The following is a 125,157-nucleotide window of genomic DNA, read 5'->3' as shown; positions in this document are numbered from 1 at the left end:
ATTACCCATCTAAATATGCCCTATTAATTATTTTACCGTATTTTACATTTAAATTTCATGGTTAAACAGTACATGCTACATGTTAAACTGATAGTTAGCTAGCTACTTCGGTAAACTCAGCTAGTTTAAAGGTGGCAGTGACATAAAATACGAATATAGATTTTAACTTACCGAAAAAAATGAAGTGGAGACTCCTTGGACGCTCTATTAGTGCAATTAATACCACAGCAAGTCATTTTGTCCAACAATTGCACCAATAATATCCAAAACAGAATTCACAAGCACAGAGACTCAAAATCCCGAAACAGCTTCCAGGAGGGGCCGAGGCTGTACTGAGGCCTTTCCACGGAGCTAGCTCTGTGGTCACGTGGGTCTGAGGCGGCGGTCACGTGTGTCGGATGCTCATTAATTATACAGAATTTTAGGCTTTCAATACACTTAAACAGAAGAGTGAGAAAAAAATTCACCCCCCTCAGAGTTGTCATGAGTATAAACTAGCTAATTTAGACAAAAAACATGTTTTGGCACCAGGCTGTAAACATGTTTATTTCTGCTGTGAAATCGGCATTTTTAACATGGGAGTCAAAGAGGATTTGCTCGCTTCTAGCACCAGCCCCCAGCGGATGAGGGTGGAACTGCAATTTTTCTTACTTCCGGGATGGGACCATTTTTAGAGCGGCATTGTGGGGGCTCTCAATTCAGGGTCTGCATCCTTCGAAGGACGCAGCCCACTCGGCCGACGTGGGCTGCGTCCTCCGTCGGCCGGGTAGACCGGATGTTAACGGCTGTGAATTTGGACAGGCCTAGCCTTCATGAACTCCCTCCGCGAACGTTCCGTCGCCTAGCAACCGTGGAACCGCTGGGCAGAAGGGAGAAGGAACTTTAAACGATGGAGCTTGACGTTTTATTTAGCTTTTTAACCCCCAGAGACCCAAATTTAGAAAACAACTGCAAAATCTTTATTTAACCTTTCACATGTTGTTCTAGGCCAGATAAACGGGCCTATTTACACATTTTAACAGTCAATAGTGTTGCAGAACTGAACAATAGGACCTATTAGCAATGTAAATGTAGTTTTAAAAAGAAAAAATGGGGAAGGTTTATTCTTGTAGACTTAAATCTGATGTTGTAATGTTACAACCGTGGGTCTCTGGGGGTTAATCATTTCCTTGACTGTTGGAGAACTAATTCAGAGAAAATACTTTAGACAAGCTGAGCCTGAGCAAAGATGTGATAATAGTTTTTAATACTTTCTAAGGGTCTTAATTTGACCAAAACCCATTTATCAACTTTTAAGACTTTAAGACCCAGCGGATACCCTGTAATATTGAACAATTCTCATTTGTAAACAAAAATAAAATTCAAGAGTTTAATGCAGAACTGATTTTATTTAGATATTTCTTTTATATGTACATGTTTAATCTTTATTAACCATTTTTTTCTAGCAAAGTAAAAAGCTGTCAAAGTTATTCCTTCTCTCCTGGGCCCTCTGCCTCCCTCTGCAGCCTCATGTTCTCCCTGATCAGATCCAGAAGCTGGTCATCGCTGGCACCTTCCCCTGGATGCCCATTTTCTCCAGAATAGTCTTAACAAACATGTAAGAAAAGAAACAGGAAGAGAAAAGAGGACAACGGGTTATTCCTTTCATGTTTTTGCAGAAAAAATAAACTCAAACGAGTTTTTAAAATATGAGATGTTATTGTACCTCCATGCCACAGCCGCCGAATACTTTGCTCCGGTGATCATGTGGTCCATCTCCGCCCTAAGCTTAATAAATTCCCTGGTTTTCTCTTTTGTTCCTAAAATACAAACTTCTATTAAAATCAGGGGGAAAACGTAGCGGGAGAAGTACGACACCGAGCGCGGCCGAACATACGAGCCGAGACCGCAATACAAGCACTTTTACTGTAACATTTCTAACTAAAATAACGTTCATGTATCACAAAAAGTCATTAACCTAACAGTTTTCAAGTTTATACTGACATTTATATGCGCAATCCTCTCCGACAGCTCCCGCTTCACTGTCCGCCATTGTTTTTAAGTTTTTCTGCTGGCCGGCCTGCAAGGCATCTTGGGAAATGCTACCTGTTGAAGGATACACCGGACCCATCCTTCATTCAGGCGAAAAGAAGGCCGCATTCGTCGACCGCATTTGAAGGAGTCTTCGAATTGGGACAGGCCTAGTCGCGGCGCTGTGACGTAACCGGCCGACGAATCCGGCCGACGTAGGATGCAGACCCTGAATTGAGACACAGCCACTAAGCTAATCAGGCAGCATCACGTGGGTCTTCAGCGTTTGTGAGATCATACAGGTGACTCCAATTCCTTAACAAACCTTAAGGAATCACGTGGTAATCTCAGATTGTTTCATGGATTTTTTTACCTTAAACAACGGAATGACTGCTGGTTCCATGTACATGTTACTATAGAGCATTATTACCTTGTAGATTATTAGAATAAACAAAATTAATTTTGCTTTTTTAATTAGATCTTATAACTTCCTCGTGAGCATAAAGTGGGTGTAAAAATTAAAGTGGGTTGTTTAGGCTAATAAAATGTGCATTTGTTTATTCAACATAAGCCTGACAAAGCAGGTATGAAAATGTCAGTTATTGTTATTTTAATTATTCTGATTTTGTTAACAAGTCCCTTGGTCAGACATTTATTTACTGTAGAGTTTACTACTGATAACCTCAAATAGGCCCGGAGTGGCTAATCGGGGTCTGGACCGCAAGGCGCGGTGTTGTTTTTGTTTGTTTGTGTGTTTGTTTGTTTGTTTGTTTTGGACCGGTGCTCAGTCGTCATGCCACTGGGCTGATCCCTAAGACTGCCTACCTGCTGAAAGGGCCTCTCATGTCAGGTACAAAAACAAAAACATATTTTTTATAACTCGTCAGTTCTTGTCTTCTTCTCTTTTTCTGTTGGGGTTAGGGTTCAGTCATGGCTTTGATCAGACCGCGCTGTCCCCGGGCCGCCTCTGCCTTTTTTCTGCAGGCGCTTCCAGACGGAACACTTCAGGTGACTCTGGGTGGGAGAAGCAGGACTCAGGAGGAAAACTCTAGAAACAGACGCCACTAAATGTGCAAAATGGGCATTTTTCACTAAAACGTGCTATTTCCGGAGTCAGCAGCAAGACCCAGCACCATCAGCAGGTAGGATCACTCACTCAGTGAGGGAATATTATGAGAATGAATAATGGAAAGGATTACAAAGACCTGCTCTATTAAAGAGGTCCAGATGTTGGCTCTGTCCGGTTCGGTCCGGACCTCACGGTAAAGCCAGGGGGGCAGACTCTCCCACCAGATCCACGGTGCAATTCAACCTGACAACAGTTATCTTTATTTTCATTTACATGAATGATCATGAGGAATCATCTGGACAAATGTGAAAGAAAAAAATCTGTAGAGAAGGAAAATGGAAAGTGTAGGAGAAAACGAGGATGTACTTCTTTAGTAAATGTTCACTGATGAGTTTTCGTGTTTGGGAAATTACAAGTGAGGTCAATCACAAGTTGTGTTTTCATAAAATAGTGTTTCCATCTGAAAATAAGTCAGGGTTTTATTTTAACTTTATTTCTCAGTGTTGCAGCTGGATGCTCTTCTGCGCACCTCTAACAGGTTACCAGACATTTGAGATTATTTTCTAGTTATTCAATTAAATTATAATTGTATAATGAATATTTTTCTAAAGCAAAGTTTTAATAAGTTATTAAATCAGACACATCAATGCCATAGACACAATCTCTGTCACACCGCTGCATCTTTCGGATCATTACTTCATCCATTTCAGCACGACTCTACAAGGGAGGTCCACTGCTTCCTCCCCAATGGTCTCATTCCGCCGCAACCTCCGCAATCTGGCACCCAACTACTTCTCCTCTCTTGTTGCCTCCACTCTTCCATCTCCCAGCACATTCTCTGCTTATGAAGTGAATGAAGCCACCTAGTCACTCTGCTCCACACTCTGCTCTTGTCTTAACAACTTGTGCCCTTTAGCCACTAGACCTGCTAGATCCTCTCAGTCGCACTCTTGGCTAAATGATACCCTCCGGTCTCTACGCACCAATCTTAGAGCTGCGGAACGGAAATGGCGCAAAACAAAAGATCCTGGTCATCAATTGAAATTTCAGGAATTACTGTCCTCATTCTCTGCCAGCATCACTGATGCAAAGAAAGCTTTCTACACTGACAAAATTCTCAGCTCTACTGACTCTCAGAAACTATTTTCAACATTCAAAACTCTGCTCAACCCTCCATCTCCACCTCCTACCAACATTCTATCAGCTGATACCTTTGCCTCATTTTTCACTGACAAAGTGGCAGCTATAAGCAAACAGTTTACTCAACTGGACACTCCTGAACATTCGCAACCACAAACTCCTTCTAGCCCAACCATCTCAGGCCCTACTGCTTCATTTTCCTCTTTTTCCCCTCTCACTGAGAATTGTGTGTCCAAGCTTCTCACGTGCAGCCGCCCTACTACATGCCCACTTGACCCCATTCCAACTAAGCTGCTCCAAGCTATTGCTCCTACAGTAGCCGCAGCAGTCAAACGTGATCAACACTTCACTGACATCCGGTACATTTCCCACCTCTCTCAAGCATGCTCAGGTTAAACCGCTGCCAAAAAAAACATCTCTTCCTCCAAATCACGTGGAGAACTACCGAGCTATCTCTCTCCTCCCTTTTCTGTCCAAAATCATTGAAAGGGTGGCTTTCAAGCAGATCACAGAATACCTCTCACAAAACTGTCTGCTTGACCCTTACCAGTCTGGGTTCAAACAGGGCCACTCCACTGAAACCGCTCTGTTAGCAGTGACTGGATCCTTAAAAGAAGCTAGAGGGACAGGCAAATCCTCAGTGTTTATCCTGCTCGACTTATCGGCTGCATTTGACACTGTCAACCATGGCTTCCTTTTGTTCACACTCTCTAGCATGGGCATCACAGAGTAAGCACATGCCTGGTTTGAATCGTACCTCACAGGACGATCATTCAGTGTATCTTGGCTTGGACAATCCTCTACCATGCACCATCTTGCCAAAGGGGCCCCCCAGGGCTCTGTACTAGGACCTCTTCTCTTTGCCACATACACCACCTCACTGGGTGAGATCATTCGATCACATGGCTTCTCCTACCACTGCTATGCAGACGACACCCTGGTCTATCTGTCATTTCCACCGGACGACCACACTGTCTCTGCATGAGTATCAAACTGTCTCTCTGACATAACAAAATGGATGAAATCCCACCATCTCCAGCTCAACCTCTCTAAAACTGAACTACTTGTCATCCCAACAAAACCATCCATACAGCATAATATCGCATCCAAAATGACTTCCTATTAGAGCCCTGCACGGGCCTAAAATCTGAGCCCGTGTCCGGCCCGGCCCGAGGGGGTGGAGCCCCAGCCCGACCTGGCCCAAAAAGGTTTTCAGGATTCTCTAGCCCGACCCGAGCCCGAGCCCGACTTTTTTTTAACCAACTAAATGAAAACAAAGTGTGTCAATCCTGACCAATGTGTTAAAAGACGTGCAGGATCCGATCAATTTGTTTTTCCCTCATTTACCGTCACGGAGATGATGGCGCACTGGCTCTGGTGGTAATCAAGTTAAATTTTATCTCTTTCCAACAATTTTCACAAGAAAACAAAACAGTTAAAAGCAGGGCTTGTGTTGACCAGATAGTTCCCGTATTTGATGGTTTATTTTGACGGAGAAAGAATAGGAAAAATTACCCCGACGCATGCAGACGAACTGACATTTCATTCTATGCACATCGCAGATGTAGCTAAATCACCCAAGAAAAGATTCCCTGTGAGTCCTTGATTTAAGCCAGGGGTCGGCAACCCGTGGCTCTGGAGCCGCATGCGGCTCTTCCATCCATCTGATGCGGCTCTCTGTGCTTGTAAAATAATGAATGGATATTTAAATAAAATGCTTTATATTTTACTGCATTAATTTTACATCTGTATGCTAGGCCTGTAGCGACGCTTCGATGACGTCGAGGATTCGATTCTAAAAAAAACGTCGACGTCAAATCCGGAAGTCGACGCACCACGTGACCAAAACAGAGAGAACAAAAACTCCGTTCATCTGATGGACTCAGACTCAGCAGCAATGTCTCAGGTACCCCGGCGCCCTACCTCAAAGGTGTGGGAATATTTTAAACGGAGCACAAAACGTAAAAGTGCCGTTATTTGCTGTCTTTGCACCACGGAATTGGCTTATCACACCAGCACAACGTCCATGTGGGAGCATCTGAAGCGGAGGCATCCCATTGTTACCCGTGACTCCCGCGAACAGAAGTAAGTAACATTATATCATATGTTTGCTAACTTGATTGCATGTTTGTGTAACATGTGCGTGAGCTCTGCGCACTTCGGTAGGGCGTGTTTGGTTTGGCTAAACAATAAACATGGCTGTATTTAGCTAACGTTAATTAGCGATAGCATATAATGCTGTGTTCAATGACAAAATGTATTGTTGTACAAAACATGACTTAACATTACAAAATTAGCCACACCAGCATTCTCAAATGACTTAATCGTGGCATAGCACTGCAATAAGGCTAAGAGCAGATTTAAGATGCCATACTTTCATAGCTGTTGTTCTGATATGCTCCAAATGTGTTCTAATTTGCATTCTGCAAAGCCTACACTGTAAAATAAAAGATATTGTTTCAACTTAAAAATACGAGTGAAAGGGCTGCATTAAAATTTTGAGTTAAATGAAAAAACAAAATTTGTTGTCTTAACATTACCATATTTTATCCCAAATTAAACTCTCTTGTTATACCAACATGTTTTTAAGTTAGTTTAATTTATAATCAAGAGTTGATTCAACTTCTTTTAGTTTTTTTAACTTTAACCACAATTAATAATTTTACGTTGTCAAAACTAGTTTGGGGTTGTTTTTTTAATTGAGAGAACTGACTGGTACAGTCCGTGTAATCCATAAATGTATGTTGACTCAATTTAAAAGTATCAATTCATTTGGAAAAAATGTTTAAGTCAACTTAACTAAATCATTTAAAACATTTGGCATATCGAAAAAAGATGGGGGCACTGTATATTGGAAATTTAAAACATTCATATGATTAATTTATGTACATTTCACACAAAATGATCCATTTAGTGATAAATTTCACCTCCAAAAACAGAAACAATACAAACATGTTCATCAACTCAGCTAGTTTTTTTATTTAGCAGTAATGAAGTTACAGCTCTGCAACATTTACTGAAGCTGTTTTGTTTTGTAATGAATAGTGAAAACGTTTTAGAACAGTCTGCACTCAAAAAAAACATTAACACAGCAGCTTATCAAGGTCTTATAGTTAGAACATATTTAGTGTCTTAAATGAGACAAGTAATTGCACATTAATTCAAGTGCATAAACTTTTAAAGCATCTGACAAAACCTTGCACAAATAAAAACAATAAAATAAAATTCAAAATGATACTATTCAAAATAGTAGTTCTAAACAAATAGTGCACATTTTAATCTTGTCATCTATCGTTTGGTCTTATGTTGACCTCTTTATTGCAATACTTTTTATCAACCTATGCATTTGATTGGCTTTGAACTGATATGACTATATTTTCTGATGGAATAAACCTAAACAGATGAAATAACAAAACAAGAATTCCAAACCATGTGCCAAACTTCTACATGACCTTTGGAACAATGTTTAACAGGAAACGTTGAGTGCTTTCAAAAAGCTCAGACACCCATGAGTCATGAGATGAGACATTTCAGGAGAATCTACATGGTTTTTTGTAACAGTCTGTTTCTCAAACCATGCACAAGGAACACTGACCTCTGCCGATGTTCATCAGGACCTTTTGAAAAACTTCAAATGTGTACCTGAGTTCCTTTGGATAGTCTATATTAAAGGCAAAAAGCAGACCCAACAGTAGAGCAATGGCATGAGGAATGTCCTCCACATCAGGCAGGACCACTTGTTCCTCAAGAATGACTGATGTGGCAATGATGTCCTCTCCATCTTTCACCAGCAGAACTCCAACTTGCATTCCCCGAGTGAATGTGGCTTCCTCGTCAATGGCCTACACAAGTTATAAAGCAAATTACTCACTATGACCCCTTGCAATATTTGGATAATTCTACAGACAACCTTGTTAAAAGGAGACTAGGCAGTTTTGCTTGTTTTTAGTGCCCCCTGGTGTCTGTCTGTGGTCAAAGCAGAATTGAAACGTATCTCCTCGCTGTGCGTTTGCCCTTTTAAAGGCATACTTTGCAACTTTTTCATATTTCAGGGTTTCCCCCAGCGCTTAGCAGGCTTTGTTTGCCCACTTGCCAGGCTAAGCGTCATGCCCCGCCCCCTTCCCCGACCGTGTCCGCTGACACGAACGGCACAACGGAGCTAGAGTCCTCCATCAGCTGATACTGGTGAGAAACAGCAGCGGAACGTGTGCAACGCCCCCATCCCCCCTCTCATTGAGGAGAGCTGCAGAACAGCGGGCGGTAAAGGTTGGTTTATGCTTGACGTGTCCGCACGGCTCCGCGCGGAAAAGTTGCGCCATTTTAACAACCACACCCCTCCACCACATCTCCACACGGCCCAAAATTTCCGCAACGCGCACCTAGGAAAATTTCTAACCACGCGGACGGTCGGACGCATAAAAACATGGCGGACCGGCAAGAACTAGTATGGCAGAGGTTGGTAAATACAGACATTTATATGATTCAGCTCTCAGAGATCACCGTGATCAACTTGTTAATAATTCTTGGAGAGAAATAGCTCGCACTGTCAGAAAAGACGAGGACGCTGTTAAAAAATGCTGAAATGCCATGTTGTAAACAGTAATTTCTACTTCTACTATGGTGTAGTGTTGGATGCATGCCGTAGAGCTCCATGCTGCCCCGTTCAGTTTGGGAGAATATTGGCTCACCGCAGAGACAAGCCGCACGAACCATAAACGCTGCGAGTCGTGAAGCGTGTTCCATCCGCGAGCCGCATCACCGCGCGGAAAGTGAATGCGTCAAGCATAAACCAAGCTTTAGGGTCTGTGTGACATTTCATCACCCCAGCAAAGGTTCATTTTAGCACATACTGGCTCCAGAAAGTGATTTAATAATGTGAAAAAGTTGCATAGTATGGCTTTAAAACCCTTCTTTATATAACTACATCTAATATCACATCACTACTTTCACTTATAAAGAAATTGTTCACAGATCATTTTTGATACAAATGCTCACCTGAACAGTCTTGAATGCATTTGAAGGATCATCCTTGAGAAAATACGGAAGGCACCGGAAGAACAACTGACCTCTTCCTCAGTATAGAGGACTGAGAAAAAACAAAGACAAAACAACTAATTATAAAGAGAATAACAAATTATTGATATCCTGATTCTTTTATTCTGTTTTCTATATTCAATTGATTAGTTGGACATTTTCACTTCAAATTCTTCTTACAAACCTGTACTGCAATAGAAGTCTGCTACAGAATTTGTGTTGACTGACAGTTTTTCTGTTTTTGTTTTATTGGGAGGGGGGATTTGGCAGCCTTTAGCCATTTTTTTTTTATTCTAAATACTATAGCTTTTGGAATAGAATTTTTCTGATAAGTTTTTCGAACTCTGACCTATCACTATAGGAAAGCTACTGGGGTTGTGGTAATTTTGTGTAGAAACATGCTTTTTTTTTGTGCTAAATTTACACAGGCAGATTGTTTCAAAGATAATTTAAATTTGATGGATTTCCTAAAAGGCATGACTGAATTCTATTCACCCAAAGACAATAACCCAACAAAATGTTAACATAATTTTCTTCTTCTCTGTATTAGAAAATACTGTTAAATACTGAAAACTGGTAAAACTGTAAATAATCTCCAAAGGAAATGTTACTAATACTAACAAAAAATATGTGAACATTTATTTGCTTACGTCATCAAGACATTTAAGCTGCTTGCTTTGTCCAGCTGATTTCCCACTCTTGGCCTTGAACAGCTCCAGGAACCTTGGCAAATGCTAATCCAGTCCACTGAAGAAAGACTTCTTCAGGTCAACAGATGTCAGCCGAGCAAACTCTGCTTCAATCTGTAATTGAAGGTGACAACAACAAAATTTGCAACTTTACACAACTTTTTAAAAAAGACAAAAAGTTGACAAATGTGTGAAAGAGAAAAATCTAAATGTACCTGCTGTTCTTTGAACAGGGCTGGCCACCCTTCTTTAACTTCAGCCGCAAGAGGTTGATTTTCAACTATTTATTTTCTTCGTAGGGGGAATGTGATGTTCATCATTTCACCAACTTGCTACATTACAAGGTTGTCTGTGGACAATATTGCTAAAATTTTACAAGGTTCAGCTTACAAAAACATGTTTTTGTGATGAGCTCTTAGTACTGTCTTGTATCATTAAGTACCATCCAATGGCTCAGAGATGAATAAATGTTGACACCATTCATGGAAGTAGTTGAGCTCCATTTACTACTTTTAGGGTGACAAACATTTGGAGAAAGAACAAAAATAGCCAAAATACAATAACTCACCTCAATGTACAAGAAACACCTTTGGAGAAATCACCAGTCGGCCTTGGACAGCGTAGGATGACAGTGGAAGGTAGTGGTTCAGTTCACTGGGTTCAGTGGCCATCAGTTGATCTGGATCTTTCTTGCAGAATTCGTAACAATGAAGGTGCTCCAAATACCAGGCTGAGAAACATTCAAGAACAAAAATAAAATCTAGTTGCAAACTTGCAACACATGTACAATTTTAATTTTACAACAACAAACATTTTACCTTAAAGCTTATTAGTCCATTAGTGTTTTCATTGAGTCCATGATCTCTCAGATGGACATGCAAGGATTGTTTGGATCTGAAATACTGTGAGCAGTAATTGTAAATGAAGGGCAAATGGCAAGTTCTGCCTTAATGTCTGTGATTGCTTTGATAATGTTCAATGATGCACTTACGATTTCCACAGAAAAAAGTACCAAGTTTACAGGTCCACTTCATACGGTGTAAAAGGCCTTTTCATCATGGGCACCTTTAAAATAGAATCTGAAATAGGTAAAACTTAGGTAAATAATTCATGATTAATGAGGTCAACATTTCACAGAACTAACTTGCAAGTATCACCTAATATTTTGATTAATTATTTCTGTTTCATTATTTAAATGAATACTGACTATATAAAACAATTTATTCGGTTTTAAAGTGTGAAGTAAATGCATGGCGTCTACTCTCTGAGGGTCACGTGACATACGGAGTTTAGCAAGAGCATCTGGCTGCAGACATCAGCTGGCGACTTTGCCGTGACAGGAAATGACGTATCTGGAAAAAATTGTCATTACCTTCGCCGGAAGTCATTACCTTTGCCGGAAGTAGTTTTTTTCGGAAGTCATTACCTTTGCCGAAGTAGTTTTTTTTTTCTTGAATACGCTTTATTGACAAAGCACAAAAGTAGTTTGAATTTGTCAAAACCATACCGTGTCGTTTTTCTCTTCGATTTGTACATATTTAAGAGAAAAATTACACGGTGGGTCATTACCTTAACCAGAAGTCATTACTTTCACTGGAAGTAGTTTTTTAAAAAACAAAACTTACCGGAAAAAGCTTTTTATTTCAGATTTTTTTTTCTCTTCAGATCTGGACTGGCAAACTTAAGTAACGTTGTTACCTGCGTTGCATGAAAATTGAATATTAAATCCCTTTGTTCTTCAGACAGGGAATTTTTATGACAGTAGCACATACATACATACATAATACATACATACATATATATATATATATATATATATATATATATATATATACACACACACACACACACATATATATATGTATATATACACACACACAATAAAAGGCTGTAAAGTGAATTAAAAAAACATATGGAAAAAATGAGAACACATTAAACTAAGACTTTTCAAAATGTGCAAACAAAATAGTACTGGCTAAATATTCTGTTTTATTGTTAAGCCCAAGATGAACTTTTGACCTACACCAATTGCTAAAGTACAGGACTCCCAGAAGCAGTGAAAAACATTTCAGCAACACTCCTCTCTCACCAGCAACAAAAATTAGTTATTAAATATCCATAACACTGTCCTATTGTGTATCACAGCAGCTCATTGCAACAGAATTTAACTACTACAGTTGATAACTATTTAGCTAGTTGGTATTTATTTTGAGTGAAAGACAATAAAACCAAAGAAACACTTAATTTCACAACCATTTTATTTTGGGTACAAATGAATTTGCTGAAGCATGGCTTTCTCAGCTGCATATCGATTCATCCCCTCCCATTTTTCCAACACTTTTATTGTTACCTGAAAAACATGCAGGATTACTTCATCGTCGTCGTTGTCGTCTTCCTCTGCTTATCCGGGTCCGGGTCGCGGGGGCAGCATCCCAACTAGGGAGCTCCAGACCGTCCTCTCCCCGGCCTTGTCCACCAGCTCCTCCGGCAGGACCCCAAGGCGTTCCCGGACCAGATTGGAGATGTAACCTCTCCAACGTGTCCTGGGTCGACCCGGGGGCCTCCTGCTGGCAGAACCTGCCCGAAACACCTCCCCGGGGAGGCGTCCAGGAGGCATCCTGACCAGATGCCCAAACCACCTCAACTAGCTCCTTTCGATCCAGAGAAGCAGCGGTTCTACTCCGAGTCCCTCCCGGATGTCCGAGCTCCTCACCCTATCTCTAAGGCTGAGCCCGGCCACCCTACGGAGGAAACTCATTTTGGCCGCTTGTATCCGCGATCTCGTTCTTTCGGTCATTACCCAAAGCTCATGACCATAGATGAGGATTGGGACGTAGATCGACCGGTAAATCAAGAGCCTGGCTTTCTGGCTCAGCTCCCTCTTCCCCACGACAGATCGGTTCAGCGTCCGCATCACTGCAGACGCCGAACCAATCCGCCCGTCGATCTCCCGATCCCTCCTACCCTCACTCGTGAACAAGACCCCGAGATACTTAAACTTCTCCACTTGAGGTAGGACCTCTCCCCCGACCCGGAGTTGGCAAGCCACCCTTTTCCGGTCGAGAACCATGGATTTGGAGGTGCTGATCCTCATCCCAGCCGCTTCACACTCGGCCGCGAACCTATCCAGCAAGAGCTGAAGGTCAGAGCAGGGTGAAGCTAGGAGGACCACATCATCCGCAAAAAGCAGAGACGAGATTCTCCTGCCACCAAACTCTGTTAAGGATTACTTCATACACTGTCAAATGTTTTCAAAAAGTAACTTTTATACCAATCACTGCTGAAGACTGCGTTGTACCTCTGGAACAAGGATATCAAACACCAAGTCCAGAAACTGGAACTCTCTCTTCTTTATTAGTTTATCTATTCCTGAGCATGAACCAATCCGCTCTGTCAGCTCGTCAACCTATAAAACACGTTAACATAAAAATGAACAAAACGTTCCTCTCAGCATTAGACAACAGACCCAGGTGGCCCACTGACCATGCATCCACATAAATAAATGTGATGCAGCTTATTGTAAGTCAGTATACATTTACCTGTGCATCAGCAAAGTGGAACATCAGTGGCTTTAGTCTTTGCTTTAATTTAAGCGAGACACCTGGATTGTGCCACAGATACATGAGGCCAGACTTCACTCTACCACTGCAGAGATCCTTATACAGAGTCTGAGTAGAGACAAGAGTTAAAAATAAGCAACATTACCACAGAAAACAAGGGATTGCATTATCCTATGTCCAATTTTAGAGTCTTAATTTATTATAATTAAACATTACCTTGATTTCACCATCTGAAATCACTGCCTGGGTTCCATTTTTCAAAGCCTCGATTGTCCTGGAATTTAGATAAAATACATCTTATTAGCAAATGAAGAATACAAGCACATGTAAGGAGTTTTGTCAGTGTCACTTGAAGAAGTCCGATATTCATTTTAGATCTATATTTAAGGCCTGTAACTCCTGAATGATTTGCAGCTACATGTGCTTAAATCCGATAATATTAATATAAACCAAACCCGATCAAAGCAGTCAGTCGACAAAAATATCTATTTTTTATAAGGTTAGGATTATTCTGAAACAGAATCAGAAGGAGGGCGGCATTAATTAGAGAAGCGGCTACTATTTCAAAGTTATTGTACCTGTTGCAGGACACCTGATTTGTGCAACCACAGTAGAATGACCCAGCACACCACACACAATAACTGAAAAATATTTAGAGATATTGAAAGCTAAGCTTGTCCAGAAAATACATTTTATTTCTGGGTGCACAGGACCAGTTCCAGTGTGGGCCAGATGCTGAAAAATAAATTCATAAATCTGTCTTTTTTGAAGTTTCACAAATCAGAGGAAGGTTTCACAAATCACAAACTATGTTTTATGCATTCCTACGAGCCCAGAATAATCTAAAACAGGTTTGAAGAGTGTATGTATTGTAGGTTTTGAGCTAGAGCAGAATAAAAATGGTCAGAGTAGAGAAAAATTGGGTGTATTAGCCCTTTAGCCATTTCCCGAATCGGAAGCTAACTTTAGCCTCGTATGAAAACTATAGTGATTGAAACCACTTACAAATCTCTGAAAATCTACGCTTTTTAATTAAAAAAGGGTATTAATAATGTTTCAGTTAAGTCAGTATTAGAAATCGTGGTCTTTATATCATGTCTAAATTATATATAAAGTTAATATTATTACTTTAACTGTTTTAACAAACAGGGAGACCAGAAAAATCAAATAGCTAAGTTAAAGCTAAGCTACAATTGCTGATAGCTTTATTTATGTAGCTTTTGTGTTAGCTTGTGAACTCCCTGCATTCATTTAAAGACTGCGTGTTAATATTGATACAATTAGCTATGAAACACGGTGCCTTTGCAATAATTCTCTGGTAAAGCTTTAAACGCTACAGTGCCTACATTTAAGAACTAAGAACGGTTGCAACAATTAGTTAATTTCATCCTTATCTTTCTTTATCTATCATCCTTATCCTTACCTTTCCTCAACTGAAACCCGCCGAGTATGGTTGAAACAAAAACAACGTAGCGGCCGCCAAAAAAAGACCAACTTCCTGCCGAGGTCTTTCGCTCGTCGATTTTCCGGTAAAAGTAATGACACGCCATCTTGCTCTCGACACACCAGCTGATGTCTGCAGCCAGGTCCTACTCGAGTTTAGCGAGGAGAACGGCTGAGATGCTGCGAGATTCCGCTGCTGTTTCGCGCCACAGATGCGCCCATGTGGACCCGGCTTTGAGCATTTAGCTTAATTTTATGAGTATACATTTTCGGAAAAAAGGTTAATTAACGTGTTACCGAGTAAACATTTCCCAAAACAATTTCCCCGCCAACCCTGCTATGCTAACCAACAAACAGCGAGTTACCTACTTCTAACATTCAAATATAAGATATACTAAGTTACATTCAACATTAAACTTAGAATTACATGATTTACTTTCAGGTTCAGACCTTTTATTTATTCATTTCACTATGACTAATCAAGCTAATGCTATTTAACAACTAACAAATTCAAATTCAACATAAACCCAAAGAAAACTTACCAAAGTGGTGGGCCTCTGTTGAACTGGTTCAGTGTCACCTTTAGATGGACAAAGTAGTTGGTTTTAACCCTAAATGGAGTCGTTAGTCCTTCTGGACAGAACATTGCACGCATGAAAGACTGCTTGACTGAGCTGAGAGCTCCGTTGACTTCTTCTTCCGTTATCATAGGCACATGCGAAACAAACTTTGCGCCACTTACCGCCACCCAGTGGACATATATTTTAATGCTCAAAAGTCAAGTAGACTTGGATAATTTATTTGACTGGACATAAAATTATTGTTTAACATTTTTAGTGTTGTTGAGATGTGTTTAACTAATTATTCTAATTTATAACAACAACAATACAAAAGCCTTGTTATATTAACATGAAATCAAACGTTGGGACAACAAAAAGGCGTAAATGCAATTTACAGTGTATACTTGTGTGTAGCTTATGTTGTGGTTTTTATTTATTTTTTATTTGGCAACAAGGGCGGGCGGCAAAGTAATGACTTTATTGCAACAGGGAAACATGTTTCTAACTGTGCATTTGACTATAAACGTTTTTAATCTTTGAATTGATTTTGTGTTTTCCAGAGCAAAGCAAAGAACCTTGTCGTCTTATCTTGGGCAAGAGATGCAATGCACACCTCAGAGGGCAGCTGAGCTGAATAAAAGGATCTTGAAAGTAAGTAATAAATATTAGCTAACTGTTGCTTGCTTTCAGCATCTTTTAGGAGGAAACTGCTAACTATGTAAAAAAAAATTCACCCTCATTTAGATAAAAACAGATGACAAATAGGACAAAATAGGGTCCAGTGTCTATAATCTCCAGCGTTTGCTTTTGTTGGCTTCTTTTTTCTTCATGTCCTTGTGAGATTTGTCTAGTAATTAACTGTTAAATGCTATGTTGTTTCTATATTTATATTTTCCTTATCTTACAGTTGATTGTTAAAGACATGAGGCCTTTGTCTCTTGTTGAGGGTGACGCCTTCATCGATATGGTCGAATACGCCTGTCCCGGCTTCAAATGTCCATCCAGGTGGTGGTTCACAAACCAGTTGGAAAAGACATATGAAGATACTCTGGAGAATTTAAAGAAGAACATAAAGAAGAGGTCCTCAAAAGTCACACTCACCACTGATGCCTGGACAAGCATTGCCACTGAGGCCTACCTTGGCGTGACCTGCCATTACATCGACGACAACTGGGAGATGGTCTCATTTGTCCTGTGTACAAAGCCCCTCGAAGAGCGACACACAGCAGACAACATCGCTCTCTGGATCGAAGAGGTTGCTGAGAAGTTTGATTTCTCTCTTCGCAATGATGTCCAGGCAATAGTCCACGACAATGCAGCTAATGTTGTGAAAGCCCTACGGATCCTTGAGGAGAGGCATGGTGTATCTTCCCTTCGGTGTGCTGGCCATACAACACAGCTGATAGTCAACCAGGCTCTGAAACACCCCCAGATCAGCAGGGCGCTTGGGGCAGCAAGGGAGCTTGTCAGCTACTTTCACAATAGCAATTTTGCCCTCCTTAAACTAAAGGCCAAACAAGAGCAGATGGGCACTCCTCAACACAAATTAATCCAGGATGTAGCTGTGCGATGGAATAGTTCCTTTTATATGATTACACGCCTCCTTGAGCAGCGCTGGCCTGTAACTGCAACCCTTTCAGACCCAGAGGTCACTAAGGCATCAAAACGTTACCTTGATATGAAAGCTGAACAGTGGAGCCTCTTGGAGGAATTACAGCAAGCACTTGAGCCATTTGAGCAAGCCACTGTCTTCCTTAGTGGAGAGGCATACGTCACAGGATCTGTCCTGCCGCCTCTGGTGAAAGGTCTACAGAAGTCCACAGAGAAAACATTTGATTCTGCTCCCATTGCCACCTTCCAAACAACAGTCGCTGCAGAGATTGCTTCAAGGTCAGTGTAATTATTCTGGTCTTGAAATCTAGTTTTAAACTAACTAAATGTATTTTAAATTAAGCTTTCCCAGTTTGCGTCTTAATGTTTTCCTCATAGGTATATATCATAGAGCTGTTGCTTCTACTAGTCTTTCCCTCCAAGCACTTTGAATTTATGTAAGTGTAAAAATCATATCAATTATGTTTCAGATGGAAGAATCAGACTTCATATGATGAAAATGAGAATGTGAGCATCTTCGCGGCAGCCCTTGATCCACGATTCCGAAAGCTGAAATTTCTTTCCACTGATGATGTCCTGAAGGTAAAAATCAAACTTCAGAGCCTTGCACTTGAAGCCAGACCAGTTCTAGTGAAGGAAGAACCTGAAGCTGATGTCTCCCACCAGCATGATGCCATGCTGAAGCCAAAGTCCGTCCTACACTCACTGCTTGGCTCAGATGAGGAGGAGCTGGAAGATGACGAATCAGGCCGGGAACAGAGAGAAGACGCTGTCAGGAATGAGTTGCTTGTGTACTTTGGGGAGAAACCCATTCCAAAGGACCGAAACCCACTCCAGTGGTGGAAGGAAAATGAAGTGAGATTCCCCACCCTGGCTGTTGTGGCAAAGTCTTATCTGGGCGCCCCTGCAACATCCACAGCGTCTGAACGTTTGTTTTCAGCAGCAGGGACAGTTGTCAACAAAAAAAGAGCTAGTCTCACCAAAGAGCATGTGGACATGCTCACATTCCTCCACAGCAATTCAGAGTAGGCAGTGCAGAGGAGTAGTACAGTGTGGAGATGTGGGAGGGGAAAAAAATAAAAATATAGACAGTTTTAAACTGCATACACTAACAGAATAACGGTTCAGTTTCATTTTGCAATAACTGGGACACACTGAGGAATGTGTGCTGTGCACTGCACAGTCTTTTGTTTTGCACTGCATTTTTAAAACTATACAACAATTTTTTCTGTTCAGGCTGTAAAACTGGGTGCTCTTCCTTTAGAGACTGTTAAACAGTTTTTTTGTGTTAAACACTCAGGGATGTTCATGCTGTGACCTGCACAGTGTTCTGTTTTGCACTAAAACTACTGCTTTTATTTTGTTTTAAGCAAAAGATGTTTGACTTTGGAAAATTGTTGTGTAATAAAGCCATTTATACAATTTTGGGGGTATTTATTTAAAATATTTTGGTTTTAATCAATTGTACAGCAAAAAAAAAACAATCATAAGATTAATCATTTAATTAGTCATTAGAATAGTCGACTATTCGATAAAATAATCGCCAGAATAATCGTTTTGAAAATAATCGTTTACCTACAGCCCTACTGTATGCCAATTCTAAATGTAAAGATTGTCTGCGTAAACCTGAACAGGTCCAACCCGGTCTTACTGTGAGACCGGGTTGACGGTCACGCTTGTGCGTAATCATATTGGCGCATTCTGGATGCGACTCCACATTGGAGACAGGAACAAGCGCTATTCAGCCAAAGTTTCATAATCAGGGAACATTTTCTAAGTGACAAGTTTCGCTTCAGTCGGAGGAATCTTCCCGCATGCGCTCTGGTTCTGCGATGCGTTCCAAGCCCCTCTCCACATCTTCAGCTTGCTGTGCACCGTACGTACGCGCTGACAGCGAGCTGCGCTGAGCAGTGTCCAGCTCAGGTGTTCAGATCGGAATCTTTTCTTGAGTGATTTAGCTGCATCTGCGATGTACGTAACGAATAAAATGTCAGTTCGTCTGCATGCGTCTGGGTAATTCTTTCTATTCTTTCTCCGTCAAAATAAACGGTCAAATACAGGGAGAGGGTGCTCGCTGCAGAACCACAAAGGCGGAGCTGCACCATAAGGTGGAGCAGCACCAGAGTCAGCCCCGCCCACTCACGCAAACAGCCTAGCCCACTGACTTTTTCAGTTTTGCTTTTTTTAATCGCAAACTAACCTGACCCACATGAATTACGGCTGTTACTAGTTTACAAATGTTAATGCTATGTTCTATGCTCCAATTAAGCAAGATACATATAACTTGCTACATGACAAAGCCTGAATATATCCCGAAATGAAAAGGTTTCATTTAGCAAATATCCGCCCATAGCCGCTCCAACAGAACCAAGGTACAAAAGCATTTAAGGACAAAGGCTTAGTGGGCTCTAGTAGTCTAATGGCAAGATCATCGAATTTAAGTTTTGCTTTCCCCTCAGCTGATGTTGGTTCAACTCTCGGTGGGGTCGACAACAATCTATTTAGCCAGCTGAAACATTTAATTTGTTTATATTTTAGTTGTAATGTTTATTTTCTGCAAAATATTTATGTCTCTAAAAGTTCTTGGAATTTGGTCGTTCCTAAACAGCATTTTAGTTGAAACTCTGCTCACAAATGGACTCACACTGGCTAAATAAACGAATAAAAAAAAACACATTAGTCATTGTATTTTAAACATGTACCAATAAATGGTTAAAAACGTAGTACTGGCAAGTGTAGCTAGAAAAGAAGTAAAAAGTTTGCACCGCTACCTGGAGGCGAACCTGCGCAAAACTACATGCCAAGCTGACTCCATAACCACTTGACCACTAAATCTGATAACAAGCTAGTGGCGTCGCATGTAATTGTTCCATCATAATTGTCCCATCCAGTGTGTTTTTGTAGATGGGATGTATGGTTTATTGGCGGTGTCTCAGTAAGTCATTTCAGAAATAATTTGTCACGAAAATTCACGGAATATCCAGATTTGAGAACCAAGACCAGACCCGCTTCGGGGGAGGAGACCAAATTGAAGCTGAGATGGGAGGAAAATGTGTGAATGAGGCCAAAAATGGCTTTGGCGTGTTTCTTATGAGGAAATGACAATATAACTTGGTAAAAAGTTCCAAAAGTTAGATTTTTAATTATATGGAAACTTTACAAAACTGTTCAATTAACTTCTCAACTCCGTCCTCAATCTTGCATTTTAGATGATATTAGCTATAACACCCTCTTTGGTTCCAGAATGCTATTAAGTCTGACAACTGGAAGGAATTGGACTGACTCTGATGGAATGGGTGGGGCTGACTCTGGTGCAGCTCCACCTTCTGGTGCAGCTCCACCTTTGTGGTTCTGCAGCAAGCACCACTTGAATACGGGAACTATCTGGTCAACACAAGCCCTGCTTTTAACTGTTCTGTTTTCTTGTGAAAATTGTTGCAAAGAGATATAATTTAACTTGATTAACACCAGAGCCAGGCGCACTGCACCGTTATCTCCGTCACTGTAAATGAGGGAAAAACAAAATGATCGGATCCTTTTCTGACCTTCCCCACCTACAAAGTTTAATTACAACAATCAAACGTGACAGAGCCTGGATTTGTATTCTGAACAGTCTAAACATGTTTTAAAAAGAAACGTATGACAAAAGTGACACCTGCTCAGTAAAACCACCAACAGGGTGAAAAATATCTAAATATTGTAGCAGAGACGGGCTACAACTTCTGGATCCACTTTATATAAATCGTTTTATTGATTATCTTCTTATGAAAGATAACTCTGACGTACACGAGCGACCGGTATTGATTGCTGTCACCTGTTGTGATTGGTTAAAGCAGCTCTCTGCTGTCTGAGGGTAGGCCCCGCCCACAACGCCGCGGCTGCTGTGGCTCCCAGTGCTTCCTTTAATGTGGGAAACGGGTAATAATGGCTCTTTGATGGGAACAGGTTGCCGACCCCTGATTTAAGCTAACAAAATAAAACCCAGAGATTTAAATATTACTACAATTGATAAGGATGCTCTGATCTGATTCAGTGATTTTAAAAGGAACAGAATCAGACGGATAAAGATCTAATTTAGCCTTATAAAACAACATATATGTTTAAAATTCATTGTGTGATAGACATTATCAAGTGAAAAAAATGGCTTAGTTTTAATTTTAACAAGTTCCTTTGCATCAAATTCAAGTTTATTATATATTACTATAAATTATTATATTTTATATAGAGCCAAATCACTACAACAGTTGTCTCAAAGCACTTCCCAAAGAAAAACAGTCCAACTATGTAGATCAGTTGATCCAATGATTGAGTTATGCTGCAGATGGACTTTAACAGTTGTGACGTGGGAGGTGTTCGTATGTACCACGCGTTCGAGCTACCCGGTTAACATGGCTGTGTAAGTTGCTGAGAGTAACCAGTAAAAGCTCTTATAATCAAATCCTGGTCTCATAGCTCATTTCCACATTTTTGTCAGAAGACGTCACGGATCTATCGCCAGTAAGCGTCATTTTTTTCAACGTTTGAACAGAAGAGGCATACCTTACAAGTGGCTAACGGACTAGCAAGAAAAAAATGGCGGAGGGTTTTCGCAGACCAGACCCGCTTGTCTTTGACGGGGACATTGCCGAGAATTGGCGTGTTTTTGAAAGGGAATACGACATCTTTATTGAGGCAGCCCACTCTGACAAATCTGACAAAACGAAAGCTTATATCATCCTCAATCTAGCAGGAACAGAAGCTATTGAAAGAGAATGCTCCTTCATCTACGCCGCAGAAATTAGGGCGCCACCCACAGGAGACGGAGCAGTCATTCATCCAGCAGAATCCAAAGAGGACCCAGACTGTCTAAAAAAGAAATTTCGGGAAATGTGTCACCCACAATACAACAAAATAATGGAGAGACACAAGTTTCATTCCCGAAATCAGAAACAAGGTGAGACTGTTGAGTCCTTCATCAGTGATTTGAAAATTAAAGCTAAAAGTTGTCACTTTGGAGATTTAACAGATGAGTTAATCTGCGACAGGATTGTTTGTGGCATAACTAATGACGGCATAAGGAAGGCTCTTTTACGTGACTGTGACTTAACCCTTTCCAAAGCCATTTCTATCTGCCGCGTTTATGAAATGACCGAGGAGAACACGAGAGCTCTGTCAAAACAGCCAGCCACGGCGGTGGATGCACTGCAGCCAAGCTCCTCCAGAGGGAGTCCCAGGACAAATTATAAACCTGCGAGCAGGCACGAGATGAAACTCATCACAAACTGCAACAATTGTGGAGGAAATCACGCTGCACAGAGAGACAAATGTCCTGCATTTGGCCAGCAGTGCCACAAATGTCAAAAATGGAACCATTACAAGAAATGCTGCAAATCAAAGCCTCCAAATGAAAATCCCAAAAAGCAATGCTTTGTGGGTAAATACCACATCAAACAACCTGTACATCAGCTAGAGTTACAACAGCCTGACAGCAACAGTGATGACACATTCTATGTGGATGGTGTCGAGCCCGTTGTGGTTGTGGACGATATAAACACCCATAGAGGCAACTGGGATGAAGGATTTGTCACTGAGTCTACACATAAGAGACAAGCCTATTGAAATGAAAATCGACACTGGAGCTAAATGTAATGTAATGGCAAAAAGCACATTTCTCCAGCTGTCTGAGGGACAAATTTTGGGATGCAATAAAACTGCAAACAGGGTCCGAAATTAACACTCGCCACTCGCCAAATGCGAGTAAATTGCTCCATTTGGCGAGTAAATTTTTGAGCTCTACCTGCCACCTGGCGAGTAAATATTTGCACCAAATTAGTTATGTTTATCAGTCATCTTCCACGGATTTCTGATACTCCTCCCGCCTGCATGCAACGTACACAAACGTACGCGAAACGTGAACGCCGCATCAAACATCATTTCCACCTATCCCATTCAATCAGTTTATCAAGTTAGCAGTTAGCTTCGCGTTAAAACTAGCGGTGAAATGTGGCGGTTTTTAACTGGAGTCAGCCAGCCTTCCAAAAGAAAACTCGTCGAACTGGAAGAAAAACCACCAGGACCAGTGGCAACCAGAAGATTTTGTGAAAAGTGGCGAACTGGAGACGGCGGAGTCGTGAGACAATGGCTGCATTATGATGGCCATGTAGCGTTGCTGCCTTTCACAGACAGCTGGCCCTCGGCATTCTTCAAATATCCAAAAAATGCCCATACTTCCGACTTTGTCTTCTTTGAGGGATAATAAATGTCCCGAGTGCTGCCGTCTCCTCCTGCCATTATTTCAGCTTTAGCTTAAAGAAAGTTTTGGTCGTAAACAACAAAGTGCGCGTGTGCCGCCGGCAACTTCTAGCAGATGATACGGTGGCTGGTAAGGGTCACCGCGCCTACACAGCAGCCACGGTAATCCACCGAGATAATATATATGTGTATATATATATATATATATATATATATATATATATATATATATATATATATATATATTTTTTTTTTTTTTTTTAAACAAGACTGTTATTATTGTCAACTTTTTTACCGGGGGTTACTGCTACACCGGTTACCGTGACAACCCTAGCCCTGACACACTTTCAGATATTCTCATGGTGCAGCTGTGTTCTCCAGAGATCAAGGACTAGGACCCAAATGAGGCTGTAATGCTTTGGCACAAAGACGGTGTCAGAAGCAGGAGGCCAGACTTCATGGACAGAGAAAACAAGGAGTCTGACTAGATTTCAATGAAAGAGTTCATAAAAACATCTCTAAAAATAAATAAATAAATAGTAAAAATGACAAAAGAGTTGTTTTTCTTATTAATTGATGTTTTAATTATTTTGTCACTCTGTTTGGAATCAACATAATATAGAATTACATGCTTTAGGTAGATCTAAATCATTTAGAATTTTGGCCGGTAAAAAATATGCTTGGCCGGTAGATTTTCATCATCTACCAGCCAACTTGGCCGGTGAGTAAAAAATTTAATTTCGGACCCTGACTGCAAACCTAGTGGCCTTCGGGGGCAGCAAGATCGAAACAGCTGGTTTTGCCACACTTCCCCTATCACTAGATGGACAGCTACACACACTACCATTCTTCCTTGTGGATCATGATGTTGTGCCACTACTGGGATTTTGAGCAAGTGTACGCCTAAGACTTGTCACACTGAGCCATCATGTCCACCAAGGCGGTACAGAGACTAACAGTGATTTTATCGACACTGTCCGTGACCAGTACAGTGATGTGTTCGGTGAAGAGCTTGGAAAACTTCCAATAACATACTCCATGACCCTGGACCCTGAAGTGCAGCCCGTCGTCCGGCCAGCACACCGCATTCCTATAGCAATGCAGGCCCGAGTCAAAATGGAGCTCGATAACATGACCAGTAAAGGCGTAATTTCAGCAGTCTCCGAGCCCACAGACTGGGTTTCATCATTGGTGGTAGCGCACAAAAAAGACAAAGAAGAGATAAGGCTGTGCATTAATCCCAAAAACCTAAACGCTGCTTTAAAGAGACCACACTACCCAATGCGCAGCGTTGAGGAAGTTGCCACCCAAATGGCAGGTGCAACGCTGTTCTCAGTACTTGATGCAAAGAGTTCATTTTGGCAGATAAAGCTCGACCATAAGTCATCACTGCTAACCACATTCCGTACACCCTTTGGGCGCTATAGGTTTCTACGCATGCCATTCGGCATAAATTCAGCGAGTGAATTTTTCCAGCTCTCAATGGAGCAATTATTCGCCGGCTACCCTTGTGCAATCATAGTCGACGACATCATCGTGGGAGGTCGCGATGCAGCAGAGCACGATGCAAATCTAAAGAAGGTGCTCGATCGTGCACGAGAGATTAAACTCAGGCTAAACCCCCACAAATGTAAGTTTCGCCTTGACCAAATTTGTTACGTGTGACATCTGTTCACAAAAGACGGTCTCAGGGCTGATCCCACAAAGACTGAAGCTATCACGAACATGCCAGTTCCCCAGGACTCCCTGGCCGTACAGCGTTTCCTCGGTATGGTTAACTACCTGGGAAAGTTCATCCCAAATCTCAGCAGCATTGCAGCACCGCTTAGACACTTAACACACAAGGACACCGTCTGGTGTTGGCTCCCACAGCATCAACAGGCATTTGAAAACCTCAAGTCCTGTTTAGCTAGCGCACCAGTCCTGTCATATTTTGATGTAAAACAGCCGGTGATTTTAACCTGTGATGCTCCACGGTATGGACTGGGTGCTGCATGTCTGCAGGGTGCAAAGCCAGTAGCGCACGCGTCCCGCACGCTCACAGACACCGAAACACGCTACGCACAAATCGAAAAACAACTGTTGGCAGTTGTGTTTGCGTGCACCAAGTTCAGAGATTACATATATGGGAAACCCATAACGGTTGAAACAGACCATCAGCCCCTTGTTACAATTCTAAAAAAGCCAATCCACACTGCCCCAGCTCGCCTACAGAGGATGTTACTGCAGTTACAAGCTTATGACATAAAGCTAGTCTACAAGAAGGGTAAGCACATGTACCTTGCAGACACTCTGTCGCGAGCCCCAAGCAGCAGTGTTTCCCGAACACAAGGTGAAAACAACGACTTCGAAGTGATGTCTCTCAGCTACATCTCTACAGCCAGGTTGGAGGAGCTACGAGCTCACACAGCAAGGGACCAAGTCCTGCAAACTCTAACCACAGTGATTCAGAACGGCTGGCCCAACAAAGACCGTCAGGTTCTGCTTTCCGTGCGTCCATTCTTTCCATACAGAGAAGAGTTGATTGTGGAGAACGGTGTTGTTGTTAAAGGTCAAAGAACTGTCATCCCCGACTCCCTGCAACAGGAATACATAAGCATCATGCACAGAGGTCACCCAGGCTTAGAAGCCACAAAGCGCAGAGCAAGAGGCACTGTATTTTGGCTGGCAAAGAACAAAGACATAACAACAAAACTGCTCTCCTGCTCAGCATGCAACAGCACCCGACCGCACCAACAGAAGGAACCTTTAAAACTACATCCGGTTCCTACCCTGCCTTGGTCTACAGTCGCCACAGACATGTTCGAGTGGCATGGACAAGAGTACATGGTGCTAGTCGACTCCTACTCAGGCTGGTTCTAAATCGACTGTCTCCAGGACACATCTTCGGCAGCTGTGATCACCAAACTGAAAAGACATTTTTCAGTCCACGGGGCACCTCACACCCTGATTTCTGACAATGCAAGACAACACACCAGTCAGCGTTTTAGAGAATTCACTCAGCAATGGGACTTTGTCCATGTAACCAGCAGTCAAGAATACCCACAGTCTAATGGACTAGCTGAAAGAGCCGTTCGCAGCCCCAAGCTGTTGATGGAAAGATCTCATAGAGATGGGACAGACGTTTTCCTCAATCTTCGAAACATCAGAAATGTTCCACGTGATAAAACGCTGGGATCACCTGCAGAACGTCTAATGTCCAGGCAAACCCGTTCGACTTTTCCTGTCAACACCACACTGCTGGAACCGGCCCCAAAGGACGCTGAGCTGATCAGTGTGCAACTCAAAAAGAAAAGGCTCATCCAGAAGCAGTACTACGACTCAACAAGCCGCCCATTGCCACCACTCACGGAAGGTCAAGTCGTCAGGTTGCAGGCTACTAAGGGACACTATCGCCTTGGCACGGTGAAGGAGGTGTGCAGCGAACCACGCTCCTACATCATCGAATCTAATAGAGCAGGGGTGTCAAACTCAAACTCACAAGGGGCCGAAATGAAACTCTGGGACGGAGTCGAGGGCCAAACTTAATATTTTTTGAAAAAGTGACGGCAAATTTGCACATTTTCTTTATCAACATGTATGCAATTTTGAACCTTTAAATTTGGAAACAAACTTATTTCTGCATTAACACTGAATGTGGAATAAACAAATTACACACGAGCAAGTCAGTTTTAAATAAAATGCATCAGTGGTATTCATTACTTGTGGTATAATCAGCATTTTTAAAATCTATTCAGGATTTATGTTTTCTTGTTTATTCATTTTTCTTATTTTTTATTCTCCTTTTAATCTCCTGTAATGCATGTCATCACTGCTGTGACGTCTAGCTTTCCCCACTGAGGAACAATAAAGGGATTTTCTATTCTATTCATCTATCTGCAGCCTTTCCACTTCCTGTTTACTGTAGGTTAAATCTTTTCTCACGTGCCAACAACAAAATAAAATATCATTTTATCTTAAATGAAAATGCAACATCTCACCTGTTAACTTTCATGTTTTGGAGCAGAAAAAGAGCATAAAACCAACATATTTAAAGCTCAGTTTGTTCCACTGGTTTACTGTGATGCTCACCTGTTCCAGCCAGATACCTGCATCATGGGGTTGATCTGAGCTGAGGAGGAGACTCCTGTTGTTTTGTTCATCTTCATCATAATAATGACAACATTAGATGACAACAGGTGCTCACATAGGTTTGTGCTGATGAACATGTCTGAGCAGCTTGACCACGTTGTTGTGTGTCGGGGAGGAAACACAACCACAGAGTCGTGCTGGTTTGAGCGTGTCGCTGCTCGCTGGAGTTATATCAGCTCTGTCTGGACGTTAGTTGGAACACTTTTTCTTTCAGTCGTGAACACATTACTGAGCGGCTAGAATCTCCGTTTCTGGGCTTCAACGTCAGAAAATAGCTGAGTAAACTCGGCGCTGAGTGAGAGGAGTGTAGTTTGTCCGAGACAGCGGAGCTGCAGAGACCGGCAGCAGGCGCTGGAAAAAACACAAAGGAGGGGGCTTCGTCGGCTCCGCGCTGACGCCGCAAAGCATCATGGGAGTTGAAGTCTTTGCGGTAAAAACGGCCAGCGGGCCAGTTTTAATATATTTTTGATATTTATCTCGCGGGCCACATAAAAATGCTCCGCGGGCCGCATCTGGCCCGCAGGCCTTGACTCTGACATCTGTGTAATAGAGGAACCTATAGGAGAAATCGTCGCCACGTCCTACCCGTTGCAGAGCCACCACCACCCCGACAGGTCAGCCCTGCACGTCTCTGCCCCCATCCTGCTGATCCTGCCACACTGAACACTCCTTCCCCTGCTCTAGGACCCCAGCAGACACCTCCACCAGCTGGAACGCCCACTTCACATTCCAGCGTGCTACAAGTTCCTGCAGTTTGCTCTTCCGCCGAGATATCACACAGTAATGCTCCCTATGTGACACGCTCAGGCCGCATTTGTAAGCCTAACCCCAAGTACAATGTTTAAAAAAAATAATAAAAAAAGGGAAGGTGATGTATTAATGCTACTTTGATGGTTCTTATCTATCCAGTATTCAGTTGTGATGTCAGACAACCAGATTCATGTTTATGTTCCTGGACATTTGGGTTTGGAAAAAAAATAATAAATAAATGTTATAAGAATGTTATAAGGGTTTGAAAAAAAATGTTACAAGACTTTATTAGTTAATCGCCAATTAATGTTCAACACCATTTCACATCTCCTACTTTGTAAAGTGATTTGGATAGTGGGTCATTAGTATTTAACTTTGTTATGCATAGCATATGTTGATTTTCATTGATTGCAATAACTAAAAGGAGAGGATGTAGATCAGTTGATCCAATGATTGAGTTATGTTGCAGATGGACTTTAACAGACACCGTAGTTGTGACGTGGGAGGTGTTCGTATGTACCACGCGTTCGAGCTACCCGGTTAACATGGCTGTGTAAGTTGCTGAGAGTAACCAGTAAAAGCTCTTATAATCAAATCCTGGTCTCATAGCTCATTTCCACAAACTAAGTTCATGTAATTATGCCAAATACTTAAAAATTTCCTATTTAAGGAACCTAGCAGATTGCATGGAGACACTGACTAGTGTCAGCGTCTTTACAGCAATCCCCATACTAAACAAGCATTTTGCAATGTGGAGAGGAAAACTCCTTTTTAACAGGAAGAAACCTCCAACAGAACCAAACTCCGTATGAGCAGCCATCAGGACCTCAGAGACTTCTGCACTGAGCGGGTGATTTTTTGAAGGAGGACATCTTTGGAATTGAACTAACTCTCTGTCAACAGAAACACAAATCAAACACCATTAGAGACTCCCCAGTCCTCTCACTCATGAACAAATGAGGAGATTTTTGTAGGGACAGTTAATGATTAAATAAATAAGCATATATTAGACAAATGAAAAAGGATCAGGCCTCTGCTTTTCGCAGATGATGTGGTCCTGTTGGCTTCTTCAGAACCTGATCCCCACCCATCACTGGAGCGGTTCGCGGCCGAGTGTGAAGCAGCTGGGATGAGAATCAGTTCCTCTGAATCCGAGAAGTGGGAAAAGGGTAGAATGCCTACTCCAGGACAGAAATGAAGTCCTGCCCCAAGTGGAGGAGTTTTAAGTATCTCAGGCTGTTGTTCACGAGTGAGGGAAAACTGGAGCGTGAGATCGATAGGCGGATTGGTGTTGCGTTTGCAGTGATGCAGGCGTTGTACCGGACCGGTCTGTCGTGGTGAAGAGAGAGCTGAGTCAGAAGGAGAAGCTCTCGATTTACCGGTTGATCTATGTTCCTACCCTCACCTATGGTCATGAGCTTTGGGTAATGACCGAAAGAACGAGATCGCAGATACAAGCGGCCAAAATGAGTTTTCTCCGTAGGGTGTCTGGGCTCTTCCTTAGTAATAGGGTGAGAAGCTCGGTCATCCGGGAGGGGCTCGGAGTAGACCTGCTGCTCCTCCACATGGAGAGGAACTGGTTGAGTTGGCTCGGACATCTGGTCAGGATGCCTCCTGGACGCCTCCCTGGTGAGGTTTTTCAGGCACGTCCAACCGGGAGGAGACCTAAAGGTAGACCCAGGACACGCTGGAGGAACTAGGTTTCTCATCTGGCCAGGGAATGCCTTGGGATTCCCCCATAGAAGCTGGCCCAAGTAGCTGGGGAGAGAAAAGTCTGGGCTTCACTTCTTTGGCTGCTGCCCCCGCGACCCGACCTTGGATAAGTAAGCCATAACAGATGGATATTTAACATACCTGATGAGCTCAACAAACAAAACAAATGACATTAAAGGCTGCCCGTTTCAGTTGCAGTTTCTTACACTTTATGTTTAATTGTGTAAAAAAACTGTCGATTGCTTTTTGGAATATTGCATTAACTGGAAACGTACAGTAAACTATCTGATGGCATCTTCATCTGCGTGAGTTCAGATAAATGCAACGCTATCTCAGTGGCCTAGTGGTAGGGTGTCCACCCTGAGACTGGGAGATCAGGGTTCAATTCCTGGTCGGGTCATACCAAAGACTTAGGAAAATGGGACCCAATGCCTCCCTGCTTGACACTCAGCATTAAGGGGTTGGATTGGGGGGTTAAACCACCAAATGGTTACCGTTGCGCGGCTGTGTCTGCAGCTCACCGCTTCTCCAGGGGATGGGTCAAATGCGGAGAACAAATTTCGCACACACATCAGTGTGTGTGACAACTAATGGGACTTTAACTTTAATTTTAAGTTGCTGCGAGGGTTTCCCGATGGCTATGCAAGGATGGACAGGGTTGAGCAAACTTTTCTAAACATCCATCAAGACAGAGCACGAGCTTGTGATTGGTCAGGACGCCGCAATCTTTAAATTCATCAAGAGCACCGCCATTGCTCTCTCAAAAATAAAGAGAGCCAAAGTTATTTAACAGCAGAAGTCCAAATATACGAACACCCTGGAGTCTGAAACAATATGTAGAATACAGTGCTTATCTGTCACTAAACTAACTTGAAAATTTCTACTAATTATGTATAAATGTAATTCTAATAATGTCCAATTCTTGAAGTTTTGTATAAAATCAAAAAAGGTGTCATTGTAAAACTCTGTCCTTCATTAATTCTGCTGTTCTTTTCTGCTTCAGCTTTTTGCCTCATCAGACCTTCAGTCTGATGTTCCTGAACCTGTCTCTACTGCTGAGGTCAGCACATAATTCATGTTTTTTTTTACAATTTTCTCATTATTATGAGTCAGGTTTTTGGTAGTTTTTACAGTCACTAATAATTGCGAATCTGTTTTATATACACAGAGAATTCCAGTTTCATCCCTGGGAAATCTGGGAAATCCCTCAACCTTTGACGCTAACAATAATGGTAAACAAAATGATGTAAAATGCTGCAGTAAAAGTATATATTAATGCTCAGACATTTTGTGCACAGTAGGTAAAATTTATTTGTTACTCAGATGAAACCTCGGGCAGAACAAACCTACGTTTTTGGACCAAAATTACAATTTCTAACAACATGATCATGGAATTGTCAAAGTTGCAATTGTTTTGCAGTACTCCTGAAAATCCCAGGATCTGTTGTGTCAAGTATTTTAGACATCTGGTATTTTCCTCTGTGTTTCATTATAGCTGCAAATGCAGGCTGTCTGTGGTTGTATTTTAGATATCCAAACATACATTTGTAAGAATTGTATTGAGGATATTCTTAATTTATATTTTAAATTGTAAAAACACTTTGAGATATCAGTAATTACATTTATGACTAGCAACAATGTATTTTAACATATCCAAAAAGATTTTCATGATATCTGGTTACAGACAGCAGGAATATATTTCTAAAATAAACAACTGAATTATAGCTATCTCACATGATAGTTTCTCCTATTGACAATGTTCATTCTAGACAGGAAGAATGTCATTAGGAAGCACTAAATACCCATACACATGAATGGGAAATGTGACGTGATTTGTCCTAGGAAGAATTATATTTCAGACAGGGTTTGACGTTAACACTCGCCAAATGGGAGTAAATTCTCCATTTGGCGAGGAAAGTTGGGAGTGCCATCTGCATCTAAGGTGACTAAATGTTTGCACCAAATTAGTTCTGTTTATCTTATGTCTTTTTGACAGACTTCTGACGCTCCTCTCCCGTCTGCATGTTACGTACACAAGCATATGTGAAATGTTACCACTGCACCCTACATAATTTCCACCTGCCCCATACACATCATACATATCGATGTAGCGGTTAGCTAGCATCATTCCATTATTGGTTCTTTTTAAAACACAGGAAAGGTTTTTCTTTACCTTGCTGACGTACGTTTCGTTTGCTGACTGCCTGTGGATGTTTTGCAGTCGGCAAACGAAACGTACGTCAGCAAGGTAAAGAAAATCCTTTCCTGTGTTTTAAAAAGAACCAATAATGGAATTAGAAACTAAATACAGTAAGAACACACCAAAGATATCTAGCATCATGTTAAAACTAGGGAGGAAATGTGGCAATTTTAAACTGGATCCAGCCAGCCTTCAAAAAGAAAACAGTTTGAAATGGCCAGTATGCTAGAAAGAAGAATCGTAGCAACTCACTTGTCATGGAAAAAGACAAGAAGCTCAAGAATGTTCGAGAACATGAAAACCAACCAGGTTCAAACTGAGTCTCCACTCGTCACACCCACAGTGTTGGCACTAATGACCATGTCAGAGCAAACAATTAAAACGATATTTCGTACCATACATGCTAATGGAAAGAAGGCAGGGCAATTTTCTGACTCGAGTTGAGGTTCCTGTAAATCTTTGCTTCTTTGAAATGTCCCTGTTCTTAAAAGGAACCCAGGTTACAAAAACTTGTGGTTCTTTAAAGACAAATGTTAGTATTAGCTATATTAAAATGGTGTAAAAAACCTTCTTGATCTCTTAGTTTTTATAAAAATTGTAAAAATAGTTTAACTTGTAGGTCACCATCATTTGTGTCGCAATGCACTCTGGGTAGTGACGTCATTTAGTTGTACTTTGGTTGCAGCTTTGGGATCCTGTAGGGACTGTTCAGCGCCATCAACATGTCATCTGTTCAGCCTTTTCAATTTGAACCAGAGTGAAACATTAATGAGGACATCACTGACCATGTTTCACAAAATGAGCTGCAAAATGAAGAGCAAGAAGGGCAGGATGAAGTGAGTGCAGGACTAGGGATGGGTACCTTTGGCATTTGAATCGATCCGGTACTAATTACCGGTACCTACGAATCGATACCGGTACTTAACGGTACCAATTTTCGATACTTTTGAGTGTTTATTATTTTAATTCTCTTTTATAATTAAATACATATTTTTCTCAATATATAACAATATTTGATAAATATCACGATAAATAACATATAACTGTTTGTATTTTAACATTGTCCTTGTAGTTTTATAAGCTGATAATTAAACTGAAGCAAACATCTTTACTGTGAACTAAATTTACCGTGTATCTTCATTCCTTTTGCCGTCCTTTTTCATTTGATTTTTCCTACTGGGAAGTTAGAATTTCCAAGGAGAAAGCGAACGCACCATTAGCTGACAACAATGGTGGCAATGGAAGCTAACATATCAAGCTAACAATATCTTAAACAGTTTATTTAGCTGCTGGAGCAGATTAAAACGATGCCTCACAATTAGATCGTCACTGGTTTCGTCTTCACCCGTCACATTTAGTAAAGTGAAGCCCAACTTTAGAGCGCGTTCATGTTGTTCTAGTCGGAAATTCGGAGTTCCGAGGAGAAAGCGAACGCACCATTAGCGAAACGGAAGCTAATATATCAAGCTAATTATATTTACCTACTGGAGCAGATTAAGATGAGGATGTCTCACTTAGATAGTTGTCGCTGGTTTCATCATCCAGTTACCCATCACATTTAGTGAACTGGACCCAAGCTTTAGTCTGCGTTCTCTCTACCATGCTGCTCTGTTTACAACTGGTTCACAGCAAGCGACGACAAAACGCTACTGCGCATGCGCAGCTGTCTTGGCAAGTTCTCGTTAGGATGGACGGGTACCGAAACGAGGCACCGTTTGAAATGACGTGAATCGGTGCTCGGTCGGTACTATGGAATTCGGTCGGTACCTTAAAGAGTACCGAATTCGGTACCCATCCCTATGCAGGACAAAACCGGTGGTGCGTGTGCAGCAAATGCATCTCCATGGTAACCGAGAGGGAGAGTGTTTGTTGTCAAGAGCTCACATTTTTGTCAGCAGAAGTTAAAGGTAAGCTATCTTGTGGCCAAACTGATCCAACTCACTTTTCTCTGTGTGTGTTCCACGGTAACAACTTGCCGCACATCAGCTGGCCACTGTGCCTGCATCTTGACATGTCTGAATCTGTCTTACTGGCAGCATCGTAAAATTTTTGAGAGCACTGTATTGATACACTTACTGCTTGTTTTACTGACGGTATAGGTGAATTATCAGCTTCATCTGTGGCAAGTGGTGTGTCCAATGGTTCGCTCAAAGTGACAGTAGCGGTGCTACATCGATATGTGTTCCCCCCTCAAGATCAATTTCTTTTCCACCTGGCTGCGAGTGGTAATGATCCACTTACAAAAAATAACCCTCACCCGTACCCTAACCATAACCATCCTGTCACCAAAAATTTATGTTTTGCATAATTATAATTTATGACGGTACTCTGTGTAGCTTGTTTTAGTTTGTTTTAGGGTTATGGTTAGGGTACGGGTTGGGGTAAGGGTTAGGACACGTATTTGTTGTGAGTGGATGGTTCGAACTTGCAGCTGAGTGGAAAAGAAACAGATCTCAAGGAGGGAACACATATCGACATAACACCTGCAGCTGCAGGACTGGGTTGTCTGCTCAGGAGAGCTTCCAGCGTCTCTTGTCTATGGCGCTTTTTACTGCATGTTTCACTTTCTCTCCGAGGGCATTTAGGCTCCTTGTGTGGAAAAATGGTCAGTACAACATTTAGTTTCAGCCTTCGCTTATACCCAGCCACTCCGGTGAAATATTTAAGTAGTTGTGGCTAAGTATAAGCCTCATAAGCATCAGGAGAAAAATGTTGGATCTTTCCTCTTCTTGTCAGTAGGAAAGCTGTGTCAACTCACATCACTCCCCATGCTGCCTTTTGACTGGAAATTGCGTCCAAAAGCAGCGGCATTTTTACCAACTAATTATTACGGTAAGCGCGTAAACAAACACTAGCATCAATAGCTAATCTTCCGAGTTTAACCAATATACATCATCGCCCCAGAGTGCATTGTGTGCGGAAAAAAAATCACATCCTAGGTATGTTAAAATATGTACTAAATATTGTAGATTTCTAAATAAATGGCAATATTTTTTGTGTTTCTTACAACATATTATGGTGCAACAAGAAATTGTGGCTGATTAGGACATACATGTCCTTTTAAAATCATTGGTGAAATATTGCTAATTAATCATAATAATACCAAATGTTAACAAAAAAGGCAAGTTATATAGATTAACATTGATACTTATTTATGATACGAAAATCTACAAATATAATTGTATTTTGAATTTATTCAAATTTCTTTTTTATTCTCTGACCCAAATGTGATGCTGTGGCACAAAGACGGTGTTAGAAGTAGATTTTATGGACAAAAAGTCTGACTTGATTTCAGAAAAAGCTAATTTTAAAATATTTCTAAAAAAAAATAATCAGAAAAGATAAAAAATGTGTGCTTTTTATATTTATGTTTTAATTATGTTGTCACTGCTCTGTTTGGATTCAACACAATTTACACTCACCTTAAGGATTTTTAGGAATACCTGTTCAACTTCTCCTTAATGCAATTATCTAATCAACCAATCACATGACAGTTGCTTCAATGCATTTAGGGGTGTGGTCCTGGTGAAGACAATCTCCTGAACTCCAAACCGAATGTCAGAATGTGAAAGAGAGGTGATTTAAGCCATTGTGAGCGTGGCATGGTTGTTGGTGCCAAACGGGCCGGTCTGAGTATTTCACATTATACTCAGTTACTGGGATTTTCACCCACAACCATTTCTAGGGTTTACAAAGAATGGTGTGAACAGTCTTAGGTTTATTTGCTTAAACAAAATTATAACTTGTGTTTTAAGAGCGTAACATGTTTTAAATTAAATTATTTATCATCAGTTTCATTCATTTTAATAATGTACTAAGCAGGAAACAGAACAACCGGTGTACAGTTTTTGATAAAGTTACATTTGTAATTAACATACTGACATATTTTTCCTGTAGTTTTCATTACACAACTTTGTGGAGAAAGCAGAGGAAGGAAGAGAAACAGAGATGCAGTGACCAGAGGAGTTAGACAGAGAGAAAGACGAAGAGGTAAGAATCTTGAATCTTCAAAGACAGTTCAGCCAGTTTTTCTTGCATATGGACTTCAAATGTACAAACACTGAAATTAATATCCTCGAAAAGTCTTTTTTTGTCTGGGTTTGATCATTTCTGATTAATTTCTTTAGTTTATCTGACTTAAAATACTAACTATGATGTTTCATAATCTTTAGCAGAACTTAAGGACATGTAATTATGATTATAATTCCATCACCAAAGAGGATATATTATGATTCATTTTTGTTTTAATAGTTCTATTGTCTATACAAAGCATGTTGATTTAGGACTTTGCATAAAGTTCCTTAAATCTCACATAAAGTGGGGTTATTGTATTATTTGTAGCTACAACTTTTTTTCAGTGGGAAAACAAGCCTTTGCTGGCCATATCCAACCAACCCCCAGGAGATGGGGTGTTTGCCAAAGGAACAATGGCAGAATATCTTTAAATCAGTCCTCAAATATTGGCTGGTCCATTCCAGTCGGCCCACCTTGCATGGCCAAGTTTTCTTCTCGGCAATGTGGCTGAATCTGGGCATGTTCAAAACGATGCGCAAAGGTGTCTGTGAGCAGTGTTGCTTTTGGTAACTGATTCGAAGCACACTGCTTCCTACTAGTGCTGCTACGATTTGTCGATTTATGTTAATGTAGTTAGCAGATGCTTTTGTCCAACAACTTGACATCACTCACGAAGAGGAGGGAACAAGAAGTGGACAGTAGAGAGGGGGGACGGGTGCAGGGAGGGTGCTAGTTTAGAAGATGCTCTCTGAAGAGCAGGGTCTTCAGGAGTTCCTTGAAAATTGAAAAGGAAGCCTCTGTTCTTGTAGTGCTTGGAAGGTCATTCCACATTTGTGGAACGATGCATGAGAAGAGTCTGGATTGTCCTGAGCGTGGTGTAGGCACTGCTAGCCGACGATCCTGTGATGACCGGAGCGGCCGGGCCGAGACGTAAGTCTTTGCAAGAGGATTCAGGTAGATGGGAGCCGTACCATCTCGGACTTTGTATGCTAGTGTTAGCAATTTGAATTTGATGCATGCTGCTAGCGTTAGCCAGTGGAGCTCATTGAACAGAGAGGTGACGTGTGCTCTTTTTGGCTGATTGAAGACCAGACGCGCCGCTGCGTTCTGGACCATTTGAAGAGGTCTCAAAGTACAGCCTGGAAGACCAGTTAGAAGGGCATTGCAGTAATCGAGGTGGGAGATGACAGTAGATTGCACCAGGAGCTGGGTGGCATGTTGTGTTAGGTATGGTCTGATCTTTCATATGTTATACAGCGCAAAGCGGCATGAACGAGCAACAGAGGCAACATGATCTTTAAAGCTCAGGTGTTCATCAAACACAACACCCAGATTTGGAACTGCCTTTGAAGGAGCCAGAGATAGGAAGTCATTTTGGATTGAGATATTGTGCTGTATGGATGGTTTTGCTGGGATGACAAGTAGTTCAGTTTTAGAGAGGTTGAGTTGGAGATGGTGGGATTTCATCCATTTTGATATGTCAGAGAGACAGTTTGATATTCGTGTAGAGACAGTGTGGTCGTCTGGTGGAAATGACAGATAGAGCTGGGTGTCGTCTGCATAGCAGTGGTAGGAGAAGCCATGTGATCGAATGATCTCACCCAGACTGGAGTAGAGACTTGAGGGTATCATTTAGCCAAGGGTGCGACTGACGACATGACGATTTGTCATGATGACGTCGACAAACGAAATTGTCGACAATAAATGTAATAGTCAATGTCATCATTTATTCTACGAAGCACTATTTTTTTTATTAATCTTGTTAATTAAACAGAGGTGCACTGTTCTCGGGTATGATGCCCATGCTTCACACCTGTGTGTGTGGGTCTTACGACACCCACACATTTTCTAATGAATAGGTTAAACACTCACGTTTCACAGTTTCAAACAGCAACAACAGTTTGGTCCCCCAGCGATGCGCTTGCTGTTTTGCCCTCTCTCTTTGGTCACTAAAACCCATACCTTGACACACCTTTATGTCAGAACTCCATTTGATTTAGCCATTGGTTTCATTATTGACTTGAATTTTTACAACTGCTTTGCATTGTTCAAGTGGTAAAAAACATGCTTTCTTATCACAAACTCTCACAGCAAGCTCATCCTCATACTGCAGCTTTTTTTTTTTTTAGCTCAAACGCATTCTGGCACTCAAGTAGCTAAATCAAGTATAAATGTGCACCACACCTGCATATACATAAACTCAGAGGTTTTATATTGATATCAAAGACATGTGCAGACTTAGCCTTGTTCTCTGTTTATATTTTAAAAAAAGATATATTGGAAAAAGTTAACAAAACATGGAGCTTAAGTTTTTATTTTCAAAGTTAGATAAGGCAAAACTGATTTAATTGATTTTGGATCGATTTCATATAAATTTTGCAATCAAACCAGGTCTGCAGACACTTCCGGGTACAAAGTCGTTGTAAAATATATTACAGTTTAAATAATTTACAAAGCAAAAAATCTACTTCTTCTACCAAACGCACAAAAACCTTATAACCCTCCCACTGTCCTAATGGGTGTGACCCCGCGAGGACCACCTCACCCCTGCCACGTGGACCTCAAGGGATAAACCATCAACCCTGCTCAATGGTCAACTGTCCTCGTGGGGTCACACCCATTAAGGTTGGTCTATGCTTGACGCGTCCGCGCGGTCCGCGCGGCGAAATTGCGTCATTTTAACAACCACGCCCCTCCACCGCGTCTCCGCATGGCCCAAATTTTCCGCAGGAAGATTTCTAACCACACGGACGGTCGGACGCGGAAAAACATGGCGGACCGGCAAGAACTAGTATGGCAGAGGTTCGTAAATACAGACATTTGTATGATTCAGCTCTCAAAGATCACCGGGATCAACATGTTATTCTTGGAGAGAAATAGCTCGCACTGTCGGAAAAGACAAGGACGCTGTTAAAAAATGCTGGAATGCCATGTTGTAAACAACAGTAATTTTTACTTCTACTATGGTGTAGTGTTGGATGCATGCCGTAGAGCTCCATGCTGCCCCCTACAGTTTGGGAGAATATTGGCTCACCGCAGAGACAAGCCGCACAAACCATAAACGCTGCAAGTTGTGAAGCGCGTTCCATCCGCGAGCCGCGTCACCAAGCGGAAAGTGAATGCGTCAAGCATAAACCAAGCTTTAGGACAGTGGGAGGGTTAAAGAGAGCGATTGTATGTTTAGAAGTAGGCCTGGGACAAATTTTGCTGGACGATATATTGTCCAACAAATTATTGACGATAAACTATATTTTTGTCAACATTATCGTGACCAATATAACCTCTTATGTAATGTTAAAAGCCGTAGCATTTGGCTTTGCAATAAGGCTTCCTCTCAGAGACACAAAGATTGTCAATAACTGACAGGATGCTTCACTGCATTCATTTCATCCTGCCTAGTCACTAAGGCATCCAAATGTAGAGACTGATGCACAGAGTGAACCCTCTTGTCATCCAGCATCTTTGGAGGTAAGAAGGAAAACACATAAATGCAGGCAAAAGGCAATATATTGAGGCTGGAAAAATTATTGAGTTCATTTTCATCCATCATACGATTAATTGATTTATTGATCATCATCCCAGCCCTATTTAGAAAGCAAAATAACATGAGACAACCATGTGTATGTACCACACAAAAAGTATGAGCATTTTGATCCATGGAATGGTATGGTAGAACAGCATAGAGAAAAACTATTGTACATTTAAAAAAACTATAAAAATGACATTATTGGGAAATTTACTAATTAGAAGAAGAAAAATGATATGGTATTAAGTGTTTGACAGAAATAGTAATCACAAACATTGAGCTTGTTTATGATGCAAGTGTGAATGTGTATTTGAGTTTTTGCAAAAGGAGTGATAAAATTTTGATGTAAAAGGCAAGGAAAAGCTATCTAAATTCTGTATTTTCCTTTTGTTTATGACTTTAGAATGTTTCAATGTTCTGATTTGAATAAGAAAACAGCGGTATCTAGTCTTATCACCTCTGACTAGCTAACAGTAGCACGACTCTTATCATTGAATGTGTTTGCTCTGCAGTATTGATTTATTGTTGTTTATTTCTACAAATAACACAAGCCAGAAGCAATTCTGCCATTGTATGGCATTGCTAATGCTAACGCGTAGATTCAAGTAGCTGACACATTCTCTACTCTCTCCTGGACACTAAAGCTTCTCTCGTTATGAGCCAAGATGGGTGAGACCATGAATGTATTTAGTTTGTCCTATCAAGACCTATCAATCTTTTCGACTCCTGTTGGCAGCTATTGCGAAAAATACATGTCAAAAGACATATTTCATGTAAAGCCTGCATGTTATACTCAAAGTGATCATCTTTTTATCCTTTTAGAGTGCAAGAACCACAACACTGAGAACGTCCAGATATCCTCATTAAACAAATGTTCATTGTGCCATGGACCATATTCACCACTGAAGTGGTGGGGACTTCAATGTAAAGGTTAGTTAAAACTGATTTTTGTTTATCTGACACTGCGTATCAAAATACTTTAATTGTTGATGTAATTTGTTTAAATTTTAAGCAATCTTAACCAAAGGTAATGCCATCTTACCTCTTTTTGAGGAAACTAGTTACAGGTGCGTTTGACTATATCTAGCTGCAATGCTTCAACTTTGCACACCCACTCAGGCTCTTTCCTCACCAGATAGGTCTGGTCATTGTTGACGAATATCTTTGTCTGGTATTGGCTTATTCAGATTGAGAAGAAGAATATTGATTCTTTGATGAAGATCCAGTGAAAGAAAGTAACGCTACATTTTTGCTGCACCCAACAACAGAGTCTGTGCCAGATTTGAAGCTTATTTAGGTTTTTTTCACTGTGTTTGGGACATAGTGGATGTAGAAAGGATGGTAAAAACATTACCAATGGTATAAGACAGAGCAGGAATTTAAAAAAATGTTGTGGCGACAGATACATTATTCATTTCATTTCATTTATTTATAAAGCCCCTTCTGCGACCAATGCAGATGCCCAAGGTGCTGAACAAAACACAATAAAAACATTAAAGCTGCAAGCAGCGTCGTTCGGCCCTCGCAGCTCCGCGCCGCTCCGGCCTGGCCGGCAGCCCGGGGCACCAGGGCACGTCCGCAGAACACAAACGTCGACCACCCCAACACCAGAAACTGCTAACGGCCACCTTGTCCGCAACTCACCCTGACTCAGCATCCCCTTTGAGCCCACCATTATATTTTATGTCTCACCACTAGGGAATCCTCTATCTTTACCACACTGGTGGTGTGATGACAGTGACCAACTTTAATGCTATTCTGACCATGTTTTTTAAAGTTATCGAAGGATAACGTTATCTAGGTGGCGCTGTGACCAACTACAGAAAAGTCCCATTGAGGTCAGCTTTGGTGACATTATATAACATTCACCAACCGTTTGTGCCTCATTGGCTAAAGGGCATGATTGTTCATTGCCATATTCAGTTTCGGGCAAATCGGAGGCCGTTTGTGGAAGTTACAGTCAAATGTAAGGTCATGGCGTCACGCCAGCATTCACCATGACATCAAAGCCCCTCCCTTTCTGGAAAGCTATCAGATCTGAATGGTCTTTAAAACATCATGAAGACACTGTATGACCTGAGTGTCATTTTCATTAAATTAGAGGGGACAAATATGGGCATTTCACCATAAAACAATAGACTTCCTGTTGTCAGGGGGCGGGGCTTAGGTGATGTCAGCTGTCCACATTGTCTTTGTCTTGAGATGTGGTCAGTGATCACACAGACAAAGTTTGAATTAGATCTGATCATGCACATGGGAGTTATTAAGTCAAGTAATGTCATGGCGAAAGGTCAAAGTTTGAGGCTTAGCCACGCCCACACCTTTATACTTATTTAAAATCCGACAGTTGAATTTTTTCCCCTTTGACTTAAAAGTACATAGCATAAGTTTGAAGGTGATCGGTGTAAAGGGCAACGGGCCATCAATGTCCAAACAACGTGTGCGAAAACCACTAAATCGAGTACTTGGACCAAAATGGCCGACCTCCTGTGCGAAATTGCGCTTGGCTCCAAGAGACTTTTTTGTAGGGCCAGAGACCCTACATGAGTGTACCAATTTTCGTAATCCTCAGTCAAACCTTGTCTTGGGGCTGACAGTTTTAATGGTCCTAGGGGGCGCTATTTCAGAATATAGGCCACGCCCACAAATCTCAGATGCCCATTTCTATTGGGGGTCAGACTAGGATAACTCACCAGACATTTTGTGGCGATGTCACGATAATTGAAGAAATGAGAGGCAAACGTATTGCCATGGCGTGATGGCGAATTTCGCCATGCTCCCAAAGCCCCGCCTTTTTTCAAAACCTGCCAGTACTGTAGACCAAGTGACCTCAACTTGTCAGCTGCTATTTACCAGAGATTCCAGGTGATTGGGTAAAAGGAGTCCAATAGGGAGCTGTGAAAAATAGAGTGGCGTGGCGAAAGGTCAAAGTTTGAGGCTTAGCCACGCCCACACCTTTATACTTATTTAAAATCCGACGGTTGAATTTTTTCCTCTATGTCTTAAGAGTATATAGCAGAAGCTCGAAGGCGATTGGTGAAAAGGGCGACGGAGCATCACTCTCCAAACAACGTGTGCGAAAACCACTAAATCGAGTACTTGGACCAAAATGGCCGACTTCCTGTGCGACTTTGCACTTGGCTCCAAGAGACTTTTTTGTAGGTCCTGAGACACCACATTAGTGTACCAAATTTCGTAATCCTCAGTCAAAGCATGGCTTGGGGCTGACAGTTTTAATGGTCCTAGGGGGCGCTAATACAGAAAATAGGCCACGCCCACAAACTTAAGCTGACCTTTTCTATTGGGGGTCAGACTAGGATCACTCACAACAATGGTCGAGGTGATATCACGATAAATGAAGAAATGAGAGGCAAACGTATTTCCATGGCGTGATGGCAAATTTCGCCATGCTCCCAAAGCCCCGCCTTTTTTCAAAACCTTCCAGTACTGGAGACCAAGTGACCTCAACTTGCCTGCTGCTATTTACCAGAGATTCCTGGTGATTGGGTAAAAGGAGTCCAATAAGGAGCTGTGAAAAAAAGAGTGGCGTGGCGAAAGGTCAAAGTTTGAGGCTTAGCCACGCCCACACCTTTATACTTATTTAAAATCCGACGGTTGAATTTTTTCCTCTATGTCTTAAGACTATATAGCAGAAGTTTGAAAGTGATTGGTGAAAAGGGCGACGGAGTATCACTCTCCAAACAACGTGTGTGAAAACCACTAAATCGCGCACTTGGACCAAAATGGCCGACTTCCTGTGCGACTTTGCACTTGGCTCCAAGAGACTTTTTTGTAGGTCCTGAGACACCACATTAGTGTACCAAATTTCGTAATCCTCAGTCAAAGCATGGCTTGGGGCTGACAGTTTTAATGGACCTAGGGGGCGCTATTTCAGAAAATAGGCCACGCCCACCAGATGTTCACATCAGATCTTTTGGGGGGCCGGACTAGGATCACTCACAAGAAGTTTCGTGACGATATCTTTGGAAATGACGAAATGGGAGGCAAACGTAAGGCCACGGCGGTACGCCTGAATTCGCCGCGCCGCCACAGCCCCGCCCTCTGCCGAAAACTCCCATAAAGTGACGCCAAGCAACCCCCACTTGTCTTGAGTTACCAGCTACAAATTTGTGGTGATTAAGTGAAATGGGGCAATTTGGGACCTTTCACAGTAAAACTTGATCTTTTTGGTCCTGAGGGGGCGGGGCTTGTGTGATGTCATCATCCGACCATTCAATTTACTTTGTGGGTGGATGACGAATGACCACAGAAAGTTTGGTAACTCTATTCCATTCAGTTATGAAGTTATAGCAATTTAAATATTTTTGGCGAGTAGTCAAACTTCGAGGCCTGGCCCCGCCCCTTCAACATATACGAAAACTCAGAATTCTCATCTCATTTTGTTCGCCCATCCCTTCTTAGCAATTTTACACAATTTTTGAGACGATCGTGCGAAAAATGATCGAGCAATCCAATCAGGAACGGACCCTAAAAACGGCAAAAACTGCAAAAAATCGCCATTTCAACCCAAAATGGCCGACTTCCTGTTTGATATTGACCATGGTTGCAAGAGACTTTTCTGTGCGGACTGTTGAGTACTACAAGTGTACCAAATTTCATAACTGTACGATAAACTAAGCTTTATGGAGAGGGTTTTTTTTCACTTTCTAGGGGGCGCTGTTCAGCCATTTTCTTTGTGATTTTTTTGGGACCTTTAAAATATCAAATTTTTCACCAGGCCTGACAAGTTTGCAAAATATTGTGAGTTTTGGGGTATGTTAAGGTCCCCAAAAAGCCGTTCAAAGGGGCACGAGAATAATAAAAAAAAAGAAAGAATAATTAAAGCTGCAAGCAGCGTCGTTCGGCCCTCGCAGCGAAGCTGCTCGCCCTCCTTCCGCACCCCCTCCGCTCCATCCCCGACGCTCTCCAAACCCAGCTCCGCGCTTCTCCGTCCTGGCCGGCAGCCGGGGGCACCAGGGAACGTCTGGCGGAACAGAAAGTCAACCACCCCGACACCAGAAACCGTGAACGGCCTCCTCGTCCACACCTTACCCTGACTCAGCATCCCCTCTGAGCCCACCATTACACGTCTCACCACTAGGAGATACTCTATCTTTACCACACTGGTGATGCGATGTTCAGTCTCGGGCAAGTCGGAGGCTGTTTGTGGAAGTTACAGTCAAACGTAAGGTCACAGTGTCACGTCAGAAATCGCCATGGCATCAAAGCCCCTGCCTTTCTGAAAAGCTATCAGATCTGAATGGTCATTACAACATCATGAAGACAGTGCATGACCTTAGTGTCATCTTGACTAAATTAGAGGGAACAAATATGGGCATTTCACCATAAAACAGTTGACTTCCTGTAGTCAGGGGGCGGGGCTTAGGTGATGTCAGCTGTCCACATTGTCACTGTCTTCAGATGTGGTCAGTGATCACACAGACAAAGTATGAAATTGATCTGATCATGCACATGGGAGTTGTTAAGTCAAATAAGGTAATGGCGACTGGTCAAAGTTTGAGGCTTAGCCACGCCCACACCTTTATACTTATTTAAAATCCGACGGTTGAATTTTTTCCTCTATGTCTTAAGAGTATATAGCAGAGGTTTGAAGGTGATCGGTGGAAAGGGCGAGGAGATATCATTCTCCTAATAACGTGTGCGAAAACCACTAAATTGAGTACTTGGACCAAAATGGCCGACCTCCTGTGCGACATTGTGCTTGGCTCCAAGAGACTTTTTTGTAGGTCCTGGTACACTACATTAGTGTGCCAAATTTTGTGATCCTCAGTCAAAGCATGGCTTGGGGCTGACTGTTTTAATGGTCCTAGGGGGCGCTGTTTCAGAAAATAGGCCACGCCCACAAACTTCAGCTGTCCAATTCTATTAGGGGTCAGAGTAGGATCACTCATCAGAACTTGTATGGCGATGTCACAATGACTGAAGAAATGAGAGACAAACGTATTTCCATGTCGTGATGGCGAATTTCGCCATTCTTCCAAAGCCCCGCCTTTATTCGAAACCTGCCAGTACTATAGACCAAGTGACCTCAACTTGTCTGCTGCTATTCGCCACTGTTTGGTGGTGATTGGTTAAAAGGAGTCCAATAGGGAGCTGTGAAAAAAAAGAGTGGCGTGGCGACAGGTCAAAGTTTGAGGCTTAGCCACGCCCACACCTTTATACTTATTTAAAATCCGACGGTTGAATTTTTTCATCTATGTGTTAAGAGTATGTAGCCGAAGTGTGAAGGCAATTGGTGAAAAGGGCGACGGAGCATCACTCTCCAAACAACGTGTGCGAAAACCACTAAATTGCGCACTTGGACCAAAATGGCCGACTTCCTGTGCGACAATGCACTTGGCTCCAAGAGACTTTTTTGTAGGTCCTGAGACACCACATTAGTGTACCAAATTTCGTAATCCTCAGTCAAAGCATGGCTTGGGGCTGTCAGTTTTAATGGTCCTAGGGGGCGCTATTTCAGAAAATAGACCACGCCCACCGGAATTTCACATCAGATCTTTTGGGGGGCCAGACTAGGATCACTCACAAGAAGCTTCGTGGCGATATCTCTAGAAATGACGAAATGGGAGGCAAACGTAAGGCCTAAGTGGTACGCCTGAATTCGCCGCGCCGCCACAGCCCCGCCTTCTGCAGAAAACTCCCATAAAGTGAAGCCAAGCAACCCCAACTTGTCTTCAGTTACCCGCTACAAATTTGGGGTGATTATTGGAAAGGGCGAATTTTGGAAAATTTCCCAGTAAAACTTGACCTTTTAAGTCCTGAGGGGGCGGGGCTTATGTGACATCATCAATCGACCATTCATTTGTCTTCGGAGGGCGATGACAATTGTCCACAGAACATTTCTTTAACCGTAATTCTTTCATTTATGAAATTATAGCAATTTGAATTTTTTTGGCGAGTGTTCGAACTTTGAGGCCTGGCCCCGCCCCTTCAGTATTTACGAAAAGTCAATTTTATTGTCTCATTTGAATCGTCCATCGATTCTGTTCGATCTCGCACAATTTTTGAGACGATGGTGCGAAAAATGACCAAACTGTTCAACCAAATATAGACCCTAGAAATGGCCAAAACGGGGTCAAAATGGCCACTTTACTCCAAAATGGCCGACTTCCTGTTTGATATTGACCATGGTTGCAAGAGACTTTTCTGTGCGGACTGTTGAGTACTACAAGTATACCAAATTTCATAACTGTACGATAAACTAAGCTTTATGGAGAGGGGTATTTTTCACTTTCTAGGGGGCGCTGTTCAGTCACTTTTTGACGAACTTTCACATCGCCAGTGAAATACGTAAATTTCACGCACTTTCTATATTGGGCCAGAATTTGGTGACTTTTTGGATATGCTAAGACCCCCTAAAGGCCATTCAAAGACGCGGAAGAAAAAAGAATAATAATAAGAAGAAACGGAGCAGATACAATAGGCCTTCGCAGCTTCACTGCTCGGGCCTAATTAAAGCTGCAAGCAGCGTCGTTCGGCCCTCGCAGCGAAGCTGCTCGCCCTCCTTCCGCACCCCCTCCGCTCCATCCCCGACCCTCTCCAAACCCAGCTCCGCGCTTCTCCATCCTGTCCGGCAGCCGGGGGCACCAGGGCACGTCTGGCAGAACAGAAAGTCAACCACCCCGACACCAGAAACCGTGAACGGCCTCCTCGTCCACACCTCACCCTGACTCAGCATCCCCTCTGAGCCCACCATTACACGTCTCACCACTAGGAGATACTCTATCTTTACCACACTGGTGATGTGATGTTCAGTCTCGGGCAAATCGGAGGCTGTTTGTGGAAGTTACAGTCAAACGTAAGGTCACAGCGTCACGCCAGAATTCGCCATTGTATCAAATCCCCTCCCTTCCTGAAAAGCTAGCAGATCTGAATTGTCATTACAACATCATGAAGACAGTGCATGACCTTAGTGTCATGTTCACTAAATTAGAGGGGACAAATATGGGCATTTCACCATGAAAAAATCGACTTCCTGTAGTCAGGGGGCGGGGCTTAGGTGATGTCAGCTGTCCACATTGTCATTGTCTTGAGATGTGGTCAATGATCACACAGACACAGTTTGATATAGATCTGATCATGCACATGGGAGTTGTTAAGTCAAGGAATGTAATGGCGAAAGGTCAAAGTTTGAGGCTTAGCCACGCCCACACCTTTATACTTATTTGAAATCCGATGGTTGAATTTTTTCCCCTTTGTCTTAAGAGTATGTAGCAGAAGTTTGAAGGCGATTGGTGAAAAGGGCGATGGTGCAACACTCTCCAAACAACGAGTGCGAAAACCACTAAATCGAGTACTTGGACCAAAATGGCCGACTTCCTGTGCGACTTTGCACTTTGCTCCAAGAGACTTTTTTGTAGGTCCTGAGACACCACATTAGTGTGCCAAATTTCGTGTTCCTCAGTGAAAGCATGGCTTGGGGCTGACAGTTTTAATGGTCCTAGGGGGCGTTATTTCAGAAAATAGGCCACACCCACAAACTTCAGCTGTCCATTTCTATTAGGGGTCAGAGTAGGATCACTCATCAGAAATTGTGTGGCGATGTCACAATGATTGAAGAAATGAGAGACAAACGTATTTCCATGGCATGATGGCAAACTTCGCCATACTCCCAAAGCCCCGCCTTTATTCGAAACCTGCCAGTACTATAGACCAAGTGACCTCAACTTGTCTGCTGCTATTTGCCAGTGATTGCTGGTGATTGAGTAAAAGGAGTCCAATAGGGAGCTGTGAAAAAAAGAGTGGCGTGGCGACAAGTCAAAGTTTGAGGCTTAGCCACGCCCACACCTTTATACTTATTTAAAATCCGATGGTTGAATTTTTTCTTCTATGTCTTAAGAGTGTATAGCAGATGTTTGAAGGTGATTGGTGAAAAGGGTGATGGAGCATCACTCTCCAAACTACGTGTGCGAAAACCACTAAATCGAGTACTTGGACCAAAATGGCCGACTTCCTGTGCGACTTTGCACTTGGCTCCAAGAGACTTTTTTGTAGGTCCTGAGACACCACATTAGTGTACCAAATCTCGTACTCCTCAGTCAAAGCATGGCTTGGGGCTGACAGTTTTAATGGTCCTAGGGGGCGCTATTTCAGAAAATAGGCCACGCCCACCAGATGTTCACATCAGATTCTTTTGGGGGCCGGACTAGGATCACTCCCAAGAAGTGTCGTGGCGATATCTCTAGAAATGACGAAATGGGAGGCAAACGTAAGGCCACGTCGGTACGCCTGACTTCGCCGCGCCGCCACAGCCCCGCCTTCTGCAGAAAACTCCCATAAAGTGACGCCAAGAAACCCCAACTTGTCTTCAGTTACCTGCTACAAATTTGGGATGATTATTTGAAAGGGCGATTTTTTGAAAATTTCCCAGTAAAACTTGACCTTTTAAGTCCTGAGGGGGCGGGGCTTATGTGACATCATCAATCGAACATTCATTTGTCTTCGGGGGGCAATGCCGATTGTCTATAGAAAGTTACTTTAACTGTAATTCTTTCATTTATGAAATTGTAGCAATTTGAATTTTTTTGGCGAGTGCTCGAACTTTGAGGCCTGGCCCCGCCCCTTCAGTATTTACGAAAAGTCAATTTTATTGTCTCATTTTAATCGTCCATCGCTTCTGTTCGATAGCACACTATTTTTGAGACGATCGTGCGAAAAATGACCAAACTGTTCAACCAAATATAGACCCTAGAAATGGCCAAAACGTCTAAAAATCGCCATTTCAACCCAAAATGGCTGACTTCCTGTTTGATATTGACCATGGTTGCAAGAGACTTTTCTGTGCGGACTGTTGAGTACTACAAGTAAACCAAATTTCATAACTGTACGATAAATTAAGCTTAATGGAGAGGGGTATTTTTCACTTTCTAGAGGGCGCTGTTCAGCCACTTTTTTATGAACTTTCACATTGCCACTGAAATACGTAAATTTCACGCACTTTCTATATTGGGCCAGAATTTGGTGAGTTTTTGGATATGCTAAGACCCCCTAAAGGCCACCCAAAGACGCGGAAGAAAAAAAATAATAATAATAATAATAAATAATAATAATAAACGGAGCAGATACAATAGGCCTTCGCAGCTTCACTGCTCGGGCCTAATTAAAGCTGCAAGCAGCGTCGTTCGGCCCTCGCAGCGAAGCTGCTCGCCCTCCTTCAGCACCCCCTCCGCTCCATCCCCGACGCTCTCCAAACCCGGCTCCGCGCTTCTCCATCCTGGCCGGCAGCCGAGGGCATCAGGGCATGCCTGTCGAAACAGAAAGTCAGCCACCCCAACACCGGAAACCGTGAAAGGCCTCCTCGTCCACACCTCACCCTGACTCAGCATCCCTTCTGAGCCCACCATTACATGTCTCACCCCTAGGAGATACTCTATCTTTACCACACTGGTGATGTGATGTTCAGTCTCGGGCAAATCGGAGGCTGTTTGTGGAAGTTACAGTCAAACGTAAGGTCACAGCGTCACGCCAGAAATCGCCATGGCATCAAAGCCCCTCACTTTCTGAAAAGCTATCAGATCTGAATGGTCATTACAACATCATGAAGACAGTGCATGACGTTAGTGTCATCTTGACTAAATTAGAGGGGACAAATATGGGCAGTTCACCATAAAACAATAGACTTCCTGTAGTCAGGGGGAGGGGCTTAGGTGATGTCAGCTGTCCACATTGTCACTGTCTTCAGATGTGGTCAGTGATCACACAGACAAAGTATGAAATTGATCTGATCATGCACATGGGAGTTATTAAGTCAAATAAAGTAATGGCGACTGGTCAAAGTTTGAGGCTTAGCCACGCCCATACCTTTATACCTATTTAAAATCCGACGGTTGAATTTTTTCATCTATGTCTTAAGAGTATATAGCAGAAGTTTGAAGGTGATTGGTGGAAAGGGCGAGGAGATATCATTCTCCTAATAACGTGTGCGAAAACCACTAAATTGAGTAATTGCACAAAAATGGCCGACCTCCTGTGTGATATTGCGCTTGGCTCCAAGAGACTTTTTTGTAGGTCCTGAGACACTACATTAGTGTGCCAAATTTTGTGATCCTCAGTCAAAGCATGGCTTGGGGCTGACTGTTTTAATGGTCCTAGGGGGCACTGTTTCGGAAAATAGGCCACGCCCACAAACTTCAGCTGTCCAATTATATTAGGTGTCAGAGTAGGATCACTCATCAGAAATTGTGTGGCAATGTCACAATGATTGAAGAAATGAGAGACAAACGTATTTCCATGGCGTGATGGCAAATTTCGCCATGCTCCCAAAGCCCCGCCTTTATTCGAAACCTGCCAGTACTATAGACCTAGTGACCTCAACTTGTCTGCTGCTACTTGCCACTGTTTGGTGGTGATTGGATAAAAGGAGTCCAATAGGGAGCTGTGAAAAAAAGAGTGGCGTGGCGACAGGTCAGAGTTTGAGGCTTAGCCACGCCCACACATTTATACTTATTTAAAATCCGACGGTTGAATTTTTTCATCTATGTCTTAAGAGTATATAGCAGAAGTGTGAAGGCGATTGGTGAAAAGGGCGACGGAGCATCACTCTCCAAACAACGTGTGCAAAAACCACTAAATCGCGCACTTGGACCAAAATGGCCGACTTCCTGTGCGACTTTGCACTTGGCTCCAAGAGACTTTTTTGTAGGTCCTGAGACACCACATTAGTGTACCACATTTCGTAATCCTCAGTCAAAGCATGGCTTGGGGCTGTCAGTTTTAATGGTCCTAGGGGGCGCTATTTCAGAAAATAGACCACGCCCACCGGAATGTCACATCAGATTTTTTGGGGGGCCGGACTAGGATCACTCACAAGAAGTTTCGTGGCGATATCTCTAGAAATGACGAAATGGGAGGCAAACGTAAGGCCTAAGTGGTACGCCTGAGTTCGCCGCGCCGCCACAGCCCCGCCTTCTGCAGAAAACTCCCATAAAGTGACGCCAAGCAACCCCAACTTGTCTTCAGTTACCTGATACAAATTTGGGATGATTATTTGAAAGGGCAAATTTTGGAAAATTTCCCAGTAAAACTTGACCTTTTAAGTCCTGAAGGGGCGGGGCTTATGTGACATCATCAATTGACCATTCATTTGTCTTTGGGGGGCGATGATGATTGTCCATAGAAAGTTCCTTTAACTGTATTTCTTTCATTTATGAAATTATAGCAATTTGAATTTTTTTGGCGAGTGCTCGAACTTTGAGGCCTGGTCCCGCCCCTTCAGTATTTACGAAAAGTCAATTTTATTGTCTCATTTTAATCGTCCGTCGCTTCTGTTCGATCGCACACTATTTTTGAGACGATCGTGCGAAAAATGACCAAACTGTTCAACCAAATATAGACCCAAGAAATGGCCGAAACAGGGTCAAAATGGCCACTTTAGTCCAAAATGGCCGACTTCCTGATTGATATTGACCATGGATGCAAGAGGCTTTTCTGTGCGTATTGTTGAGTTCTACAAGTGTACCAAATTTCATAACTGTACGATAAACTAAGCTTTATGGAGAGGGGTATTTTTCACTTTCTAGGGGGCGCTGTTTAGCCATTTTTTTATGAACTTTCACATCGCCAGTGAAATACGTAAATTTCACGCACTTTCTATATTGGGCCAGAATTTGGTGACTTTTTGGATATGCTAAGACCCCCTAAAGGCCAGTCAAAGACGCGGAAGAAAAAAGAAAGAAAGAAAGCGTAATAATAAACGGAGCAGATACAATAGGCCTTCGCAGCTTCACTGCTCGGGCCTAATTAAAGCTGCAAGCAGCGTCGTTCGGCCCTCGCAGCTCTGCGCCGCTCCGGCCTGGCCAGCAGCCCGGGGCACCAGGGCACGTCTGGCAGAACAGAATCGTCAACCACCCCGACGCCAGAATCCGCAAATGGCCTCCTAGTCCGCACCTCACCCTGACTCAGCATCCCCTCTGAGCTCACCATTAAATTGAATTGTAAGGTTACGGCGTTACGCCAGAATTCGCCATGGCATTAAAGCCCCTCCCTTTCTGGAAAGCTATCAGATCTGAATGGTCATTACAACATCATGAAGACAGTGTATGACCTTAGTGTCATGTTCACTAAATTAGAGGGGACAAATATGGGTATTTCAGCATAAAAAATAGACTTCCTGTAGTCAGGGGGCGGGGCTTAGGTGATGTCAGCTGTCCACATTGTCATTTTTTACAGATATGGTCAATGATCACACAGACAAAGTTTGAAAAAGATCTGATCATGCACATGGGAGTTATTAAGTCAAGTAAAGTAATGGCGAAAGGTCAAAGTTTGAGGCTTAGCCACGCCCACACCTTTCAACTTTTGAAAAATCCGACGGTTGAATTTTTTCCCCTACGTCGTAAGAGTATACAGCAGAAGTTTGAAAGTGATTGGTGAAAAGGGCGACGGAGCATCACTCTCCAAACAACGTGTGCGAAAACCACTAAATCGCGTACTTGGACCAAAATGGCCGACTTCCTGTGCGACTTTGTCCTTGGCTCCAAGAGACTTTTTTGTAGGTCCTGAGACACCACATTAGTGTACCAAATTTCGTAATCCTCAGTCAAAGCATGGCTTGGGGCTATTAGTTTAAATGGTCCTAGGGGGCGCTATTTAAGAGAATAGGCCACGCCCACAAACTTCAGCTGTCTATTTCTCTTGGGGGTCAGACTAGGATCACTCACCAGAAGTTTCGTAGCGATATCACGATAACTGAAGAAATGAGAGGCAAACGTATTTCCATGGCGTGATGGCGATTTTCGCCATGCTCCCAAAGCCCCGCCTTTTTTCAAAACCTGCCAGTACTGGAGACTAAGTAACCTCAAGTTGTCTACTGCTGTTTCCCACAGAATCCTGGTGATTGGGTAAAAGGAGTCCAGTAGGGAGCTGTGAAAAAAAGAGTGGCGTGGCGACAGGTCAAAGTTTGAGGCTTAGCCACGCCCACACCTTTCAACTTTTGAAAAATCCGACGGTTGAATTTTTTCCCCTATGTCTTAAGAGTATATAGCAGAAGTTTGAAGGAGATTGGTGAAAAGGGCGACGGAGCATCACTCTCCAAACAACGTGTGCGAAAACCACTAAATCGCGTACTTGGACCAAAATGGCCGACTTCCTGTGCGACTTTGCACTTGGCTCCAAGAGACTTTTTTGTAGGTCCTGAGACACCACATTAGTGTACCAAATTTCGCAATCCTCAGTCAAAGCTTGGCTTGGGGCTATTAGTTTAAATGGTCCTAGGGGGCGCTATTTAAGAGAATAGGCCACGCCCACAAACTTCAGCTGTCTATTTCTCTTGGGGGTCAGACTAGGATCACTCACCAGAAGTGTCGGAGCGATATCACGATAACTGAAGAAATGAGAGGCAAACGTATTTCCATGGCGTGATGGCGATTTTCGCCATGCTCCCAAAGCCCCGCCTTTTTTCAAAACCTGCCAGTACTGGAGACCAAGTAACCTCAAGTTGTCTACTGCTGTTTCCCACAGAATCCTGGTGATTGGGTAAAAGGAGTCCAGTAGGGAGCTGTGAAAAAAAGAGTGGCGTGGCGGCAGGTCAAAGTTTGAGGCTTAGCCACGCCCACACCTTTCAACTTTTGAAAAATCCGACGGTTGAATTTTTTTCCCTATGTCTTACGAGTACATAGCAGAAGTTTGAAGGAGAATGGTGAAAAGGGCGACGGAGCATCACTCTCCAAACAACGTGTGCGAAAACCACTAAATCGCGTACTTGGACCAAAATGGCCGACTTCCTGTGCGACTTTGCACTAGGCTCCAAGAGACTTTTTTGTAGGTCCTGAGACACCACATTAGTGTACCAAATTTCGTAATCCTCAGTCAAAGCATGGCTTGGGGCTGACAGTTTTAATGGTCCTAGGGGGCGCTATTTCAGAAAATAGGCCACGCCCACCGGATGTTGACATCAGATTGTTTGAGGGGCCAGACTAGGATTACTCACAAAAAGTTTCGTGATGATATCTTTAGAAATGACGAAATGGGAGGCAAACGTAAGGCCACGGCGGTACGTCTGACTTCGCCGCGCCGCCACAGCCCCGCCCTCTGCCGAAAACTCCCATAAAGTGACGCCAAGCAACCCCCACTTGTCTTGAGTTACCAGCTACAAATTTGTGGTGATTAAGTGAAATGGGGCAATTTGGGACCTTTCACAGTAAAACTTGACCTTTTTGGTCCTGAGCGGGCGGGGCTTGTGTGATGTCATCATCCAACCATTCATATTACTTTGTGGGTGGATGATGAATGACCACAGAAAGTTTGGTAACTTTATTCTATTCAGTTATGAAGTTATAGCAATTAAAAAAAAATTGGCGAGTAGTCAAACTTCAAGGCCTGGCCCCGCCCCTTCAACATATACGAAAACTCAGAATCCTCATCTCATTTTGTTTGCCCATCCCTTCTGAGCATTTTTACACAATTTTTGAGACGATCGTGCGAAAAATGATCGAGCAATCCAATCAGAAACGGACCCTAAAAACTGCAAAAACGGCTAAAAATCGCCATTTCAACCCAAAATGGCCGACTTCCTGTTTGATATTGACCATGCTTGCAAGAGACTTTTCTGTGCGGACTGTTGAGTACTACAAGTGTACCAAATTTCATAACTGTACGATAAACTAAGCTTTATGGAGAGGTTTTTTTTTCACATTGTAGGGGGCGCTGTTCAGCCATTTTCTTTGCGATTTTTTTGGGACCTTTAAAATATCAAATTTTTCACCAGGCCTGACAAGTTTGCAAAATATTGTGAGTTTTGGGGTATGTTAAGGTCCCCAAAAAGCCATTCAAAGGGGGCACGGAATAACAAAAAAAGAAAGAATAATTAAAGCTGCAAGCAGCGTCGTTCGGCCCTCGCAGCTCCGCGCCGCTCCGGTCTGCCGTCGCACCAGTGCACGTCTGACAGAACAGAAACGTCAACCACCCCGACACCAGAAACCGCGAATGGCCTCCTAGTCTGCACCTCACCCTGACTCAGCATCCCCTCTGAGCTCACCATTAAATTGAATATTAAGATTACGGCGTTACGCCAGAATTCGCCATGGCATCAAAGCCCCTCCCTTTCTGGAAAGCTATCAGATCTGAATGGTCATTACAGCATCATGAAGACAGTGCATGACCTTAGGGTCATGTTGACTAAATTAGAGGGGACAAATATGGGCATTTCAGCATAAAAAATAAATTCCTGTAGTCAGGGGGCGGGGCTTAGGTGATGTCAGCTGTCCACATTGTCATTGTTTACAGATATGGTCAATGATCACACAGACAAAGTTCGAAAAAGATCTGATCATGCACATGGGAGTTATTAAGTCAAGTAAAGTAATGGCGAAAGGTCAACGTTTGAGGCTTAGCCACGCCCACACCTTTCAACTTTTGAAAAATCCGACGGTTGAATTTTTTCCCCTATGTCTTAAGAGTGTATTGCAGAAGTTTGAAGGTGATTGGTGAAAAGGGCGACGGAGCATCACTCTCCAAACAATGTGTGCGAAAACCACTAAATCACGTACTTGCACCAAAATGGCCGACTTCCTGTGCGACTTTACGCTTGGCTCCAAGAGACTTTTTTGTAGGTCCTGAGACCCCACATTAGTGTACCAAATTTCGTAATCCTCAGTCAAAGCATGGCTTGGGGCTGAAAGTTTTAATGGCTCTAGGGGGCGCTATTTAAGAATATAGGCCACGCCCACAAACTTCAGCTGTCTATTTCTCTTGGAGCTCAGACTAGGATCACTCACCAGAAGTTTCGTAGCAATATCACGATAACTGAAGAAATGAGACAAACGTATTTCCATGGCGTGATGGCGATTTTCGCCATGGTCCCAAAGCCCCGCCTTTTTTCAAAACCTGCCAGTACTGGAGACCAAGTAACCTCAACTTGTCTACTGCTGTTTGCCACAGAATCCTGGTGATTGGGTAAAAGGAGTCCAGTAGGGAGCTGTGAAAAAAAGAGTAGCGTGGCGACAGGTCAAAGTTTGAGGCTTAGCCACGCCCACACCTTTCAACTTTTGAAAAATCCGACGGTTAAATTTTTTCCCCTATGTCTTAAGGGTATATAGCAGAAGTTTGAAGGAGATTGGTGAAAAGGGCGACGGAGCATCACTCTCCAAACAACGTGTGCGAAAACCACTAAATCGCGTACTTGATCCAAAATGGCCGACTTCCTGTGCGACTTTGAACTTGACTCCAAGAGACTTTTTTGTAGGTCCTGAGACACCACATTAGTGTACCAAATTTCGTAATCCTCAGTCAAAGCATGGCTTGGGGCTAATAGTTTAAATGGTCCTAGGGGGCGCTATTTCAAAACATAGGCCACGCCCACAAAATTCAGCTGTCTATTTCTCTTGGAGCTCAGACTAGGATCACTCACCAGAAGTTTCGTAGCAATATCACGATAACTGAAGAAATGAGAGACAAACGTACTTCCATGGCGTGATGGCGATTTTCGCCATGGTCCCAAAGCCCCGCCTTTTTTCAAAACCTGCCAGTACTGGAGACCAAGTAACCTCAACTTGTCTACTGCTGTTTGCCACAGAATCCTGGTGATTGGGTAAAAGGAGTCCAGTAGGGAGCTGTGAAAAAAAGAGTAGCGTGGCGACAGGTCAAAGTTTGAGGCTTAGCCACGCCCACACCTTTCAACTTTTGAAAAATCCGACGGTTGAATTTTTTCCCCTATGTCTTAAGGGTATATAGCAGAAGTTTGAAGGAGATTGGTGAAAAGGGCGACGGAGCATCACTCTCCAAACAACGTGTGCGAAAACCACTAAATCGCGTACTTGATCCAAAATGGCCGACTTCCTGTGCGACTTTGAACTTGACTCCAAGAGACTTTTTTGTAGGTCCTGAGACACCACATTAGTGTACCAAATTTCGTAATCCTCAGTCAAAGCATGGCTTGGGGCTAATAGTTTTAATGGTCCTAGGGGGCGCTATTTCAGAAAATAGGCCACGCCCACCAGATGTTCACATCAGATCTTTTGGGGGGCCGGACTAGGATCACTCACAAGAAGTTTCGTGACGATATCTTTGGAAATGACGAAATGGGAGGCAAACGTAAGGCCAAGGCGGTACGCCTGAATTCGCCGCGCCACCACAGCCCCGCCCTCTGCCGAAAACTCCCATAAAGTGACGCCAAGCAACCCCCACTTGTCTTGAGTTACCAGCTACAAATTTGTGGTGATTAAGTGAAATGGGGCAATTTGGGACCTTTCACAGTAAAACTTGATCTTTTTGGTCCTGAGGGGGCGGGGCTTGTGTGATGTCATCATCCGACCTTTCAATTTACTTTGTGGGTGGATGACGAATGACCACAGAAAGTTTGGTAACTCTATTCCATTCAGTTATGAAGTTATAGCAATTTAAATATTTTTGGCGAGTAGTCAAACTTCGAGGCCTGGCTCCGCCCCTTCAACATATACGAAAACTCAGAATCCTTATCTCATTTTGTTCGCCCATCCCTTCTGAGCAATTTTACACAATTTTTGAGACGATCGTGCGAAAAATGATCGAGCAATCCAATCAGAAACGGACCCTAAAAACGGCAAAAACGGCAAAAAATCGCCATTTCAACCCAAAATGGCCGACTTCCTGTTTGATATTGACCATGGTTGCAAGAGACTTTTCTGTGCGGACTGTTGAGTACTACAAGTGTACCAAATTTCATAACTGTACGATAAACTAAGCTTTATGGAGAGGGGTTTTTTTCACTTTGTAGGGGGCGCTGTTCAGCCATTTTCTTTGCGATTTTTTTGGGACCTTTAAAATATCAAATTTTTCACCAGGCCTGACAAGTGTGCAAAATATTGTGAGTTTTGGGGTATGTTAAGGTCCCCAAAAAGCTGTTCAAAGGGGGCACGGAATAACAAAAAATAATTAAAGCTGCAAGCAGCGTCGTTCGGCCCTCGCAGCTCCGCGCCGCTCCGGTCTGCCGTCGCACCAGTGCACGTCTGACAGAACAGAAACGTCAACCACCCCGACACCAGAAACCGCGAATGGCCTCCTAGTCTGCACCTCACCCTGACTCAGCATCCCCTCTGAGCTCACCATTAAATTGAATATTAAGATTACGGCGTTACGCCAGAATTCGCCATGGCATCAAAGCCCCTCCCTTTCTGGAAAGCTATCAGATCTGAATGGTCATTACAGCATCATGAAGACAGTGCATGACCTTAGGGTCATGTTGACTAAATTAGAGGGGACAAATATGGGCATTTCAGCATAAAAAATAAATTCCTGTAGTCAGGGGGCGGGGCTTAGGTGATGTCAGCTGTCCACATTGTCATTGTTTACAGATATGGTCAATGATCACACAGACAAAGTTCGAAAAAGATCTGATCATGCACATGGGAGTTATTAAGTCAAGTAAAGTAATGGCGAAAGGTCAACGTTTGAGGCTTAGCCACGCCCACACCTTTCAACTTTTGAAAAATCCGACGGTTGAATTTTTTCCCCTATGTCTTAAGAGTGTATTGCAGAAGTTTGAAGGTGATTGGTGAAAAGGGCGACGGAGCATCACTCTCCAAACAATGTGTGCGAAAACCACTAAATCACGTACTTGCACCAAAATGGCCGACTTCCTGTGCGACTTTACGCTTGGCTCCAAGAGACTTTTTTGTAGGTCCTGAGACCCCACATTAGTGTACCAAATTTCGTAATCCTCAGTCAAAGCATGGCTTGGGGCTGAAAGTTTTAATGGCTCTAGGGGGCGCTATTTAAGAATATAGGCCACGCCCACAAACTTCAGCTGTCTATTTCTCTTGGAGCTCAGACTAGGATCACTCACCAGAAGTTTCGTAGCAATATCACGATAACTGAAGAAATGAGACAAACGTATTTCCATGGCGTGATGGCGATTTTCGCCATGGTCCCAAAGCCCCGCCTTTTTTCAAAACCTGCCAGTACTGGAGACCAAGTAACCTCAACTTGTCTACTGCTGTTTGCCACAGAATCCTGGTGATTGGGTAAAAGGAGTCCAGTAGGGAGCTGTGAAAAAAAGAGTAGCGTGGCGACAGGTCAAAGTTTGAGGCTTAGCCACGCCCACACCTTTCAACTTTTGAAAAATCCGACGGTTAAATTTTTTCCCCTATGTCTTAAGGGTATATAGCAGAAGTTTGAAGGAGATTGGTGAAAAGGGCGACGGAGCATCACTCTCCAAACAACGTGTGCGAAAACCACTAAATCGCGTACTTGATCCAAAATGGCCGACTTCCTGTGCGACTTTGAACTTGACTCCAAGAGACTTTTTTGTAGGTCCTGAGACACCACATTAGTGTACCAAATTTCGTAATCCTCAGTCAAAGCATGGCTTGGGGCTAATAGTTTAAATGGTCCTAGGGGGCGCTATTTCAAAACATAGGCCACGCCCACAAAATTCAGCTGTCTATTTCTCTTGGAGCTCAGACTAGGATCACTCACCAGAAGTTTCGTAGCAATATCACGATAACTGAAGAAATGAGAGACAAACGTATTTCCATGGCGTGATGGCGATTTTCGCCATGGTCCCAAAGCCCCGCCTTTTTTCAAAACCTGCCAGTACTGGAGACCAAGTAACCTCAACTTGTCTACTGCTGTTTGCCACAGAATCCTGGTGATTGGGTAAAAGGAGTCCAGTAGGGAGCTGTGAAAAAAAGAGTAGCGTGGCGACAGGTCAAAGTTTGAGGCTTAGCCACGCCCACACCTTTCAACTTTTGAAAAATCCGACGGTTGAATTTTTTCCCCTATGTCTTAAGGGTATATAGCAGAAGTTTGAAGGAGATTGGTGAAAAGGGCGACGGAGCATCACTCTCCAAACAACGTGTGCGAAAACCACTAAATCGCGTACTTGATCCAAAATGGCCGACTTCCTGTGCGACTTTGAACTTGACTCCAAGAGACTTTTTTGTAGGTCCTGAGACACCACATTAGTGTACCAAATTTCGTAATCCTCAGTCAAAGCATGGCTTGGGGCTAATAGTTTTAATGGTCCTAGGGGGCGCTATTTCAGAAAATAGGCCACGCCCACCAGATGTTCACATCAGATCTTTTGGGGGGCCGGACTAGGATCACTCACAAGAAGTTTCGTGACGATATCTTTGGAAATGACGAAATGGGAGGCAAACGTAAGGCCAAGGCGGTACGCCTGAATTCGCCGCGCCACCACAGCCCCGCCCTCTGCCGAAAACTCCCATAAAGTGACGCCAAGCAACCCCCACTTGTCTTGAGTTACCAGCTACAAATTTGTGGTGATTAAGTGAAATGGGGCAATTTGGGACCTTTCACAGTAAAACTTGATCTTTTTGGTCCTGAGGGGGCGGGGCTTGTGTGATGTCATCATCCGACCTTTCAATTTACTTTGTGGGTGGATGACGAATGACCACAGAAAGTTTGGTAACTCTATTCCATTCAGTTATGAAGTTATAGCAATTTAAATATTTTTGGCGAGTAGTCAAACTTCGAGGCCTGGCTCCGCCCCTTCAACATATACGAAAACTCAGAATCCTTATCTCATTTTGTTCGCCCATCCCTTCTGAGCAATTTTACACAATTTTTGAGACGATCGTGCGAAAAATGATCGAGCAATCCAATCAGAAACGGACCCTAAAAACGGCAAAAACGGCAAAAAATCGCCATTTCAACCCAAAATGGCCGACTTCCTGTTTGATATTGACCATGGTTGCAAGAGACTTTTCTGTGCGGACTGTTGAGTACTACAAGTGTACCAAATTTCATAACTGTACGATAAACTAAGCTTTATGGAGAGGGTTTTTTTTCACTTTGTAGGGGGCGCTGTTCAGCCATTTTCTTTGCGATTTTTTTGGGACCTTTAAAATATCAAATTTTTCACCAGGCCTGACAAGTGTGCAAAATATTGTGAGTTTTGGGGTATGTTAAGGTCCCCAAAAAGCTGTTCAAAGGGGGCACGGAATAACAAAAAATAATAATAATCAGAGCAAAAACAAGAGGCCTTCGCAGCGCTTTCGCTGCTCGGGCCTAATAATAATCAGAGCAAAAACAAGAGGCCTTCGCAGCGCTTTCGCTGCTCGGGCCTAATTAAAGCTGCAAGCAGCGTCGTTCGGCCCTCGCAGCTCCGCGCCGCTCCGGCCTGGCCGGCAGCCCGGGGCACCAGGGCATGTCTGGCAGAACAGAAACGTCAATCATCCCGTCACCGGAAACAGCAAATGGCCTCGTAGTCCGCACCTCACCCTGACTAAGCATCCCCTCTGAGCTCACCATTAAATTGAATTGTAAGGTTACGGCGTTACGCCAGAATTCGCCATGGCATTAAAGCCCCTCCCTTTCTGGAAAGCTATCAGATTTGAATGGCCATTACAGCATCATGAAGACAGTGCATGACCTAGGTGTCATGTTGACTAAATTAGAGGGGACAAATATGGGCATTTCAGCATAAAATAATAACTTCCTTTAGTCAGGGGGCGGGGCTTAGATGATGTCAGCTGTCCACATTGTCATTGTTTACAGATATGGTCAATGATCACACAGACAAAGTTCGAAAAAGATCTGATCATGCACATGGGAGTTATTAAGTCAAGTAATGGCGAAAGGTCAAAGTTTGAGGCTTAGCCACGCCTACACCTTTCAACTTTTGAAAAATCCGACGGTTGACTTTTTTCCCCTATGCCTTAAGAGTATATAGCAGAAGTTTGAAGGCGATTGGTAAAAAGGGCGAAGGAGCATCACTCTCCAAACAACGTGTGCGAAAACCACTAAATCGCGTACTTGGACCAAAATGGCCGACTTCCTGTGCAATTTTGTGCTTGGCTCCAAGAGACTTTTTTGTAGGTCCTGGGACACCACATTAGTGTACCAAATTTCGTAATCCTCAGTGAAAGCATGGCTTGGGGCTAATAAATTAAATGGTCCTAGGGGGCGCTATTTCAGAAATTAGGCCACGCCCACATATTTCAGGTGTCTATGTCTCTTTGGGGTCAGACTAGGATCACTCACCAGAAGTTTCGTAACAATATCACGATAAATGAAGAAATGAGAGGCAAACGTATTTCCATGGCGTGATGGCGATTTTCGACATGCTCCCAAAGCCCCGCCTTTTTTTGAAACCTTCCAGTACTGGATACCAAGTGACCTCAAGTTGTCTACTGCTATTTGCCAGAGACTCCTGCCGATTGGGTAAAAGGAGTCCAGTAGGGAGCTGTGAAAAAAAGAGTGGCGCGGCGACAGGTCAAAGTTTGAGGCTTAGCCACGCCCACACCTTTCAACTTTTGAAAAATCCGACGGTTGAATTTTTTCCCCTATGCCTTAAGAGTATACAGCAGAAGTTTGAAGGCGATTGGTGAAAAGGGCGACGGAGCATCACTCTCCAAACAACGTGTGCGAAAACCACTAAATCGCGTACTTGGACCAAAATGGCCGACTTCCTGTGCAATTTTGTGATTGGCTCCAAGAGACTTTTTTGTAGGTCCTGGGACACCACATTAGTGTACCAAATTTCGTAATCCTCAGTCAAAGCATGGCTTGGGGCTATTAGTTTAAATGGTCCTAGGGGGCGCTATTTCAGAAATTAGGCCACGCCCACATATTTCAGCTGTCTATGTCTCTTTGTGGTCAGACTAGGATCACTCACCAGAAGTTTCGTAACGATATCACGATAAATGAAGAAATGAGAGGCAAACGTATTTCCATGGCGTGATGGCGATTTTCGCCATGCTCCCAAAGCCCTGCCTTTTTTTGAAACCTTCCAGTACTGGATACCAAGTGACCTCAAGTTGTCTACTGCTATTTGCCAGAGACTCCTGCTGATTGGGTAAAAGGAGTCCAGTAGGGAGCTGTGAAAAAAAGAGTGGTGCGGCGACAGGTCAAAGTTTGAGGCTTAGCCACGCCCACACCTTTCAACTTTTGAAAAATCCGACGGTTGAATTTTTTCCTCTATGTCTTAAGAGCAGATGGCAGAAGTTTGAAGCAGATTGGTGAAAATGGCGACGGAGCATCACTCTCCAAACAACGTGTGCGAAAACCACTAAATTGCGTACTTGGACCAAAATGGCCGACTTCCTGTGCAACTTTGCACTTGGCTCCAAGAGACTTTTTTGTAGGTCCTGAGACACCACATTAGTGTACCAAATTTCGTACTCCTCAGTCAAAGCATGGCTTGGGGCTGACAGTTTTAATGGTCCTAGGGGGCCCTATTTCAGAAAATAGGCCACGCCCACCGGATGTTCACATCAGATCTTTTGAGGGGCCGGACTAGGATCACTCACAACAAGTTTCGTGACGATATCTTTAGAAATGACGAAATGGAAGGCAAACGTAAGGCCATGGCGGTACGCCTGACTTCGCCGCGCCGCCACAGCCCCGCCTTCTGCCGAAAACTCCCATAAAGTGACGCCAAGCAACCTCCACTTGTCTTGAGTTACCAGCTACAAGTTTGTGGTGATTAAGTGAAATGGGGCAATTTGGGACCTTTCACAGTAAAACTTGACCTTTTTGGTCCTGAGGGGGCGGGGCTTGTGTGATGTCATCATCCGACCATTCAATTTACTTTGTGGCTGGATGACGAATGACCACAGAAAGTTTGGTAATTCTATTCCTTTCAGTTATTAAGTTATAGCAATTTTAAATTTTTTGGCGAGTAGTCAAACTTCGAGGCCTGGCCCCGCCCCTTCAACATATACGAAAACTCAGAATCCTTGTCTCATTTTGTTCGCCCATTCCTTCTGAGCAATTTTACACAAGTTTTGAGACGATCGTGCGAAAAATGATCGAGCAATCCAATCAGAAACGGACCCTAAAAACGGCAAAAACGGCTAAAAATCGCCATTTCAACCCAAAATGGCCGACTTCCTGTTTGATATTGACCATGCTTGCAAGAGACTTTTCTGTGCGGACTGTTGAGTTCTACAAGTGTACCAAATTTCATAACTGTACGATAAACTAAGCTTTATGGAGAGGGTTTTTTTTCACTTTGTAGGGGGCGCTGTTCAGCCATTTTCTTTGCGATTTTTTTGGGACCTTTAAAATATCAAATTTTTCACCAGGCCTGAGAAGTTTGCAAAATATTGTGAGTTTTGGGGTATGTTAAGGTCCCCAAAAAGCCGTTCAAAGGGGGCACGGAATAACAAAAAATAATAATAATCAGAGCAAAAACAAGAGGCCTTCGCAGCGCTTTCGCTGCTCGGGCCTAATAATCGGAGCAAAAACAAGAGGCCTTCGCAGCGCTTTCGCTGCTCGGGCCTAATTAAAGCTGCAAGCAGCGTCGTTCGGCCCTCGCAGCTCCGCGCCGCTCCGGCCTGGCCGGCAGCCCGGGGCACCAGGGCACGTCTGGCAGAACAGAAACGTCACCCACCCCGACACCAGAAACCGCAAATGGCCTCCTAGTCCGCACCTCACCCTGACTCAGCATCCCCTCTGAGCTCACCATTAAATTGAATTGTAAGGTCACGACGTCATGCCAGAATTCACCATGGCATCAAAGCCCCTCCCTATCTGGAAAGCTATCAGATCTGAATGGTCATTACAACATCATGAAGACAGTGCATGTCCTCAGTGTCATGTTGACTAAATTAGAGGGGACAAATATGGGCATTTCACCATAAAACAATAGACTTCCTGTTGTCAGGGGGCGGGGCTTAGGTGATGTCAGCTGTCCATAATGACGTTGCCTTAAGATGTGGTCAGTGATCACACAGACAAAGTTTGATATAGATCTGATCGTGCACATGGGAGTTATTAAGTCAAGTAATGTAATGGCGAAAGGTCAAAGTTTGAGGCTTAGCCACGCCCACACCTTTATACTTATTTAAAATCCGACGGTTGAATTTTTTCCACTATATCTTAAGAGTATCTAGCAGAAGTTACAAGGCGATTGGTGAAAAGGTCGACGGAGCATCACTCTCCAAACAACGTGTGCGAAAACCACTAAATCGAGTACTTGGACCAAAATGGCCGACTTCCTGTGCGACTTTGCACTTGGCTCCAAGAGACTTTTTTGTAGGTCCTGAGACACCACATTGGTGTACCAAATTTCGTAATCCTCAGTCAAAGCATGGCTTGGGGCTGACAGTTTTAATGGTCCTAGGGGGCGCTAATTCAGAAAATAGGCCACGCCCACAAACTTAAGCTGACCATGTCTATTGGGGGTCAGACTAGGATCACTCGCAACAAATTTCGAGGTGATATCACGATAAATGAAGAAATGAGAGGCAAACGTATTTCCATGGCGTGATGGCGAATTTCGCCATGCTCCCAAAGCCCCGCATTTTTTCAAAACCTTCCAGTACTGGAGACCAAGTGACCTCAACGTGTCTGCTGCTATTTACCAGAGATTCCTGGTGATTGGGTAAAAGGAGTCCAATAGGGAGCTGTGAAAAAAAGAGTGGCCTGGAGAAAGGTCAAAGTTTGAGGCTTAGCCACGCCCACACCTTTATACTTATTTAAAATCCGACGGTTGAATTTTTTCCTCTATGTCTTAAGAGTATATAGCAGAAGTTTGAAGGCGATTGGTGAAAAGGGCGACGGAGCATCACTCTCCTAACAACGTGTGCGAAAACCACTAAATTGCGCACTTGGACCAAAATGGCCGACTTCCTGTGCGACTTTGCACTTGGCTCCAAGAGACTTTTTTGTAGGTCCTGAGACACCACATTAGGGTACCAAATTTCGTAATCCTCAGTCAAAGCATGGCTTGGGGCTGACAGTTTTAATGGTCCTAGGGGGCGCTATTTCAGAAAATAGGCCACGCCCACCGGATATTGACATCAGATCTTTTGGGGGGCCGGACTAGGATCACTCACAAGAAGTTTCGTGACGATATCTCTAGAAATGACGAAATGGGAGGCAAACGTAAGGCCACGGCGGTACGCCTGAATTCGCTGCACCGCCAAAGCCCCGCCCTCTGCCGAAAACTCCCATAAAGTGACGCCAAGCAACTCCCACTTGTCTTGAGTTACCAGCTACAAATTCGTGATGATTAAGTGAAATGGGGCAATTTGGGACCTTTCACAGTAAAACTTGATCTTTTTGGTCCTGAGGGGGCGGGGCTTGTGTGATGTCATAATCCGACCATTCAATTTACTTTGTGGGTGGATGACGAATGACCACAGAAAGTTTGGTAACTCTATTCCTTTCAGTTTTGAAGTTATAGCAATTTAAATATTTTTGGCGAGTAGTCAAACTTTGAGGCCTGGCCCCGCCCCTTCAACATATACGAAAACTCAGAATCCTCATCTCATTTTGTTCCCCCATCCCTTCTGAGCAATTTTACACAATTTTTGAGACGATTGTCCGAAAAATGATCGAGCAATCCAATCAGAAACGGACCCTAAAAACGGCAAAAACGGCTAAAAATCGCCATTTCAACCCAAAATGGCCGACTTCCTGTTTGATATTGACCATGCTTGCAAGAGACTTTTCTGTGCGGACTGTTGAGTACTACAAGTGTACCAAATTTCATAACTGTACGATAAACTAAGCTTTATGGAGAGGGGTTTTTTTTTTTCACTTTCTAGGGGGCGCTGTTCAGCCATTTTCTTTGCGATTTTTTTTTTTGGGACCTTTAAAATATCAAATTTTTCACCAGGCCTGACAAGTTTGCAAAATATTGTGAGTTTTGGGGTATGTTAAGGTCCCCAAAAAGCCGTTCAAAGGGGCACCGGAATAATAAATAATAATAAACAGAGCAAAAACAAGAGGCCTCCTCCTTGAACCGTCACCTTATCGTGGTGGAGGAGTTTGAGTGCCCTAATGATCCTAGGAGCTATGTTGCCTGGGGCACTTAGTGCCCCTGGTAGGGTCTCCCATGACAAATTGGTCTTAGGTGAAGGGTGAGACAAAGAACGGTTCGAAGGATCTTTCATGGCGGTGAAAACGAAGAGTCGGAGTACCCGGCCCGGAGGGTTACCGGGGTCCCACCCTGGAGCCAGGCCTGGGGTTGGGGCCCGTGAGCGAGCGCCTGGTGGCCGGGCTTTCGCCCATGGGGCCCGGCCGGGCCCAGCCCGAACCGGATACATGGGCTCGTCCAACTGTGGGCCCACCACCCGCAGGAGGAACATGAAGGGTCCGGTGCAATGTGAATCGGGTGGCAGACCAAGGCGGGAGCCTTGGCGGTCCAATCCCCGGACAAGGAAACTAGTTTTTGGGACATGGAACGTCACCTCGCTGGCGGGGAAGGAGCCGGAGCTTGTGGCAGAGGTTGAGCGGTACCGGCTAGATATAGTCGGACTCACCTCGACACATTGCATTGGCTCTGGAACCCGAGACCTGGAGAGGGGTTGGACACTCTACTTTGCTGGAGTTGCTCCGGGTGAGAGGCGGAGGGCTGGGGTTGGCTTTTTGTTAGCCCCGAGACTCTCTGCCTGTGTGTTGGGGTTTACCCCGGGGGACAAGAGGGTAGCTTCCTTGCGCCTTCGGGTCGGGGAACGGGTCCTGACTGTTGTTTGTGCGTATGGGCCAAATATCAGTTCAGAGTACCCACCCTTTTTGGAGTCCCTGGGACGAGTGCTAGATAGTGCTCCATCAGGGGACTCCATTGTCCTGCTGGGGGACTTCAATGCTCACGTGGGCAATGACAGCTTGACCTGGAGGGGTGTGATTGGGAGGAACGGCCCACCTGATCAGAACTCGAGCGGTGTTTTGTTATTGGACTTCTGTGCAAGCCGCAGTTTGGCCATAACGAACACCATGTTCGAACATAAGGATGCCCACCGGTACACTTGGTACCAGGGCAGCCTAGGTCACAGGTCGATGATAGATTTTGTAGTCGTATCATCTGACCTGCGACCGTATGTTTTGGACACCCGAGTGAAGAGAGGGGCGGAGCTGTCAACTGATCACCACCTGGTGGTGAGTTGGATCAGATGGCAAGGGAACATGCCGCGTAGACCTGGCAGACCCAAACGCATAGTGAGGGTCTGCTGGGAACGCCTGGCAGAAGAACCTGTCAAGACGGTCTTCAACTCCCACCTCCGGCAGAGCTTTGACCACGTCCCGAGAGCAGTGGGGGACATTGAGTCCGAGTGGGCCTTGTTCCACTCTGCGATTGTCGAGGCGGCTGTTGCTAGCTGTGGTCGTAAGGTGGCCAGTGCCAGTCGTGGTGGCAACCCCCGTACCCGCTGGTGGACACCAGAGGTTCGGGGAGCCGTCAGGCTGAAGAAGGAGGCCTACAGGGCGTGGCTGGTCTGTGGGTCTCCGGAGGCAGCAGACAGGTACCGGATAGCCAAGCGGGGTGCAGCAGTGGCAGTTGCCGAGGCAAAATCTCGGGCGTGGGAGGAGTTTGGTGAGGCCATGGAGAAAGACTATCGATCGGCTCCAAAGAGGTTCTGGCAAACTGTCCGGCGCCTCAGGAGAGGAAGGCAGCAACTCGCTCACACTGTTTACAGTGGGAATGGGGAGCTGCTGACGTCAACTGAGGCTATAGTCGGACGGTGGAAGGAATACTTTGAGGAGCTCCTCAATCCCACCAATGCGCATTCCGAGGAGGAACCAGAGCTGGGAGGCCTGGGGATGGACTGTCCGATCTCGGGGGCAGAAGTTGCTGAGGTAGTCAAACAACTACACAGCGGCGGAGCCCCGGGGGCGGATGAGGTTCGTCCTGGGTATCTCAAGGCTATGGATGTTGTAGGGCTGTCATGGTTGACACGTCTCTACAACATTGCGTGGTCATCGGGGGCAGTTCCTAGGGAGTGGCAGACCGGGGTGGTGGTCCCCATCTTTAAGAAGGGTGACCTGAGGGTGTGTTCCAACTATAGGGGGATCACACTCCTCAGCCTCCCTGGAAAGGTCTACTCCAAGGTACTGGAGAGGAGGGTCCGATCGATAGTTGAATCTCAGATAGAGGAGGAGCAATGTGGTTTTCGTCCTGGCCGTGGAACTGTGGACCAGCTCTATACCCTTGCAAGGGTGATGGAGGGGGCATGGGAGTTTGCCCAACCAATCCACATGTGCTTTGTGGATTTGGAGAAGGCTTATGACCGTGTCCCCAGGGGCACCCTGTGGGGGACGCTCCAGGAGTATGGGGTGGGTGGCTTTCTGTTAAGGGCCATTCAGTCCCTTTACCAGAGGAGCGTGAGTTTGGTCCGCATAGCCGGTAGTAAGTCGGACCTGTTCCCAGTGAGGGTTGGACTCCGCCAGGGCTGCCCTTTGTCACCGGTTCTGTTCATCACATTTATGGACAGAATTTCTAGACGCAGCCGTGGTGTGGAGTGTGTCGAGTTTGGTGGCAGGAGAATCTCGTCTCTGCTTTTTGCGGATGATGTGGTCCTCCTAGCTTCATCCAGCTCTGACCTTCAGCTCTTGCTGGGTAGGTTCGCGGCTGAATGTGAAGCGGCTGGGATGAGGATCAGCACCTCCAAATCTGAGACCATGGTTCTCGACCGGAAAAGGGTGGCTTGCCACCTCCGGGTCGGGGGAGAGGTCCTACCTCAAGTGGAGGAGTTTAAGTATCTCGGGGTCTTGTTCACGAGTGAGGGTAGGAGGGATCGGGAGATCGACAGGCGGATTGGTTCGGCGTCTGCAGTGATGCGGACGCTGAGCCGATCTGTCGTGGGGAAGAGGGAGCTGAGCCAGAAAGCCAGGCTCTCGATTTACCGGTCGATCTACGTCCCAATCCTCACCTATGGTCATGAGCTTTGGGTAATGACCGAAAGAACGAGATCGCGGATACAAGCGGCCGAAATGAGTTTCCTCCGTAGGGTGGCCGGGCTCAGCCTTAGAGATAGGGTGAGGAGCTCGGACATTCGGGAGGGACTCGGAGTAGAACCGCTGCTCCTCCGGATCGAAAGGAGCCAGTTGAGGTGGTTTGGGCATCTGGTCAGGATGCCTCCTGGACGCCTCCCTGGGGAGGTGTTTCGGGCATGTCCTGCCGGCAGAAGGCCCCCGGGTCGACCCAGGACACGTTGGAGAAGTTACATCTCCAATCTGGTCCGGGAACGCCTTGGGGTCCTGCCGGAGGAGCTGGTGGACAAGGCCGGGGAGAGGACGGCCTGGAGCTCCCTAGTTGGGATGCTGCCCCCGCGACCCGGACCCGGATAAGCGGAGGAAGACGAGACGAGAAAAACAAGAGGCCTTCGCAGCGCTTTCGCTGCTCGGGCCTAATTAAAGCTGCAAGCAGCGTCGTTCGGCCCTCGCAGCTCCGCGCCGCTCCGGCCTGGCCGGCAGCCCGGGGCACCAGGGCACCTCTGCAGAACACAAACGTCGACCACCCCAACACCAGAAACTGCTAACGGCCACCTTTTCCGCACCTCACCCTGACTCAGCATCCCCTTTGAGCCCACCATTATATTTTATGTCTCACCACTAGGGAATCCTCTATCTTTACCACACTGGTTGTGTGATGACAGTGACCAACTTTAATGCTATTCTGACCATGTTTTTTAAAGTTATCGAAGGATAACGTTATCTAGGTGGCTCTGTGACCAACTACAGAAAAGTCCCATTGAGGTCAGCTTTGGTGACATTATATAACATTCACCAACCGTTTGTGCCTCATTGGCTAAAGGGCATGATTGTTCATTGCCATATTCAGTTTCGGGCAAATCGGAGGCCGTTTGTGGAAGTTACAGTCAAATGTAAGGTCATGGCGTCACGTCAGCATTCACCATGGCATCAAAGCCCCTCCCTTTCTGGAAAGCTATCAGATCTGAATGGTCATTAAAACATCATGAAGACACTGTATGACCTGAGTGTCATTTTCACTAAATTAGAGGGGACAAATATGGGCATTTCACCATAAAACAATAGACTTCCTGTTGTCAGGGGGCGGGGCTTAGGTGATGTAAGCTGTCCACATTGTCGTTGTCTTGAGATGTGGTCAGTGATCACACAGACAAAGTTTGAATTAGATCTGATCATGCACATGGGAGTTATTAAGTCAAGTAATGTCATGGCGAAAGGTCAAAGTTTGAGGCTTAGCCACGCCCACACCTTTATACTTATTTAAAATCCGACGGTTGAATTTTTTCCCCTTTGACTTAAAAGTACATAGCATAAGTTTTAAGTTGATCGGTGTAAAGGGCGACGGGCCATCAATGTCCAAACAACGTGTGCGAAAACCACTAAATCGAGTACTTGGACCAAAATGGCCGACCTCCTGTGCGAAATTGCGCTTGGCTCCAAGAGACTTTTTTGTAGGTCCACAGACCCTACATGAGTGTACCAATTTTCGTAATCCTCAGTAAAACCTTGTCTTGGGGCTGACAGTTTTAATGGTCCTAGGGGGCGCTATTTCAGAATATAGGCCACGCCCACAAATCTCAGCTGCCCAATTCTATTGGGGGTCAGACTAGGATCACTCACCAGACATTTTGTGGCGATGTCACGATAATTGAAGAAATGAGAGGCAAACGTATTGCCATGGCGTGATGGCGAATTTCGCCATGCTCCCAAAGCCCCGCCTTTTTTCAAAACCTGCCAGTACTGTAGACCAAGTGACCTCAACTTGTCAGCTGCTATTTGCCAGAGATTGCTGGTGATTGGGTAAAAGGAGTCCAATAGGGAGCTGTGAAAAAAAGAGTGGCGTGGCGACAGGTCAAAGTTTGAGGCTTAGCCACGCCCACACCTTTATACTTATTTAAAATCCGACGGTTGAATTTTTTACTTTATGTCTTAAGAGTATATAGCAGAAGTTTGAAGGCGATTGGTGAAAAGGGCGATGGAGCATCACTGTCCAAACAACGTGTGCGAAAACCAGTAAATCGCGTACTTGGACCAAAATGGCCGACTTCCTGTGCAACTTTGCACTAGGCTCCAAGAGACTTTTTTGTAGGTCCTGAGACACCACATTAGTGTACCAAATTTCGTAAACCTCAGTCAAAGCATGGCTTGGGGCTGACAGTTTTAATGATCCTAGGTGGCGCTATTTCATAAAATAGGCCACGCCCACCGGATGTTCACATCACATTTTTTGGGGGGCCGGACTAGGATCACTCCCAAGAGGTTTTGTGGCGATATCTCAAGAAATGATGAAATGGGAGGCAAACGTAAGGCCACATCGGTACGCCTGACTTCGCCGCGCCGCCACAGCCCCGCCTTCTGGAGAAAACTCCCATAAAGTGACGCCAAGCAATCCCAACTTGTCTTCAGTTACCTGCTACAAATATGGGGTGATTAGTTGAAAGGGCGAATTTCGGACAATTTCCCAGTAAAACTTGACCTTTTAAGGCCTGAGGGGGCGGGGCTTATGTGACATTATCAATCAACCATTCATTTGTCTTCGGGGGCGGATGACGATTGTCCATAGAAAATTACTTTAACTGTAATTCTTTCATTTATGAAATTATAGCAATTTGAATTTTTTTGGCGAGTGCTCGAACTTTGAGGCCTGGCCCCGCCCCTTCAGTATTTACGAAAAGTCAATTTTATTTGCTCATTTGATTCGTCCATCGCTTCTGTTCGATCGCCCACTATTTTTGAGACGATCGTGCGAAAAATGGTCAAATTGTTCAACCAAATGTAGACCCTAGAAATGGCCAAAACGGGGTCAAAATGGCCACTTTAGTCCAAAATGGCCGACTTCCTGTTTGATATTGACCATGGCTGCAAGAGGCTTTTCTGTGCGTATTGTTGAGTTCTACAGGTGCACCAAATTTCATCACTCTACTATGAAAAAAGGTCAATGCGGAGGGGTATTTTTAATTTTCCAGGGGGCGCTGTTGAAACATTTTTATACCAACTTTCACGTTGCCAGTGAAATACGTAAATTTCACGCACTTTCTATATTGGGCCAGAATTTGGTGACTTTTTGGATATGCTAAGACCCCCTAAAGGCCGTCCAAAGACGCGGAAGAAAAAAAAAGAAAAAAAAAAAAAAGAAAAATAAACGGAGCAGATACAATAGGCCTTCGCAGCGCTTCGCTGCTCGGGCCTAATTAAAGCTGCAAGCAGCGTCGTTCGGCCCTCGCAGCTCCGCGCCGCTCCGGCCTGGCCGGCAGCCCGGGGCACCAGGCTACGTCTGCGAAACAGAAACATCGACCACCCCGACACCCGAAACTGCTAACGGCCACCTCGTCCGCACCTCACCCTGACTCAGCATCCCCTTTGAGCCCACCATTATATTTTATGTCTCACCACTAGGGAATCCTCTATCTTAACCACACTGGTGATTTGATGACAGTGACCAACTTTAATGCTATTCTGACCATGTTTTTTAAAGTTATTGAAGGATAACGTTATCTAGGGGGCGCTGTGACCAACTACAGAAAAGTCCCATTGAGGTCAGCTTTGGTGACATTATATAACATTCACCAACTGTTTGTGCCTCATTGGCTAAAGGGCATGATTGTTCATTGCCATGTTCAGTCTCGGGCAAATCGGAGGCCGTTTGTGGAAGTTACAGTCAAATATACGGTCATGGCGTCATGCCAGCATTCACCATGGCATCAAATCCCCTCCCTTTCTGGAAAGCTATCAGATCTGAATGGTCATTACAACATCATGAAGACAGTGTATGACCTTAGTGTCATGTTCACTAAATTAGATGGGACAAATATGGGTATTTCACCATAAAACAATATACTTCCTGTTGTCAGGGGGCGTGGCTTAGGTGATGTCAGCTGTCCACATTGTCGTTGTCTTGAGATGTGGTCAGTGATCACACAGACAAAGTTTGAAATAGATCTGATCATGCACTTGGGAGTTATTAAGTCATGTAATGTAATGGCGAAAGGTGAGGCTTAGCCACGCCCACACCTTTCAACTTTTGAAAAATCCGACGGTTGAATTTTTTCCTCTATGTCTTAAGAGTATATAGCAGAAATTTGAAGGAGATTGGTGAAAAGGACGATGGAGCATCACTGTCCATACAATGTGTGAGAAAACCACTAAATCGAGTATTTGGACCAAAATGGCCGACTTCCTGTGCGACTTTGCGCTTGGCTCCAAGAGACTTTTTTGTAGGTCCTGAGACACCACATTAGTGTACCAAATTTCGTAATCCTCAGTCAAAGCTTGGCTTGGGGCTGACAGTTTTAATGGCTCTAGTGGGCGCTATTTGAGAAAATAGGCCACGCCCACAAATTTCAGCTGTGAATTTCTCTTGGGGGTCAGAATAGGATCACTGACCAGAAGTTTAGTAGCAATATCACGATAACTGAAGAAATGAGAGGCAAACGTATTGCCATGGCGTGATGGCGATTTTCGCCATGCTCCCAAAGCCCCGCCTTTTTTCGAAACCTGCCAGTACTGCATACCAAGTGATCTCAAGTGGTCTACTGCTATTTGCCTGAGATTCCTGGTGATTGGGTAAAAGGAGTCCAATAGGGAGCTGTGAAAATAAGAGTGGCATGGCGAAAGGTCAAAGTTTGAGGCTGAGCCACGCCCACACCTTTCAACTTTTGAAAAATCAGACGGTTGAATTTTTTCCCCTACGTCTTAAGAGTATATAGCAGAAGTTTGAAGGCGATTGGTGAAAAGGGCGACGGAGCATCACTCTCCAAACAACATGTGCAAAAACCACTAAATCACGTACTTGAACCAAAATGGCCGACTTCCTGTGCGACTTTGCACTTGGCTCCAGGAGACTTTTTTGTAGGTCCTGAGACACCACATTAGTGTACCAAATTTCGTAATCCTCAGTCAAAGCATGGCTTGGAGCTATTGGTTTAAATGGTCCTAGGGGGCGCTATTTAAGAGAATAGGCCACGCCCACAAATTTCAGCTGTCTATTTCTCTTGGGGGTCAGACTAGGATCACTCACCAGAAGTTTCGGAGCAATATCACGATAACTGAAGAAATGAGAGGCAAACGTATTTCCATGGCGTGATGGCTATTTTCGCCATGCTCCCAAAGCCCCGCCTTTTTTCAAAACCTGCCAGTACTGGAGACCAAGTAACCTCAAGTTGTCTACTGCTGTTTCCCACAGAATCCTGGTGATTGGTTAAAAGGAGTCCCGTAGGGAGCTGTGAAAAAAAGAGTGGTGTGGCGACAGTTCAAAGTTTGAGGCTTAGCCACGCCCACACCTTTCAACTTTTGAAAAATCCGACGGTTGAATTTTTCCCCCTATGACTTAAGAGTATATAGCAGAAGTTTGAAGGAGATTGGTGAAAAGGGCGACGGAGCATCACTCTCCAAACAACGTGTGCGAAAACCACTAAATCGCGCACTTGGACCAAAATGGCCGACTTCCTGTGCGTTTTTGCCCTTGGCTCCAAGAGACTTTTTTGTAGGTCCTGAGACACCACATTAGTGTACCAAATTTCGTAATCCTCAGTCAAAGCATGGCTTGGGGCTGACAGTTTTAATGGTCCTGGGGGCGCTATTTCAGAAAATTGGCCACGCCCACAAATTTTTGCTGTCCAGTTCTATTGGGGGTCAGACTAGGATCACTCACAACAAATTTCGAGGTGATATCTCGATAACTTAAGAAATGAGAGGCAAACGTATTTCCATGGCGTGATGGCGATTTTCGCCATGCTCCCAAAGCCCCGCCTTTTTTCGAAACCTGCCAGTACTGGAGACCAAGACACCTCAAGTTGTCTACTGCTATTTGCCAGAGATTCCTGCTGATTGGGTAAAATGAGTCTAGTAGGGAGCTGTGAAAAAAAGAGTGGCGTGGCGACAGGTCAAAATTTGAGGCTTAGCCACGCCCACACCTTTCAACTTTTGAAAAATCCGACGGTTGAATTTTTTCCCCTATGTCTTAAGAGTATATAGCAGAAGTTTGAAGGCGATTGGTGAAAAGGGCGACGGAGCATCACTCTCCAAACTACGTGTGCGAAAACCACTAAATCGCTTACTTGGACCAAAATGGCCGACTTCCTGTGCGACTTCGGACTTGGCTCCAAGAGGCTTTTTTGTAGGTCCTGAGACACCACATTAGTTTACCAAGTTTCGTAATCCTCAATCAAAGCGTGGCTTGGGGCTGACAGTTTTAATGGTCCTAGGGGGCGCTATTTCAGAAAATAGGCCACGCCCACCGGATGTTCGCATCAGATATTTTGGGGGGCCGGACTAGGATCACTCACAAGAAGTTTCGTGACGATATCTTTAGAAATGACGAAATGGGAGGCAAACGTAAGGCCATGGCGGTACGCCTGACTTCGCCGCGCCGCCACAGCCCCGCCCTCTGCCGAAAACTCCCATAAAGTGACAACAAGCAACCCCCACTTGTCTTGAGTTACCAGCTACAAATTTGTGGTGATTAAGTGAAATGGGGCAATTTGGGACCTTTCACAGTAAAACTTGACCTTTTTGCTCCTGAGGGGGCGGGGCTTGTGTGATGTCATCATCCGACCACTCAATTTCCTTTGTCGGCCAATGACGAATGACCACAGCACTTTTTGTAACTCTGTTACATTCAGTTATGAAGTTATAACAATTTATATTTTTTTGGCGAGTAGTCAAACTTTGAGGCCTGGCCCCGCCCCTTCAACATATATGAAAAGTCAGAATCCTTGTCTCATTTTGTTTGCCCATCCCTTCTGAGCAATTTTACACAAGTTTTGAGTCGATCGTGCGAAAAATGATCGAGCAATCCAATCAGAAACGGACCCTAAAAACGGCAAAAACGGCTAAAAATCGCCATTTCAACCCAAAATGGCCGACTTCCTGTTTGATATTGACCATGCTTGCAAGAGACTTTTCTGTGCGGACTGTTGAGTACTACAAGTGTACCAAATTTCATAACTGTACGATAAACTAAGCTTTATGGAGAGGGGTTTTTTTTCACTTTCTAGGGGGCGCTGTTCAGCCATTTTCTTTGCGATTTTTTTGGAACCTTTAAAATATCAAATTTTTCACCAGGCCTGACAAGTTTGCAAAATATTGTGAGTTTTGGGGTATGATAAGGTCCCCAAAAAGCCGTTCAAAGGGGGCACGGAATAACAAAAAAAGAATAATCAGAGCAAAAACAAGAGGCCTTCGCAGCGCTTTCGCTGCTCGGGCCTAATTAAAGCTGCAAGCAGCGTCGTTCGGCCCTCGCAGCTCCGCGCCGCTCCGGCCTGGCTGGCAGCCCGGGGCACGAGGCTACGTCTGCGAAACAGAAATGTCGACCACCCCGACACCAGAAACTGCTAACGGTCACCTCGTCCGCACCTCACCCTGACTCAGCATCCCCTTTGAGCCCACCATTATATTTTATGTCTCACCACTAGGGAATCCTCTATCTTTACCACACTGGTGGTGTGATGACAGTGACCAACTTTATTGCTATTATGACCATGTTTTTTAAAGTTATCGAAGGATAACGTTATCTAGGGGGCGCTGTGACCAACTACAGAAAAGTCCTATTGAGGTCAGCTTTGGTGACATTATATAACATTCACCATCCGTTTGTGCCTCACTGGCTAAAGGGCATGATTGTTCATTGCCTTGTTCAGTTTCGGGCAAATCGGAGGCAGTTTGTGGAAGTTACAGTCAAATGTAAGGTCATGGGGTCACGCCAGCATTCACCATGGCATCAAAGCCCCTCCCTTTCTGGAAAGCTATCAGATCTGAATGGTCATTACAACATCATGAAGACAGTGTATGACCTTAGTGTCATGTTCACTAAATTAGAGGGGACAAATATGGGCATTTCACCATAAAACAATAGACTTCCCGTTGTCAGGGGGCGTGGCTTAGGTGATGGCAGCTGTCCACAATGACGTTGCCTTGAGATGTGGTCAATGATCACACAGACAAAGTTTGATATAGAGCTGATCGTGCACATGGGAGTTATTGTCAAGTAATGTAATGGCGAAAGGTCAAAGTTTGAGGCTTAGCCACGCCCACACCTTTATACTTATTTAAAATCCGACGGTTGAATTTTTTCCCCTATGTCTTAAGAGTATATAGCAGACGTCTGAAGGCGATTGGTGAAAAGGGCGACGGAGCATCACTCTCCAAACAACGTGTGCGAAAACCACTAAATCGCGCACTTGGACCAAAATGGCCGACTTCCTGTGCGACTTTGCACTTGGCTCCAAGAAACTTTTTTGTAGGTCCTGGGACACAACATTAGAGTACCGAATTTCGTAATCCTCAGTCAAAGCATGGCTTGGGGCTGACAGTTTTAATGGTCCTAGGGGGCGCTAATTCAGAAAATAGGCCACGCCCACAAACTTAAGCTGACCATTTCTATTGGGGGTCAGACTAGGATCACTCACAACAAATGTCGAGGTGATACGATAAATGAAGAAATGAGAGGCAAACGTATTTCCATGGCGTGATGGCGAATTTCGCCATGCTCCCAAAGCCCCGCCTTTTTTCAAAACCTTCCAGTACTGGAGACCAAGTGACCTCAACTTGTCTGCTGCTATTTACCAGAGATTCCTGGTGATTGGGTAAAAGGAGTCCAATAGGGAGCTGTGAAAAAAAGAGTGGTGTGGCGAAAGGTTAAAGTTTGAGGCTTAGCCACGCCCACACCTTTCAACTTTTGAAAAATCCGACGGTTGAATTTTTTCCCCTATGTCTTAAGAGTATATAGCAGAAGTTTGAAGGAGATTGGTGAACAGGGCGACGGAGCATCACTCTCCAAATAACGTGTGCGAAAACCACTAAATCGCGTACTTGGACCAAAATGGCCGACTTCCTGTGCGACTTTGCGCTTAGCCCCAAGAGAGTTTTTTGTATGTCCTGAGACACCACATTGGTGTACCAAATTTCGTAATCCTCAGTCAAAGCATGGCTTGAGGCTATTAGTTTAAATGGTCCTAGGGGGCGCTATTTAAAAGAATAGGCCACGCCCACAAACTTCAGCTATCTATTTCTCTTGGGGGTCAGACTAGGATCACTCACCAGAAGTTTCGTAGCGATATCACGATAACTGAAGAAATGAGAGGCAAATGTATTTCCATGGCGTGATGGCGATTTTGGCCATGCTCCCAAAGCCCCACCTTTTTTCAAAACCTGCCAGTCCTGGAGACTAAGTAACCTCAAGTTGTCTACTGCTGTTTCCCACAGAATCCTGGTGATTGGATAAAAGGAGTCTAGTAGGGAGCTGTGAAAAAAAGAGTGGCGTGGCGACAGGTCAAAGTTTGAGGCTTAGCCACGCCCACACCTTTCAACTTTTGAAAAATCCGACGGTTGAATTTTTTCCCCTATGTCTTAAGAGTATATAGCAGAAGTTTGAAGGAGATTGGTGAAAAGGGCGACGGAGCATCACTCTCCAAACAACGTGTGCGAAAACCACTAAATCGCGTACTTGGACCAAAATGGCCGACTTCCTGTGCGACTTTGCACTTGGCTCCAAGAGACTTTTTTGTAGGTCCTGAGACACCACATTAGTGTACCAAATTTCGTAATCCTCAGTCAAAGCACGGCTTGGGGCTATTAGTTTAAATGGTCCTAGGGGGCGCTATTTAAGAGAATAGGCCACGCCCACAAACTTCAGCTGTCTATTTCTCTTGGGGGTCAGACTTGGATCACTCACCAGAAGTTTCGGAGCGATATCACAATAACTGAAGAAATGAGAGACAAACGTATTTCCATGGCGTGATGGCGATTTTCGCCATGCTCCCAAAGCCCTGCCTTTTTTCAAAACCTGCCAGTACTGGAGACCAAGTAACCTCAAGTTGTCTACTGCTGTTTCCCACAGAATCCTGGTGATTGGGTAAAAGGAGTCCAGTAGGGAGCTGTGAAAAAAAGAGTGGCGTGGCGACAGGTCAAAGTTTGAGGCTTAGCCACGCCCACACCTTTCAACTTTTGAAAAATCCGACGGTTGAATTTTTTCCCCTATGTCTTAAGAGTATATAGCAGAAGTTTGAAGGAGATTGGTGAAAAGGGCGACGGAGCATCACTCTCCAAATAACGTGTGCGAAAACCACTAAATCGCGTACTTGGACCAAAATGGCCGACTTCCTGTGTGACTTTGCGCTTGGCTCCAAGAGACTTTTTTGTAGGTCCTGAGACACCACATTAGTGTACCAAATTTCGTAATCCTCAGTCAAAGCATGGCTTGGGGCTGACAGTTTTAATGGTCCTAGGGGGCGCTATTTCAGACAATTGGCCACGCCCACACATTTTAGCTGTCCATTTCTATTGGGGGTCAGACTAGGATCACTCACAACAAATTTCGAGGTGATATCTCGATAACTTAAGAAATGAGAGGCAAACGTATTTCCATGGCGTGATGGCGATTTTCGCCATGCTCCCAAAGCCCCGCCTTTTTTCGAAACCTGCCAGTACTGGAGACAAAGTAACCTCAACTTGTCTACTGCTGTTTGCCACAGAATCCTGGTGTTTGGGTAAAAGGAGTCCAGTAGGGAGCTGTGAAAAAAGAGTGGCGTGGCGACAGGTCAAAGTTTGAGGCTTAGCCACGCCCACATCTTTCAACTTTTGAAAAATCCGACGGTTGAATTTTTTCCCCTATGTCTTAAGAGTATATAGCAGAAGTTTGAAGGAGATTGGTGAAAAGGGCGACGGAGCATCACTCTCCAAACAACGTGTGCGAAAACCACTAAATCGCGCACTTGGACCAAAATGGCCGACTTCCTGTGCGTTTTTGCCCTTGGCTCCAAGAGACTTTTTTGTAGGTCCTGAGACACCACATTAGTGTACCAAATTTCGTAATCCTCAGTCAAAGCATGGCTTGGGGCTGACAGTTTTAATGGTCCTAGGGGGCGCTATTTCAGAAAATTGGCCACGCCCACAAATTTTAGCTGTCCATTTCTATTGGGGGTCAGACTAGGATCACTCACAACAAATTTCGAGGTGATATCTCGATAACTTAAGAAATGAGAGGCAAACGTATTTCCATGGCGTGATGGCGATTTTCGCAATGCTCCCAAAGCACCACCCTTTTTTCGAAACCTGCCAGTACTGGAGACAATGTAAACTCAACTTGTCTACTGCTGTTTGCCACAGAATCCTGGTGTTTGGGTAAAAGGAGTCCAGTAGGGAGCTGTGAAAAAAAGAGTGGCGTGGCGACAGGTCAAAGTTTGAGGCTTAGCCACGCCCACATCTTTCAACTTTTGAAAAATCCGACGGTTGAATTTTTTCCCCTATGTCTTAAGAGTATATAGCAGAAGTTTGAAGGAGATTGGTGAAAAGGGCGACGGAGCATCACTCTCCAAACAACGTGTGCGAAAACCACTAAATCGCGCACTTGGACCAAAATGGCCGACTTCCTGTGCGACTTTGCACTTGGCTCCAAGAGACTTTTTTGTAGGTCCTGAGACACCGCATTAGTGTACCAAATTTCGTAATCCTCAGTCAAAGCATGGCTTGGGGCTGACAGTTTTAATGGTCCTAGGGGGCGCTATTTCAGAAAATAGGCCACGCCCACCGGATGTTCACATCAGATATTTTGTGGGGGAGGACTAGGATCACTCACAAGAAGTTTCGTGGCGATATCTTTAGAAGTGACGAAATGGGAGGCAAACGTAAGGCCACGGCAGTACGCCTGACTTCGCCGCGCCGCCACAGCCCCGCCCTCTGCCGAAAACTCCCATGAAGTGACACAAAGCAACCCCCACTTGTCTTGAGTTACCAGCTACAAATTTGTGGTGATTGAGTGAAATGGGGCCATTTGGGACCTTTCACAGTAAAACTTGACCTTTTTGGTCCTGAGGGGGCGGGGCTTGTGTGATGTCATCATCCGACTATTCAACTTACTTTGTGGGTGGATGACAAATGACCACAGAAAGTTTGGTAACTCTACTCCATTCAGTTATGAAGTTATAGCAATTTAAATTTTTTTGGCGAGTAGTCAAACTTCGAGGCCTTGCCCCGCCCCTTCAACATATACGAAAAGTCAGAATCCTTGTCTCATTTTGTTCGCCCATCCCTTCTGAGCAATTTTACACAATTTTTGAGTTGATCGTGCGAAAAATGATCGAGCAATCCAATCAGAAACGGACCCTAAAAACGGCAAAAACGGCTAAAAATCGCCATTTCAACCCAAAATGGCCGACTTCCTGTTTGATATTGACCATGCTTGCAAGAGACTTTTCTGTGCGGACTGTTGAGTACTACAAGTGTACCAAATTTCATAACTGTACGATAAACTAAGCTTTATGGAGAGGGTTTTTTTTCACTTTGTAGGGGGCGCTGTTCAGCCATTTTCTTTGCGATTTTTTTTTGACCTTTAAAATATCAAATTTTTCACCAGGCCTGACAAGTTTGCAAAATATTGTGAGTTTTGGGGTATGATAAGGTCCCCAAAAAGCCGTTCAAAGGGGGCACGGAATAACAAAAAAAGAATAATCAGAGCAAAAACAAGAGGCCTTCGCAGCGCTTTCGCTGCTCGGGCCTAATTAAAGCTGCAAGCAGCGTCGTTCGGCCCTCGCAGCTCCGCGCCGCTCCGGCCTGGCCGGCAGCCCGGGGCACCAGGGCATGTCTGGCAGAACAGAAACGTCAATCATCCCGTCACCGGAAACAGCAAATGGCCTCCTAGTCCGCACCTCACCCTGACTAAGCATCCCCTCTGAGCTCACCATTAAATTGAATTGTAAGGTTACGGCATACGCAAGAATTCGCCATGGCATCAAAGCCCCTCCCTTTCTGGAAAGCTATCAGATTTGAATGGCCATTACAGCATCATGAAGACAGTGCATGACCTAGGTGTCATGTTGACTAAATTAGAGGGGACAAATATGGGCATTTCAGCATAAAATAATAACTTCCTTTAGTCAGGGGGCGGGGCTTAGATGATGTCAGCTGTCCACATTGTCATTGTTTACAGATATGGTCAATGATCACACAGACAAAGTTCGAAAAAGATCTGATCATGCACATGGGAGTTATTAAGTCAAGTAATGGCGAAAGGTCAAAGTTTGAGGCTTAGCCACGCCCACACCTTTCAACTTTTGAAAAATCCGACGGTTGAATTTTTTCCCCTATGCCTTAAGAGTATATAGCAGAAGTTTGAAGGCGATTGGTGAAAAGGGCGACGGAGCATCACTCTCCAAACAACGTGTGCGAAAACCACTAAATCGCGTACTTGGACCAAAATGGCCGACTTCCTGTGCAATTTTGTGCTTGGCTCCAAGAGACTTTTTTGTAGGTCCTGGGACACCACATTAGTGTACCAAATTTCGTAATCCTCAGTGAAAGCATGGCTTGGGGCTATTAGTTTAAATGGTCCTAGGGGGCGCTATTTCAGAAATTAGGCCACGCCCACATATTTCAGCTGTCTATGTCTCTTTGGGGTCAGACTAGGATCACTCACCAGAAGTTTCGTAACGATATCACGATAAATGAAGAAATGAGAGGCAAACGTATTTCCATGGCGTGATGGCGATTTTCGCCATGCTCCCAAAGCCCCGCCTTTTTTTGAAACCTTCCAGTACTGGATACCAAGTGACCTCAAGTTGTCTACTGCTATTTGCCAGAGACTCCTGCTGATTGGGTAAAAGGAGTCCAGTAGGGAGCTGTGAAAAAAAGAGTGGCGCGGCGACAGGTCAAAGTTTGAGGCTTAGCCACGCCCACACCTTTCAACTTTTGAAAAATCCGACGGTTGAATTTTTTCCCCTATGCCTTAAGAGTATATAGCAGAAGTTTGAAGGCGATTGGTGAAAAGGGCGACGGAGCATCACTCTCCAAACAACGTGTGCGAAAACCACTAAATCGCGTACTTGGACCAAAATGGCCGACTTCCTGTGCAATTTTGTGCTTGGCTCCAAGAGACTTTTTTGTAGGCCCTGGGACACCACATTAGTGTACCAAATTTCGTAATCCTCAGTCAAAGCATGGCTTGGGGCTATTAGTTTAAATGGTCCTAGGGGGCGCTATTTCAGAAATTAGGCCACACCCACATATTTCAGCTGTCTATGTCTCTTTGGGGTCAGACTAGGATCACTCACCAGAAGTTTCGTAATGATATCACGATAAATGAAGAAATGAGAGGCAAACGTATTTCCATGGCGTGATGGCGATTTTCGCCATGCTCCCAAAGCCCTGCCTTTTTTTGAAACCTTCCAGTACTGGAGACCAAGTGACCTCAAGTTGTCTACTGCTATTTGCCAGAGACTCCTGCTGATTGGGTAAAAGGAGTCCAGTAGGGAGCTGTGAAAAAAAGAGTGGCGCGGCGACAGGTCAAAGTTTGAGGCTTAGCCACGCCCACACCTTTCAACTTTTGAAAAATCCGACGGTTGAATTTTTTCCTCTATGTCTTAAGAGCAGATGGCAGAAGTTTGAAGGAGATTGGTGAAAATGGCGACGGAGCATCACTCTCCAAACAACGTGTGCGAAAACCACTAAATTGCGTACTTGGACCAAAATGGCCGACTTCCTGTGCAACTTTGCACTTGGCTCCAAGAGACTTTTTTGTAGGTCCTGAGACACCACATTAGTGTACCAAATTTCGTACTCCTCAGTCAAAGCATGGCTTGGGGCTGACAGTTTTAATGGTCCTAGGGGGCGCTATTTCAGAAAATAGGCCACGCCCACCGGATGTTCACATCAGATCTTTTGAGGGGCTGGACTAGGATCACTCACAACAAGTTTCGTGACGATATCTTTAGAAATGACGAAATGGAAGGCAAACGTAAGGCCATGGCGGTACGCCTGACTTCGCCGCGCCGCCACAGCCCCACCTTCTGCCGAAAACTCCCATAAAGTGACGCCAAGCAACCTCCACTTGTCTTGAGTTAACAGCTACAAGTTTGTGGTGATTAAGTGAAATGGGGCAATTTGGGACCTTTCACAGTAAAACTTGACCTTTTTGGTCCTGAGGGGGCGGGGCTTGTGTGATGTCATCATCCGACCATTCAATTTACTTTGTGGCTGGATGACGAATGACCACAGAAAGTTTGGTAATTCTATTCCTTTCAGTTATGAAGTTATAGCAATTTAAAATTTTTTGGCGAGTAGTCAAACTTCGAGGCCTGGCCCCGCCCCTTCAACATGTACGAAAAGTCAGAATCTTTGTCTCATTTTGTTCGCCCATCCCTTCTGAGCAATTTTACACAATTTTTGAGACGATCGTGCAAAAAATGATCGAGCAATCCAATCAGAAACGGACCCTAAAAAGGGCCAAAACGGCAAAAAATCGCCATTTCAACCCAAAATGGCCGACTTCCTGTTTGATATTGACCATGCATGCAAGAGACTTTTCTGTGCGGACTGTTTAGTACTATAAATGTACCAAATTTCATAACTGTACGATAAACTAAGATTTATGGAGAGGGGTTTTTTTCACTTTGTAGGGGGCGCTGTTCAGCCATTTTCTTTGCGATTTTTTTGTGACCTTTAAAATATCAAATTTTTCACCAGGCCTGACAAGTTTGCAAAATATTGTGAGTTTTGGGGTATGTTAAGGTCCCCAAAAAGCTGTTCAAAGGGGGCACGGAATAACAAAAAATAATCAGAGCAAAAACAAGAGGCCTTCGCAGCGCTTTCGCTGCTCGGGCCTAATTAAAGCTGCAAGCAGCGTCGTTCGGCCCTCGCAGCTCCGCGCCGCTCCGGCCTGGCCGGCAGCCCGGGGCACCAGGCTACGTCTGTGAAACAGAAACGTCGACCACCCCGACACCAGAAACTGCTAACGGCCACCTTGTCCGCACCTCACACTGACTCAGCATCCCCTTTGAGCCCACCATTGTATTTTACGTCTCACCACTAGGGAATCCTCTATCTTTTCCACACTGGTGGTGTGATGACAGTGACCACCTTTAATGCTATTCTGACCATGTCTTTTAAAGTTATCGAAGGATAACGTTATCTAGGGGGCGCTGTGACCAACTACAGAAAAGTCCCATTGAGGTCAGCTTTGGTAACATTATATAACATTCACCAACCGTTTGTGCCTCATTGGCTAAAGGGCATGATTGTTCATTGCCATGTTCAGTCCCGGGCAAATCGGAGGCCGTTTCTGGAAGTTACAGTCAAATGTAAGGTCATGGCGTCACACCAGCATTCACCATGGCATCAAAGCCCCTCCCTTTCTGGAAAGCTATCAGATCTGAATGGTCATTACAACATCATGAAGACAGTGTATGACCTTAGTGTCATGTTCACTAAATTAGAGGGGACAAATATGGGCATTTCACCATAAAACAATAGACTTCCTGTTGTCAGGGGGCAGGGCTTAGGTGATGTCAGCTGTCCACATTGTCACTGTCTTCAGATGTGGTCAGTGATCACACAGACAAAGTTGGAAATAGATCTGATCATGCACTTGGGAGTTACTAAGTCATGTAATGTAATGGCGAAAGGTTAAAGTTTGATGCTTAGCCACGCCCACACCTTTCAACTTTTGAAAAATCCGACGGTTGAATTTTTCCCTCTATGTCTTAAGAGTATATAGCAGAAGTTTGAAGGAGATTGGTGAAAAGGACGATGGAGCATCACTGTCCAAACAGTGTGTGCGAAAACCACTAAATCGAGTATTTGGACCAAAATGGCCGACTTCCTGTGCAACTTTGCACTTGGCTCCAAGAGACTTTTTTGTAGTTCCTGAGACACCACATTAGTGTACCAAATTTCGTAATCCTCAGTCAAAGCATAGCTTGGGGCTGACAGTTTTAATGGCTCTAGGGGGCGCTATTTAAGAGAATAGGCCACGCCCACAAACTTCAGCTGTATATTTCTCTTGGGGGTCAGACTAGGATCACTCACCAGAAGTTTCGTAGTGATATCACGATAACTGAAGAAAGGAGAGGCAAACGTATTTCCATGGTGTGATGGCGATTTTCGCCATGCTCCCAAAGCCACGCCTTTTTTCAAAACCTGCCAGTACTGGAGACCAAGTAACCTCAAGTTGTCTACTGCTGTTTGCCACAGAATCCTGGTGATTGGGTAAAAGGAGTCCAGTAGGGAGCTGTGAAAAAAAAGAGTGGCGTGGCAACAGGTCAAAGTTTGAGGCTTAGCCACGCCCACACCTTTCAACTTTTGAAAAATCCGACGGTTGAGTTTTTTCCTCTATGTCTTAAGAGTATATAGCAGAAGTTTGAAGGAGATTGGTGAAAAGGACGATGGAGCATCACTGTCCAAACAATGTGTGCGAAAACCACTAAATCGAGTATTTGGACCAAAATGGCCGACTTCCTGTGCAACTTTGCGCTTGGCTCCAAGAGACTTTTTTGTAGGTCCTGAGACACCACATTAGTGTACCAAATTTCGTAATCCTCAGTCAAAGCAGGGCTTGGGGCTGACAGTTTTAATGGCTCTAGGGGGCGCTATTTAAGAAAATAGGCCACGCCCACAAATTTCAGCTGTCTATTTCTCTTGGGGGTCAGACTAAAATCACTCACCAGAAGTTCCGTAGCGATATCACGATAACTGAAGAAATGAGAGGCAAACATATTTCCATGGCGTGATGGCGATTTTCGCCATGCTCCCAAAGCCCCGCCTTTCTTTGAAACCTGCCAGTACTGGACACCAAGTGACCTCAAGTTGTCTACTGCTATTTAACAGAGATTCCTGCTGATTGGGTAAAAGGAGTCCAGTAGGGAGCTGTGAAAAAAAGAGTGGCGTGGCGCCAGGTCAAAGTTTGAGGCTTAGCCACGCCCACACCTTTCAACTTTTGAAAAATCCGACGGTTGAATTTTTTCCCCTATTTCTTAAGAGTATATAGCAGAAGTTTGAAGGCGATTGGTGAAAAGGGCGATGGACCATCACTCTCCAAACAATGTGTGCGAAAACCACTAAATCGCGTACTTGGACCAAAATGGCCGACTTCCTGTGCGACTTTGCGCTTGGCTCCAAGAGGCTTTTTTGTAGGTCCTGAGACACCACATTAGTGTACCAAATTTCGTAATCCTCAGTCAAAGCATGGCTTGGGGCTATTAGTTTAAATGGTCCTAGGGGGCGCTATTTAAGAGAATAGGCCACGCCCACAAACTTCAGCTGTCTATTTCTCTTGGGGGTCAGACTAGGATCACTCACCAGAAGTTTCGTAGCGATATCACGATAACTGAAGAAATGAGAGGCAAACGTATTTCCATGGCGTGATGGCGATTTTCGCCATGCTCCCAAAGCCCCGCCTTTTTTCAAAACCTGCCAGTACTGGAGACTAAGTAACCTCAAGTTGTCTACTGCTGTTTCCCACAGAATCCTGGTGATTGGGTAAAAGGAGTCCAGTAGGGAGCTGTGAAAAAAAGAGTGGCGTGGCGACAGGTCAAAGTTTGAGGCTTAGGCACGCCCACACCTTTCAACTTTTGAAAAATCCGACGGTTGAATTTTTTCCCCTATGTCTTAAGAGTATATAGCAGAAGTTTGAAGGAGATTGGTGAAAAGGGCGACGAAGCATCACTCTCCAAACAACGTGTGCGAAAACCACTAAATCGCGTACGTGGACCAAAATGGCCGACTTCCTGTGCGACTTTGCACTTGGCTCCAAGAGACTTTTTTGTAGGTACTGAGACACCACATTAGTGTACCAAATTTCGTAATCCTCAGTCAAAGCTTGGCTTGGGGCTATTAGTTTAAATGGTCCTTGGGGGCGCTATTTAAGAGAATAGGCCACGCCCACAAACTTCAGCTGTCTATTTCTCTTGGGGGTCAGACTAGGATCACTCACCAGAAGTGTCGGAGCGATATCACGATAACTGAAGAAATGAGAGGCAAACGTATTTCCATGGCGTGATGGCGATTTTCGCCATGCTCCCAAAGCCCCGCCTTTTTTCAAAACCTGCCAGTACTGGAGACCAAGTAACCTCAAGTTGTCTACTGCTGTTTCCCACAGAATCCTGGTGATTAGGTAAAAGGAGTCCAGTAGGGAGCTGTGAAAATAAGAGTGGCGTGGCGGCAGGTCAAAGTTTGAGGCTTAGCCACGCCCACACCTTTCAACTTTTGAAAAATCCGACGGTTGAATTTTTTCCCCTATGTCTTAAGAATATATAGCAGAAGTTTGAAGGAGATTGGTGAAAATGGCGACGGAGCATCACTCTCCAAACAACGTGTGCGAAAACCACTAAATCGCGTACTTGGACCAAAATGGCCGACTTCCTGTGCGACTTTGCACTTGGCTCCAAGAGGCTTTTTTGTAGGTCCTGAGACACCACATTAGTGTACCAAATTTCGTAATCCTCACTCAAAGCATGGCTTGGGGCTGACAGTTTTAATGGTCCTAGGGGGCGCTATTTCAGAAAATAGGCCACGCCCACCGGATGTTGACATCAGATTGTTTGAGGGGCCAGACTAGGATTACTCACAAAAAGTTTCATGACGATATCTTTAGAAATGACGAAATGGGAGGCAAACGTAAGGCCACGGCGGTACGCCTGTCTTCTTCGCGCCGCCACAGCCCCGCCCTATGCCGAAAACTCCCATAAAGTGATACCAAGCAACCCCCACTTGTCTTGAGTTACCAGCTACAAATTTGTGGTGATTAAGTGAAATGGGGCAATTTGGGACCTTTCACAGTAAAACTTGACCTTTTTGCTCCTGAGGGGGCGGGGCTTGTGTGATGTCATCATCCGACTATTCAATTTACTTTGTGGGTGGATGACAAACGACCATAGAAAGTTTGGTAACTCTATTCCATTCAGTTATGAAGTTATAGCAATTTAAATTTTTTTGGCGAGTAGTCAAACTTCGAGGCCTGGCCCCGCCCCTTCAATATATACGAAAAGTCAGAATCCTTGTCTCATTTTGTTTGCCCATCCCTTCTGAGCAATTTTACACAATTTTTGAGTTGATCGTGCGAAAAATGATCGAGCAATCCAATCAGAAACAGACCCTAAAAACGGCAAAAACGGCTAAAAATCGCCATTTCAACCCAAAATGGCCGACTTCCTGTTTGATATTGACCATGCTTGCAAGAGACTTTTCTGTGCGGACTGTTGAGTACTACAAGTGTACCAAATTTCATAACTGTACGATAAACTAAGCTTTATGGAGAGGGGTTTTTTTCACTTTCTAGGGGGCGCTGTTCAGCCATTTTCTTTGCGATTTTTTTGGGACCTTTAAAATATCAAATTTTTCACCAGGCCTGACATGTCTGCAAAATATTGTGAGTTTTGGGGTATGGTAAGGTCCCCAAAAAGCCATTCAAAGCGGGCTAAGAATAATAAATAAAAAGAAAGAATAAACAGAGCAAAAACAAGAGGCCTTCGCAGCGCTTTCGCTGCTCGGGCCTAATAATAAACAGAGCAAAAACAAGAGGCCTTCGCAGCGCTTTCGCTGCTCGGGCCTAATAAACAGAGCAAAAACAAGAGGCCTTCGCAGCGCTTTCGCTGCTCGGGCCTAATAAAACCATCAGAATAAAATATAACAATCGTAAAACCAGCATAAAATCAATCAAAAGAGGAGAGTAAAAGCAAAAAATAAAATTCAGAAAAAGATCGGGGCATCGAAACCGGGTAAAATATGCTAATTATGTATGGAAGTGAAAAAGTGCAACATCATCATTTAAAATTTTTTAAAATTCAAATATTATTAATTTTTGAAATAAAAATACATTTGTAAAAGGATGTTACATCTATATGTATGACAACACAAAAAATATGATGAAAATTTCATAATATGTAAAATTGGGAGGAACGTCCGTAAAAGTTGAGCAGCCTGATGACATCATAATATGTAAATTAGGACATAGAATTTTCTACAGTCAGAAAATTTGGGACATACTATAAAATTTTTCTAATTTACAATAGTCTCTTACCATTCTCAAGCTACAGCATTCTGAAATATTGGATTTTTTTTTTTTTACCTCTAGCACCCAGTGAGTCTTAGATTTTTCTGGGCATCCCAAGGACCAAGGTTTTCACGTCAAGTGGATTATGAACATAAACAGAAACAGATTTGATTCCAAACAAAACAACATGACCTGTAACTCTCATCAAACCACATTAACTAGCATTCCGAATAGCAAGCAGCTAACCCATACCTTGCTATTGTTACTTGCTAAGTTTCCTTGGTTAATGTGCAACTCTAATCAGTTTTCAAGCAGGTCTTTTGAGAATTTTTTTCCACAGAAATATTCTGTTTCTTCTTATAACTTTGGAAAATTAAGTACAAATATTTCTAAATCTGAGTTTATGAGAGGCCTAAACAGCCCCGAATTAAAGTTGGTAGACAAAGAATGCAACATTACATCCTTTTTACACAACAGTCAAATAAATATTTAAACTTTTTTATGCAATGGCTTTTGCTTGCTATTTGTGTTAATTCAAACAAACACTATCTATCTGCACCTCTGTTAAATTAGAGAAACCATTGTGGCCAATGAGTCAAAAATTTCACCCACCCTGGCATCTGGGATTACTTAGTTTTGTGAAATGGCTCTAACAATTTCATTGAGTTTATTCTTGTAATAATTATTATAAAAAAACTTTGACAATATTGATTAAAATTATATTAATAATAAATAAATTTATATATATTACATAATCAATAATTATGTATTTTAGTATTTGATTTTTCCTTGTTTCTATTTAAGGAAGTCGAATTTACTGAAAGAAGTGTTTTTTTATTTTGTTTTGACAGTGTGCAATACAGTATGGCATTCCTATTGTTTTGAGAGAACATTTAAAGGTCAAAATATTTTGGTAAGTACCTCTTAATATCTTTCATGTAGTCTACATAGAATTTATATGCTTTCAAAATATTTCACTTAAAATGACCAATTAAAAACATAGGACTAGGTTCACAAATCAATGTATACTGAATTTGATCTGGTTTTTGATGGCTTCAATGGGATTTAGATTTTTTGTGCAATAACATTAGTCTCTACAGGTTTCTTTTAACATATATCAATTTTGGAGTACTTTGTAATGGGGCTGGGCGATATAGCGATATTTTAAAAATATCGATATAATTTTTAAACAAGATACGAGATGACTTTATATATTTATATCGATATAACTGGTCAAACAGCTATGCTAGTGATTAGTCGCTATGCTAGCGACATGTTTGTTCCATCTCTAAGCGGCTATTGCGTGCATTCTCGCAAGTTTGCTCAATCTGAGAGCCTCTGGGTAAATGTGCTGGTCTAAAATTTGCATTTGGCGTCCTGGTTTTTAATTATTTGGAGACGTTAAACGCCAATGGGGTTCTTTTTATCCATCCTGCTTGTGTGGAGAGAGGAGCCAAACACCTTCCTCCCGTGTAATCAGGAAACATCTACATATAGCCGGAGTGGCCAAATTACCTCAAACATATTGTAAGGGTCTGAATAGTAAACTATAGGGTTAATGTTTTATTTTGAAGGCAATAATAAAAGAGCAACAAGAGACTCTGAGTCATTACAGTCATTAATATGAGCCAATACTGTTAGATTCCATCAATTCAGTTCAATTTATTTATATAGCGCCAAATCACGACAAGAGTCATCTCAAGGCACTTCACATAATAAACATTCCAATTCAGGTCAGTTCATTAAGCCAATCAGAAATAATGTTTCCTATATAAGGAACCCAGCAAATTCCATCAAGTCACTGACTAGTGTCAGTGACTATACAGCAATCCTCATACTAAGCAAGCATATAGCGACAGTGGAGAGGAAAACTCCCTTTTAACAGGAAGAAACCTCCAGAGGATCCTGGCTCAATATAAGCAGCCATCTACCACGACTCACTGGGGATTCGCCCTAATAACTAATAACTCCACGGTGCATGACCCATGTGATCTTCAGTAGAAGCAATTACATCATCATAAATTTAGTTTAAAATGATAGATAATTTTTTCTCTAGAAAAGAAATATACGACTTGGCCCACCTCTAGAAGACATTTAAATAATTGGACAATAATTATAAATATACAATTAAAAAGTGCCTGTGGGACATTTGATACACCTCTAACTCTCAATTGTGTGTGTGTGTGTGTGTGTGTGTGTGTTAACAGACAGCTGTACCAGAGAATAGGCACTAAGGTTGAAGTTTGACAAGAATCAATACATTTTTATGCATTTAATCTACTGATGTATGTTTATATTTTCTGTTCGCAGCTTGAAGTGAGTTAACATGTAAATATTTTACAAAAGGAAAAATATCAAGATATATATCATATATCAGAATTCAGCAAAAATATATCGAGATATAAGTTTTGGTCCATATCGACCACCCCTACTTTGTAATATCATTCCATACAATGTGGCAATAAGTTCCTTTTTTTAACTTTTCAGAAAATGTAAGTTTCATCACATTGTACATTGTATTTTATTCTACTGCAATTACAACACTACAAGATTCTGTGAATAATTTGGGATATAAGCTACAAAGACAAGGATAGAAAAGAGAACTTCCAGTAACTAAGCTCTAGTTTATGCTTTTATTTGACCTATTTTATATAATTTTACTTTCTATTTTGTTCAGGATAAAAATGAAACAACTGACAAGGAAACAGATGAAGAAACAGATGATGGTTCAGATGACCGTGATCCAGACTATGTTCCCAATCCAGAGAGTGAAGAAGAAGAAATAAGCCCAAGCCCAATGCTACTTGCTGCATCACCATCAACACCTAAAATTTTAACTGAAGAACACAGTCATTTGGCTGAAAATCAAAAACCCTCTTCAGACAGAATTTCAGAGAAAGATGATACAAAATCACTAGCAAAAGGTCAAAATTTTTGTTTTGTTTGTAAGCAGGGTCACTTCAAAATTGCAAGACATTTTAAAACCCATGAGAAAGAAGACAGAGATATTGCTAAAGCTCTTAGTTTTCCCTCTGGCTCAAAAAAAAGAAAGGAATTGTTGGAGAAACTACGAAATCGGGGAAACTTTATGTACAACAGTGAAATTTTGACAAAAGGAAAGGGTTCACTTAAAGTTAAGCGATCAGCAAAGGGTGATGGTACATATGAATATTGCATCCACTGCAAAGGAATGTTTCTCCGAAAAGAGTTGTGGAGACACATGAGAAGATGCTCCAGCAAGACAGAAGAAGAGCACATAGGAAGAAAGCGTGTGCTTGGCTTAGCATCCCTTATGAAGTCAAGTTGTTCTGAGACTGTTGAAAGTAATGTCCTGAAGTTGCTGAGTCGAATGCAAGATGATGACATTGCTAGTGTTGTTCGCAATGACTTTTGCCTTTTGCGATTTATAGAATCTTTATACAGCAGACATGGCCACGACCAGTCAAAACACGACTACATTCGGCAAAAATCCCGTGAACTAGGAAGGTTTTTGATAACACTTAGAAAAATCTCCCCAATTGTGAACCTCGAGAAAGCTCTGAAACCTGAACATTTTTTGACTGTAATAGAGGCAGTTAAACAAACAGCAGGCTTTGACAAGGCAAAGAACAACTACAAAACTCCAAGTCTTGCATTAAAAATTGGACACTCCCTCTTAAAAGTTAGTGACTTAATTCACTGCCATGCTCTTATGACTGCAGATGAACCTCTAATCAAGTCATCAGAAGCTTTCCAAAAGCTTTATCAGTCAAAGTGGTCAGAATATATTTCATGCTCTGCCTTAACTACAATGAGCGATCTCAATTACAATAACGCTGTCAAGTTACCACTCACTCAAGATGTGTCTAAACTACACAAGTATCTTGACAAATTGACAGAGTCAGCAATAAAAGATTTAAAAGCTGACGCAAACGCAACCAACTATTCAATACTAGCAAAAACAACATTGACAAAGATAATCCTCTTCAATAGAAGGCGTGTTGGAGAGGTGTCAAAGATGAAACTCACCAACTTTATGGACCGAAACCGTTCTAGCACCCAGGAAAAAATGGGTCTCTCGGAATATGAGCAAAAGCTCTGCAGTTACTTTGAACGTGTGGAGCTGAAAGGAAAGAGAGGAAGAAAAGTGGCAGTGCTCTTAACACCAGAAATGACCAGAGCTGTCGAGTTGATGGTGACAAAACGAAAGGAATGTGGCATTCCAGATGACAACACTTACCTGTTTGCGGTACCAAAGTGCCTAACATATTACAGAGGACATGATGCACTGAGAACGCTTTCAGAGCAGTGTGGTGCTAAGAAGCCAGAGTACTTACGATCCACTCAGCTACGAAAGGAGATTGCTACAACTTCTTAAATTCTGAACCTAAAGGACAATGAACTTGACCAGCTTGCAGATTTCTTGGGACATGACATATCCGTGCATAGACAATTCTACCGACTGTCTGAGCCAACATTTCAGAGTGCCAAGATTTCAAAGTTGCTTCTTGCATTGGAGAAGGGAAGGCTGCGGGAGCTCAAAGGAAAAACTCTTGATGATATTGAAGGTAATTACTTTAAATTGGTTGCCTGTGCTTTAAAACAAAACAGCTATTTTATACTGATTAACCCAGATAATTTTATTAGCAATCCTCCTATTGGTTATCCTCCCATTGGTTATCAGCAGTGTCTCAGGCGGTAGAGCAGGTTATGCAGTAAGGAAGGTTGTAAGTTAATCCCAGTTCTCAGCAGAGAATGCCACATTTGTGTCCTTAGGATTAATACTTAATTCAACTTGCCTTCTGGTGATTATCAGAGGGACCGTCTGTGCCAAATGCTCGGCAGGACTCTCCTTCGTCATTGTGCCTCAGGGCAGCTGTGGCTACTATGTAGCTCATCACCACCAGGATCTGAATATGTGTGTGTGTGAATGGGTGGATGGCTGATGGTGTTGTGAAGCGCCTTGGGGGTTGTAGAACCCTAAAAGGCACTATACAAATCCAGGCCATTTACCATTTATCAGCTTGAAATATTTTTGTTGTAAAATTTGCATGAATCATATATACTATTCCAAATTGTTGAGAGTTGGGACAGGCTCTTAGTGGCTGAGAGCTGTTATCAGGTTATTGCCATCTGTGCTTTTAACTAGAATAGCAAAGCTACCCAAGACCCTTTACTACTAATCAGTCATTCACCCATTGACATGATGGTGGTGATGAGTTATATCATAGTCTCAGCTGCCCTGACGTACACAGACAAAAGTAGGGCTGCCGTACAATAGCGCCACCAATCCCTCCAATCACCACCAACAGGCAAAGTGGGTGAAGCTTCTTGCCCAAGGACAACACTGCAACAGATGGACCACAACCTTCTGGTTACAGGTTGAGCACTTAAGAACGCTGCCAGAGTCACTAAAACTACATCAAATGCTTTGAGGACAGCTTAGTGGAGTTTTGGAGTTATCAAGCCAAAGCTCAGGTCAGAGTCTTAAGGCCCAAACAAACCTGGTCCCAACATTAGGACCACTGTCTTCTTGCAGTTCACAGAGCTTCTCTGTGACCCTGCAGGAAGATTCTTTACTCCGTGCAGACCGACAAGGAAGCACAGGTTTGTGTCAAGTGGGAGCAGAGCTCGTTGCTGCCACCAGCAACAAGGTGTAGGAGGCAAAAACATACGCTTTGGCTCAGTTGTGGGTGCCCTTGATCAGACATCTTGCCTTTCTGAGCAGGCCCTGTGAGGGAATCGGTTTGTCCAAATGGGAAGCTCTGTCTCGGTCTGGGACGCTGGAGATGGTCAGCCACAAATGTCTCTGAGCCACCACAGTTGAGGTCATAGCTCTACCCAGGGAGACAGCAATGCCACGGATTTAGTCTGTTGTCTTCCGCACCTTGTTTATGAGTAGGAGTGGGGTCAGCAGGTTGTTGGGTGGAATGCAGGCTCCGAGATGATGCACATTGCTTGTATATGGTGGGTGGGGCAATCTCTGCGTGTCTTTAAAACCTTAAAATTATGTTCACATGGATTTCTATTTTATGGGAGTACACAACTAACACATACAACTAAACTTTTTCGGTGCAGAATTCTCAGACAAAGATGAAGATGAAAGTGAAGATGGCAATTCGTCTTCCGATAATGAATCACAAGCAGCTCCAGGATACGTTGCTGGTATGATCTTTTATTTATTCTAATTCACATATTCACATTTATTGATGACATTCAATTGGACATCTTCTTTAAACCTGAAACCCAAGCTGCAGCTGTTCAAAGCTGGCTTAGACTCTATTAAACCTGTTCTACACCAGCTTAGATTCTATTAAAAACTGTTCCACACTGGCTTAGACTCTTAAGCTGTTCCACACTGGCTTGGACTCAATTAAACATGTTCAATACTGGCTTAGACTCTATTAAAACTGTTCTACTCTGCCTTAGACTCTAATAAAACTGTTCAACACTGGCTTAGACTCACTTAAAATAGTTTAACTCCGGCATAGACTCTTAGAACTGTTCCACACTGGCTTAGACTCTATTAAAACTGTTCTCCTCTAGCTTAGACTCTATTAAAACTGTTCTACTCTAGCTTAGACTATTAAATCTGGTCAACACTGGCTTAGACTCTATTAAAACTGTTCTACTCTAGCTTAGACTCTATTAAATCGTATCAGCGCTGGCTTAGACTCTATTAAAACTGTTCTACTCTGGCTTAGACTCTACTAAATCTGGTCAACACTAGCTTAGACTCTATTAAAACTGTTCTACTCTGGCTTAGACTCTACTAAATCTGGTCAACACTAGCTTAGACTCTATTAAAACGGTTCTACTCTGGCTTAGACTCTATTAAATCTGGTCAACACTGGCTTAGACTCTATTAAATCTGGTCAACACTGGCTTTGACTCAATTAAAACTGTTCTACTCTGATTTAGACTCAATTAAACCTGTTTTATTCTGGTTTTGACTCTACTAAACTTGTTCTACACTGGCTTAGATTCTATTAAAAACTGTTCCACACTGGCTTAGACTCTTTTAAGCTGTTCCACACTGGCTTGTGAATTAAACACATTTCAAATTTACATATTTTTTGTAACATTTAATTTACACATCGTTTATTACATGTCCACCTCAGTGGACAGCGTGCATTCTGAACATGAAATATGTCGGCTTGACTTACTGCAGTCCAAATGGAGGGGCTCAAGTGCAATAAAGTCTTCAACAGCTGTGCTTAATAGCAAAAATAAATAAATAACAATTTTGAGTACCTGTCCACTGTAGTGACCGTTATGCATCAAAGGGTTAAAACTGGTCAACACTGGCTTAGACTCTATTAAATCTGTTCTACTCTAGCTTAGACTCTATTAAAACTGTTCTACTCTGGCTTAGACTCTATTAAAACTGTTCTCCTCTAGCTTAGACTCTATTAAAACTGTTCTACTCTAGCTTAGACTCCGTTAAAACTGTTCTACTCTGGCTTAGACTCACTTAAAATAGTTTAACTCCAGCATAAAACTGTTCCACACTGGCCTAGACTCTATTTAAACAGTTCTACTCTAGCTTAGTCTCTATTAAAACTGTTCCACTCTAGCTTTGACTCCATTAAAACTGTTCTACTCTGGCTTAGACTCCAATAAAGTGTTCTACTCTGGCTTAGACTCTATTAAAACTGTTCTACTCTGGCTTAGACTCAATTAAAACTGTTCTCCTCTAGCTTAGACTCTATTAAAACTGTTCTACTCTAGCTTAGACTCCATTAAAACTGTTCTACTCTAGCTTAGACTCTATTAAAACTGTTCTATTCTAGCTTAGACTCTAATAAAAGTGTTCTACTCTGGTTTAGACTCTATTAAAACTGTTCTATTCTAGCTTAGACTCTAATAAAAGTGTTCTACTCTGGCTTAGACTCTATTAAAAGTGTTCTCCTCTAGCTTAGACTCTATTAAAACTGTTCTACTCTAGCTTAGACTCCATTAAAAGTGTTCTACTCTAGCTTAGACTCTATTAAAACGGTTCTATTCTAGCTTAGACTCTAATAAAACTGTTCTACTCTGGCTTAGACTCTATTAAAACTGTTCTCCTCTAGCTTAGACTCCATTAAAACTGTTCTACTCTAGCTTAGACTCCATTAAAACTGTTCTACTCTAGCTTAGACTCTATTAAAACTGTTCTATTCTAGCTTAGACTCTAATAAAAGTGTTCTACTCTGGCTTAGACTCTATTAAAACTGTTCTACTCTAGCTTAGACTCCATTAAAACTGTTCTACTCTAGCTTAGACTCCATTAAAACTGTTCTACTCTAGCTTGGACTCTATTAAAACTGTTCTATTCTAGCTTAGACTCTAATAAAAGTGTTCTACTCTAGCTTAGACTATTAAAACTGTTCTACTCTGGTTTAGACTCTAATAAAACTGTTCTACTCTGGCTTAGACTCCATTAAAACTGTTCTACTCTAGCTTAGACTCTATTAAAACTGTTCTATTCTAGCTTAGACTCTAATAAAAGTGTTCTACTCTAGCTTAGACTATTAAAACTGTTCTACTCTGGCTTAGACTCTAATAAAACTGTTCTACTCTGGCTTAGACTCTATTAAAACTGTTCTACTCTAGCTTAGACTCCATTAAAACTGTTCTACTCTAGCTTAGACTCCATTAAAACTGTTCTACTCTAGCTTAGACTCTATTAAAACTGTTCTACTCTAGCTTAGACTCTATTAAAACTGTTCTATTCTAGCTTAGACTCTAATAAAAGTGTTCTACTCTGGCTTAGACTCCATTAAAACTGTTCTTCTCTAGCTTAGACTCCATTAAAACTGTTCTACTCTGGCTTAAACTCTATTAATCCTATTCAATACTAGCTTAGACTCTATTAAAACTGTTCTCCTCTAGCTTAGACTCTATTAAAACTGTTCTACTCTAGCTTAGACTCCATTAAAACTGTTCTACTCTAGCTTAGACTCTATTAAAACTGTTCTATTCTAGCTTAGACTCTAATAAAAGTGTTCTACTCTAGCTTAGACTCCATTAAAACTGTTCTACTCTAGCTTAGACTCCATTAAAACTGTTCTACTCTGGCTTAAACTCTATTAATCCTATTCAATACTAGCTTAGACTCCATTAAAACTGTTCTATTCTAGCTTAGACTCTAATAAAAGTGTTCTACTCTGGCTTAGACTCCATTAAAACTGTTCTCCTCTAGCTTAGACTCTATTAAAACTGTTCTACTCTGGCTTAAACTCTATTAATCCTATTCAATACTAGCTTAGACTCTATTAAAACTGTTCTACTCTGCCTTAGACTCTATTAACACTGTTCTACTCTGGCTTAGACTCTAATAAAACTGTTGAACACTGGCTTAGACTCACTTAAAATAGTTTAACTGGCATACACTATTAAATCTGGTCAACACTGGCTTAGACTCTATTAAAACTGTTCACACTGGCTTAGACTATTTAAACAGTTCTACTTTAGCTTAGACTCTATTAAAACTGTTCTACTCTGGCTTAGACTCTATTAAATCTGGTCAACACTGGCTTAGACTATTAAAACTGTTCTAACTCTAGCTTAGACTCTATTAAAACTGTTCCACACTGGCTTAGACTCTATTAAAACTGTTCTACTCTAGCTTAGACTCTATTAAAACTGTTCTACTCTAGCTTAGACTCCGTTAAAACTGTTCTACTCTGGCTTAGACTCACTTAAAATAGTTTAACTCCAGCATAAAACTGTTCCACACTGGCCTAGACTCTATTTAAACAGTTCTACTCTAGCTTAGTCTCTATTAAAACTGTTCCACTCTAGCTTTGACTCCATTAAAACTGTTCTACTCTGGCTTAGACTCCAATAAAGTGTTCTACTCTGGCTTAGACTCTATTAAAACTGTTCTACTCTGGCTTAGACTCAATTAAAACTGTTCTCCTCTAGCTTAGACTCTATTAAAACTGTTCTACTCTAGCTTAGACTCCATTAAAACTGTTCTACTCTAGCTTAGACTCTATTAAAACTGTTCTATTCTAGCTTAGACTCTAATAAAAGTGTTCTACTCTGGTTTAGACTCTATTAAAACTGTTCTATTCTAGCTTAGACTCTAATAAAAGTGTTCTACTCTGGCTTAGACTCTATTAAAAGTGTTCTCCTCTAGCTTAGACTCTATTAAAACTGTTCTACTCTAGCTTAGACTCCATTAAAAGTGTTCTACTCTAGCTTAGACTCTATTAAAACGGTTCTATTCTAGCTTAGACTCTAATAAAACTGTTCTACTCTGGCTTAGACTCTATTAAAACTGTTCTCCTCTAGCTTAGACTCCATTAAAACTGTTCTACTCTAGCTTAGACTCCATTAAAACTGTTCTACTCTAGCTTAGACTCTATTAAAACTGTTCTATTCTAGCTTAGACTCTAATAAAAGTGTTCTACTCTGGCTTAGACTCTATTAAAACTGTTCTACTCTAGCTTAGACTCCATTAAAACTGTTCTACTCTAGCTTAGACTCCATTAAAACTGTTCTACTCTAGCTTGGACTCTATTAAAACTGTTCTATTCTAGCTTAGACTCTAATAAAAGTGTTCTACTCTAGCTTAGACTATTAAAACTGTTCTACTCTGGTTTAGACTCTAATAAAACTGTTCTACTCTGGCTTAGACTCCATTAAAACTGTTCTACTCTAGCTTAGACTCTATTAAAACTGTTCTATTCTAGCTTAGACTCTAATAAAAGTGTTCTACTCTAGCTTAGACTATTAAAACTGTTCTACTCTGGCTTAGACTCTAATAAAACTGTTCTACTCTGGCTTAGACTCTATTAAAACTGTTCTACTCTAGCTTAGACTCCATTAAAACTGTTCTACTCTAGCTTAGACTCCATTAAAACTGTTCTACTCTAGCTTAGACTCTATTAAAACTGTTCTACTCTAGCTTAGACTCTATTAAAACTGTTCTATTCTAGCTTAGACTCTAATAAAAGTGTTCTACTCTGGCTTAGACTCCATTAAAACTGTTCTTCTCTAGCTTAGACTCCATTAAAACTGTTCTACTCTGGCTTAAACTCTATTAATCCTATTCAATACTAGCTTAGACTCTATTAAAACTGTTCTCCTCTAGCTTAGACTCTATTAAAACTGTTCTACTCTAGCTTAGACTCCATTAAAACTGTTCTACTCTAGCTTAGACTCTATTAAAACTGTTCTATTCTAGCTTAGACTCTAATAAAAGTGTTCTACTCTAGCTTAGACTCCATTAAAACTGTTCTACTCTAGCTTAGACTCCATTAAAACTGTTCTACTCTGGCTTAAACTCTATTAATCCTATTCAATACTAGCTTAGACTCCATTAAAACTGTTCTATTCTAGCTTAGACTCTAATAAAAGTGTTCTACTCTGGCTTAGACTCCATTAAAACTGTTCTCCTCTAGCTTAGACTCTATTAAAACTGTTCTACTCTGGCTTAAACTCTATTAATCCTATTCAATACTAGCTTAGACTCTATTAAAACTGTTCTACTCTGCCTTAGACTCTATTAACACTGTTCTACTCTGGCTTAGACTCTAATAAAACTGTTGAACACTGGCTTAGACTCACTTAAAATAGTTTAACTGGCATACACTATTAAATCTGGTCAACACTGGCTTAGACTCTATTAAAACTGTTCACACTGGCTTAGACTATTTAAACAGTTCTACTTTAGCTTAGACTCTATTAAAACTGTTCTACTCTGGCTTAGACTCTATTAAATCTGGTCAACACTGGCTTAGACTATTAAAACTGTTCTAACTCTAGCTTAGACTCTATTAAAACTGTTCCACACTGGCTTAGACTCTATTAAAACTGTTCTACTCTAGCTTAGACTATTAAAACTGTTCTACTCTGGCTTAGACTCTAACAAAAGTATTCTACTCTGATTTAGACTCAATTAAACCTGTTTTATTCTGCCTTTGACTCTACTAAACTTGTTCTACACTGGCTTAGATTATATTAAACCTGTTCTACACCAGCTTAGATTCTATTAAAAACTGTTCCACACTGGCTTAGACTCTTTTAAACTGTTCCACACTGGCTTTGACTCTATTAAATCTTGTCATTACTGGCTTAGAGTCTATTAAACCTATTCTACACCAGCTTACATTCTATTAAAAACTGTTCCACACCAGTTTAGACTCTTTTAAGCTGTTCCACACTGGCTTCAGCTCAATTAAATCTGGTCAACACTGACTTAGACTCTATTAAACCTGTTCTACACCAGCTCATATTCTATTAAAAACTGTTCCACACCGGCTTAGACTCTTAAACTTTTCTACACTGGCTTTGACTATTAAATCTGGTCAACACTGGCTTAGAGTCTATTAAACCTATTCTACACCAGCTTAGATTCTATTAAAAACTGTTCCACACCAGTTTAGACTCAAACTTTTCCACACTGGCTTCCACTCTATTAAATCTGTTCAACCCTGGCTTAGACTCTATTAAAACTCGCTGTCACCATCTTGTTCTACTATGTCACATTTTGCCACCCATCAAACCGATACAGCACTATGATTAGCCCACCAAAGTGCACAAATTATAGCACTGTATCGGATTTCAAAAGTTAAAGTATCCTTGAAAACAGGCTGGATACCACACCTCTTGTAATGCGGTTATCTACTCTTGCCCTATAGATTCCAGAGTACTTCAGCCATATGTGGAAAGTTCTTGATTTAAAATCTGTGATCTGGCTGGGAAAAGGTTTATTGACTAGTCTTGGCTAAAAAGTAGTCCCAGTAGTAGTTCAGTTTGTGGAGAAACTTTTTTATTAAAAGTTGTCTTGCATTAACTAACACAACCCTTGTCTCCCCCAGTTTCAGAGTCATCTGAGATGGACTTCAGTTCATCTGTTGGAACATCATCCAAAGGTAACAAATGTTTACAATGAATTTAGTTTACATTTTAGCAAAGGTTTTGACAATCGAATTTAAAGTTTAAAATCGTGCTTTAAATTTATTTAATTATTACAGCTAAGAAAATGTGTGCACCTAATTGTTTATCTGTTAGATTGTAATTTGGTTCTTGGGAAGACAATCGTCATAAATCTTTGTCTCTTTTTGGTTTTCAGTCACCATCCGACGTAAAATGGCATATACACGGAGGCCATGGAGCACCAGGGAAGTCAGTGCTGTTATGAAGCACTTTAAAACTCACATAATAAAATCCAAGTTGGCAACAAAAGGAGAATGCGAATTTTGCAAAACAAGTGAGCCAGTTTTGCAAGGGCGTACATGGCAAAACATCAGGGATTTTGTGAGAAACAAAGGACTTGCCTCAAAGCATAAATTTACCTAACTCGACAGTGGACTATTTCTAAGGTTTTTGTTGCCGTTCATTGCATGAGCCACCACTGCTGGTGAGGTAAATTTAGGATATTGTTATAAGCACTTCACACACAAACTGTTAAAAGAATTTGTTCACTGTTTTTCAGTCTGTTTATGCAAGTTTTGTTCAGTTGTTTTAACTTCAATTAGTGACAAATTAATAGAAAAAAATTAAATTTTGCCTCAAATGTTGGGAATGATTTTGTAAATAGAGATATTTATTAAATGCAGATTTCTTTCTGATATATAAAATAATTAACAGTAATTTTTATTGCTATTGCACTTTTAAAATTCTTTCATTGTCTTTTCGTCCTTTGTTAAATAAAAAAAGTTTTAATAATTGAAGTTGCTTGTTTATTATTTTAAAAGTATATATTGTTTAACCATTTGATGGTTAGCTTGAAAGACTACAGAACTTTACATTTTTACATGCTGTGGTGCCATTTTTTGGAGTATTTCACCTTTATATACATCAATACAACCCTTATATTCTAAATTTTAATTATATAAATGTAAAATGTTCATAGCAACAAAATATTTTACTAAAAAATGTAATTATCTATAGAGAAATTGAAAATCGTTTTTGTTTTTGCACACATTTTTCATTATACAGAAATTCCACAGCTTTATCCCTCAAAATTGTCAATAGAAAAAAGTTTCACACAATCCTTTCAAACAACCACAAATTTATTTGAAGTGCTTCCATAAAATAGTTTCTGAGATACACTCATTTATATAAACTAACAAAAACGAACATAAATCATAATAATCTGCAGGACTCTAACATAATAATGTTGAATATTTGCAGCTAATTTTTCAGTAGTATATAGTTTCCTTTTCTCTCACTAATAATAACAACAATAATAAAGAATATTGCGTGAATATATACGTGAGGGAACTGAAAGTGAAACTTAAACATCATCCGGCGCTGTAATGGCGTCAAGTGCTTCACGGAGGGAGGATGTACTGTTTGTATGAGGGATAGTTTTTGCAAAGCAAAAACAGCATAAAAAACTGATTCAACTAGACAAACGAGAAACATAATCCCTCCATTGTATCCTTGGTCTTCCTTTAGGTCTCCTGGTGGTAACTATGATCTCATTATTTTGGTCACTATCCAAAGCTTACGACAGTAGGTGAGGGTAGAAACCTAGACTTCCCACTGTAGATGCAGGACCAATCTGCCAATTCATCTTGCACATTAGTTTTGCCTTGCTTGTACCCATCTTTAGTGGTGCTTCAGCGCCTCTTAATTGTATCCCAGCACCACTAAAACTTATAATTTACTACATATATTTCAAACACATCACACACCCTGCACCTAAAAGGGTTTGATCCTGCTCGTCTTGGCTCTGAGCGCTTTTGACTGCTCAGTGATGTTTGAACTGGAAGGCGTGGTCTTTCCACAACTTGTATGTTTCTTCTCTGACCTCTTTGTATTTGAAATGTGTCATGGCCTTACAATGTCTGAAAAGTCCCTGTAAACCATGAAGTAGCCAAGAGTTGTATATTTTTATAAACAGACCTCATAAACCCTTATTGTCTCCACAAGCCACCATCTTGTCATGACCTCGTAAGTCTGTGAAATGTCATATGTGAAATGTATGTATGTTCTGAAAGTATTGTTTTATTTTTCAAGTGAGGTTTTTCTTTTATAGATAAAATAAAATTTTTTGACATACTTTATATGTTGAAAAGATGCAGGGAAAGATGTGTCCCTGTAAACCACCCATATGTCATAGTGGTGTCATAAACCATATATGCATGTATGTGTGTGTGTGTGTGTGTGTGTGTGTGTGTGTGTGTGTGTGTGTGTGTGTGTGTGTGTGTGTGTGTGTGTGTGTGTGTGTGTGTGTGTGTGTGTGCGTGTGTGTGTGTGTTCTGACCGTTTGTGTTCACTAAGTCTGGAGACTGAACAGTGATGCAAAGGGGCTAGTCTCTCTAGAGAAGACCACAGCCACCTCCCTGAGCAGAACCCAGTATCCATCACTGTGGCAGACATCCAACAAAGAGCCTCAGGTCTGAAGAACTGGACAGCTCCAGGACCTAACATGATCCACGCCTACTGCCTTAAGAAGCTCACTGCACTCCATGAGTGCCTGGCAGCACAAATGAAGCAGCTGCTAAAGGATGGGACTCACTCTGAATGGCTAACTGACTTGGCTAATACCAAGGAGACGCCCTGTCCCCACTGCTGTTCTGCAGAGGTCAGATCCCCGTCCACCAGATAATCAACAAGACTGGCCATGGATAGCACCTCCTCTACATGGAAGACCTCGATCTCACCATCCACATAGAGGAGGTCTAATCTTCAGGTGTTTGAATCGTGCTTAGTCCGACCACCTACCTGAGACCATGTTGTCATGGCGACCCTAACAGGGGCTAATGAACCAGACTACACAGCTTCCAGGACGATGGAGGTCCTCAAACCCTCCCACCACGATAAGGTGGCGATTCTGCGGGAGGGATGGGTTTTTGTTTGTTTTTTTGGCTTTTTTTGTGTCATTTTATTTATTTATTTTATTTTTGTGTGTATATTTTATATATATGTATATATATTTGTATTCTATTTCATTTTATTTGATAGAAAAACATAAACTTTACAAAAATATTTTGTTGTTGTTGTTCTTGCTTCTATTTTTTCTACTTGCTTGTGAAATCTAAGCAGCTTCTCGATTCTAAGTCACCAAGTGGGCCTAAACTTATAGACATATAGAGTATGTGTACATCTACTTTCTACTAGAGATTTTATTGTTTTTACTTCCTAAGTGAAAAAAAGTTCATTTTCTTCTAAAACACCCCCCCCCTCTTGTTCATTCCCTTCAGGTATTTTCCAGATGTGACTGACGACGCTTCAGAGTTAGTTGCTTGTGAGGATTCTGTATCTCTGCCAGAAACCAGAGAACTCTGAGTTTTGGCTCCTGTGACCGAGCTTCCACTTTTATTTACTCCTGAATTATTTTCTGCAGTCACTGATAATTTATCTTTAATCCCTTATTTTTCCACTGATGATGCAAGGGTGGGTCGTACGAGACCCTAGAGGACGTGCTTGGATGAGCTTCATCCACACTTGACTTCTCATATGAAGATTTTCCATCTTCGTACTCACCTGAACTTACCTTTGAAACCAGAGATGATTCAATGTTACTGTAGGGTTACTGACCTAAACATAGGAATTAAAGGCTGTTGCTATCAGCTTATATTTTAATTCCTAAGAAGATCAAACGAATTGACGAATGATATTATATATGGATATATAAATATAATAGATATAAATTCATACACCAACTTGCTTGGTCTATCTTTAATCAAAAGATTATGTAGCATTCAGTCAATATTGAGAAGGCCGGATCTGATCGTGAATGATGATTTATTGAGCCGTCCGTATCATCAACCAACCAACGTAAGAGCTAGGCATAAACAAAAAATAAATAAATCATAAAATAAACCATAATGCATAACTGATTACATTGGTAGCCTTTTTCACAACTAATACAATCATATAGGTACCCATACACGTTCCTTTTTCATAACAACATCATGAATTATAGTTACAAACCTTGTTCCCCTTATCAACTGAAGCTAGACAGAAGTATTCTTCAAACTTTCTTTGTCTTCTTCTCCATGAACCGTTAATAGCCTATCCTTTGCTCCGTCTTTACTTCTAATAGATTTACGTTTGCTTCTTCTGTGTTGCGCCCGTCGCGCCTCCCTACTTGGCTACGGTTGCTATGATGCTGTCAAAATAAAAGCCTGTATACCTTTGCCGTTGTTAAACATAAAGAAATAGTTCACCTTTACATTCACCTTTACAGATTATAATATTTATTTTTAAAGATTTAATTTAATAGCAAAGATTATTTGTTAATTCAGAAGATCTAAAGATCTTTGCCTCTTCAGTGATCAATGTACACCCACTCTGTGTTTATTTCAAGAAAGAGTCAAGTTTAAGAAGGTTAAGAAATTTATTACTAAACAATTATAAAACATCACAATTTATAAAAGACTTTGGTATTAAAAAAGCAACCCTGTGTTTGGATGAATCTAATATGAAGTGTTTGTTTGCGGGTGAATGCAATGTCTCAGAACGTGTCTGGTGCAGGTGTGCGCTCTGGAGGGCCCTCGGTCGACGCGCAGGTGCAGTCAGAGAGATCAGGGTCAGCCAGTAGTGGTACAGGGCGACATTCAACCTTCCCCCTGTGGTAGGCGAGTCACCAACCTCAGGTCTAGAGGTCACTAGCACCAGCTGTAGGAGTAGGGTCAGTGATGTTGTCAGCCCCACCCCTTCGGCAGGTGGCGTCCCCACCGCAAGGTAATGGGCTTCAGCTGGAGGCTCAGCGCCACCATCAACTCCCCCTTTGGCAGGTGGTGTTCCCACTCCAGGGTGCGGAGTCTCATGTGCAGTGCCACTGCAACCTCCCCTAGGTTAAGGTCGGTTTATGCTTGACGCGTCCGCGAGGTTGCGTCATTTTAACAACCACGCCCCTCCACCGCGCCTCTGCACGGCCCAAAATTTCCGCACCGCGCACCTAGGAAATTTTCTAACCACGCGGACGGTCGGACGCGGAAAAACATGGCAGACTGGCAAGAACTAGTATGGCAGAGGTTCGTAAATACAGACATTTGTATGATTCAGCTCTCAAAGATAACCGTGATCAACATGTTGTTAATAATTCTTGGAGAGAAATAGCTCGCACTGTCGGAAAAGATGAGGACGCTGTTAAAAAATGCTGGAATGCCATGTTGTAAACAACAGTAATTTTTACTTCTACTATGGTGTAGTGTTGGATTCATGCCGTAGAGCTCCATGCTGCCCCCTACAGTTTGGGAGAATATTGGCTCACCGCAGAGACAAGCCGCATGAACCTATAAACGCTGCAAGTTTGAAGCGCGTTCCATCCGCGAGCCGCATCACCAAGCGGAAAGTGAATACGTCAAGCATAAACCAAGCTTTAGGTGGTTTTCCCACCCCCGAGTGAAGCAATCTTGCTGCAGAGACGACACAGATTCTGTGGGTGTCACTGACCTTGGAGGCAGTGGATCGACTGGTCACTCTGACAGCGCTGTTGTAGTTAACAACACCTAGAGAGGGAATGACACGAACACGAAAGAGAGCCCATAGCTCAGGTACGGAGTCAAGCTTGACAGGAAAAGGCAGATGAGCTGTCGGATCAGAAAGGTACAGGATCATCCTGCTGGTATCAGAGTCCTGGGACTGAAGACTGACAAGGTTGTTTTCAGAAAAGACAGGATGAACAGACTCAAAACCATCAGATGGTCGAGAGGTGGACGCGTTAGCGGCCTGAGCTCAAGTCACGACACACACACGGGGTGGGTTTGACCGAGAAGACACACTGTCAGGGAGCCACAAGGGGTTAAAGGACCAACAGCTGCACCTTGTTTGGCAAGAGAGTCTGCAATCAGATCCTTATCAGTTCCGGGTGCACGAGAAATACCTTTGACTTCACGCCAATAGATCTGCATGTCATGTGATGTCGCTAGGGTTATCACAAGCCATGAAGAGGTCTTGATGTTTAACGGGCTTCCGGTTAGATGTTAAGAACCCGTTAATTTTCCAAGAAGGTAAGAGAGGTGGTGGAGGACCTAAACTTGGAGACGGCCATAGAAAAGGAACACTCAGAAAGATAGGAGGAGAACCACTCCAGAGCAGTTCCTGATAGAACTGCCCAGTCTCTCAGCCTCTCCAGTAGCAGGTGATGGTCAACAGTGTCAAAAGCTGCAGTCAGGTCCAGCAGGACCAGAACAGAACAGTCCCCTGCATCACTGAGTCAGAAGGTCATTAGAGACCCTAAGAAGAGCTGTTTCAGTAGAATGAGCTCTACGAAAACCTGACTGGAAGCTATCATAGATGTTGTGTGTTCATCAAGAGCAGCTGTGAGTTGTTTAGCCACAACCTTTTCCAAGATCTTGGAGATGAACGGAAGTTTAGAGATGGGTCTGAAGCTGCTATGGAGAGAGGGGTCAAGACTCGGTTTTTTAAGAAGCGGGTGGATTACAGCGTTCTTAAAGTAAGCAGGGACCTGACCAGAAACCAGAGAAGCATTAATAATGGAGAGCACGCTGGGACCAATGGACTGAAAAGCATTTTTAAACAAAGATGAGGGTAAGATGTCGAGGGGGAATGCAGAGGTCTTCATAGAGTTAACTAGTTTGGTTAACTCGGTCAAAGAAACAGGAGCAAAGCTATCTAGGATGATGGGCCTGGTTGGAGTTGGGAGAGGCAGCGATAAGGCTGAAGGAGAGATGCTAGATCTAACCTTATTGACTTTGTCCACAAAGAAAGACAGAAAGTTCTCACAGTCTGTAACAGAGTGGATGGAGGCTGTAGGAGAGGCAGGAGAGACTATGCTGCTGATGGTGTTAAACAGCACCTTGGGGTTCCCCTTGCTCTGGGACACCAGGTTGGAAAAATAGGAAACCCTAGCATCTCTGACTGCAGAGTTAAAGGATGTCAGAAGATCTTTTAGGTGCAGCAGATGGATGTTTGAGATGGGTTTTCTTCCACAAGCGCTCAGTTTTTCTGCATTGGCTCTTTAGGCTGAGAAGGCTGTCATTTAACCAGGGAGTAGGGTTCACTGCAGGAACTGATCTGGTTCTGACAGGACAGATGTTGTTCAGAATGGAGAGGCAGTGCTCGTTGAACTGAGAAGTTAAGGAATCTGGGTCGTTATCAGAGGAACAGGGTGGATCAAAAGTAGCAGAAAAATTTCTAGCTATGCTCTCATTAAGAAAACGAGAACTAACCATACAGCGAGCAGGAGGTGGGGATGCAGAAACTGACAAGTTAAAGAAAATGCAATGGTGATCAGAAGTAAAAACAAGGTCCAGAGTGTGCCCCCTGGTGTGTGTGGGGCCAGAAACATGCTGGGTAAAGCTGAAGGAGTCCATAATGCTGGAGAAATTCATGGCAAAGCGATCAGAGGGATCATCAACGTGGATGTTAAAGTCACCAAAAATCACCGGTCTGGACAGCGTCACAGTGGAGGATAGAAAGTTACTAAACTCCTGAAGGAAAGAACTGTTTGGACCAGGTCGACGATAGACCACAGCACAGTAGCATATGCTACGACACGCCTGTCACAGTCATATACTTGATAAAGACCAGCACTGAAGCAGTTAGATGAGTACCCAACCTCAAGGTGGAACTCTTTGTCACAATCAGGAAGCGCCAGGCACGGAGCTGAGCCTAATGCGACCTTCAGGTCGTGCATGGCCTGTCGCTGCTGCTCAGTCTGAGGATGTGCCTTTCGAGTAGACTGAGCCATGCACGCTTGGCCTGTTGCTGCATGTCATTCCCTCTTTGGGTGTTGTTAACTACAACGGCGCCACCAGGGTGACCAGTCTGTCCAGTACCTCCAAGGTCAGTGACACCCACAGAGTCTGTGTCGTCTCTGCAGCAGGATTATTTCACCCGGGGGTGGGAAAACCACCTGCCCTAGGGGAGGGTGACAGTTGCAGTGGCACTGCACCTGAAGCCTGATTCATGCTTCTCCGTCTGCGTAAGTGTGGAGACACGCAACGTCCTTGCGGGCCTGGCGGAGAGCTCCGCAAGGACGGATGGAGTCGAGCTCTCTTTTCTAAACATCCGTCAGTCGAGACGGACAATGCAAGCTTGTGATTGGTCAGGACGCCTCTGCCGTCTACACCGCCGCCATTGCGTCCTCAAAAACATAAACAGAGCCGAGGATAACTAGCAGCAGACCTGGAGAAGCTTGAAGAATACCGCGCGAAAAAACTAAAAACATGAACGTTTAATTCCCCCGTGACTGGAGGAGTGAAAAGATACGCAGTAAGCGTTTTATTTGTGGACGGAAATGACAGGAAACGTGGGTTTAGAGGTGGTAAGCGCATGAAGAGGTGGAGGAGGATGAGAGACAAATTTGTCTGTTTTAAAAAGTCTCTTATATACAAAAAAACACAATATAAACACACTATCTTGGACCGGATACATGACAGTATACCACAGAACAGCGCTACGCCCTCTGTTGTCCTGGCGGGCAATTGCTTTGCAACACTCTCCAGGAGACGGAGAAGTATGAGGGCAAAATGCTTCCGTCAATCCGTGCGCGTCTGTCCCTTGCGGAGCTGACAGAGAAGCATGAATCAGGCTTGAGACTCCGCACCCTGGAGTGGGAACACCACCTGCCGAAGGGGGAGTTGATGGTGGCGCTGAGACTCCAGCCGAAGCCCAGTACCTTGCGGTGGGGATGCCACCCGCCGAAGGGGGGGCCGACGACATCACCGACCCCACTCCACTACAGCCGGCGCCGGTGACCCCCAGCTGAGGCCGGCGAGTCACCCACCGACGGGGGGGCCGAACGCCCCCCGCACCACCACCTGCCGACCCCGATCTCTATGACCGCACCTGCGCGTCGACTGAGGCCCCTCTGGAGCGCACATGTGTCGCCCTGACTCAATTCTTCCTCTGAAAAAACAGATGTGTCACTGTCTATTTCCTCTAATTCTTCATCAATAGGAGACATTTCCTCCTTTTCTTCTAAAGAAAGTGATATTTCATCATTCTCCCCAAAGTTCTCCTCCATAATTGTGGAAAGACCAGCATGATTCTCCCAAATATTCCTCTCTGTAGTCAGAGACAGACCAGCATCCTCCCCCCATTGAGTCAAACACATCCAAATCTGACATAGTTACTTCATCTGACGTAAAATCAGAAAGATGCTCCACCTGAGAGTAAATCTGTAAGGCTTGTTACCAGCATTCAGACATCAATTCTGTTTGCTTCACAGCCAGACAGGACACGGTAAAAAAAAAGAAAAAAAAAAAAGATTTTTCAGTTAGTGGTTCTGCGTCTTCATGGGCCACAGAGAGACTTGTTTGGGATCCAGAATCCTCTTCATGGAAAACCGATTGTTCAACGTCTCTGAGTAGACTAGTTGCTATCTCCAGGCCAAAACCATCGCTGCTTTCATATTCTGGTTTTCGCAAAGTGGATAAACTGTCTTCTGTTTCTCCATAAGAATGTTCAACATCAGTTCTGTCTGCTTTCAGAGAGAGACGATTCGTCCCTTCATCGTCTGTAACCGATGAGTCGATGTCTCTGTAAAGAAGAAGAAGAAAGTACCATTTCAATAGCGCCTCTCAAGATAAAAATCATTAGGTGCTTCACAAAAGCAAATAATGTAAAAATATAAAAAAGCATTTAGAAAATGTTTAAAATACATATTTAAAATGAGTAAAAATAGGCAATTGTGATTAAAAAAATGTTAAGAAAGAGAGTGAACAGGAAAAGAGGGAAATCAGTGGATCAAGATAAAGACATGTTGATTTTCCGGGTCCAAGGCTATTAAAATCAGACTCCAGTTGTTCTAAAGAGGATAAATCCTCTTTTTCTGCGTCTCCATAAAAGTATTTATAAGCGTTTCTAACCTCTTTAATAATCAAAGCACCTGCTACCAACCTAGTAACGGCAAACATGGCCGTGTGGATCCTGCCTCCGCTTCACTCACCGGCACGCGTCTGACAGAAACAATGATCCAACACTAGACAAGGAACTGAAGGGGTTTAAATACAAGAGGGTTGGGAACTTGGGTGATTGGAAAACGAGAGGCAGGTGGGAGCAATTAACAGAGACACAAGACTAAACCATAAGGGGAGCCTGGACAGGGTGTGACACAATCAACTGAATTTACCACAGGATGACTCCAGTTGAAGGAACACTTGGTAGTTTAGGCTTGTTTTAGCACCCCCTACTGTCCGTTAGTGAAACCAAAAGTAAAACTTATCTCCTCGCTGTGCGTTCGTATTTTTATTTTAACACCTTAATCTAACAGCTGAAAAGTATTTTCATTAGTGTCTACAGGAGTGATTCATCACTAAATAAAACAAATCAGCTGTGTTCATGATCTAAAACATGCAAGAAGCTGGAAGCAGACTGCAGCGCCGGGTATGGCAGCTCCTTTTTCTAAGTCCAGCGGGGAGTGGCCCAACACTCTAAAGTTGCAAGTGTGGTATTTTGGCCACAGAGGGCGATGGGAGTCTGAGTGGCAGACAGGATGCAACTAGGCAACATATAGAGCTTGATAGCAAAGGCTGTGAATATTAATGTACATGTTATTTCTCAGTGATCTTTATTTTTAATAAATAAAAATATATTCAAATCATCATTATGGGTGTTGTGTGTGGAATTTAGTCTATTTTGGTATAAGGCTGTAATATGACAAAATGAGAGAAAAGTGATGCTCTCTGAATATTTTCTGAATGTACTGTATTTTGGAGAAATTATCATGCTTTTAAAAGGGATATTCCACCCCTAAGTGAAATTTGGTCTATTTCCATTTTCCCCACAGTTAGAAAAGTGAGAAAAAGCATTTAGTAACTAGCACAGAAATTCTCCTGATCTGGCAGTAGTACGTCTGCTTTGGCTTAGCATAAACAGTGAATGGCAGATACTAGCATTTTGTGTGCAAAAGTGATTAAAAATAGTCAATACAAATCGTTCTTGGTGAGCTCAATAATCGTGCCGACGGAAAATATCAAGTAAAAAGTAACATAAAGGATTTGCAGGAGCCGATTTAGACTTGGAACTACATTACGACAAAGCACCACTGTAAACCGCCGCTGCATGGCGTATGGATATAACACAGCGGTCCAAAAAACCTCCGGCTTCTGTAAACAAACATCTGTGGGAATAACGTGAAATACGCTGCAGCTGTATGTCTTTGGCTCGTTTTCACATCCCTTTGTTACATAAGTAAGGCTTTTTCTTGTATTACACCTGTATAATAAACTACGAAAAGGAATACTGTGCAAATCACACGTAATTTTTGACCGCTGTGTTATATCCATGCGCCATTCAGCAGTGGTTACAGTGGTGCTTTGTCGAAATGTAGTCCCAAGTCTAAATTGGCTCCTGCAAGTCCTTTGTGTTATTTCCTAGTTTTTGTTTGCAGTCGACATGATTATTTAGGTCACCAAGAATAATTGGTATCATTTCTCTTCTGGCACTCGCAGAGTACAGTCGCTTCCCTTTTTGCTCCCTTATCTTTTTCCCCAAGGCTCTTTGTCCCGTCTGCCTACAGAGCGCTTCTCTGCATTTCTTCTGGGAATCCCTATTTTTTGGAAATGGATTTAATTAATTGGTCATTCAACGCGATTGATAATATATTTTCCACGATGAGAATGGAGGAGGGGGCTCCCACCTGCCCTCAAGGGACACACGCAGCGGGATATGGGCTCGATTCCTGGAAGGTCTGGAGGATCGTTTGTCTCTCTCAGCTGTCCATTGAGGACGTCGAAGATATGTGGATATTTGGCCTGATGATTACTGGATTTCTTCTGATTGGAGTGGGAGGATATCTGGTTTTCTGGAAATTTGGGAAGTCGGGAGCGATTGGAGTGCGACCCGCACCCATGGCAAGCACCACCCGGGCGGATGCCTCACAGACTGGGACGTTACTCGAGGTGAACCGTAAGCTGGACAATGTCCTTGCTGCATCGCCGGTATTAGTGCGCAAAATGGATGTCATCTCGGAGAGGGTCACTGGACGGTGTGGAGATGTTTAATACCTGAATTGGCTTCACTGGAGGACTTGAATGATCAATACAGACTTTAAGGCAGAGTGGAAAATTATCTCTGCCTGACCCAAACAAAGTCATGTTATCCAGTCTGACGCCAAAGCAGCCTTGGAGCTGTGTGCTACAACCCCATCACTTGTAAGTCGCTTTGGACAAAAGCGTCTGCTAAATACATAAACATAAACCCCCACGATGGAAGGAATGCAAACAGATGCTGTGAAAACCCGTCGCATAGCGAGGTCATCAAAATGCAGGATCTCAATGTGCTTTGTGCTTTCCCATGACCTCCCACCCACCTGTGGATACAGTTGGCTGAGCGCCACAAGGGCTGCTCCCGCTGAGGAAACCAGGATCCCAGCACCCTCCCCCCCAACGGGTCTCATGTTGTGAACTGTGACGTTCGTGCTTATATGTTGAGGTGTTTTTTTTTAGCATAGTAGAGCTACTCCCTGCCGGGAGTAACTCTGGTCTGCTTTTTTTTTTCCTCCCCCAACTCTCCTCCTGTAATCCCCTCTTCATCTATTGAAATGAGCGCCGTTATGGCTGCTCTCGTGGTCTGCCTGTATCTGTTCTGTCTATATTTGTGTGTGTAACCTTGGTCAGGCTGTTCTGTGGAGTCAAGTTCCTATGCTCTGGTTCGCTGGAGCGCTGGCAATAAAATTCTCTCTGATTCTCTGATTATTGAGTAATTTTCATCACATTTGCACACAAAATGCTAACTTTTGCTATTCACTTCCATTGTTTATGCTAAGCTAAAGAAAATGGACTGCTTCCAGATCAGGAGAATTACTGCGTTGGTTACTAACAGCTTTTTTCTTACTTATTCAACTGTGGGGAATATGGAAATAGACCAAATTTCACTTAGGGGTGGAACATCCCTTTAAATATATTGAAAACCCATCAACAAATTTGCCAACTTTTGATTATGATCAGATTGATAGTTTTGAAATCTTGGCATTGCTGTTTTTTCCATAGCACCGTGTTTTCAAAAATATAAATTCATGGGGATCATTTTACCGTTGCACAAACTCCAAAGTCTCTGCTGCCCAGCACTGGACTGACCATAGGGCATAGCAGGCAACTGCCCGCTGGGCTGACCCTTTCATCTTTTATGGGCCGGTGTCTGTTTTTTTTCTTTTTCTGGCCTCTAGTTGTTGCGGACAACTTGTCCGCGCCACGCGGCGCCTTGTAAAGTTGGTGGATTGGCCAACTGGTCATAATACACTCTGGGCTGGACCAATAGCCAGAGGTCTGATGCACCCGCCAGTTGTTTGTGAATCTCAGTAAACAGACAGACGAGCTTAACAAAATGGAGAACAGAAAACAGAAAGGAGGAGCGGAGAAAATTCGACTAAAAAAAGAAACTGGCCCTTCAGGCTGATGCTGGCAAATGTGTTAAAATCTCACAGTTGTTTGGTAGTGAAGGTTCAAGTAAAATCAATTTAGGAAGTGATGGAGCCTCAGCCCAGCGACAGGTTGGAGAAGAAAAGAGGGAGGAGGAGGAGAAACCCGAGCCGGCTGCCTGTCCAAGTGGCAGAACCGAATTTCAGGTACGAAGTCATCTGGGTCAAATATAAACCAAGTTCTGGTGTAGTTTATTGTCATCGTCCTGCTTGCTAACTTTTTAAAGTCAGTTACAATAACTCATCTTACTGTTTATTATACGGAGTTTCTACTGTTGGCCGGGTGCTATGATGTTACTGACAGTTAATTTTTAGGGTTGCCAACCTTCCCGTAAAAAAAACCGACTCGTCCGTATAAGTTGAAACAGAACGTGATTTGTCCTGTAGTTTAGCTAGACTGAAACAAAAAATGAGACAACGCTGTGGTGTCTTTATTTATGCTGCTCGGCCGGCCGTCTCCTCATTCCCCACCATGTTTTTCTTCTTTTTGTTTTATTGGCAACAAAGGCGGCGGGTGACATCTAAACTCAGGTGCATTTGATCATCAGTGGATCCGTTTATTAGCCGATGTTTGCTGTAAAAGCTGCTGGTCATGATGTCAGTTTGGATCTGATGAGAAAGAAACATCGAGAAGAAATAGGAGATGTCCAGACTCAATCATCCGAGCAGCTGAACAGTTACTGGAGAAACTGTTCACATTTTAGATTACATGAATGACTTGAAGAAAAGTTATGAACAAATGTCACCAGGATTCTTTTATATGTAGCTGATAGAAGGCTGGTGACTGTGCAGGGGAGGCTCTAACAGTTTTGCCTGGGGGCAGGTATAAGGCAGATGGGGGAGACAGAAATACTTTTATTTCTTATTTTCATTTTAAATGTGTAGAGCTTAAATCAGGGATGTCAAATTCATTTTCATTTTTGGCCACATAAAGATCATGAATGCTCTTAAAGGGCCGGTTATGCAGAAAGTACCGAAAAAACTATTAATAGACTAGTAAAATAGTAATAAATATGTCTCTGCATTTTAGCAGTACTACTTAAAATGAAATAATTGTGAAAATCTTCTCCCAATGATGTGATTTACGACTATTCAAATAAACACTTATTTGATTTGACTATAAATTGGACATACATAGAACTTCAAAGTTCTATTTATATTGTCCTCCATGAGATGCTGTTTGTAAAGTTACACAGTTAAAATTAACAATAATGTTGGTTATTTAGCCTGTCATATGAGAAATTAAAAGGGAATTAATATTTCAAAGTAATTGTTTATTGATTAAGAAATGTTTCAACTTCAAACTATTTGGTAAAACATTTAACATTTATAAAAACATGTATACTTAGTTTGCAAGTGAAATATTTAGTTAAAAAGTGAAATATTTTGGTAAGAAGATACATTTTTGGTTTGTAAACAAAATATTTAGTTAAATAGTTAAATATTTCGTTTGGAAGCTAAATATATATTTAAGAAGGTAAATATTTAGTTTGTAATCAAAGTATTTAGTTAAAAAGTTAAATATTTAGTTTGGATGTTAAATATTAGGTTAAGAAGGTAAGAATTTCATTTGTAAACAAAATATTTCATAATTAATTATTAATAATGAATTATTTTTCAGAACAAATTTTTCAGAAATGTACAGTAGATTTAAATACAAATAATCATAAGTTAGTGTTTGTGGAGACTTTCATATAGATATTCTAAATGCACACAATCACAAAAAAATTATTAATTATGTGTTTTGTTAAAGATTCCATCCAACAATTACACACCCTAACAGGATAGCTATAAAAACTGCAACTCATATTAACATATTAACAAATAGTTACAGAAGTAAATACTGTATATGATGTCACCATTTTCCCCATATTTTCTAGATACTGCACCAGTACGATCTCTAAAAAGACCTCAAATGGTCAATTAAGTTATTTTATCTCACCTTTCTCTGTCTCCTTTCTTTTTTAAATGTATTGTAAAAATATTTCCTAGTTGGTGTGGTAATAAAACAGTTAATGAAAATGTCCATGAATGTCTTTTTTATATTAATATTCATTATAGATTAATAGCGCTCTCTGTTTTAATGTCAGGCTTCTACCAAGTGTTAGAGATTGTTGGGGTGTTACCTTTATCAAGTGGTCTTTTTTACTTTTTACTAAGTACTTTTTAGTAGAGCTGTGGCGACCCATCGATGACGTCGACGGCTTGATTAAAAAAATTTGTTGACGTCAGATCCGGTAGTCGACACACCACACCCTCTTGTTGCATCCCCAGGAGTTTGTAAATAGAGGTGGAATCTGCCTGTTTTTGAGCGACGGTTGCCAAGATGGCGCTCTGAGCAGTCACTTATCGTTGAGCTCTGCGAACCTAGCTTTACTTTAATATATTACACACAGTGAACAAAGACTTTTGTTGCGCCTATGCAATAATCATACTTTACTCCGAGTTTAAGTATTTTTTCAACCAAAATGAGTAAACCTGAGAAGAGAAAGACCGAAACTAAAAAGCTGCTAGCTAACAGCAGTTCCGTTAGCAAACCCGCTAATGTTAGCCAAGCTACCCAGCCTCTTCTTACTTTTGAGAAGCCCACCGACACTAAAAATACTCTCATCGACTCCATGCACGATTATTTGGAGGCAGTTTCCGATCCTCTTCAACATAACCGGATGGAGGAAGTTTCCCCCTCTTCCTATCACTCCATGTGCCTTTTCCGCTGGTAAGCTAAGAAAAGTTGCGGATATGGAGACACCTACGGTTCTCTACCAGCTCTCATCACTCACCATGCTGATTAACTCGAGGTCGGACACTCTTGAAAAAATGGTGAGTGGCAACTCTGTAGTCATCTCCGAGATGAAAAAAGCTGTCCAAGAGAACACCAAACACATCACGGCGGTGAAGGAGTCGTTTGATGCTGTCTGCGTTGAGCTAAATGATATGAAGGGCAGAATTGCTGATTTCGAATCACAGCTTGAACAATATAAAGCAAATGCGGAAACACAGGAAAAGTGCATCTCCCACCTGGAGAACTACTCACGCCGCTGGGATTTGAAGCTCTACGGTCTGCCCGAGAGACAGAAGCAGGACGTCGGACAGGAGGTCATCAAAGTCTGCAGAACAGTCCTGCCGGAGGAGCAAGTGAAATTCCCCGACGTCGTTGATACCGTCCACCGCATCGGCCCCAAGAAATCCAACAATAACAACCAACCCAGAGGAGTCATCATCCAGTTTACATCCAGGATCTACTGCGATGCTGTCTGGCGCGCTGCCAAGAAGTCTGCCTTCCTGAAAAATAATAACCTGAAGCTAGCTGAAGATCTGTCTCCTGACGACCGCGCTCGGAGAAACAAACTTTGGCCAGCTGTTGAAGCCACACGCAAAGCAAACAAGCTGGCGTTCTTCGTTGGAGGACGTGCGTTTGTGGAGGGAAAAGAGATCTTTCCACCCCTATAATTTGACCTAAGGTATTTGAGATAAAAAACAAACAAAAAGAAAAAAAAACAGGTTAACTTGGTTTCTTTGCTATTCTCTTTTCTTATAGAATTTATAAAACAATCAGGGTTAAACTGACACATTTCATATGTTTTAGATTTATTGGTATTGAGTTTTGCTGCAACATTTCTACGGTAACTGTTATGAGCAAGCTGAACAAGATTCTTTTTTATTTTATCCGTTTTCAAATTATTAGTTTTTTGAATGGAGCAAGATAATCACTAATATGATTCCTCCTTAAGTGCTCATATGTGAAGCATTCTCTGTCTACTACATTGGTTCTGTTTTCTTAGGCTATTGTATTCCCATTGTTATTACTCAAGTTCACAATTTACTTATTCAAAGGTTACAGTTCTCATCTTATATAGGACTCTCTTAAGTGACCAGGTTTCCAGTTCAACTTTTCTTCACTTACTTGGTCTAAGCCTTATCTTATTTGTCACTCTTATTTTTTGTTATTGTCCTTATGTCTTTGTCTGTTATTTCTTTAAAAGCAAGAGGTCTAAGAAACAGTGTTAAACGTAAGGCTATCTTTTTGTTTTGCAAGCAGTTCAACTTAGATTTCTGTTTTATACAAGAGTCTCATTCAACAGAACAAGAAAAAACATTTTGGAGATCGCAATGGGGAGATGATCTGTGGATGTCCCATGGTACAGAACGGGCTGCTGGTGTTTGTATACTTAAAGGAAGATTTAATGGTAAAATTCTGAATTCTGATATTGATAAAAATGGTCACTACATTTTTCTAATAATTAAGGCTGCAAATTCTATCTATATTTTAATCAATGTGTATGGTTTTAACTGTCAGAGGGAGAACAAAATATATTTTGACAGGCTGGAGAAGCACATATGCTGGTTATCTAAATATCCCAATTCTTTTATAATTCTTGGTGGAGACTTTAATACAGTGTTTAGCAATAGTTTGGATCGGTGGCCCCCTAGAAGTTCAGACTCTGACTCATTTATAAGATTGTTTGCACAAAGATTTAACTTAGTTGATTCTTGGAGGAATTCACATCCATCTCAAATAGCTTATACATGATGTAACAAGACTCAAACCAGGAGCTCACGCATTGATTATTGGCTTGTTACAAAACATTTAGAAAAAGTTAAAACTGATATTTATCCTACACCACTCTCAGACCACAAAATTGTTAGTTTATCAATCCCATTGTCATCCTCCCTTGCCACTGATACTTCATACTGGAAGCTAAACAGTACTATCCTGGAGCATAAAGAAGTAATTTACAAAGTTCATAGATTAATTAAACTTTATTGGGATAAAGCTCTCACAGATAATACATTTTGTAGCAACTGGGAACTTTTGAAATATGAAATTGGAAAATTCTTTAGAAAATACAGCAGTGAGTTGGCAAAAAAAAAAAGAAGATTTGATGAGGCAAGTAATACAGAAGATTACATGCCTTACTTCCAAACCAACAGACGCCCTGAATGAATCTGATAAGATAGAACTGGTTGACCTGCAGCATAGATTGGACGAGATTTACAAATGCAAAGCTAATGGAGCATTTATTCGGTCTCGCAGAAAGTGGCTCGAAGAAGGAGAGCAGAATTCGGCCTACTTTTTCCGACTTGAAAAACATCAGTCCAACACCAACTCTGTCCTACAACTGAATATTAATGGAACAATTTCAAATGATAAGGATGCAATAGCAAAATATTGTTCAAATTTTTATTGCAAACTTTATTCCTCTAGTTATTGCCCTCAAGCTACTCTTACTTTTTTAAATTCCATTGGTATTACTACTCAGCTGAGTAAGGAGGAAAGTCAGCTTTGTGACAGATCAATTTCTTTGATGGAGGTTGCAGAGGCTATAAAACATCTAAAGGTGAACAAATCACCGGGAACTGATGGTCTTACTGCAGAGTTTTACAAACAGTTCTCTGACAGTTTAACCCCGTTTCTTTTAGGAGTCTTTAAGGAAAGCATGGACAGAGGTGCACTCCCTCCCACTTTGTCAAAGATTGATCACGCTTATTCCCAAACCGAGGAAGGATCCTTTGTTCTTAGACAACTGGCGACCAATCTCTTTACTAAATAACGATTATAAGATACTAGCACAAGTTCTGGCTAATAGAGTAAAGCCTGTGTTAAATAAAGTTATCGACGAGAGTAAGTCTGGATTCATGCAGAATCGTCATTTCTCCAACAACATAAGGTTAATTTTAGACATTATGGATTACCCAGAACTTGTACAGGATGATAGTCTTATTCTTTTTTTAGATTTTTACAAGGCGTTCGATTCCTTAGAGCACGAGTTTATTTTTACTGCCCTGAGCAAATTTGGGTTTGGCCAATCCTTCTGTAATGCTGTTCGTACACTGTATTCTAATAGTAACAGCTCCATAAAGCTTCCCACCGGTACTTCCCCAAGATTCTCTCTAAAGCGTGGAGTGAGGCAGGGCTGCCCCCTCTCTGTGTATTTATTCCTTCTTTCTGTGCAACTCCTTAATTCACACATTAAACTCAGTTCTTTAAAAGGTCTGATCATAGCTAATAAAGAAATACTAATAAGTCAGTTAGCAGATGATACAGCTCTCTTTCTAAGAGATGTCTCGCAAGTTTCAGTGGTCATCGACATTATACAGTCATTCTCTAAAGCCTCCGGACTTTCACTCAACTTACATAAATGTGAACTGCTACCAGTCAAAAATTGTTCTGCAACTTCAATCCATGGAATACCTGTAAAAAACTCTGTAAGATACCTTGGAATTCAAATAATAAAAAATGAGCAATCCAGATGCTCCAAGAACTTTACTCCTATTATAGACAAAACCTAAAAAATCTTTAACTGTTGGCTTCAACGGGACCTATCGTTAAAAGGAAGGGTTCTGCTTTCAAAAGCTGAGGGTATCTCCCGTCTAACCTATGCTGCACAGTCACTACACGTTGACAATACAACTTGTAAATTAATCAACAAATTGTTATACAATTTCTTATGAAAAAATAAAACCCACTACTTACGTAAATCAGTATCTTTAAATCCATATGATAAAGGAGGTTTTAACTTTATTGATTTCGGTGCTCTTAACAACACCTTTAAAATAAACAGGATTTAAAAGTATTTAAAAAATCCCACTTCTCTCTGGAATTTTATCTCACATCATATATTTTCTAATTTAGGTGGCCTTAACTTCCTACTGCTCTGCAATTACAGTATTCCCAAAATACCACTAAAACTTTCTCACTTCCATCAACAAATTCTTTTGGCATGGGCACTGATTTACAAACACAACTTCTCCCCGCAAAACTGTTTTATTTGGAATAACTGCAATATTATTTATAAAAATAAAACTATTTTTTTAAATATCTGGTTTAATAATGGAATCATCTTGGTTGGCCAGTTATTTGATGAAAAAGGACTTTTATACAATTACTCTGAATTCCTTAGGAAATACAATATACCAATAACGTCTAGAGAATTCTCAATAGTGTTTGATGCCATCCCATCCGGTCTGTCCATGTTGTTCAGATGCTCACACAGCGCTCCACCATCAGTCAGTCGCCCGGATGTGTTACATTCTTCTCTTGGCAATGTTTGTTTTTCCTCGCATAAGTCGGTGAATAACAAAATAAGAACTCTCTTTCAGGATACAATGATTTCTGTTCCATCAACCATATCTTATTGGGCTAATTTTGTAACAGATATTGAATGGAAAAAAGTTTGGACCTTACCACAAAAATTTCTTTTAACGAACAAAGTTAAAGAGTTTACATTTAAATTCATTCACAAGTTTTACCCTACCAAACAATATTTGTAAAAAATTTATAGCTGATATAAATGTAAATTGTACCTTTTGTCAAGAGCAACCTGAAACAGCTTCTCATTTGTTCTGGTCATGTAAATTTACAAGTAAATTCTGGAAGGACTTCCACAAGTTTATTAATGACTCTGTTCTCCCTAACTTTCAACTATACTACAAAGATGTTATTTTTGGTCTTCATAATTTTAATAAGAAGGACAATGATGCTTTCTTCTTCGTAAATAGGTTTTTATTTTTGGCTATATTTCACATACACAAAAGCAAAGTCCTTGGCAGAAAACCTGAACTTCTTGTATTAAAAATGGAACTTGAACAATATATAAGGACGATCTCCTCATCAAAAAACACCAAGGCTTTTAAGTCTGTTAATATAAAAGTCTAAAAGTAATAAAGTCTGAAACTATTTCAAAGTTTGTGGACTGTATGTCTGTAAGGTTAGAGACCTTTAACCCTGATCCATCTAACACTGAACACTATTCACAACACTTTGATGTACTTTGTAATCAGGTCCTGGACGTGGTTGTCCCTCTCAAACTTTGCAAGTCTCAGCCGAGGAGGGAGCCTTGGCTCT

General features: G+C 42.7%; 2 protein-coding genes across 3 annotated transcripts; both read left to right on the top strand.

Annotated features, from left to right (window-relative positions):
• The first annotated feature begins 16,074 nt into the window (after nucleotides 1-16,074).
• LOC139071726 (E3 SUMO-protein ligase ZBED1-like) lies at nucleotides 16,075-17,408 on the top strand. Its single transcript, XM_070554689.1, has 2 exons — nucleotides 16,075-16,156; nucleotides 16,413-17,408. The coding sequence occupies exons 1-2, from the start codon at nucleotides 16,106-16,108 to the stop codon at nucleotides 17,403-17,405; spliced, it is 1,044 nt and encodes a 347-aa protein (XP_070410790.1). The 5' UTR covers nucleotides 16,075-16,105; the 3' UTR covers nucleotides 17,406-17,408.
• Nucleotides 17,409-33,633: 16,225 nt separating this feature from the next.
• On the top strand, nucleotides 33,634-106,963 carry LOC139061528 (uncharacterized). 2 transcript variants are annotated; one of them, XM_070554685.1, is made up of 8 exons: nucleotides 33,634-34,048; nucleotides 36,039-36,131; nucleotides 40,504-40,611; nucleotides 91,903-91,964; nucleotides 93,729-95,598; nucleotides 97,109-97,195; nucleotides 103,843-103,896; nucleotides 104,097-106,963. In XM_070554685.1, the coding sequence occupies exons 1-5, from the start codon at nucleotides 33,985-33,987 to the stop codon at nucleotides 95,406-95,408; spliced, it is 2,007 nt and encodes a 668-aa protein (XP_070410786.1). In that variant the 5' UTR covers nucleotides 33,634-33,984; the 3' UTR covers nucleotides 95,409-95,598; nucleotides 97,109-97,195; nucleotides 103,843-103,896; nucleotides 104,097-106,963. The 2 variants fall into 2 exon arrangements, with proteins under 2 accessions (XP_070410786.1, XP_070410785.1); XM_070554684.1 differs by having other exon boundaries at nucleotides 93,729-97,195.
• Nucleotides 106,964-125,157: the final 18,194 nt, after the last annotated feature.

The sequence above is a fragment of the Nothobranchius furzeri genome, chromosome 9 (genome assembly GCF_043380555.1).
Source record: "Nothobranchius furzeri strain GRZ-AD chromosome 9, NfurGRZ-RIMD1, whole genome shotgun sequence".
In the NCBI taxonomy this organism is placed as follows: Eukaryota; Metazoa; Chordata; class Actinopteri; order Cyprinodontiformes; family Nothobranchiidae; genus Nothobranchius; species Nothobranchius furzeri.
This window is presented reverse-complemented; position numbering and strand designations above follow the sequence as displayed.

Bases quoted from the DNA above. Each gene is read 5' to 3' on its own strand.
- LOC139071726 (XM_070554689.1), top strand. From the start codon at position 16,106: ATGCAATGCACACCTCAGAGGGCAGCTGAGCTGAATAAAAGGATCTTG. The intron at 16,157-16,412 runs GTAAGTAATAAA...CTTATCTTACAG, and splicing joins TGAATAAAAGGATCTTGAAA to TTGATTGTTAAAGACATGAG.
- LOC139061528 (XM_070554685.1), top strand. From the start codon at position 33,985: ATGGTAACCGAGAGGGAGAGTGTTTGTTGTCAAGAGCTCACATTTTTG. The intron at 34,049-36,038 runs GTAAGCTATCTT...TTTTTCCTGTAG, and splicing joins TTTGTCAGCAGAAGTTAAAG to TTTTCATTACACAACTTTGT. The intron at 40,612-91,902 runs GTTAGTTAAAAC...TTGTTTTGACAG, and splicing joins GTGGGGACTTCAATGTAAAG to TGTGCAATACAGTATGGCAT.